The 116,635-nt window shown below is 37.6% G+C and overlaps 1 protein-coding gene across 3 annotated transcripts; it reads left to right on the forward strand.

Annotated features, from left to right (window-relative positions):
- Positions 1-28,091: 28,091 nt before the first annotated feature.
- On the forward strand, positions 28,092-105,770 carry TBC1D15 (TBC1 domain family member 15). 3 transcript variants are annotated; one of them, XM_043967113.1, is made up of 18 exons: positions 28,092-28,193; positions 46,789-46,887; positions 47,550-47,624; positions 50,185-50,323; positions 58,273-58,483; positions 65,463-65,565; positions 66,430-66,480; positions 66,801-66,998; positions 68,528-68,656; positions 69,116-69,219; positions 71,135-71,229; positions 78,369-78,485; positions 94,696-94,796; positions 98,557-98,656; positions 99,118-99,215; positions 101,057-101,173; positions 103,605-103,691; positions 104,407-105,770. In XM_043967113.1, exons 1-18 carry the CDS (start codon positions 28,092-28,094, stop codon positions 104,626-104,628), a joined length of 2,148 nt encoding a protein of 715 aa, XP_043823048.1. In that variant the 3' UTR covers positions 104,629-105,770. The 3 variants fall into 3 exon arrangements, with proteins under 3 accessions (XP_043823048.1, XP_043823045.1, XP_043823046.1); XM_043967110.1 differs by lacking the exon at positions 66,430-66,480; XM_043967111.1 differs by lacking the exons at positions 28,092-28,193; positions 66,430-66,480 and adding an exon at positions 28,713-28,738.
- The last annotated feature ends 10,865 nt before the right edge of the window (positions 105,771-116,635 follow it).

A 116,635-nucleotide genomic window follows, 5' to 3' on the forward strand; every position in this document is an offset into this window, starting at 1 on the left:
GGGCATCTACTATGTTCTAGGCACATTGTACTAAGCACTTTACAAATTTTATCTCATTTGATCCTCACAAAAATGCTGGGAGGTAGGTGCTATTATTATCTACATTTTAAAGGTGAAGAAACTGAGGCAAACAGAAGTTAAGCAACTTATTCAAGGTCACACAGCTAGTAAGTAAGGGTCTGAAGCTGGAATTGAACTCAAATCTTCCTGACCCATGCCTAGCTCTCTGTCCATTTCGCCACCCAGCTGTTTCAGAAGGGTATGAGAGTTTAAGAGACATATGTATAGCTACAAAGGTAGCAGGGCTAGGATTCAAACTTAAGTCCTTTGATTCTAGATTGAGTTTTCTTTCCCACTTTGCCATACTGACTCTATAACTCTGTACAGCTGGTTTTGTTGAATACTCTTCGTTGTTGTTGTTTATCCTTCATTCCCCAAGAAGACCATGACATTTGGGTGATGTCATGGCTTGCGAAGAATTGGGTTTAAGTGAGGGAGGGCTGTGCAAGGTCACCAACCTCACTCTTTCCTCCAGAGCCATCTGGGTCCAGTGGTGAGATAAAGATCAAGACTCTAAGGCAACAAGAAACACTCCATGGAGCATTTGGTTGTATAATCCTTTGGTACTCACATTAATCATAAGGAACTGTGCTACCATGCAGTTGCACAGCACTCTTTGGGCTGGTTTGGGTCCAGACAAAGCTGATTGTTAAATTTTCAGTGTGGGCATTTACACCTTGGAAATCAGTAAATGCGACAAATCAGAGCTTGATCCATTATTTCATTGATTGCCTAGACCTAAGAAAGTGATGGAGGAAATGTTGGTAATGCAGATTAAATTTAAAAGTATCTTTTCAGGGCAGCTAGGTGGCGCAGTGGATAAAGAAAGCACTGGCCCTGGATTCAGGAGGACCTGAGTTCAAATATGACCTAAGACACTTGACACTTACTAGCTGTGTGACCCTAGGCAAGTCACTTAACCCTCATTTCCCCGACAAACAAAACAACAACAACAAAAGTATATTTTCACATGTACTTTTTTGCGGGGGGGGGGGGCGGAGAGCTGGTTGTTAAATATTTACAAGCACACCCTTGGTTGGATTTACAAGCACTACCTTCAAGTTCAAGGTATCCCATGAGTTCAAATTCCAAATCCTATAACTAATTCATGAGTATTTCCACTGATGTATTTCCCTTAATAGTTGATCAGTAGACAAAATTAGCCCAAAGCAAAGACACATACTAAAAGGGCATTGTAAGGACAACTGTAATGATGTTATTCCTCCCATAAACCTAGGGTAAACTCACAAATACATATGGCATCAATGGGAAGAGAGGGTATACAAAAAGAGTAGAGCAATAGTTATTGAGTTGTGTCCAACTCTTCATGACGCTGGGGACCATATCGTCCATGGGGTTTTCTTGGCAAAGATACTGTCGTGGTTTGTTATTTCCTTTTCCAGTGGATTAGGGCAAACAGAGGTTAAGTGATGTGCCCAGGGTCATACAGCTAGTAAGTGTCTGAGGTCAGACTTGAACTCTGGTCTCTCTCAACACCAGGCCCAGCTCTCTATCCATGCATGGAGCCACCCACCTGCTTCTTCTTCTTCTTCTTCTTTTTTTTCTTTGGTGAGGCAATGAAGGTTAAGTGACTTGCCCAGGGTCACACAGCTTATAAGTGTTAAATGTCTTAGGCTGGATTTGAACTCAGGTCCTCCTGAATCCAGGGCTGGTGCTCTATCCACTGTACCACCTAGCTGCCCCCCACCTGCTTCTTAGTAGAGAGACTCAGAAATAGGAAATACATTGGCCAGGTAACTCTACTTCTGGCAATCCAGGGTCCCTATGTTCCTTCCATTCTCAAGGTATGCTTATGTTGCTCTCCTGGATACTGCCTCTCTGCTGGGGAGGTCACTCAGATGAATTCCCTGGAACTATTCTTCTCTACTGTTCAACTCCCAATGGCCAAAGCTGACTTTCTTCTCAACTTGGAGAGCTCACAGTCCTCTAAGCTATCTCCTGCTTCAACTGCTCTTTAGAATATCTTTCTTTTTTAAAGGTTCTATGAGTGGTTAACTGTCCTATAATTCCATGAAAATTAATTGAAGCACTTCTTCATGCCTCCAAAGTGAGCAAAACACCATAGACACACTTCCTTGCACTTTCAGACTTTTATATTTCATTGTCTCTGATATATACACCTTAACATTCTGTCATTTCTATTGGAATGGAGGGGAAAACAACTGGTCAAAAGCCTCCTTCCTGATCAACTTCATCTACCCAGATAATTGAAATTTCTGTGTTAATGGCTTCTGCAGATAATGAAGAGACATTTTCATAAAAACTTAATAAGATTCTTCATCCTAAGTCAACATATGCCTTGATACTTTTTAAGGTGAGGGGAAAAATATATTAGCAAGCAGGGATAAAAAATGAAAGCTGCCAAAGAGATTTGGAGTATTCAGAATCCTCACACCTTGAACTTTTTTTCAAGAAGAGTTTTTATTGTGTTTATTCAGTTATGTCCAACTCTCTATGATCCCATTTAAGGTTTTCTTGGCAAAGATACTGGAGTGGTTTGCCATTTCCTTCTCCAGCTCATTTTACAGATGAGGAACTGAGGCAAACAGGGTTAAAGTAACTTGCCCAGAGTCACACAGCTGGTAAGGGTCTGAGGCCAGATTTGAACTCAGGAAGATGTTTTCCTGACTCCAGGCTGGGCACTCTCGTGCTACCTACCTGCACACAAGAACACTCTAAATTTAGTGAGCAAAGGCTACTATCGAAAAAAACCTGAAAACTGGCTTTACCTCACCAAACAGGTAGTATCTGGTGATAGCTGCTGATGAAATAAACTGAAACCAGAATCAGAGCATCTTGGGGATGAGCAGAGTCCCTGATGGGTTACAATGGGTATAGAACATTGCAAATAGAGTCAAACTTGGTTATGTGTTTGGTAGTTTTGTGGAACTTCTTTCTCCACCCCACCCCCCTTTCATTGTTTCAAGGGATGGCTCCTGGGGAGAGGAGTAAAGAGAGGTATACTTGGAAACTAAGGTGATGTAAAAAAAAAAAAAAAGATAAGGTTTGGGACTAAATCCATGATTTAATTGGTATGGGGAAACTTTCTCTACCAATCCAGGTCAACACTTTCTCTGAAACTTACAGCCTGAGAGAATTGTTTAGAACAGTGGGGTCAAACTCAAATAGAAAGAAGGGTCATTAAACTGTACATAAGGATCCCTGTTAGCTGCAAACTGACTTACATTTGTTTTTGTTTGTTTTTGGTGAGGCAATTGGGGTTAAGTGACTTGCCCAGGGTTACACAGCTAGTAAGTGTGAAGGCTTTGAGGTCGGATTTGAATTCAGGTCCTCCTGAATCCAGGGCCAGTGCTCTATCCACTGTGCCACCTAGCTGCCCCTGCAAACCGACTTAGAAAACCACATATTTACATTATCCGTATTCTATTGTATTTTAAATTTATTTTGAAGAGTTCCCAATTACATTTTAACCTGGTTGAGGCTACTTGGGAGAGTTGAGGCAGAAATGACATGTGCTTGAAACCTCTGGCCTAGAGCACTAAGAGATTAAGTGGCCTGGACACATGGTCATTATGGGATAGACATTAATTTTTTATTTTTTGTTTGTTTCATGGACATGCCCCCCCACCCCAAATACTTTTGAATTGACTCACATCTTCTTGGTTCTGAGGCCAGTTCTCTATCCACAATACCACATTGCCTCTCTCTCTCTTTTTTTTTTTTTTTAAGTGAGGCAATTGGGGTAAAGTGACTTGCCCAGGGTCACACAGCTAGTAAGTGTTAAGTGTCTGAGGCCGGATTTGAACTCAGGTACTCCTGACTCCAGGGCCAGTGCTCTATCCACTGCGCCACCTAGCTGCCCCCACATTGCCTCTCAAAACCAAACCATATTAAATAACAATTGTCTCAGGGGTCATTTAGTTCAGTCTGACCCTGAACAAGAATTCTCCCTTGAGCATTCCTGACAAGTAGGCTATATATGGCCTTTGCTTAACCCTAAAGCAGCCACATTCTACTCTGGGGTAGAATAAATTGTAAAGGATGGCTCTTGGCATTGTGGGACCTCCTTCCACTTCACCCCTGGTGTTTGTAGATGCTGGGGAGATGACTGAATTTATCCTTCTATCTGTGTGGGTACTATCTCTACTAGTGTAGACTGAAAACAGTCTTTCTCATGCTAAGCATGTTCCAGTTGTGTCCTTCTATAAAAAATCCATGATAGATCCACACAATGCACCAGAGTCCTTCCTCTATGTGTATGAATATTTTGAAGATCCTAGTGCAACATTCATTTTCTTATTGGCCACCCCCTCCTCTCCCTTTCTTTTGGGCCTACACATTCTCAAAGAAGCTCTTTTCACTGCTTCCTCTATGTGAGTCATGGGTGGTAATATCTTGTAATCTCACCAGGTGTTTTTCCATTCCTCTGAAAGTCTGATTCTTCTAAGATAGCTGTGTTCTGTGATTCATAGCCATAAGGCTTTTTTAAAAAACGAAGTTTGGTGATAGGCAGCTTGGAATCATTGAAAACACTAAGCAATTTCCTTGATTCAATCTAGCCTTATCTCCTATTCCATTCTGGACTCAGAGAATTGTCCATCTAAATCACCCATCCAAGTCATATATGCTAATAGATTAATATAATGTCTTGATGACCCATTATAATCTGGACAAAGCACATTCTTTTTTTTTTTTTTAGGGCAATTGGGGTTAAGTGACTTGCCCAGGGTCACACAGCTAGTAAGTGTCAAGTGTCCGAGGCCGGATTTGAACTCAGGTCCTCCTGAATGCAGGGCCAGTGCTTTATCCACCGCACCACCTAGCTGCCCCGACAAAGCACATTCTTAATGTGTTAGGTTTTTCTTGTGTGTGTCATTTGGTCAATCTCTTTAACTTCATTGAATAGGCCCCTGTATTTTTCTGTGGTTCAGTGGAATCATCACATTACCATCCACAAACAGGAACATCTGGAGACTAGAAGCTTGGGGGTAATTTAAAAATTAAATAAGATATGTTTTCTGTCCCAGTAAAGATTACAGTAGGAAAAACTCCAACCAAGACCCTCTACAATCTTGCTTTATTACTCACTGCTGCTCTCTATGATTCCTCTGTTCAAGTCAGCCTACTTTAATTACTATCCCTTGCATATACCTTGAAATTTCCTACTTCTAAGTCTTTGCCCATGTCATCCCAACTGCTTGGAATACCTTCTCTTTTCTTCTCTGACTTTCCAAATCCTACCCATCTTTGCAGATTCATCCCAAATAATATTGTCAGTAATTCTTTTCCTAATGACCCCAATGTGAAGTAATCTCTCCCTCTGCTGGACTTGTGTAGCAATTATTGTCTATATAATTAAATTGCCAACTAATCAGGGACTGTTTCCTAACATCTCTATTTTTCTCTTGCACAATTCAAAAAACAACAACAAACTACTGATATTTAACTTGTCACAAAATTATGTCTTGTTTCAAAAACTAGGCTGCAAACTTTCACAAACGGATGAAATCTTAAGAATCTTTGTTCAGAGGCAGCTAGGTGGCGCAGTGATAAAGCACCAACCCTGGATTCAGTAGGACCTGAGTTCAAATCTAGCCTCAGATGCTTGACACTTACTAGCTGTGTGACCCTGGGCAAGTCACTTAACCCTCATTGCCCTGTGCCAAAAAAAAAAAAAAAAAACCAACCAAAAAACTTTGTACAGTGCACATTACAGTGCCTTACACATAATACGTGTTCAAGTGTGTTGATTTGTTGTTTATATCAGCATGGTCTGCCTCTCCTCTTCTTTCTAACACTTGGTGATAATGGTATAGAGGGGTGCCTATGTAAATCATACATCCTAAATCTGGGGAGAGTCCCTATTTTGAAAAAAGAAACTCTAACAAGATTTTGCAAAAGGTATTCTTCTTTACCCCATTATGTTCCAATTTTGGGTTAGGAAAACATATTTAACAAGTAGGCTCCACTTCAATCATTAAATGGCTCCTTAAAAACTTTTTTTCTTTCTTTTTTTGCTGGGCAATGAGGTTTAAGTGACTTGCCCAGGGTCACACAGCTAGTAAGTGTCAAGTGTCTGAGGTCTGATTTAAACTCAGATCCTCCTGAATCTAGGGCTGGTGTTTTATCCACTGCACCACCTAGCTGCCCCCAGTGGCTCCTTAAAAACACAGGTTCTGGGGAAACAAAATTGCCCAGATTGAAAGCAGGGGAAGGAAAGGTCTAGGGAAATTGTAGATTACAGGGTTCTAGATGCTCATGATGGTGTGTAACAATGATGTCAAAATGACATCACTATGAAACTGCATAGGTTGGGTTGGTGAGATGCAGGGTATGCCTCTTGTTTCAGTTTGGCCTTTAATGAGAGCAGGTCTGCTTAAATTTCTTGGGCCTGTCTTTTTTCATTTCCTCTATTATAGCTATCTAGAAATGTGGTCTATCCTCCTTTTCCATCTAATGTGACAACAATGAATTACATCATGTAATACATCACATAATAACAGATATCGTTTAGATCCAGGGTCATATGTGGGGATATTTGTGAAAATGATAGAACTTTATTTCTGAGTCTTTCAACCCTTACTTCATCCATAGGACAGCACTGTTTAGACAGTAATTGCTCCCATTCCTCTTAAGGCCCTCTTTAAACTGGATCAATAGTAGGAATGCCATTACAAAGAAGACTATTGAAAAACAGAAAACATAATGATCTACCCAAGGATACACAATGTATCAATGACAGAATTGGAACTAGAACTTAGAAGCTTCTATCTACCAGACAGTCATGCAGATAGAGTCTAACATTTAGGAGATCTGTGTGTATGTATGTGTATGTGTATGTATATATGTATGTGTGTATATATATATATACATATATATATACATACACACATATGTATGACTATAGACATACACATATTTTCTATTGTAAATGGTGGGTTACACTATTTACTGTGAGAGGCAGCATGATGACCTAGTCTTTTTTTTTTTTGTTTGTTTGTTTGGGTGGGGCAATGAGGATTAAATGACTTGCCCAGGGTCACACAACTAGTAAGTGTCAAGTGTCTGAGGTTGGATTTGAACTCAGGCCTCCTGAATCCAGGGCCAGTGCTTTATCCACTGTACCACCTAGCTGCCCCCAATAAATCCCTCTTGATTGATTTTAGGGCTAGTCATTTCTTTCAGGCCCTGAAACTGGGCTGATTCCTAGATTTGTTGTTTAAAATAGCTCGTTTCTGTTCTGAGAAATAATGAAACTTCATCTCAAAATGGCAAAATGTTGCTTGATTAAAAGCAAATTCTTTGATCCTACCACCACAGTACCTGTACCTCTTTTGTTTCTACTATCTACCTATTTGCATCTGCCCATTGGTTTGAATCTGGCTAGCTAGCTCATTGTGGAAATGCATATTTCAATTTATGATCAACCCAGCCCTAATCCTCAATCCATAGGCATAAAGGGGAAGTATTCGTGCCAGATAAATTTTGAAGTTCCATTTTAATATCAAAATTCTCCAGAGAAGGAAAATCCTTGGATTATCCAGGCTAGTGCTCAACCACCATAGCAGGGACTTTTTTCTTAGACTTCTAGCTCACCTAAATTCCTTTTGTGGCAGTCTGAGCCCATTTCCTTTACATTTGGGGCTCAATAGTGATAACAAGTAGGTAATTTTTCTTTATATAATAACCTTGTGTTTGCTTAAAGAATTTTATTAATCTACTTTCTAACCTCCTCTATTGTTTAAAGAATCCTGTTTTTCTTTTGCTATTCCTCATAGGCCATATTTTCCATTCTCTTAACACAAACCTGAAGATTAGGTCCTACTTGCCAGTACAAGAGTAGATTTGACCTAACACTTAAGTTGAGAAAAAAGAAAGGTAAATATCATTCAAACAAGATTTTCTATCTGGTGCTAATACTCACTTGTTTAACTTTTTTTTTTAAAGCTGTGTCTGAAAAAAGAGTAATACATATTTATGGGAATGAACTCAAATTCTTAGATCATAAGAATTTATATGCCGAATTAATACCAGTCATAAAAATTCTTTCTTTGAAGAACTGGTGAGCTTGCCTTCTCTTATTCTTTTCATGTGAAACAGCATGTAAAACTAGATAGAATCTTGGACTCAAAGTCAGGAAGCTGTGGGTTCAAATTCTGCTTCTTATACTGACTTACCTAAGAGACACTGTGCAAGTTCACTTAAGCTCTCTTTATCTGTATAATGAGTATAATAATATGTGGAGTAGCTAATTCATAGGGTTTATTGTGGCGCTTAAATGAAGATGATGACTATAAAATACTTGCAAACTTTACATTGATATACTGGCGTCAGATACTGTTAATTAATAGGTCTAAGCTCTTAGGGTATATTTGCATCTTATATTCTGCATAGAACATGCTTATATTAACAAGTGTCTCAGTTTTAGTTTTTGTATTTCCAGTACCTTATACATAGGAGTAGTTTAATAAATGCTTGTTAATTTTTTAAAAAGGGAATTTATATATTTCATCACAATCTTCCTCATTATAATCACTAAACATAAATCAACCAGAAGAGAACATAAGTATAATTTAAATTAAAAAAAATAAATATAGGTGAGTGGTTCTATATGTTGTCATGGGAAACTCCTGTTTATTAGGTCAGTACACAATATAGCTGAATTGTTACTTCTGGGAATTCTTGCTGAGCTTGTATCCAATCTGCATTTTTCTTTGAGGCTTTGCTTGGAAACATTGTAAACATTTTCACACTGCTGACTTTTGAGTTCTGTCACCATAGTAGTTTTTTATGGTCAGGGTCTTCTTCTTTTTTTGGTGTTGTTTCCTCATTTTCTAGCCTATTTCTTGATCTTGATCTTCGTGTTAGAGTCAGGCTCTGCCAACCTCTGGAGAGGGGAAAGGAGGTTCAGGCTCAAGCCTGAAGGCTTTTTCAACCATTTGTTTTCATAGCTAATTCTGGGGTCCTGTAAATTTTCAGTATTTCTAAGATGGTATGATGTGGGAAGAGGTGTGGTCATTGCTCTTCTGGTCTGTGCTCTAGTCCTTACCAAGGTGGGTCCCTTGCTCTCACAATCATAATGCCTCTCCTCCTGGGAACTGTAATCTAAAACTATGGCCCTTGCTTTCTCCCAACTGTAAGCACTCCTCTTCACCTTGAAACTGAGACCCAGAGTTCTAGGTAATATGAGTAATGGAGTTAACAAATGGTGCCTGGTCCTGTGCCCAGCACAAGCAAAGGGATCCCTTGGAATCTTTTTCTGATCAGGTGTTCAATCTCTTACCATCTCTGGGCAATGAGAGTTCCAGCTACTGCTGCTTTCACCACTTCTGCCTCCAAAACCCACAGCTGGTGTTGCTGCCATATGTGCTTCCAACTAACCCTTACCTCAATGTCATAGACCTCTCCTTCTGACCTCTTAAGTTGTCCTAGGCTGGAAAAAATGTCTCACACCAGCCAAATTTTATTGGTTATGCCATTTTAGAATTTAATTTGATGCATTATTTAAAAAGTTACTTAGAAGGGAATGTTGGGAGAGTTTGACTAAAATGTTCCCTTTATTCCACCATCTTGGCTTTGCCTTTTTTCCCCTCTTTCTCTAGGCAGTGTGATACAATGGAAAGAACATCAGATTTGAAAGCAGAGGACTTGGGCTTGAGTCTTGGTTTCAAATGTTACTCGCAGGCAAATCAATTAACCTCTCTGAGCCACAGTTGTATCATCTTTAAAATGGAAATAATAGGGGGCAGCTGGGTGGTACAGTGGATAGAGCATTGGCCCTGGATTCAGGAGTACTTGAGTTCAAGTCTGGCCTCAGACACTTGACACTTACTAGCTGTGTGACCCTGGGCAAGTCACTTAACCCCCATTGCTCCACAAAAAAAACCAAAACCAAAACCAAAACCCACAAAAACCAAAAAACCAAAATAAAACAAAAATGGAAATAATAATAGTCTTACTACCTATCTCCCAGAATTGTTGTGATAAGAAGCAGATCACAAATGATACAGCACTTTAGGAAGGTGAGTTATCATCCATATAAATAATATTATGTGTTTTGAGAAGGCTAGCAGTTACAGTGTGAAGTCAATCTACCCAATAAAGAATATTGTGTGAGGTTTCCTCCATGGCAGAGATATGAAAAGTTTTTTCCTGCTTATCTGCATTACTGAATGTCTCCTACACTAATCAGTGCTGGGCACATAGTAAACATTTAATAAATGCTTCTTGATGGATTAATCACTGGGGTTTTAATTATTAATCCAGTAGTCAGGGGCATAAATAAAAATTCATATAAGCACCAACTATTAGCTGAATGGAATAAATCCCATAATGTTTTTCTATTTTGTGTTTGTACTTCTCAGAGTACTTTCCCCACATGGCTTTGTATCACATATAATTATTATTTGTGCACATAGCTTATTTCCCTTCCTTTAAGGCAATGATCTTTCCTATTTTCCACAGCATCAAAAATAGTGTCACACAAAAAGGAGGGATGGAACAAATGTTTATTGGTTGAATAAATGTCTACCTGCTGAAAAGTGGAGAACTTAGACAATTATTGAAACATTTTGGCTCCAACCCTCAACATTTCAACTAAAACAAATAGAAAACATATATGTAAAAGTATATACATAGGCACATGAATATATGTTATATATGGAAGTGAAGTAGATGATGAGGATGAAGGATATCTATTGTTAATACCAGGGATTCTTTTTAATTTAAATTCAGAATTTTATTTTCCGAAATTACATGTAAAAACAAATTTTAACATTAAAACTTTGTGTTCTAAATTCTCTTCCTCCCTCTCTACCCCACCAAGAACTCAAGCAATTCAATATGTTACACATGAGTAGTCAGTCATGCAAAACATTTCCACGTTAGTCAGGTTGTGAAAGAAAACCGACAAAACCAAAACTTCAGATAAAGGAACTAAGAAAAAAATATGCTTCAATCTGTATTTAGATACCATCAGTTCTTTCTCTGTAGATGGACCGCATTTTTCATAAGTCCTTCATAGCTGTCTTGGATCATTGCATTGCTGAAAATAACCAATAGACTAGGGATTCTTAAGGGGTCTGTGGATAGATTTGGGGGGGCATGAACTTATGGGGGAAAATTACATATTTATTTTCACTAACTTCTTATAAAAATTTAAAATCTCCTTCAATTCTCAAAAAAAAAATCACCCAACATGGTTCTGAGAAGTGGTTTATAGGTTTCATCAGGCTGCCAAGAGGGCCCATGGTACACAAAAAGTTAAGAATCCCTGGTCTAGACTATTATGCACAGTTGCGTAGGCAACCTATGGAGATGATCAAAGGATCACATATTTAGAGCTGAAAAAGCCCTTCTAGCTGATATAGGTCAGCTCATTTATATTAGACAACCAGAACGGCTGTATAGCCAGGAGAGTACAGAACTGAACAAGAAGAGGGGAATGGCTATATTGTTTTTTGGTAACTGTAGTACATAGCTTTTAACAATCTCTGAAACAAGGGCCCCTCCTTTAACAGCAGTATGCTTCTGGTGATATTGTAGGGCTAAAAGTCATGGAATACCATGTGACAATGGAGTGATGCATTGGGCATAAGTGCTGCAATGCATTCCCAGTGAAGAATTATGAAGGTATGATGACACAATGGATTTCATCAGAAAGATGTATGACTGGAAAAAAACGAGCTGGTCCTTATTGAGAGCAATTGATAGATAGCCAACATGTTCTACCAATAGCCTTACAGTACCCAGCGATCTAATGGAATGTCTCTCCCAGGTCAGGTGAACCCTTGGTGAAGGATTTGTGGAAGGATATGGACAAGAACCATAACCAATGCGAAGGGGTGGATGGGGTGTGATATGTACTATTATTGGGATAATAACAGATCCATTAAAATATTTAAGTCTGGGAAGGAGAAAAGAGAACACAACTAATATGACCATAACAATGTGAGGTTTGGAGGCTTAAGTTATCCAGATAATGCCCTTGATTCTCAATGGCATATTATAAATATAGTTACCAAGTTGGGGGGTGGGGTGGGGTAGAATTGTTCCCTGTCCTGTGATTTCACAGAAAAGCAGCAAGGTGGAGAATGTAGTCAAAATGACTTTGGTTAAAGTGCTGCCTTTGATTTCTATTAGCTGTGTGACAATAGGCAAGTCACTTAGATTCTCAAAGCCCTAAGTAACTAAGATTACATTACAGAAAGACTTGCTGATCTGCACTGGTGGAGGGTGTTTACATACTAGGAATTCTCTACATTGATGAAATCACCAAATATTATAGCATTTTAGTTTTTTCTTAGATGAAGAAAAAAAGGTACAGAAGCTTTATAAAATTGATTCTGAACATAATCTGCAAAGCTAAGATCAGAAATACGAATTCTTGACTGGTACACTCTGGTTAATACTGACTAAAAGTGTAGTGGAAGTTTCTAATTAATTGTGCTTATATTATTCCACAGGTGAAGTTGATATACTACTTTTGTTAAATAGTTCTGTGGGGAAACATCCTGTCAAACTATGGAAGAGATGATTATATGGGACCAGCTGTAATTTTCATAAACTGTATTTAATGAAAGACTTGAAGTAGCTATTTTTGTTTTTAATGAAAAGTTTCGACATAGAGAATAAATGGAAAACTACCCAGATATACTATATGATCTCTAAAATTCGTTGCTCATACTGTTGCATCTTTTCTTATACAAAGGCAGCTTTCTCTCTCATTTTCTTCATGAAAAACAATTTAGCTTTTAAAAACTGCAAAAGAAAACTATGAATGGCCAGCACTCAAAAGGTGGGGGGATTTCTAATAACTAGAGAATGGGGGCTTTCATGCCATTAAAATGTGACTATTTTCAGACTGTTATATAGACCATGTTTATATAGATCATGTTTCACAAAAGTATGGTATGTGTATTTGAAGAAAATGGAAGTGAGTCATGAATAACCAGTAATTCTACCTGCGTATTAGTACCAGAGGATAAAATACAAAATAGGCAGTCTATGACATACTAATATTAAACATAGACATGCTCCTTATATAGGAGTGGCCACAGTGGCAACTCTACAGGGTGGGGTGTAGGAAAAAAAATCTTTTTTCCACACAGGGGCAAAAAAGGGGAGGAAGAAAAGAAATTCTTTCTCGATGTAGGAACAAAGGGAAAAGGGGCAAGGATTTTATCAAGTCTGGAGCCAGAGTGGGAGAGGTTTTCCTGGAACCCTGCTAGAGTCTGAGACACATTTCCCCATGTATAGAAAGATGGAAAAGTAGAGTATAATTAATGTTACAGTTACAACATAGTGTGTCCCAAAAGTCTTAGTGCAGACTTTTAAAAAGCTTTAACTGGGGCAGCTAGATGGCGCAGTGGATAGAGTACCGGCCCTGGAGTCAGGAGGACCTGAGTTCAAATCCGGCCTCAGACACTTAACACTGACTAGCTGTGTGACCCTGGGCAAGTCACTTAACCCCAATTGCCTCACTTAAAAAAAAAAAAAAAGCTTTAACTAAGACTTTTGGGATACCTTGTACCTGAGGGGTTCCCAGGGTTAGCTGGGAACCTAATGACTGTTTATAACATTGTTTCTTATGGGAAAATAATTATGATTTTCAAACCATTGACTTACAAATGAAAGTAAAAACACACAATTGGTTTATAAATTGTGGTCTATCTCTGATTTTTTAAAATCTGAAGTGTAATGATTGGAATGACGCCACCTGCTGGAGACTTTCTGTAGAAAAGCTCTACCATGAAAGGAAGGTCTTTGAGGGCAAGACCATGTTTCTTTTCTTTGGCATCAGGAAGTGATGTTTGCTGGTGGGAGGAGGAAGGGGGAGCCTGTCGCTCTGTCTCTCGGACTTTCCGGAGGACTCCTGGTGGAGAAGGGAGCTAGAAGTGTGCTCTCCCTTTAATAGATAGATGAATGTAGGCCTTTTCTTCTCTCTTTACCAAATTCTTATTCTCTTTAATAAATGCTTAAAAGCCTAACTCTTGCTAAAGCTTATAATTTATTGGCGACCACTCATTAGATATTTTAGACAGTTTAGCTAGAATTTTAGCCTTTAACAGAAGGAAACAGTGTAGTATATTGGAAAGTATACAGGACTGGTCTCAGGAGTGACATGGCCAGACTTGAGCTTTAGGAAGATGGCTTTTGATGGGTGAGTAGAGCAGGGATTGGAATAGGGAGAGACTTGGGACAGGGGAGGCCGACCAACAGGCTACTGGAATAGTCTAGGTGTGAGGTGCTGAGGGCCTGAACCAGGGTACAGAGGAGAGGGGAGAGAAATGGAGTATATACAATATTGAAAAGGTAGAACTGACAGGGCTTGGTAACAGACTGGATGCTGGTGAGTGAGAAGATAGTAAAAAGTGAAGAATGTCACTGAGGCTGTGAGCCTCGATACTGAGGGAATGATGGTACCCTTGACAATAATAAGGAAATTAGGAATAAGGAAGCGGTTTCATGAAGATAAAATGAGTTCTATTTTTAGATATACTGAGTTCAACATGTCTTTGGGATACAATTTGAGATGTCCAGTAAGTAGTTGGAGGTACAAGACTATGGGTCAAGAGAGGGTTAGGGCAGGATAAAGAGTTCTGAAAATCCCCTGCATAATAATAATTGAATCCATGGGAGCTAATGAGATCATGAAGTGAGATAATGTAGAGTGAAAAGATAAGAGGGTTCAGAACAGATTTTGGGGGAGATATCCATAGTTAGTATGACTGAGAGAAATAATTATTAATAACCAATAATTTGGGGAGATCCAGAGTTCTCCCCCTTTTTCTAAAGTTCTCATTTCAAGCTTGGTTCAGCCTCTGAAGGACAGGACTGATGATAAGTGATAGGATTGGCATTCTCCTCCATCTAGGGATGCTACCCCATCCAACCCTACTGGAATTATGGTGAAACTCCTGGCCCACTGTATTCTGCTGGAGCTTGGGTGGGGGATACAGAGCCTTTGTCTAGATTTCCTTGAGGCTGGGGGTGATTTAGAAGTAAATGATATGATCAAAATTATATCCCCCAGCCCCTCAATACAATAGGTCCACCTCTCATTATAATATTCATCATCTCTCATTAATTATTAACTAGTCCTAGGCAAGGTGAGAAGAGAACTAGATGAGAGCAGGGTCCTGAAAGAGAGGAAGGAGTATTGAGGAAGAGAAGGTGATCAACAGGGTGAGATACTGTAGGGAGGTCAAGAAGGATGAGGCCCGAGAAAAGACCAGTAGATTTGGCAATTAAGAAGGCATTGGTGGGGGCAGCTAAGTGGTGCAGTGGGAAAAGCACCAACCCTGGATTCAGGAGGACCTGAGTTCAAATCCAGACTCAGATGCTTGACACCTACTAGCTTTGTGACCCTGGGCAAGTCACTTAACCCTCCCTGACCTGCAAAAAAAAAGAAGAAGAAAATAAATCATTGGTAAGTTTGGGGAGGACAGTGTAGCTGAATGATGAAGTCATAAGTCAGATTATAGAGAGGTTAGAACAAAGCTTCTTACACTGTGGGTCACGTAAGTGAATGTGGGGGTTGTGAAAAATTTGGCAACAGTAAAAAGTTATGTATACCTATTTTACATACCTATATACCTGGGGTCGCGTAAAAATTTCTCAGGCAAAAAGGGGTCATGAGTAGAAAAAGTTTAAGAAGCCCTGGCCTATGGGGCAACTAGATGGCTCAGTGGATAGAGTACCGGCCCTGGAGTCAGGAGGACCTGAGTTCAAATCCAGCCTCAGACACTTAACACTTGCTAGCTGTGTGACCCTGGGCAAGTCACTTAACCCCAATTGCCTCACCAAAAAAAATAATTAAAATAAAAAAAATAAAAGAAGCCCTGGCCTAGACAACCAATGCCAAAGGAGTTCAAAGCATTAATTATAATGCAGTAGAAAGAGCACTAGATTAAGAGTCAGTAGATACAAGCCCTTCTTGCTCCTATACAGCAGATATCTTTATTTTATAAGCCCTTTCTGCTATTCCATATCTTATAGAGTACATATACTTGTTCAGTCCTTTCAGTCATGTCTGACTCTTTGTGTCCCTCTTTGGGGTTTTTTTTTGGGGGGGTGCAAAGATACTGGAGTGGTTTTCCATTTTCATCTCCAGCTCATTTTACAGAGGAAACTGAGGCAAACAGGGTTAAGTTACTCACCCAGGATCACATAGCTAATAAGTGTTTGAGGTGAAATTTAAACTCAGGTCTTCCTGACTCCAGGTTGGCTACTCTATTCACTGTTCCACTTAGCAAAACACACACACACACACACACACACACACACACACACATTTATATAACTTGTCTCCCCCTCCCTTGGGATGTAAATGTCCTCAGGCAAGAATTCTTTTTGCTTTTTCTTTGCATTCAAAGAACTAGGGTCAGTGCCTGGCACTTAGTAAGTGCTTAATTAAATACTTTGTTGATTGATTGATCAGACCAGTCTAAGGCTTCAATCTCTTCTCTATAAAATGAAGGGGTTTAGGTATTATTAGATTATTTCTAAAGTCAATTTCATCTCCAAAAAAAAAAAAAGCCCCACTATAATTTGCCTAACAATAGTTCTGAGAAAATGTATGCATACCACAACTCCTGAAAGATCTAATTACAATAATTAGTGAGTAACTATATTAAACATGTAAGGGTTGGATTAGATGGTGTCTAACATCCTTTCCACCTCTAGATTTATGGTTCTCTTATTGCATAAACCTGAGACAACAGAAAGATCTTTAAAATTTGCCACAACTGAAATAATGCTAAGTGACTTCATGTTAAATTCAATATACATGGGGCAGCTAGGTGGGCTCAGTGGATAAAGCACTGGCCCTGGATTCAGGAGTACCTGAGTTCAAATCCAACCTCAGACACTTAACACTTACTAGCTATGTGACCCTGGGCAAGTCACTTAACCCCCATTGCTGCCCCCCCCAATTCAATATACAATGCTAATTATTTGTTGTTTTAGGCTTTGAGGGAACTAAGTAACTTTATGTTAAATTTTATATTTGGACCAATTAAAAACTGGTCTAAATGTGGCAAAAGTATTTTTCACTTGAAGTATTTAAGTGAACAGAGCTATACCCCTTGTTCATGTGCATTTTATGAAGCCAAGGCAGCTTAGTGTAAAGTTCTAGACTTAAGAATTAGGAATATGTGGGTTCCAATCCGTGCTCTGAGACTTACTGGCTGTGTGTCTTCAGGCCAGTAGTTAACCTTCTCTGAGCTTCTGTGACCTTCTCAGGAAAATGGGGCTGAGAATGCCCATAGCAGTATAATCAATGTGGATAATAATGCCCATAGCAGTATAATAAATGGGGATAATGCCCATACCACTTCATGGGGTTCTTATGAGCTTCAAATATATACTGTATATAAAATGTTTTGCATACTTGAAAGCTTTTTAAGAATATCAGTTACTATTAGGATAAGTTATGCAGGGAGCAAACATGAAAAATTTCAAATAATGCTAAAATGCTCTGTAAAGTTTCGCTCAGTTGCTTTCCTATTGCACAGTGACTTTACATAGAGAGGAAGAATATCCCTTTTTTGTTTGTTTTGCTGGGCAACAAAGGTTAACTGACTTGTCCAGAGTCACACAGCTAGTAAGTTTCAAGTGTCTGAGGCTGGATTTGAACTCATGTCCTCCTGAATCCAGGGTTGGTGTTTTATCCACTGCGCCACCTAGCTGCCCCCAAGAAAATCCCTTTTTCCTGTCCAGTTGAAAGTGAGGCTGTACAATTCCAAAAGAAAATGGTTCAAAGTATTCCTAGTGAGGGAGGTGTGGAGCAATGATTCAAGCCTGCCTTTTCTTTCCTTTTAGTTGAGCAGTCAGAGAGGTGGCTGACACCTCAGTGGGTACACTGGAGACTGAACGCAAGAGAGGGGCAAGTTAACATTAAGGGAAGCTCCTGGAAGGTAAGGATTTGGTCTTTTTAAAAATCTTTTTATTCCTAGCATTTAGCATAGTCTGGCACATTGTTGTTTTGTTGTTCAGTTGCGTCTGACTCTTTATTACCTTCAGACCATAGTTTGCTGATACTATTTTTTTTTTTGCAAAGATATTGGAGTAGTTTGCCATTTCCTTTGGATTTTTTTTTCTTTTGTGGGGCAAAGCGGGTTAAGTGACTTGCCCAGGGTCACACAGCTAGTAAGTATCGTGTGTCTGAGGTCAGATTTGAACTCAGGTCCTCCTGAATCCAGGGCCAGTGCTTTATCCACTGTGCCACCTAGCTGCCCCCTCATTTCCTTTGGATTAAGACAAACAGAGGTTAAGTATCTTTCCCAGGGTCACACTGCTAGTAAGTATCTGAAGATGGATTTGAACTCAGGTCTTCCTGACTCCAGGTCTGGTGCTCTATCTACTGAGCCATCTAGCTCCTTCCTCTGGCACATGTGGCACAGATATAATAAATGCTTCTTCAATTGCCTCCTTGCATATCACTCTTCTTTGCTTACTCTATGGTCCAGCTACTCCATCTCCTCTCTCAGTGCCTTTGCTCTGGCTATCCCTCATGCTTGGAATTTACTCCTCTTTCCCTTCTATCTCTTATAGTTTCCTTCGAGATTCAGCTCAAGTACTTATAATATGAACTTTTTTTTTTTTTTTGGTGGGGCAATGAGGGGTTAAGTGACTTGCCCAGTGTCACACAGCTAGTAAGTGTCAAGTGTCTGAAGACATATTTGAACACAGGTCCTCCTGAATCCAGGGCCAGTGCTTTATCCACTGCGCCACCTAGGTGCCCCCTAGCCTATTTATTTATGTACATGGTATCTCCACAGAAGTGTGTGCTTCCTGAAGACAGGGACTGTTTCACTTTTGTCTTTGTATAGTAAGCACCTAGCACAGTGCCTGGCACACAATTGGCTTTTTATAGACAGGAGTAAAACAATTTCCATATAAGGATAAGACAGTCCTGATTGGTACAGTGTCAGTGAGGAGATGGCATTCATGCTGAGGAGATGGGATCAGTCCTGAGGTTAAACATGGGGGTCACAGATTAAAATCTGCCCCAGTGGCTGACTGCATAAATCTCATATCCAAGCCACTTCCAGCTTGGAGAACAAGATATCCAAACTGATATTGTACTTCACGGCTTTTGACATGGCTCTATCCCAAGATGATTTGAGGTACCATTTAGAGGAATCTTGAACTAGAAAAAGATCACAATAGGTTAAAATACAAGAATATTCCAGAATATTCACCATCCAGTTCTTACTTGGACCACTCCCCTTAAGGACCAGAAAGAGATCAAAATCTTCAATTGGAGTGCAAAAAAGGGCACGTACCTTAAGTGGACCAGGGGGCAGAAGGGAATGATTTCTTCTAGAGGAAAGTTAAGCTTAGTTATTGTTGTGGGCTTAGGACATGGGTCTGAGGTAATTTTCCTTGAGAAGACAGATAAGCCCATTAGGCATGGCTGCTCTCTGAGTGGCGCCAGGGGAATGGAGATGGCTTCAGAGTTGGGAGTCACCTCTTGCCCAACTTCTCCCAGCCCACCACCATTGGGAGATGTTCCACCCATGGGTGATTATCCCCAATAAGGGAACTTCTCACAGTCAGATGATCACCCCACCTGTCCCTCCACCATCCATCCTCTATAAAAGCTATGGCCTTTCTACTGTTCAGGGAGATAGGTATCTCAGAGAGCCAAGTCTCTGATACTATCTCCCCTTGAGAGAAGTTTGACTTCTCTCTTGGTTTTCTTTCTCTAGTGCCTAAATAAAAGATTATTTTATTCTAATCAGATTTGTGTGAGAGAGGATGTAATTCTTTAAAGAGGAATTCCTATGGACTTCCACCCTTATAATCATTCCCCCCATGACAGTTATCATCTTTAATCCATTTCTCTAAGAAATACCTTAGTTTTGTCCTACCTCTTTCTTCATAGGGTGGTTTTTAAAAAAAAAAAATTTTCAGGGCAATGGGGGTTAAGTGACTTGCCCAGCTAGTAAGTGTCAAGTGTCTGAGGCCAGATTTGAACTCAGGTCCTCCTGAATCCAGGGCTGACCTTTATCCACTGCACCACCTAACTGCCCCTTCTACCTTTTTCTTATTTATTTGTTTATTTATTTAGAATTTTCCTCACCTTATATGTAAAAACAAATTGTAACATCGATTTTTTTTCTTTTTTTTTTTTTGGCAATGGGGGTCAAGTGACTTGCCCAGGGTCACACAGCTAGTAAAGTGTCAAGTGTCTGAGGCCGGATTTGAACTCAGGTACTCCTGAATTCAGGGCCGGTGCTTTAACTACTGCTCCATCTAGCTGCCCCCTGTAACATCGATTTTTAAAACTTTGTGTTCCAAATTCTCAGTCTTCCTCCCCATTCCCCCTTAAGAACTCGGGCAATTCAATATAAGTTATACATGTACAGTCGTGCAAAACATAGCAGACAAAAAATCTTTAGAAAAAGGAACCAACAACAACAAAATATACTTCCATCTGTATTCAGGTACCATCAGTTCTTTCTCTGTAGATGGAGTTCTACCTCTTTCTTAAAAGGAAGTGTCTGAAAAGGGTTTTAGGCTAGAGAAATATTATTGAATACTATTTCTTTCTTTCTTTTTTTTGAGGGGCAATGAGGGTTAAGTGACTTGCCCAGGGTCACACAGTTAGTAAGTGTCAAGTGTTTGAGGTCAGATTTGAACTCAGGTCCTCCTGAATCCAGGGCCGGTGCTTTATCCACTGTGCCACCTAGCTGCCCCGAATAATATTTCTAGAAAAACTAAAAGAAGGTTTTAATATGCTTCTGCAGAAGTTAATATACAACCAGGTACTCATAGACCACAAAATACAATAAAAATAGCTTTATTGATAAGAGATTAAAAGAATACAACTTTTTTTTTTTTTGGTAAGGCGATTGGGGTTAGATGACTTGCCCAGGGTCACACAGCTTGTAAGTGTCAAGTGTCTGAGGCTGGATTTGAACTTAGGTCCTCCTGAATTCAGGGCCAGTACTCTATCTACTGCACCACCTAGCTGCCCCAAGATACAACTTTTAAAGTTAGAAAAAGATATAGGTTACCCTCCCCTGCTTCCACAGTTGTCACAGAAAACTGGTCCAGCTAGGTCAGGAAGGCATTTCGAAAAGGAAATGGAATTATGATCAAACCTCTGTCAGACCAATTGCCCCAGGGCTGAGCCTTTCATGTTTAGAGCAATAAGGAAGTCAAATGTCTGACCAGTCCCCTTAAAAGACCAGTCCAGTCCACATGAAACATGTTGTTTCCTACCACATCTTGCAATCAGGCGCCTGTTAAAATCTGCCCTGAGGCCACCAGTGACCTAATTGTCAAATCCCATGACCTTTTAGTAAGTCCTCATCATTTTTGTCATTTTTTACTGTTGACCTCTCTCTGTATAAATTATCCCGCCTCACCTTCAGAGACTCTCCAATCTCTTCATTCTCCCACTTTCTCTTTCTTTTTTTTTTTTTTTTTTGCAATGATTCTCCCACTTTCTTATCATTTCATTGGCTCTTCCTTCTCTTCTCAATTCCTTAATGTGGGTGTTCTCCATTAGGATGCTCTTGTCTTTCTCCACTCAGCTTTAGCAATCCCACTCACTTCATGGCTCCCATTATCACCTCTCTGCTTAACCCTTTCAAATGTCCAGCTTCAATCCTGACTTTTCTTGTGAGCTACAGAACTACATTTCCAACTGCCTGTAACAATACTACCTAGATTTCTCATCCGCATCTCAAACTCAATGTATCAAAAACAGAGTTCATCATCTTTCTCTAGAAATCGTTTCTTACTTCCGACTTCCCTATTTTTCTCTGATATTGCCAGTCTCCAGTCTCCTACGTGTGTGTAGAAGTTATGGCTATCTATTCTGAGATAACATCTCCCTGACAGAGTATGAACATAAATAGTGTAATCAACCTGATAAAGTTTGTTTTTACATTGCCTTGCTTTTCCCTGTATCCCTTTCTTTCTCCCTCCCAGAAGGCTATTCAATATGGCAAAGACTTTAAAAAAGGGGAGAGGGGGAATCACCAACACTGATTAAAACATTGAAAAAAAGTCTGACAATCCAATGTTCCATATTCACGGACTACTCATGTTTGCAAAGATTTCTCATGTCTCTTCTTTGGGGCCAAGCTTGCTTTCTACAGTTTTGCAACATTAGTTTTTGATTATTTTGTGGTTGTTATTCTTTTCATTGTTGTAGTCTTTGTATAAATTGTTTCCTTGGCTCTGATTTAAGTCACAAAGACAACTTTTTTCAAGAGATTTGACACCCAATTAGGAGGAAAATGAGGAAATGGCAACTCAGTGGGCTAGAAGGGTCAAGAAAAGATTTCTTTAGGATCAGGGATTACTTCACATGGGAAGAAACCAGGGGAAAAGAGATGCTGGAGCAAAAAATCTGAAGGAAGCAGAATAGGATGGGATCGTGGAGACAGGTTAAAATAATTAGTTTTAGCAAGGAATAAAAATAATTCTTCCTTAGAGAATGGAGGGAAGGAGGGGACAGCTGACGTTGTTGAGTTTTGCTGCATGGACAGGGGAGTTCAGGAGCTCCTTTTGGATTAATGCAGTTGTCCAGCAATCCTGGTCAATACAGGAAGAAAAGAAACAAGCACCTACTATGTACCAGACACTGTGTAAACACTTTAAAACTATTATCTAATTTGATCCCCACAACAAGGTGGCAAGGTAGATGCTACTATCATTCCAATTTTACAACTGGGGAAACTGAGGCAGTTAAATGGCCTTTTCAGAATCACATAGCTATTAAGTTTCTGAGGTTGGTTTTGGATTCAAGTCTTCCTGACGCCAGGCCCATTGCTTTATCCACTGTTCACCTAGCTGCTTATAGACCTTTGTAACATACTTTTGTTTGTTTGTCTTTTTGGTTGGGCAGTGAGGGTTAAGTGACTTGCCCAGGGTCACACAGCTAGTAAGTGTCAAGTGTCTGAGGCCGGATTTGAACTCAGGTCCTCCTGACTCCAGGGCCGGTGCTCTATCCACTGTACCACCTAGCTGCCCCTGTAACATACTTTTGACAGAATACTTGTTTTATGACTGCTTAGTCATGTTCCCACATATAGGCACCAACCCAGCCATTTCCTGCAATTGCGCCTTTCTTATGTTTGCCTCCTTCATCTGTTCCAGATAAGCCCTTCACTCTGAGGCAGATGATGCCTAATGTAATGCCTATCTTTCTCTGCCATGTGTGCTTCATTCCCTAATTGATTTGTGTGTAACCTGACTGCAAAAACATGATCTTATTTGGGCGACATCACTGGAGAATTGCATGATGCTTGTCCCTTTTTGGAAACTCTCTAAAATGTTTTGCTTAGGAATAAGGATGTAATATGAAATGTGTATTGGTTCAGGGATCTACGGGACATCCCAGAAGTCTTATTGCATTTTTAAGTTATTAAAGCTTAAACTGTGCTAAAATTTGAAAGTGCTAACACTGTGCCTATGGGACCCTGTATAACTTTTGATGACTGCTAGGTCTAGAAAAGATATACAAATTCAATTGAATTCAACAAGTGCTTAACAAGAACCTCCTATGTGCCAAACATTGCTTTAGGTGCTTGAGATATAAAGGCAAAGATTAAATAGTTTTGCCCCAAAGGATTTTACATTCTATTGGGGAAAACACCTTGTGGGAAGAAAAGCACCTAGAAAATATGTACAAAGTGACTATAAGGGGTAGCTAGGTGGTGCAGTGGATAGAGCACTAGCCCTGGAGTCAGGAGGACCTGAGTTCAAATGCAGCCTCAAACACTAGCTGTGTGAGACACTGGGGCAAGTCACCTAACCCTAGATTGCCTCCAACCCGCCCCCCCAACAAAAACAACAAAAACAACAAAAACAAAAACAACAAAGTGACTATGGAGTCATTGGTAGTATGGAAGAGCAGTAGCACTAATGAGGGGGTGGGGGATCAAGAGAGGCCTCTTATAGGATGGGACATTGCAAATGAGCCATTCAGGGATTCTGGGAGGAAACACACAGTCCACGCAAAGTAACAGTATTTTATATATGAAGAACACATCCAAGCTGGCTGAAATGTGGAGAGTAAGTGAACAGGAATAAGAGGAAGTAAATTTGGAAAGAGAGATTGCAGCTAGATTGTGAAGGGCTTTAAATGCCGAACAGAGGCATTTGTATTTTATCCCAGAGGCAACAGCAGAGAATCCCTGAAGCTTCTTTAGCAAGAAAAGTGATGTGGCTCAGACCTGTAATAGCTCACCATATCACCTTTTCTTGAACTGGAGCAAGTAAGTCCAAAGAATCCTGGTAAGTCTTGCTAATACCTAGAGTTGTGACAGTGATACAACTGGGGGTTATAACCCTGTTTAGTTGTTAACCCTGAGTTGAATGTTCTGCCATTTCATGGAAGCTGGCTAGTTCCCATCTGAAGTAGACAGTTACTCTAGGGTTTGTGGGAATCTAAGAGCCACAGGTGACCGGGCAGATTGCCCATGTTCATACTGAGTATCCTTGCCAAAAGACATGCCTGATGGACCAAATAGTGAGTGTGGATTCATTCCGTGGCTCAAACCTGAACACTTGAGAAAAAGTCTTGCTGGTCTTGACAGAATTAAAAGAGCACTCAGCTGGTCTTATCGGACTGGCACAGACAGCCTCAACCTTCTGACAGGAGCCAGAGGCCAAGTCATGTGCTTTAAGTGTGGTGGGTGGAGTAAGGAAAAGGTTTGTGACTGCTACTCTGAGGAATGAGAGAGGAAGTCAATTTCCTCAGTCTGGAATGTGTCCTGGCCAGTCTTTGTGTCTGGAAATCCTACCAGTCCTTTTATGCTCAATTAAAAGGCCTCCTATTCCATAGCCACCCAGTCAGAAGTGTTTCTACTCTCTGCACCCCGACATTTAGTTTCTATTACTCAAATGGTACTTATCACAAATTGTCTTGTATTATATTTATTTGTGTACTCAGATCTCCAATTAGATTGTAAGGTCCTTGAAGGCAGGCAGAGACCATCTCTTCTTGTCCATTGTTGTCCATTTCAGAGTATCTAGTGTGCTAACTCTATCTCTACCCATCACAGGCACATATTTGTATATGCACACATATGAAATATATAAACACAAGAAGTCTGTATATGTATACATATACACATCTATATAAAGTTCATATTATGTATATATTCATATAAATACACGCATTAACATCTATCTATCAGAATATGCCCCCCCCAATACAAGTTAATTTCAGGGGGAGTAACTAGCCCTTGGGGATGGGGTGGCCTCAGAGAAGGACGCCTCAATGCAGCAGAGACACTTGTGAACTAAGCTTTGAACACAGTTAGGAATTCTAAGGAGCACAGTGAGAAAGTGTCGAAGTGAGAAAGGACAACATTTCAGATATGGGGAAGAGCTCATTCAATGTGGTACAGCGTGTGAAGAACTACAGATCATGGAAGTCATATACAAGAAACCTAGAAAGATAAGTTGAATACACATGGTGGACAGTTTTAAATTTCAACCAGAAGTTTGTATTTGACAAAACAAAAGAGGCAAAAGGGAGCTACCCTAGTTTCTTTTCTTTTTTTTTTTTTAAGAGGCAATGGGGATTAAGTGACTTGCCCAGGGTCACACAGCTAGTAAGTGTCAAGTGTCTGAGGCCAGCTTTGAATGCGGATCCTCCTGAATCCAGGGCCAGTGCTTTATCCACTGCGCCACCTAGCTGCCCCTTACCCTAGTTTCTTGAGGAGGAGAGTGATATGGTCTCACCTTTGTATTAAAGAAAGTCGCTTTAGCAGTGATGTGGAGAACAGGTTGAGGGTAGGGAAAGAGGAGAGGCAGGGAAACCTAGTAGGATGCTACTGCAGTGATACTGAAGAGAGGGGATAAAAGTCTGAACTTAAATTCTGGGGGTCTCAGTTTCTTCTGTAAGATAGCAGGGTGGGACTTTTTTTTTTTTCAGCAACAAACATTTATTTTATTTTCCAGTTACATGTAAGGGTACTTTTCAACATTCATTTTCATAAGATTTAGAGTTCCAAATTTTTTTCCCTCCCTTTCCCCCCCCCTCCACAAGATTGCAACCAGGTTATATATGTACAATCCATAAGTGTTCTTTTTATCAGTTCTTTCTATAGGGGTGCATAGTAAGTTTCCTCATTAGTTCCTTGGGATTGTCTTGGATCATTGCACTGCTGAGAGTAGTTAAGTCATTCACAATTGCTCATTGGACAATACTGCTATTTACTATGCACAATGTCCTCTCGGCTCTGCTCACTTCACTATACATTGATGTTCATTAGTCTTTCTGGGTTTTTTGGGGATCATCCTGTTTGTCATTTCCTGTAGCACAAGACCATTCCACTATAATCATATAGCACAGCTTTTTCCATCATTCCTCAATTGATGGACATTCCCTTGATTCTCAATTCTTAGCCTCCACCAAGAGTTGCTATAAATATTTTTTGTACAATTTTTCCCCCTTTTCTCTTTTTCATGATTACTATTGTTAACTGTTTCCCTTCCATCCTATTCCCTTCCCCATGATATTTATTCTATTATCCATCTTCTTTCATCCTATCACTTTTCAAAAGGGATTTGCTTCTGTCTGTCCCCTCCCCCACTCTGCCCTTCCTTCTTTTGCCCCTTTCTCTTTATCCCCTTCTCCTATTTTCCTGCAGGGTTAGAGAGATTACTCCACCCAATTGAGTGTGTACATTATTCAGGGTGGGACTTTTTTTGGCCGGGCAATGAAGGTTAAGTGACTTGCCCAGCCTGGGTCATACAACTAGTCCATGTCAAGTGTCTGAGGCCAGATTTGAATTCAGGTCCTCCTGAATCCAGGGTGGGTGCTTTATCCACTGTGCCACCTAGCTGTCCCCAGGGTGAGACTTTCTAAGGCTTCTTCTAACTCAAAAATTTATTTAGACGTAGCATGGTATAATAGAGAGCTGGCCTCAAAGCCAGACAAACCTGGCTTCACATCCCTTTTCTGATGTGTGATGGTTGTATGACCCTTGGCAATCGCTTAACCTCTCAATGTCCCAGGCAACTTTCAAAGATTACAACTTTGGGTTCATAGCTTTAGATCATCAAGGGACCTCAGGGGTCATCTAGTGTAGCTGAGGTCCATCAAAGTTTAAATGAATTGCCCAGGATCACACAGCTAACAAACAACTGGGCCAGGATTTGAACCCTCCCAACTCCCCCATCCCTCCTTATTTCCCTTGTACCGGTTGCCACAAAGAGCTGATGTGCACTGGTAGAGAGCTTCTTCCCCCAAGAATTCTCCATGCCAACTAAATGGCAGGTCCACCATCTCTCTGAGAACGCTGCTGGAGACAGCCCTTGGAATAGCAAGAGCTCAACATAACAATCATCGGAAATGACATTAAAGAAGCATTACCCCTTGCACTTTAACGACCACGGGATATTTCCATCTGACTTGCTGCTGAAATCTCCCATAAATGTTATTTCCCCCTATTAGCCTATTAACCTCTCTGAGAATTGGGGCTTTTAACGAGGGTAGAATTAAAAGTGTTTATTTTTGGGGACCACTCATGGTGATAAATCTTGCTGGATCGAGCAGCTGCCTTGCAATAGAAACCTGCCATATATGTTATCTTCCCCATTAGAATGTAAGTCCCTAGGGCAGGGGCGGGTCTTTTCTACTTGTGTCCTCGGCCCTTAGCACAGAACTTTGAATAGAATAAGGGCTTCACAGATACTTCATTCTCCCACACAGGAATGGACCTCGCCAGTGGGGAATGTCAGTCAACAAGCATTTATTAAACGCCTACTATGTGCCAGGCACTGTGCTTAATAAGTAGACGCCGGATGGTTTCATCTTTTGTACTTACGTTTCCGGCGTGTAGCACAGCGTTTGGTGCCGGCTAGGCGCATAATAAATACTCGTTGAGTGTTTAGTAGTTTTTATTTTTAATTTTGTGAAGCAAGAGAAGTGTAGAACCTTCCGCCTGGATTCCAAACAACCACCTCCCAAGGGAGAACAGGTCCCATCCCCCAAAGCCTTAGTACACATGCGCAAATCCCTGCTTCTCCATGCCCTTCCCCCCCGCACCCTCCGCCCTTAGTTTCGGCGGATGTTGTGGTGTGTCGGGGCAAAGCACGTGAGGGGCTATACGTCATCACAAGCACGCGCAGACAACATGGCGGCCGCGGCGGCGGGTGTCGGGAGCGGGAAGGTAAATAACGGCCCTGGGGCTCCGAGGCGCCTCTGATTTTCTCTCGGGGAGGGAGGGCGGAAGGGATACCCCCTCCCCCCTGGCTGGACTGAGGTGGGAGGCTCTTCTTTACTCCCCTCCCCCCTTCCGAACCCTGGCCCGGCCAGCCGGTGGCGGGACTTTAGTAGGGGAAAGAGGACGTGGCGGTGACAGCTGCCCCCTCCCCCCGCCTCCGTACCTGCGTCGGCCCCATCCTCTTCCCTTCCCGTGGGCCTCCGCGGCCGAGCCGTTTCCCCCCCCCGCCCCCCCGTCGTTCTCTCCTCCCTTGAGCGTGTAGCGCTTGGAGCTCTGTAGCTTCCCGTGAACCTCCGCGGTTGGGGCGCCCCTTCTCCTTAGCTAGTAGAGCTTCAAGCCCCTTCCCTTCCCGAGAGCCTCTACGGCCCGGCTTCTCTCCCCCCGCCCGACCGCCCCACTCTCCCATCTCCGGGTGGACCGCTGGGTCCCTTCTCTTCCCGTGATCCTCCGCGGCCGAGCCACCCTCCACTCCCCTTTTCTTCTTGTCCTGGGTGTGTGTGCGTGTGTGGCGGTGGTGGGGGGCGGGGGTGGTCTGGGGCCGGGACTGTTTTGGTCCCCGTCTTTTCCTATGAGCCTCAGCGCCGCTGCTCGCCTCAGTCTGGAGAGGGGCCTGTCCTCTCCCCGCCTCCCGGGGCTGGGGCCGTAACTATCGCCCCAGCTGGAGTTCTCGCCTCTCTCTCGGGCCAAGGAGCTCCCTTGGGCCTGGCGTGTATTCCGGGGTCCCTCGGGCATCTGTAGGGGAGCACAGCACAGTTTCGTTCCCCCCACCCCCTATTGTCCCTTTCTGCCCTCAGGTGGGGTTGGCACTGGCTGGGGGTGGGGGTGGGGGGGAAGCCTGGCCCGGGGCCTCTGGTTCAGGATCAGGTTTGGGGAGGGCTGGCCAAGTTAGACCGAGTTCATGATCTCAGGGCATGCCTGGTGTGTGCGCCTCAGTCACTTCAGACCATCAGATACCTGAGGGATCGGTGTCAGCATTTACCAGCCTTACACGTTTGGTAAACATGGCTGAAGTGAACGCCAAGGGCCTTTTTACTCTTCTTTACTCTTACTTTATTCAGTAAGTCGATGTCCCCCCCATTCCCTCCAGTAATAGTACTTTGCTGTTGCAGTTGTAAACTTCAACTTTTTCTTTCAGTTAACCATCCCCCCCCCCAAGAAGACACCCCAAACCGTGTCACAAACATGCAGTTAAAAGGAATTTTCATCTTGGCCAAGTCCAAAGATCTGTCTCATTCAGCATCTTGAGTCTGTAACTTCTTTGGTAGTAAGTCTCTGATTAGCTCTGCTTAAATAAATGATTGTTGACTTGTCAAGAGTAGAGAGTAGCATGCTTATCATTGGTTCTTTGGAATTCTTCTTATTCCCCTTTTTCACTAGACTTGTGGTCCCTCTTTCCACTTCAGGTGCCATGCCCTGTTATGTGGGTGCTCTGTCCATAAGAATATAATTCTCTCACATTTTGTAAGCTATTTTGAGGTTTAGGAACTAGATTTTTAAAATCCTTATTCTTACTATTTTTTTGTTTTCAGAAGGCTAGGACAATTTACTTTTTGTCCTGTGTGTTTTTCATTTATGATTTCTTGAAGTATAGCTCTGGTAAAATAGGTTTTAAAAAGCCATTCAAATGGAACTACTTGGCTACACCATTAAACCCAAATCACTCTGGCTTTTGCTGAATGGTCAAAAATTTTGCTGTAGTTTTTGTCATTTGTTTTTTTTTTTTTAAGTGAGGCAATTGGGGTTAAGTGACTTGCCCAGGGTCACACAGCTAGTAAGTGTTAAGTGTCTGAGGCTGGATTTGAACTCAGGTCCTCCTGACTCCAGGGCCGGTGCTCTATCCACTGCGCCACCTAGTTGCCCCTCGTTCATTTTCTAAGAGGACCTTGACATTGGGTGATGGCATGACTTGCACTGAATTGGATTTAAGTGAGGGAGGGCTGTGCGAAGTCTCCAGCCTCACTCTCTCTTCCAGAGCCGTCTGAGTCCAGTGGCAAGATATATATCCGGAAAACTGGAGATTGCCCCGAATGTTGAAGGCAATTGGCGTTGTGACTTGCCCCAGCTAATAAGTGATAAACCTCAACCCAAAGCTCTTGTTACTGGTTGTGTAGTGTTTTTTTTTTTAATTGAATAGAATTTTATTTTTCAAAATATATGTAAAAACAGATTTTAACATCAATTTTTTTTTATAGTGAGGCAATTGGGGTTAAGTGACTTGCCCACGGTAACATAGCTAGTAAGTGATAAGTGTCTGCGGCCGGATTTGAACCCAGGTACTCCTGACTCCAGGGCTGGTGCTCTATCCACTTAACATCAAATTTTTTGTTTGTTTTTTAGTGAGGCAACTGGAGCTTAAGTGACTTGCCCAGGGTCACACAGCTAGTGTTAAGTGTCTGAGGCCGGATTTGAACTCAGGTACTCCTGACTCCAGGGCTGGTGCTCTATCCACTTAACATCAAATTTTTTGTTTGTTTTTTAGTGAGGCAACTGGAGCTTAAGTGACTTGCCCAGGGTCACACAGCTAGTGTTAAGTGTCTGAGGCCGGATTTGAACTCAGGTACTCCTGACTCCAGGGCCCGTGCTCTATCCACTGCACCACCTAGCTGCCCCTTAACATCAATTTTTTAAAAACTTTGTGTTCCAACTTCTCTTCCTCCTCTATTCCCACCCCCCACCCACTAGAATTCAAGCATTTCAAAATAAGTTATACATGAGTAGTCATGGGAAACATTCCCACATTAGCTAGGTTGTGAGAGAAAACAGTCAAAAAACCCCAAAACTTCAGATTGAGAAATTGTCAAAGAGGAGGAAAAAAATGTGTTTCCATCTATTTTCAGATACTATCAGTTCTAGGGGCGGCTAGGTGGCGCAGTGGATAAGGCACCGGCCCTGGAGTCAGGAGTACCTGAGTTCAGATCCGGCCCCAGACACTTGACACTTACTAGACCCTGGGCAAGTCACTTAACCCCCATTGTCCCGTAAAACTCCCCCCCAAAAAACCAGATACTATCAGTTCTTTCTCTGTAGGTGGGTTGCCATTTTCATAAGTCCTTCAGGGTTATATTGGATCATTGCCTTGCTAAAAATAACTGCATGCTTGGTTGTGTAGTTTTGATGGCTTAGAATGAATGTAAATGGCATTGGTTTTCCATTTGGTCCAGAAACTCTCAGGGTCTTCCCCTCCCAGAGTGATACTTTTGTGATGACAAACTAGACCATTTTTTGTCTCAATTTTTATCTAACCCATAGTAATTGAATGAGAGTTGACTCAGACAAACTGAGACCTGGAAAGGCCAAGGTCACTCACAGCATCCTGGGCCATGTCTTATCACTGGAGAAGAGAGTGAGGATGATGACTTTGCAAAGCTCTGCCTCACTTAAATCCAATTCATTAGCCAGTCAGACACCACCTGTGATGTCATTGGTCCTCTTAGAGCAGGGCTTCTTAAGCTTTTTCCTCTTGTTTGCTAGAGAAATTTTTACTTGACTCCAGGTCATAGAGGTGTATAAAATAGGTATATATATCAAACACTGCCAGATTTTTTCGACTCCAACATCCAATTATGCAATACCATATGGGGTAGGGAAATACAGTTTAAGAAGCTTTATCTTAGGGAAAGAAGGACAAATATATTGCCCTTATGGCAATCACTCTCAATCACTTTTGTGATTTAGTTTGAAGACTACTGTGCTGAGAATCAAGAAAATTGTGATCTCTCTGACCTTGATTCTTAGGTGCCTCCAAACTCTGTGCTATTTTTATCACCAGTAAATGGGGATAGTAAAGAGTCAGGACGCTCTGTTAGAATTTTCTCTCTCGTAATTCATATATGGCAAGTCAGGCTCCCAGAATCTGTTTCCTAATCTGTAAAATGGGCCTAATAACTTGCATTGGCTAGTGAAGAAAGTTTTTTGCAATTTGTAAAGTGCATTTAATTCCTTAAAGTGATAGTAAATTACTTTGAGAAAAGGAAAATTTCTGGAAGTACAGTGCAAAGTACACATTCCCATTTTTAAGTATTTATGCATTGAAGATTCAGTTTGTGAATTTTCCCCTCCCCTTGTTTTGCTTTTCCTACCATTTCTGACATTTTGTTTTTCAGAAGATTTTTCAGGACTGTCTCTTGATTTGCATACCTTAGGTCACTTCTATTTTGGTTTGAATCAGAATTTTCAGAGAACTACCCATTCCAGGTGTTCATTGGCCTTGGAAGGGACTAGGAAATTGAGTCTGGGCTTCCTAAGGAGTTTTCATCACTTTTGGGACTAGGGAATAGTAAGTGATATAGAAGCTTCCAAAATTCCTGGAGAAGGAGAGGAAGGTGTCCAAATTTCAGTTCAGTCTCCCTTGAGTTAGTTAGCAGAAGACTAATCTTCATCTAGTCAATATCAATCATGATCTGCTATTTCTTAGGCTCTGGGGATACAAGTACAAAGAAAGAAATAGTACCTCTTGTGAGGGCCAAAATTTGATATACGGAGCGTTATTTGGGTGACTCGCCTTAATATTGGGGTCCCGGAAATAATGAGGGACCTTTTAGGTTCACCCACCCTTCTGAACTGCTCTTTTTAGATATTTCTCCCAGGCCAATAAGAAAGGAGCCTTTAAGCTTTAATTCATAGAAGGATCAGATTTTATTACTTGGGAATTAATTAAACAACAAAGGTGAAACTAATAAAAATCAAAGTTAAGGAAATAGGAAAAAAGAAATACAGATAAATACTCTTAACTCTAAACTTAACCTATGCAATCCTCAGACCCTTTCCAATTAAGCTAGTTCAAAGGAATTTAGGGTTTTCCGTAATTAACTCACCAACACCTGGACAGTCTCCAGTTTCGTGCCACTGCAGCCGCCTGAGAGAGAGAGAACTCTCGCCACCACGGAAAGGGGAGCAGTCTCAGAGCAGCCGCCAGAGAGAGACCGTGTTCCAGAAGAACGGTTCCTTTTCCCTTCAGGGAGCATTCAATCTTTCCTCCCCCAAAAGGGGGAGGTCCTTCAAAAACTGCCTATGGAGAGTTCTCCTTCTGACCTCAGTAACACATGTAACTTCAGGGTGGGCCAAGTGTGGCCCCTCCCAAATGAGTCAGCTAAAAACTGCCATAATAATTTTACCGCAAGTAATTTTTACCACACTCTCTAATCAGTCTATTTTAGTACCTACTATATGCCAAGTTAAACCTGAGGATGCAAAGTTAGGGAAAAACAAGTCCCTGCTCTCAAGGAACTCATAGTTTAATGGGGGAAACAAGTATCAAGGAGTTTACATTCTAAAGAGAGAGATGAGAAGTACACATTAAATATATACAGTAAAAAATAATGTGAATTTATACAAGTTAGTTAAATACAAGGTAGTTTGGAAGAGAAGACATTTGCAGTTGAGATCAGGAAAGGTGTCATTCACAACCCAAAATATTCTGTTGGGTCCTGAGCAGGCAGGGAATTGGCTACATGGTTTGCATACTTGTTATTGAGGGCCTAGGAGAATAATATAGTGACAAAAACAGTAACTACAGAAGTTTAAATAAATAAGGTTGTTTTGCCCTGGTCATAATGTTGAAGGTCAGTTTTGGTTTGGAAACAATGTATCATTAGAATTAGTTTTTTTTTTTTAAAGAAACTTTTATGAATTTAAAGTGGGGTAGGAAAGGAAGTGGAGAAGAGGAAGTAGCGTTAATTGCCATTTACTTAGTGTACCTGATGGTGATGGCTTATTTGAAATTTCTTTGAGCTCTGCTTAGTATTTTTTGGAGGCAAGTGAGTACAATGGTTCAGAGCTTGCATTCTGAAGAACCGAGCATGTGAAAAAGGAAAGAAAAGCTTATATAATTTTAAATTGCTGATAGCATGTACAAAAGTACGGTACACGTACAAAAGAATGCATCTTAGTGAAGAGGAAAGGAGAGAAAAGAGAGCATTATCTTTAGAAAAGCATATTTAGGTTACAGTGTGAGGAAAAAAAATCTTTACAGTGAGAGCTGTCCAAAAATGGAATGGGTTGCTGCCCTGGAACAGAAGTGGTTTTTCCCTTTTTGGAAGTCTGATGACCACTTGTTTGGTATGTTGTACAAGAGATTTTTGGTCATATATGGGTTGGACCTTATGATTCCTTTTTTTTTTTTTTAATTAAAAATTTTTTTTTTTAGTGAGGCAATTGGGGTTAAGTGACTTGCCCAGGGTTACACAGCTAGTAAGTGTTAAGTGTCTGAGGCCGGATTTGAACTCAGGTACTCCTGACTCCAGGGCCGGTGCTCTATCCACTGCGCCACCTAGCTGGCCCGGACCTTATGATTCCTTAAGGCTTCTGCTTCGTAGAGAATATCACTTGGATATTTCATTTATCCATCATTTTATTTGTAAAATGAAGGGGGAGTTAAGATTAGATGGCTACTAGTTTCTTCCAGTTCTAGATCTTTGATCCTGTTAACAGTGAGATTGAACAGGGAATCCAACCACTCTTGTGTTTTAGTAGATTGTTTAATCAATTGAAAATACTAATCCGATGGCGTGCTGAGAGGGAACAATAACTATATTCACATTTCCATAATACTTTTTTACAAAACACTTTTCTCACAGGAGCCCTGTGATTTTGGTAGATCTGAGCTATGAAGGGGGCCAAATGAAGTTAGTTCCCATTATACTAAATTCCAAATCATTGTCCAAATTATTTTGTTATACTTCAGTTTTGATATATTAAATGTTTAGGTCATTTGCTGGCTTTTTCTCATATGGAGATTTTATTTTAATAGTGTTGGTGATAAGAATTTGACTGAATTCTGCCACTTATAGCCTTACTAACAGGTATATAACATGACTATGAGTTCATTACACAAAACAGACACTTAGAATATATCTAGGTAAACCCCCCATGCTCAGGAAGCTGTATATGTACATGAACATGTATACACACACACACACACACACACACACATTCATACATACATATTTAGTTCCCTTTCTATGCCAGTCTCTTCCTTACTTTATTAAATTGAATTTTGCTCATTGCATCAATCTGTAATTATTGTAAAGCATTAGAGCTTTTGTTATAATCCAAATGGCATTGTTAGGAGGTGAAGTAGTAGGAGGTAGTATAGTACTTCAGAATAAGAGGTATTATGGATTCTAGTCATGGCTGAACTCCACCAGCCACCCCCCTCGCAGTTGTAAGGAATGGCTTATTGGGCATAGCTGCCTGTACAATCTTCAGATAATATCCAGCCAATAGTTTAATTCCTCTGAAGAAATAATGAAAATACACAGTACAGAAATGTTTTATTTTTCTAAACTCATCAACAAATGATACTAAGCATTTTTACTGTAGTTAATAACGTGTAATCTTTACAACTATTTTCATACAAAGAGTTTGCCTTTGAATTTATGCAAATTTTGTTGTTATTGATCTTTTTAAGAAGGATCTTCCTACCCTAAGGTTTGGGATGATAGGTTATTGCAAGTGGTCCATACCTCCATATATGCTTCAGCCATCTTATTAAGTGACTCAGTATAATAAACAAACATGTTTTCAGGAGATTGAATAGGTATGTTTTGCTTATATTCATATTTTCATATACATATAGATGTTAGATGAAGGAATTAATATACAAATTCATTTAAAATGTCTGAATTCACAGTAGAAATTCACTTTAAATATTAGCCTTTTGTCATTTATTTTTTTCCGTGGTTATGAATAGTGCAAGTACTATTGTATTGGGGTTTGAGGAATGTTTTTTTTGTTTTTTTGTGTTTTTTTTTTGACGGGGCAATGGGGGTTAAGTGACTTGCCCAGGGTCACACAGCTAGTACATGTCAAGTGTCTGAGGTCAGATTTGAACTCAGGTACTCCTGACTCCAGGGCTGGTGCTTTATTCACTGTGCCACCTAGCTGCCCCCTTGAGGAATGTTTTGATTTCAAAAAAGATACTACTTGAAAAAGTTGGGGAACTACTGGATATAATTTCTAAAGTATCTTCTAGTACTATGATTCTTATGATTAACTATGTGATCTCATTAGGTATGAGAACTCCTTCTATTGGCACAGATGCCAGTACCTTCAAACTGTTTAGTCCTGTGTGAGTCTCAATATTTAGGTATGATTTAGACTAGATATCCTCAAAGGTCACTTTGGGCTCTGAGATTCTTGGATTCTAAATTCTCTATTTTGTATCCTCCCATTATACTGGGTAATTTTCTCTCTTTAATGTAGCCTTGCAATAGATTGGTGTTGTGATAATCCAACTATTGTTTTTTCTCCATTGGTGATTAGACATGGATCTTTGTTTTTGCCCATTGGGTTACCTGCAGTTTTTGTTGTTGTAAGAATAATTAACATTTACAAAGTAACTTGTTTGATCCTCCTAAAACCATGTGAAGGCACTGGTTTTTCTCAAGTCAAAGGGAGAATATTGGTATTAATGAATAGTCTTTTGAAGCAGCAAGTACCTTAGTATCATTTAAAACATCACATTTTATCAAATGTGATATATCTCAATATCTTATTTAATTATGGATTCAGTCAATTGTCAGTCTGCCTGGGTCTGTCATTTTATTGGTGTATAGAATTCCTAGTGAGGAAAATTTGTTCACCACTGAAGATTGGTAGTTGTTTTGCAACCTAGCCTTGGAGGGCCTTAAAACTGAGGTCTTTTGTTTCTTTGAGTCCAACTTTCTATCTACTATGACTGACTGTTCCTTCCCACCTTTTTCCTCTTTCCCAGTGGTGGGCAGTCTACTTTTTCCAGTTGGATTGTAATAATTGGGAGGAGGGGAGAATATATTTTTCATCCAGTCTGTTTTTTCAGTGCGGATGGTTATACTGGTCTCTTCCAAAAAATGGATCTCACTTAGATAGATTTGTAGTGTTCCAGTGACATTAGTACAAAGCCATTTATTATTATTTAGAAAATTTTAGAAAATTTGGAACATTTGGAATTTTGAAAAAAAAATTGGAAAATTCACTAACATTTAGAGTTGCCTAAAAATGTATTCTGCGTTTTGAAAGTAGAGTTCTGCTTAAGGTGAAGCCTGGGTCACCATTTTTCTGGTGATGATATAGGGGTTTGTTTTTTTTAAATTTTTTGGTGGGGCAATGAGGGTTAAGTGACTTGCCCAAGGTCACACAGTAAGTGTCAAGGGTTTCAGGTCTAATTTGAACTCAGGTCCTCCTGAATCCAGGGCTGGTCCTTTATCCACTGTGCCTCCTAGCTGCCCCTGGTGATGATACTTTTACTCTTGAGTTTTTTTGTTTTTTTGTTTTTGCGGGGCAGTGGGGTTTAAGTGACTTGTCCAGGGTCACACAGCTAGTAAGTGTCAAGGGTTTCAGCACTGATTTGAACTCAGGTCCTCCTGACTCCAGGGCCGGTGCTTTATCCACTGCACCACCTAGCTGCCCCTTGAGTAAGTATTGATGATCTCTAAGGCTCCCTTCTCATTCTGAGATTCTTTGATTCCACACCTCAACTTTACACCAGGCTAGTAATTGTACTTCTTATATTTGACATCCTGTTGTCCTTGAGAGATACAGTATTGACAATTACAGAGAGCTGAATTTTTCTATTTCATGTAAAGGTACTTTCTGCTTGGCACTGGTTTTTTGTTTTTTGAATGTTTTATTTCTCAAAAAAAATTGGCAACAGCTGATTGGAAACCTACTTATTCTTCAACTCCAAATTTTTTTTTTAATATAGAGAAGTGACTTACTGATTTACTATTTTACTTTAAACAAACTCCCCCTTTTCCCCTTTATATGTTTACCATCTACTAGTGCTGAGTCCTTCCAAGGAGTTGCTCCAGCTTACCCTTCTAGGTCCTTGCTTTGTTCCTTTTACCAAAAAATGAAAAACACAATTCCATCGTGCATCTTAAGGGCTTCAATTGTCAAAAATAGGAAAAAATCTTCGGAATGGCCAATTGAGTTGAATAAAAAAAAAATCCACACGAATGCAGTTTGGTTGGGGCAGGAATCCACTTCTATGTTCCTGGTAATCTGATCCCACTCCATGAATCCTTGTAATTTATCCTTCCTACCCTATCCACACTATGATTTGAATCCAGTGATCCATTGGCACTGTTTTCATTCATCTATACTTTGCTACTCCTCTTGAAGCAACTAAACATTCCCTTTTACTTTTAATATGCCTCTTCTTTGACCAACAATTCTTTTTGCTTTTATTTTTACAAGTTTTACTGATTTTGTTTTTGTTGTTTTTCTATCACCTTTACTTATGAATGTATTTTTCTCTACCTCCCCTATACCCCCATCCCTTTTAACAAAATAAAAAAGACAAAAAGCATTTCAGCAAACCAATCAGTACATCCACTGGGCCTGATCGCTCTCTCTCTCTCTCTCTCTCTCTCTCTCTCTCTCTCTCTCTCTCTCTCTCTCTCTCTCTCACACACACACACACACACACACACACACACACACACACACACACACACACACGCTCGCTCGCTCGCGTGTGGTGTTCTATGCCTTTAGCTACCCACCTCCGTAAAACAAAGGAAGGGAGGTGAATTTTTTCCTCACTTCTTAAGGACCAAGCTTAATAATTATAATGATAAAGCATTCAGTTTTCTTTGTTGTTGTTCTTTTCATTTACATTATTATAGACACTGTATATTTTCCCCAGTTCTGCTTTAAATCACTTTATATCAGCTGGTATAAGTTTCATTTTTCTTTGTATTCATGTAACACAATTTGATATTCTTAATTGTCTCTTCTGTCACTTCTCTAATACTTTCTTTTGGGGAAAACGTTGACTTTTTTCATCACTGACCTAATCATAGCACAGCACATCCTTAGTTTTCTACATTTCTCTTTTATGTTCATTGTAGCTGCACTTCTAGAGACTTTGTCAGTATTACTCTTGGGTTTGCAACTGTTCAGAAGTCTGGATACCAGTTAACTGAGATCTTATTTTAGCTAATAGTCATTTCTTTGAAAAGGATTTTTTGGTACTCTTTTCTTATCTTGTTATTCTTTTTTGATACTGAAAACAAAGGGTTTTTTTGGTATCAAATTATGTATTACTACTTGGTTATAATTGACTCGTAAAGTTCAGGAATGCAGGTTCTTGTGTGTCCATGTTTGCAGAGAGATTTGAGCCAGTGATTTACTTAAACTTGCTAAGTTTTTACTACATTCCTGGTTTTTGAAAATCTAATGCATACTTATAATGAAAAAACTTTAGGTACATTAATTATAGGAACATTTTGGAGTAGTCTTTACTACAGTGTACAGTGTAGCTTTATGTTTTCAAGAGAACAAACATTTACAAAAATTTACCATTTAGGGAGGCAGCATGATTTTTTTTGCTGTGTATTTTGGTATTTCAAAGTATAGACATATTATTTACCTGACTCACATTAATTGCTTCTGTGGCACCATAGTGTTATTGATTGTGGTGGGAAGGGCAGTTAGTTTCCGAGCAAAAATGTTATAAAGTTAACCTGAGATCGTAATATTGAGACTTAGAATGCAGGGGGGAATTCAGTGACATGTAAAAGAATCAGACTGAGGAGTATTGGGTTGGAGTGGAGGGAAAAATGACACATTGAGGAAGGAGCCATCTTCCTCTCTCCCCTTACATCCTCTTGCTTTTTCTAAGTGAGAGGAAAAAGCACCTTATATGTATGGTAGGGGCATTTTGATTGTGGGTTTCTCCTTCCTCTTCCTTTGGAGAGTAAGTCCCTACCCATCCAAGGACAGACGACAGGAAAAATAAAACAAAAAAACTTCAAGTGCCATTGTAACTCTTGGAGTTGGAGGGGGAAGGGATGGAGAAATACTGTTAGTGAAGTATTATTTAGAAGGTGCAGGAGATGAAACTGTCATGGTAGAAACCTGGGAAAACCACCTGTGGCATTCAGCTCATTCAAACCTCTTAGCAGGATTTGTTTTGGGCCCTGCAGATGTGCTAATGACATCCATTTAACACTGAGAATATGCTTTCAGGTTCAGAGCATAGAGAAAGTTAAGAGACTTTGTACTTTTTACAATTGATTTCTTTTTAGACTTTCTTTTTGGAAAATACCTTCCTTTTATATTAAACTGGATGCTTGCCTTAATAACCTGGCTAAATTAGAAGATCTTGAAATGGTTCTCAAGTTTTTATTGTGGTGCTTCAGGGCTCTTAAAACTCTTCATACTAACTTTTTTCTTCTATCTGCTTTCTTCCCTCTCCTTAATGACGCAGTTGAACACTGATTTCTTCAGTGTAGGTGCTTACTCTATTGATTCATGAGTGCAGTACCCCTGGACTCAGTAGATATTTAACATTTTTATTGATATCTTTGCTTTTACATCCTCTTACTTCTTGATATATCCTTTCCTTTCCCTTATGACAGGGAACCATCCTCTAAAATAAGGGATAAAAAAAGAAAGAGGGAAAAAATAGTCTAGAAGAATTAACCAGTACATTAGGTCTAACAATATATGCAGTGTTCCACATCCATAGTGCCTCTATGACTACAAAGAAGGGAGGGGAGGTATGATCTCATTCCTATCTCTTATTGAATGCAAAGCTTGGTTATTATTATATAATATTCACATAACCACGATATAAGTTCTTTGAACCATAGCAACCCACAAAAATATCTGCTGACAGAGAAAGATCCAATGTACACCAAAATACTTATACCAGCACTTTTTGTAGTACAAAGACATGGAAGCAAAGTGATGTCCACTGGTGGGAGAATGTCACATTATATAATTATATATAAGGGATAGGAAGAAGGGAATTGTTCTGCACTGGGCCTGATTTAGGCTAATCCCCTAGCAGTTGGTCAGTTACTTGAATAAAATGTGATAATCATGGGTTATTCAACAGTTAACAAAAGATTTTCTTAGTCTTAGTAAGCTTCCCTGCCTTGGTTGCCTCCCAAGCAAGCATCCGACAACTCTGGAGCTATTTAGTACTTAGGGACCCAGGTAATGATATCTAAGCCTTTGGACACCTGAGGCAAGCAAGTCTTTGTTTTGTTTTGTTTTTGTTTTTGGCAGGGCAATGAGGGTTAAGGGACTTGTCCAGGGTAACACTGATAGTAAATGTTAAGTGTCTGAGGCTGGATTTGAACTCAGATCCTCCTGAATCCAGGGCCAGTGCTTTATCTACTGCCCCATATAGCTGCTCCCGGCAATCAAGTCTTGAGAATAGTTTCACTACCTTTTATTTACAAGTTAGGACAATTTGTAGTCAGTGTGTGTGTGTGTGGGGGGACTATGTGGTTTTGTTCTTACTACAGGGACTGATGTGAGAGAGTTTGTGAAGGTAGAAATGACAAGATTTAGCAATGATTAGATATTTGGTGTGAAAGTGAAAATTGTGAAGTGTGAAAATTCAGGATGACAGTAACTTCAGGTTATGAGACTGGGTGACTGGGAGGATATTAGGCTCTTGATACCCTTGACGATAATAAGGAAGTTCAGAAGAGAGTAGGATTTTTGGGAAAAGATGAGTTCTTTTGTGGATATATTGAGTTTAAGACGTCTGAGACATCCAGTCTGATGTGCCACACCATGGCCTATGTGGCACTTAAGCACTGGGAGACCTAGAAGGGCAAAAATGCTCCCTGCTCTCTAGTACCTCGAAATCCAGTGAGGGAGACTACACGAAAACAAGATATATACAAACTATATCTATATATCTATAGCTAGCTACTTATCTATCGTCTATCTATATAACAACTTGGAGGTAAACTCAGAGGGGAAGAAATGGTTACTGGAGCAGGTCAAATAAAGACTTCTTGAGGAATATGGGACTTAGCTGAGACTTGAAGGAAGCCAGGGAAATCAGGAACTAAGACAAGGAGGGAATGAGAATTCCAGGCACGTGAGACAGCCAGTGAAATTGGTCTGAGTCTAGCGATAGGGTGTCTTACAGGAACAGGAAGGAGGCCAGAGTCACTGGTTTGTAGACTCTCTGGAAGGGAGTAAGGTGTGAAAAAGAGTGGAAAACTAGTGAGGATCCAGGTAGTGAAGAACTTTAAAAGTCAAACAGTTTTTTCTATTTGATGCTAGAGGTAATAGGTAACCACTGGTATTTATTGAATAGGGGAGTGAACTTTTTTGTTACAAACATCACTTTGATAACTAGATTGAGGATATACTGGGGTGGTAGAGACTTGAGGCAACTTGGAGGCAGGGAGGCCAATCTGTAGGGCTATTGCAGTAATTTAGTAGTCTAGTTGTAAGGTGACAGGGCACCAGAATGGTGTCGGTGTCAGATGAGAGAAGGGAGTGTAGCAGAGATATAGAAATGGAAAAATAGACAGGACTTGACAACAGATTGGATAGGTGTGGTGGTGAGAAGAAAATTAGGAATTGATGATGACATTGAGGTTGTAAGACTAGGAGGATGTTGGTCCTCTTGGCAGTAATAGGGAAGTTAAGAAAAGGGGAGGATTTTTTTTTGGGAAAGCAGATGAGTTCTATTTGTATACAATGAGTTTAAGATATTTATGGGACATCTAATTTGAGATGTCCAGTAAGGCGTTTGGAGAGGCAAGTTTAGATCAATGGAGAAGTTAGGGTTAGATAAATAGATCTAACAATCCACTGTAGAATGTATTTGAAGAAACGGGAGCTATTAATATAACCAAGTGAGATACTATAGAGTGAAAAGAAAAGAGGAATCAGGACAGCTCTTTGAGGTGTGACCCTGGGTAAAGAGTTAGCAAAGGAGATTAAGGGGTAGGAGGACAACCAGGAGAGATCATGGTCCTGAAACCAAGAGAAGAGAGATTACTCAGGAGGAGAAGGTAATCAGTAGGATCAAATGTGAGGGGTCCAGTGGACTTGAGAAAGGGCCATTAGATTTGGAAATGAAGAGATCTTTGGTAAGTTTGGGGAGGCAACTTCAGTTCTTCAGTTGAGGAATGAGGTTGGAAGTCAAATAGTAGAGGGTTTAGAAGATAATGAGAGGAGAGGAAGTTGAAGCTAACTTGACCAAATGTAAACTGTTTTCTCAAGGAGTTTGTCAGGAAGAGGTGGAGAACTGCAGAATGATAGCTAGCTGGGGATGTAGGCAGCTTGACTGAACTTCAGCTCACCCTGCCCATTACAATTTTGTTTTTTGTTTTTTGCAAGGCAATGGGGGTTAAGTGACTTGCCCAGGGTCACACAGCTAGTAAGTGTCAAGTGTCTGAGGCTGGATTTGAACTCAGGTCTTCCTGAATCCAGGACCGGTGCTTTATCCACTATGCCACCTAGCTGCCCCATTATTTTATCTTTTTAAAAATTAAATTTTATTATATTTCTATGAGGATCTGCCTTTTCTCCCCACCTCCCCTTACTCTCCCCACCTCATTGACAAAGCAAGAAAAACAAAACCCCTGTTACAAACATGTATAGTCAAGCAAAACAGGTTCTGACATTGTCCATAGTAGATGTGTTTATACATATATATGTACAATCAAGTGTATGTATGTCACAGTCTTCACTCTGTTTTTAGGGAGATGGGTAACATGTTTCATTATGAATCCTCTGGAATTGTAGTTGGTCATTATGTTGAAAAGAATTCTTAAGACTTTCAAAGTTGTTTGTCTTTACAATACTGTTATTATTTTATAATAGGATTTGTTCTCTTGGTTCTACTCACTTCACTCTGAATCAGTTCAGACAAGTCTTACAGATTTCTCTTACACCATCCCCTTCATCATTTCTTCCAGCATAATAGTATTCCATCACATTCACATACCATAACTTGTTCAGCCATTCCTCAATTTTCTGCCACTAGAAAAAGAGTTGCTATAGATATTTTTGTACATATGGATCCTTTTCTTCTTTCTTTTATCTCTATGGTAGAGACCTAGTAGTGCTATTGCTGGCTCAAAGGGTTTTAATACACAGTTTAATAGCTTTTTGGTCAAAGTTCCAAATTGCTTTCCAGAATATCTGGACTGATTCACAGTTCTATCAGCAGTTTCTTAATGTACCTGTTTTCCCACAGATCTTCCAGTATCTGCCATTTTTTTTTGTTAACTTTGCCAATTCAGTGATTATGAGATGGAATCTTAAAGTTGTTTTCATTTACATTTTTCCAATTATTAGAATCTAGAGAATTTTTTTTTTTACCTTTGAAAACTGCCTTTTCATGTCCTTTGATCAAATGATCAATTGGAGAATGGCTCTTATTTTTACAAATTTTCAATTAGTTCCCTATATCTTTTTTTATCTTTTGTAATTGCCACTATCCCCTGTTTGGTTAAGGATCCATTCTCTACCCTTAACTATGAAACATATATGATCTGCTTCTCTTTTTGTGTGATCTTTTAATAGTGACTGACATTCTAATGGGAGAAGACAGTATACACAAAAAGAAACTAGGAGGGGAATTGGAGAGAATATGTGGCTTAGAAATCTAGGCAAGATGAAGTTGAAATTCCATTTACAGAACCCAAGTTCTCAAGGGCAGAGTATAAATTCCAGTGGGAAGGGGGTGAAGAGGAACACAGGAGTAGTTTGTTTTGAAAATATCCAGGTCTAGTGGAAAAAACACTGGTTCTGGAGGAAGAGGGCCTGAATTCAGTTGCTATCTCTTCCACTTAATACCTGTATGACGATGGATAAATCATTTCGCTTTCCTGGCCCTCAGTTTCCTTAACTGTAAGATGAGAGCGTCATTGGGCTAGTTGGCCTCTCAGGTACCCTTCCAGTTCTAGATCCTTGTTCTAGAGGTTTCTGTGATGTATGAACTTCCCATCCTCTTTGGTTATCTGCATGGCTTTATTACATTTCATTCAGTGTCCCAGGCACTAGGCTAGACACAGGGCATACAAGTCCAAAGAATGAAATAATCCCTACTTGCAGTGAGTTTATGTTCTAATGGGTGATGAGTACATGGATAAGTATATAGGGCAGCTAGTTGGTACAGTGGAGAGAGTGCTGGGCCTGGGTCAGGAAGACCTAGTTTAAATCCAGCCTCAAATAGTAGTTGTTTTTCATTCAGCTAGTCTGATGATTCTTGAATTACTTTTATTGACCTTTTTTTCCAGGTTAGTTAGTTCTGTCTTTGATAGTAGATGTTTTACATTTTCTTCAAATTTTAACCTTGTGATTTTATTATGTATTTCCTGCTCTTTCTTGGAAGCATTATTTTTTTTCCCTAATTTTTTGAGGGAGTCTATTACTTGGCTTACCATTTAAGCCATTTAATCTTGTATTTTTTTTTCAGCTCTTTAATTTAATTTTTAATTTTTTGCTTCATTCTTCTAGATATTCATGTAGTCCTTGTGAACAATCCTTTTTTTTTCTCCCTTTGAGTCTCTGCTTGTAGTTTTAAAAGTTGTTCAGTGTTTTCTGTTTACTAATATCTTCAATCTTAGTTTCTCAAGTTGTGATAGGGGCAGGCTTTGCTCCTTCTTTCTTGTACTTTTGGTTTGGGTGGTTGGCCGGCCTTGTTTGGACTTTACCAGGGTCTTTATGATTCCTGCACTGACTTCTGCCTCCCAAAGCTGTGCCTAGGTTATGAACATTGATGAGTTTTAGGCCCAACTGGATCTTTGGAGTTCAAAGCACAGAATCTTCTCTGGATGTTTGAAAGACCTCTGGACCTTGGCATTAATGTCAGACACTCCCCCGTCTTCCCCTGTGGCTTCCAAGGTTCATACTGTCCGTTTCCAAGCACCATTGGGCTTTCTTAAGGGGACTCACAGCTTTTTTTTGGGGGGGGGGCAGGACAAGGAGGGTTAAGTGACTTGCCCAGGGCCACACAGCTAGTAAGTATCAAGTATCTGAGGCCAGATTTGAACTCAGGTCCTCCTGAATCCAGGGCCAGTGCTTTATCTACTGCACTACCTAGCTGCTCTGGACTTTCAGCTTTTGCTACTACCTCTGATTATGAGTCCTGCTGGCTGCATCTGTTGCTGGTCCTTCTCAGGTTATCTTGGGTGGTTTCTCTTTTGTTCACCTTTGTTGGCCTTGGTTTTTCAGGGCAAATCCTCCTTTTTTATTGCTTCTGAGCTTTTAGTATTCTTTTTGTGCAGTTCAGTCATGGATGAAGTAATTTATGGTCGTTTCTCATTAGATTTTTTTTTTTAAAAGATCGTTCAGTCTGGTGTTAGTTTAAGGTTTTTGCTAGAGTACATATATGAAAGCTAGGTTGTTTGCCTCCATTCAGCCAGCTATCTTGACCGGAAATACATAGTTTTTATTTTGATATTATGATAGATCTATGATCCTTTAGGTATAGGTACTTAGTTTACCAGTGCAAATCACAATCTAGCCATATTCTCAAATGCCTTGATGTATGCAGATTTTATCATGTGTCCTCAGACTATTTTATACTTTGAGATTTGTTGCTCATGCAGTTTTAGTAAAAACCTGGTAATATAGCAGCATTGGTGGGGGCTTGATTCAGCATTTATCAGAATTTTGCTATTGTTAACATCCAAGTTTTAAGATGGTCTCTAAACATTAAACTTTGTAATGAGTATAACCTTATATCTACCCACATAATACAAGAACACTTTTTAGAAGTTGTTATTTGAAATGTTGTGGTTGATATAAATAAAAATAAATGTTTTTCTTTTTTTTTGAATTACAGATTATATATGAACAAGAGGGTGTATTTATTCATTCATCTTGTGGAAAGATCAATGATCAAGACAGTTTGATCTCAGGAATATTGCGTGTCCTAGAAAAGGTAATAATTTAGTAAAAAATGTATTTCACCAAAATTTGTTATGGTCAGCATCTTTAGAAATAGTGGAAAAATTTTGCGATATGTCACATATGAGACTGGCAAGGAAAGTTAATTGATATATATAATCCAAGTCCCAAAGCCCAATCTCTTCTTACTGGTGGAGATCAATGCTCAATGACTATTTAAGTATAAATTATCCTTAGTATTCTTAGGCACCATAGTATCCTTGCAGATATTGTGTTTGGATAGTCTTGAATTTAAAATAAATATGGTCTTTGAAGTTAGATAGTTTGGTAAGCTAGTAGAATATCAGACAATGAAAAGATAAACTTTTCTAAAGGTTGGATTAGTGTCTTGTGTTTATGTACCTTTTAAATTTAGGATAGTGTATCCTGTTAAATTTGGGCAAATTTCATTTTACTTTTTCAATGAAAAAGGCAAAGATTCTTCCAATAACTCTTATTTTACGTGAATCTGTATAATTTTTCATAATTAAAGGTAAGCAGTTTCAAAGATTTTGTTTAAAACATTTCTTAAACATAAGAATTTTTCTTTAGTCTTACTTAATGTCAGATATTTGGCTAGAGCTGTTAAGTTACAGTTCTTCTATAGAGAATGAACCATGTAACAGATATTAATAGTATGTAAATTATATTTTATAGGATGCCGATGTAATAGTGGACTGGAGACCATTGGATGACACATTAGATTCTTCTAGTATTCTTTATGCTGGAAAGGTATTTAAGAAAAATTACATAAACATTTACCATTTTATAACAGAAAATGGATTCTTATTTTCTTATTATCTAGTTTGTTATATATTTGCTTCTTATTTTTAGTTTCTTTTTAGATCTTTTATATTCAGCCTACTGTATATTTGCCATCGTTTTCCATTATTCATTAATTGTATAGCTTTTTATAAGTTTTGTTAGTACTCTGCTTACTTCCTCCCATTTTTAGTTCCACTGTTCTTTATATTTAACATTTTCCACGTCTTGTTTTTCCTTGACTGTATTTTTCTAACCCCTTTCCCTTTTCCTCATGTCCTTATTTTTAATTTATTCTTAACCTCCCCTTTTCATTTTTTTTTAAATTTCTGCTTTCATTATCATCACAAATCATTAAATATCCATGGGAGGACTCTAATGGGTTTGAATCAGAACCTAGCACAGTGTCTTGCACGTAGAAGGGACTCACATATTTCTGTAAGTTAAAATTTTGCTTGTTTTTTGTATGTTATATTTCTGTAGTCTCTCTGACTGCTCTTTGTTATTGGGCTAGGTAGAGGATTTCATAGGCCCTATTGGGAGTTTACATTTGAAGTCAAATGAATGAAAGAATGAATAACAAAGCATTTATTAAGCACCTGCCTGTGTGCCAAATATCATAATAAGCTCTGGCAATACAAATAAGAAAAGCAAGACAGTCTCTGCTTTCAAAGAATTCACAGTCACTCTAATTGAGGGAAACAACACATAAAAGAAAGTTCAGCTGCAGGGCCGATGGGCAGACCCAGAAGTTGTGAGTGCAGCAGTGGGGTAAAAGATAAGTCCTAGTGATTCTTAGGTTTGTAAACATATTGATGCATTTTACACATGATACAGGACAAACAACAGAATAAAAGTTTGAGTAGATCTGCTTGAGAGAAGTTGAATGGCAAGCTAGGAGGCAAGGAACGGAGAATGTAAGGTAATTCAGGATACTTTTTGCAGCACAGTATGAATGGCAGACTCTAGGATGTTATTAATCTTTAAAAGGAGACTGAAATAGCAATGTTGAGAGTAATGTGAAAGTAGGTTGGAAGAGATTGAGGGAAGAGAGAGAAATTTCCTTGAAAACTTAAAATCAGCTAGGAGTTGAATATGAATATGGTAATACTGCATAGAAGAGGATATGGCAACTTATTTGATGTACCTGTTTAGGGACAAAGAAAAACATTGAAGAGCAATATAAGACCTGGGTTTGGCTTAGGACAAAAGATGGTTACATTTTGTTGCCATAAAAACATTGGGAAAATAGGCATTTCTTCACTATGTTTTTAATTTGTGTTGAATCTGAGATGTATTATAGGAGTAGATCTGTAAGTTCCAGGATGGTATTAATAACTCATGTATATAATGATTGAACAGTTTTCAAGGTATTTTACATCCGTGTTAAATAGGTAGTATATGTATTATCATTCTTTTACACATGAGGAGACTGAGGCATAGGTTAAGTGATTTAACCTGAGTCTTATGGCTAATAAGTGTCAGAATTGAAGACTTCAGAGGCAGTTCTTCTGATTCCAAATCCAGTGCTTCATGGCCTCCACTGAATTTGGGCTGTTTTATATAGTAAGAAAATCAAGAAACAAAGAATGAAGACTTAGACAGCTCTTGCTGTCAGAGGAATAAGTTTGTTGCAGCAACCCTGATGATCTAGGAATAGCCAGATTTATGAGAAAAATTGGGTAAAGATTCTGTTCTGAAATGCAGGTTATGATGAAGGATTATGGTATCTAGAGTTGGAAATAATTGTAGAGATCAGTTTGAAGTTGAGGAAACTGAGACTTTTAAGGATTAAATGACTTGCCTACAATCACCCAGGTAGTATGTATCAGTGTTATGATTTGAACTTAAGTCCTCTGGTTTGGCTCTTGGTTTGATAAGATACTATATTCCTGACTATGAAAGGAAAGCCTGTCATTTGTAAGGGATTGTATTGTAGATGTTTGTTACTTGATTTTGTTGGTTGCAAAGTGCATATACATCTGTCATTTGATTTTGTGTCTGATATCTTTAGATAGGATAGAGGACAGAGTGGCCTGGGAGCCACTGTGATTGTTGGATTAGTCGCTGGATCTTTTAGTTCTCTTTTTCATTGTAGTTTCCAGACTTAAAAACAAACAAAACAAAATTAAGTTTTCATTGTTGATCTTTAAATTTCTAAGCTTCACAGAACTCTCACGCATGTATGGAAAGAGTCATCATGATGTCGTGGAAAAAGCTCTAGACTTGAGTTACAGGACCTGAATTTGATCCTACTTTGCCACTAACTAGTTGCAACTTTGATTGTCACCTTCCCTTCCTCAACCTCAGTTTCTTCATCTGTAAAACTGAGAAAAATATTTTGGACTTCCTACTTTACTGGTTTGATTTGAAGATCAAATTACAATAAAACATAAAGGAGGCTCCTTATAACCATAAAGCTCCATATGAATTTTAATAACAATATTAATAATTTTTAGTATTTCTTCTGTGTTAATAAGTTTTATCTATTGAAATTAAACTCTAGTAAAATATTTCTAAATTATTTTAGGATTCCAGTTCAGTTGTGGAGTGGACTCAAACCCCTAAAGAGAGAGTTCTTCGGGGATCGGAACATCTGAGCAGTTATGAAGCAGAGTGGGATATGGTCAACACAGTTTCATTTAAAAAAAAGCCACACACTAATGGAGGTATAAATGAATTTTTTTCAAAATCTTAAAACTATTTCCAGAAACATATTCTTAATACTCTTTATTTAGACATTAAAAGAATGAGTGTTTCTTAGGCAGATGGGTTAGGGGCGTTTAATAGTCCCCCAAACAGGACCACAGTCATAGACATTTATCTGTGTCAGGTTTTAGGAGTAGATCATAATTACAAGACATTTTCAATTTTTGGGGTCTCATTTGTTTTACTTTTAAAAATCCATTAGAGTAAAAGTCTTCTTATCATTATCTGATAGCTTTGTTGGATTAATTAATATGCTGGGGGAGCTGGAAGGTACCATTGCAGGGGAAGAGAGGATTCTATAAGTTTAGAGGTACAAAACTTCTACATATATATTGTCGTCTCATTGTATATTTTGCTGTACCTTTCTGCTATTATGTGTGTGAAATTAGTTTTCTTATAGACTAAAGGAAAAGTAAAATAAAACTAGTAATCTAACATTTTTGTTTTAGAATTAAATTGCTTCTTGAAAACTCCAGACCACAGAAATGTATGAGCCACAGAATCTCAGTGTTAAAAGGAACCTTAGTGGTTGTCTAGGTCATTATACCTGAACCCCCCCCCCCCAATTAATTTATAAACGTTTTTATTGATATTTTGAGGTAGGACTGCATAGAATACTGGGCTAAGAGTCAGCAAGAATTGGATTCAATTTGACTTACTAGCTCTGTGACTCTGGGAAAGTAATTTAACCTTTCTTTGGCCTCAGTTTTCTTATCTGTCAGATTGAGGGCATTGACCTAGATGGCCTCTGATATCTCTTCTAGCTCTCAATTTATGATATTACACCTTTTTGAGGGTTTTTTTTAGCCTTTTACTTTCATTTTTTAATATAATCTTCCCTTCCACCTAATGAGTCATTTCTTGTAACAATAAAAAATTGGAGGCAAGGGAGTTGTGGAGAAAAACTCAGTAAAACTAGCCAACACATTCGTCAGTAGTTTATGTTATGAAGACTCTCAGTTTGAAAAGAGTGAGTTAAGTGTTGTGGCTTTTAAAAAAATTTAAGTTGTTGTTTGGTCATTTCAGTCATGTTTGATTTGTGCCCCCACTTGGGGTTTTCTTAGTAAAGATAATGGAATGGTTTGTCATTTCCTTTTCCAGCTTGTTTTACAGATGAGGAAACCAAGGCAAACAGTGACTTGCCTAGGGTCACACAACTAGTACGTATCTGAGGCTGGATTTGAACTTAGGTCTTCCTGATTCCAAGCTCCATGTTCTGTCCACTAGGCCTTTAAAACTTAAAAGTGCTTTTGTTCTTGTTAATAGTATTTTTGAGGCAGCCATTAAGATTTTTATGTGTTGTTGTTGGATTTTATTTTTTTTTGCCTGTTTCATTATTCATATCTTGAATAAGCTGACTAGATAACTAGCTAAGGCAGTCTTATTTGTGCACATACATTTAGTAATTGTTAAGAAATTAGTAGCTGTATAAAAATCCTACTCAAATGGGTTGTAGAATCGATTTTATTACTTAGTCATACTGCAAATAGTTATTTCTGATGAAAATGTTTTTTGTAATTAAGCAAGAATTTGAAACTTCTGCGTGATAGTCAAGCTCTTGTTTAGAGAAATCAGGAATAGTATCTGTGATTTTGCAGCTCTTATATCTAGTCTTTTAAAATTCTCATTCATTCATTCATTCATTCATTCATTCATTCATTTATTTATTTTCCGGGTAATGAGGTTTAAATGACTTGCCCAGTCACACAGCTAGTAAGTGTCAAGTGTCTGAGGCCAGATTTGAACTCAGGTCCTCCTGAATCCAGGGCAAGTGCTTTATCCACTGCATCACCTAGCTGCCCCCTTATACATAATCTTTTACAACATTCTACCTCTAATGCTAGAACTTTGGAATCCCGAGAAAAGATAGCAGGGTAGGATTTTGGCATGTGATCCATGAGGTAATAAAGGCCCCTCTGGACCAGACTGTGGGAATTGGTTATATGCAAAAAATTAAGTAGTGTTTGAAAGGGCTGACTGTTTTTGATAGACCTCATAAGAGACTTAAAACAAAGGCTGAGAGACTGTTTAAAATAAGACAGTTACTATTATTATCATTATTCTAAATTTCTCAACTCAGGAAGAGAAGGAAACAGTTTGAAATAGATTTGAGATTAATACTACTAGGCTACAATTTTTTTATTAGATGTATAATTTAGGAAAATACCATTTAAGGATTGCAATGGAGCATACAATAGGAGGGACCTTTATTCTGTAATAAAGATTGAGATCTATAAAAATAGATAAACAATAGGCTGGGTCCAGACTTTGGTTGATAACACTAGAAGTAGCCTTTTTCACATTCAAAAATTTGTATATTATTGCTAAAAATAAAGGTCTTGTTTTTTCTTCACCTTAACTTTTTTCAGTGATATACAAAAAACTATTTCGTTTCCTGTCAGTCTTCAGAGTGTCACATAGATCTGGTGACATATTAAGTATATTGCATATAATTACCAATGTTTCTCTACCTATTTCTGTAATAGCAGCAAAGGGAAAAGAAAAAATAATTACTTTTTTTCAGGTTCTCTTCATAGGAAAAGCAACAAAAATTGTGATCTTGAGAGTACTCTCAATTTTCCTTTTTTGTCCTTTCAGCTGTTAGTATGCTAGGTTGCAGATTTATTTTTCTGTTGACCCTGTGCTATGCTAATACTTAACTCTTTCTCCTGTTCTCCTTTCTCTCCTAATTTAATGTAATGAAATGTAACAAGAAGCATTTTTTCTCTATTTATTACATCATATGCCTTTCTTCCATTAACCAGGGGAATAAACCTGCTTCTAATTATATAGCTCAAATATGAAGTAAACTATTCACATTTTCTGGTTATGAAACAATATATTTCCAATTTAGCCTTGTTTCCTTAGTTTGAATGAATATCCTTTTGCAGATTTATGAGTTTAAAAAGCATTATCCATTATTTTAGCTTCTTTTCTTTTTGTCTTATTTTTTTGACATCACTGATGTCTTTGTAAAGTGAATCTTGATAATATAGATTTAAAATTTTTGCTAACTGTTTCATTCAGGTAGTTTCACAGTTTGATTTACCAAAAGGTAGGGTGATATTAGCTTATTAGGGAAGAGTAGGTGACTTTCCTTTATTATGCCCTGTGTTCCACTATGAATACTTTTCAAACAAAATTATGTGAAATTGTTGCCTATATATCTACAACTTAGACTATGCACTTGGAATTTAGGCTAGTTAAATCAGTGTGATGAAGTCATAAATTGGTGACATGTTGGCCTTTCTGGAGTTTGGCATTGGCTAAATTCTCCAAGTTGATGGAAATTATAGGAATTTTACAGTGTGTGTACTTCTGTGTGTGAGAATATTTATGGATTTCATCTTGACATTCCAGGAGTTTTCTTATGTTAACTATAGAATCCATAGCACCTAATGTTCATGATTTTCCTAGGATTGGTACCCATTGGTTCATTCAATTTAGCTGGTAAATTCACGAAATGTTTATCTAAGTTCCCACGAGCACTGTTAGGCATTGGGGGAGTTATAGAGTTTAGGTAAATTGTAGTTTCTAATCTCATGTTATATACAATTTAGTAGGGGGTTGTCACATATGCATATAACTAAAACAGAAGCAGTGTGATGCATTGAAAAGACTGATAGCTCTTGAAACAAAGGACCTGTGTTGAAATTCTACCTCTGAAATGTAACCTGTGTGACTCTGGGCAAATCATTTAAACTTCCTGCACCTGAGTTTTCTACTATGTAAAATAAGAGGGTTAGATTATATGTCCCCTAAATTTCTTATCTATGACATACCATAAGTGCAAAGTAACATACTATATGAAGTTTAAGAGGGGAGAGCATTACCAATAGGAGAAAATCAAGGAAGACTTCATGGAAGATACATAATTTAATTTGAGATTTAGAGAATAGCCAGTAATTTAACAGGTGATGAAGAGAGGAATTTGTTTTAGATATAGGGGATCACATGAACAAAAGCACAGAAATAGGGTAAGTGAAATGCATATTTGGGAAACAGAATAGTCCCAGTTTGGCTGGTGCTTAATGATTCCTTTTTTTTTTTTTTTTTTTAGTGAGGCAATTGGGGTTAAGTGACTTGCCCAAGGTCACACAGCTAGTAAGTGTTAAGTGTCTGAGGCCGGATTTGAACTCAGGTACTCCTAATTCCAGGGCCGGTGCTCTATCCACTGCGCCACCTAGCTGCCCCTAATGATTCCTTTTTGATTGACTGGAGGATAATAGTATGGAATGAGACTGCAGAAGTAGGTTGGTACCACATTTTGAAGAGCTATGAAAGCCGGGCAAAAGAATGAAACCTTGGTAGGTAGGTACTGAGGAGTTTAAGAGGATTTCTGAGCATAAAAATGACATGAACAGATATATTCATCAAGAAAGAATGGGCTTGATATAAAGGCTCTGTTGGAGGAGAGAGTAAGTAAAAGCCATAGCACTAGTTTGGTGGTAATGGGGGCCTGTATTAGGGGGATTCTGTGACTAGAGAGGTATGGACAAATGGAAAAGTGCTACAGAGATGAAGTTGTTAGGATTTGGCATCTAGTTGGATTTGAGAGGTTAAAATATATAATAGCTGAGTTTGGAACATGAGTGACTGTCACTGACAGAAATAGAACAGTGAATTTAAACAGAAAATACTTGTTTTTGGACAGTTCAAATTTGAGGTGCTATTGGCACAACTAGGTAGAAAATACCTGTAGGAAGTTGGGATATAGGTGTCTGGATATCAGAAGAAGAATCAAGAGTACACATATGAATTTGAGAGTAATTTAAATGGAACTTAGCAGTTGAAGCAATGAGAATGAATCAGATTGTCCAAGGAGAGTGTGTAGAGACAAAAGATGAGGGCATCAAGGACAGAAATTTGAATCACACTCCCATTAAGGAATTGGTAATAAAATGAGAATCTCAAAGGAGATAGAGAGGTAAAAGATGTAGGAGAGTGTGATCTTTGAAGCCAAGTAAAGGAGAAGGTGTCTAGAAACAGAATGGTCAACAGTGTCAAGATATTGGGGAACAAAAAGACTGTAAAAAGGGGCATTGGATTTTCTGATTAAGAAAAGGTTATTGGTTTTCTTTTTCAGGAGAGCAGTTGAGAGTAGAAGTCAGATAATAATGGATTGAAAAGAGAGTAGTGGGGAGCAGCTAGGTGGTACAGTGGATAGAGCACTGGACCTGGATTCAGAAGGACCTGAGTTCAAATCTGGCCTCAGACACTTGACATTTACTAGTTGTGGGACCCTGGGCAAGTCACTTAACCTAACCTCCACTACCCCGCAAAAAAACAAAAACCAAACGAAAAGAAAGTAGTGGGTCATGAGAAACTGTATGTCAGGTTTAGGGAGGTTATTCTGGAAGTTTAGCAAAATGGATCGATGGAAAAATGCCTGGATGGGCTCCAGGAGCCAAAGGAAGGATTCTGTAGTATTGGGGAGACTTGAATATGTTGGTAGGCAGATGGGAAGGCAGCAGTGGAGAGGGAGTTTGAAGACCTGTGAGATGGAAGGAATGATTGTTGGAGCAAAGTTCTGGTGAAAATGAAAAAGAATATATAGTGTGCAGAGGGATTTGCTTTAGGGTTAGGGATAACAGATATAAGTTAAAATAGAAGCACATAAACCTCTGCCAAAGGCTTCCTTTGCTTTGTTGGAAATGGAGGTGACCCAGGGCCCTGCAAAGCATTGTCAGGGGTAAGCCAATACTGGCAGGTCTTTCTTACATTAAGGATGAATAATTAATGAAATTAAGACTTTTATTCAAGTAAGATGGATATCAATTTTAGAATCCAGACCAAGAAACAGCCTTAAAACAGGTACTTTTTGGTTTTTCAACTTGAATACCATGATTTTTCTTTTTTAATCAATGTGTTATTTATTGAAGCAATATTGAGGTCATTTTAAAAATTGTGTCATTTGTTAAGAATAAGGATAGGATTTTCCTTAGTGCCTGGCACAGTGTGTGGTGCTTCCTAAGGGCTCAATTGAGTGCTTCTTTTGGTGTGGAGGTGATACTTCTAAAGAAACAACTATTAGGAAATTCTTCTGTCATGTTCACATTTATGCATCTGCCTCACATGTTAGATATTTTTGAATATCAGATGCTTTTTATGTCAGTTGCACATTTCTCATTCCTAAGTAGGATTCATTATTACTTTACTGTTAGGAAACTATCAGAAAATTCTTTAATTTACTTCCTCTCGATAATTTTATTGTGAAAGTTAATAATTTGGTAACTTTTTCATATCACTGTAATGTTATGAAGATTTTGAGAGGAAATGAATAAATTAAAGAAAAAGCATTTATTAAACCCTTACCTATGTGTGAAGCCATAGGACCAACTACTGGCAGAAAAGTCTTTCTCCCCTCTACCTGACTCCACTGCTCACCTAGGTGTCTGAAAGTCTGAAACAGCATTTGCTACAGGTACACTTTTCCCCCAGCTTCCCCTCCAATATCTTCTTCTTCCCCCTCTACACTGATACCTTTCTACCTTTCAGTCATGGCTACTCATACCACTTTGATAAGCAGGAAGCCACCAGCCCATCTAGAAATTCTGTTATAATAGAAGACTTCTGAGCCTTCCCATCTTCCCTGCCATTTGCATCTTAAGAACTCCAGTACTCCTTTATGTGCCCCTGTACACATTACATGTGCCTGGCATTGACGTCTGACCTTTGATTCACCCTAAGGATGCCTGAACCATGCCAGTCTCTTTGCTACTGAAATGTTAGGACTCCAGGGCCTTTCTATAGGCCCTGCAGCTGAACTCTCATATATGTTATTTACCACCAACATATGTGAATGGCAGTATGTGAGCAGGGGTTATTTTGCCTTTCTTTTTGTATCCCCAGAATTCAGAGCAGTGTTTGACACATAGTAAGTACTTAATAAATTTTTTTTTCATTCATACTTCCAAAAATTTTTCATAAAATCACAGTGATCTAAAAAAATGTTTAATATAGCAAGTTACTATCTTTCACAGTAGAATCAAAATTCGAATGTAAATAAATACATTTCCCAGTACTTCTGTATTGATAAATATTAAGGCTATGTATATAATCATGTATATACATATATGTGTTGCAATTTCTGTCTTAAGTATCAGACCTTTGTCATATTTTATCATAGAATAATAATTTTAGAGTTGTAAAGGCTTTTGTGATTATCTTGTCAGACTTCCCCCCTTTCCAGATAAGGATACTGAGGCCAGAAAGGTTGTGACTTTCCTAAAGTCATATAGTTAATTAATGGTGGAGCATGTACTAGAACTCAGACCCAGGTTCAGTCATTTCCCTGCCTATATCCTTTTTTTTTTGTTTTGTTTTGTGAGGCAATTGGGTTAAGTGACTTGCCCAGGGTCACACAGCTAGTAAGTGTTAAGTGTCTGAGGCCGGATTTGAACTCAGGTCCTCCTGCCTCCAGGGCCAGTGCTCTATCCACTGTACCACCTAGCTGCCCCGTGCCTATATCCTTTATCACTCTTCTGTGTATCTGTATTTTCACATTGTGTGTGCATATAATTCTCATTAACTATTATTATTCAGTGTGGTTACTCTCAAGGAACTAAGGAATCTTAATTCCAAGTGAGGACTTTTATCAGTGTGCCAGCAACAGATGTGCAAATATTGCCCAGCTGAGAGATGATTTTGTAGAATGTGAAGAGGAAGGGAAATTATTTGAAACAAGGAAGAATAAATTTTTGAATGTTTAAGTCCTGGAGCAGTCATTATGAAAATTGACGTAAGAGCGAGTATCCTGCACTATTCATTATAGGTGGGAAAGCATAGATGTTCTTGTTACAATGCATACAGAGACAGAAAATTTTTATTAGGCAGTCATGAGGTGGTTGATTAATACCTTTTTTAAAAAGGTGAACAAAATATTATGGCATGATTTTTTGTTTTTAAGATGCTCCAAGTCATACGAATGGGAAAAGCAAATGGTCATTCCTGTTCAGTTTGACAGACCTGAAGTCAATCAAGCAAAACAAAGAGGGTATGGGCTGGTCTTATTTGGTATTCTGTCTAAAGGATGACGTCGTCCTTCCTGCTCTTCATTTTCATCATGGAGATAGCAAACTACTGATTGAATCTCTTGAAAAATATGTGGTATTGTGTGAGTAAGTATGACATTCTTTTATATCTTTCAAATTGGGCTATTGTAATAATTATAGGCTGAAGTATTCTCAGTTTTGATTATCTGAAGTCTCTTTTGCCTAAGCACTGCCGTATTCTTTTCCCCTGTGACCTTGATGTTAGTCATTAATCATATCTTCAGTATGTTAAGTTTGTATTTTTATGCTTATTAACTTAATGATGTTAAATTAAAACATCTTAGAATAGCACTGTTTACTTTGACTAAACTGCAGTGTCATAGCTTATTGAATTTGCTATTATTTATTATACCTTTTTTGTTAAACATGAAATCTTCAGCTCATTTTTACAACTGGAATGGAATATCAAAGTTTCCAATGTGAGAAATAAACCTATTAATCCTTATAGTAGAATCTTGTCTAATAGGACTATATGAGTATAGAAATAATTTAGATAATGTATTAGTACCCTGGACTGTGTATGGCACCTTTCTCTAACATGGTTTACCCTCAGAACCTGAGATAACTATTATCTTAGCCTCTGACTATCCATTATTGTTAGTGGCAAGGAAGTCAGATGTGGTCAGTACCTTTCAGTTAGAATTCATGAGTGAGGTGAGAGGCTTGAGCTTGGAACCAAACAGGGCAGGAGACTAGAGAGGCAAGAAGTACTGGTGGTATAATAAAGATCTAGTCTAGAACCTGGGAATTAATAGTTGATATGTAGTATTGTGATTTTCACACATTATTTTATTTGGTTCTTAAAATAATGCTATCGTGTGGCTGCTACAGTTATTATATTCGTTTTACAGACATTTAGGAACATTTGATGACTCTCACAAAGCTAGCAAATTGTAGAAGTGGGATTCAAACCTAGCTCTCTCCTGTGCCAGCAAGAACTCTTTATCATTAATTATGACATACAATGATTAGGGTGAACAGGAGAGCCAATATTAGGTATGCACTGAATTGGATAAATATGGGAGACCTAATGAGGGAAAATTGTTACTTCTTAGTTCTTTATATATTGGTAGTAAAGCAAGGTTATTGATCCATTTATATCTTTAGGTTCTTCAATTTAGCCAAAGTAGAAAAGGGGTAGTAGAGGAGTAAGAGAGACCTGAGTTAATTTCAGCTTGCTACCTCCTAGCTATCTGACCCTGGATAAGTCACTTAACCTCCTAGTGTCCTTGGCAATTCCAACTTTAAGTTCAGCAGGTGCCAGCCTGCCCTGGGAGGATTTTCATCATAGGTGTTTTTTGTACTAGGAAAACCCTGTGCCTTGTTTCAAAAACACTCAAGGCAAGGTGTGCAAGGTGGCTAGAGATCTGTTTTTGGGGACAAGCTCTGCCTTTGATACAAGTACTGTTGGGGTGACCATGCTATTTAAGACAGAAAGCTATAAGGGATTTATAGATTTGATTTGGAGGATGGAGTCTCTACATTGGGAATTTCTTCATGTATAAAATCACAGATCCAGGTCCTTACCACACCCCTGCCTGCCTTCTCCCTGCCCCCTTTGCCCCTAAAAAAAGCACCGAATGCTTTCAGAGAGAGGCAGCATCTTATAATGGGTATCCTGTTAGAATCAAAATTAGGGAGATTTGCATGAAATCCTTTCTCTAACACTTGTTAGCTGTGTGGCCCTAGGCTGGTCATGTAATTTCTCTGAGTCTCAGTTTCTTAATTTATAATAACCTGGAATACAGTTCTTAGGGTTGTTATTGGTCTGAAATCATAATATGTAAGACACTTTCTAAACTTTAAGTGCTGTATAAATATTGTTGTTGTCTGACTCTTCATAACCCCTTTTGGGGTTTTCTTGGCAAAGATAATGGAATGGTTTGCCATTTCCTTCTCCAGTTCATTTGACAGATATGGAAACCAAGGCAAGTGACTTGCCCAGAATCATAGAGCTAGTAAGTGTCTGCGGTTGGATTTGAATTAAGGCTTCCTGACTCCAGGCCTGGCACTCTTATCCATTGTACCATCCAGCTGCCTGCATAAATATTAGCATAGATAATTAGCCATTATTATTAATAGGTAATATTTATTTGTGCCCCCTTCATGTCATTGGTGAGAAAGGGTGCCAAAATAACTAAAATTGCTTCCTGGTGCTTAGAATCATACCTTATGAGATGTAAGGATATTTAAGAGAAGTAGCTCTTTTAGTAATTCAAATTTAAAAAAATACTTCAGCGTCTTTGGCATAGCATAAGAGATACTATTTTAGTTTTTAAATAACTCACATTTACATAGTACTTTAAGGGTTTACAAAGCACTTTTTTCACAATTCCTATGCTTTAGGTAATGAAATTATTATAATTCCCATTTTATAGATTAAGAATGAAGAGGTTGATTTTTCTATAGTCACATAACACTGTGATCTACTAGAAAAAGCACAAATTTGAGAATCAGAAAATATAGGGTAAGATCTGAGCTCTGCTGCTTGCTCTGTAAATTGGACAAATCTCCCCTCCTGGGGCCTTAGTTTCCTCCTCAACAAAATGAGCCAGGTGGACTGATGGCTAAGGTTTCTTCTTGTGTAAGATAGTTTTAAATCAAGGGCAAGATAATACATTATATTTTAGAGTATAAACTCCTTGTGAGTAGAAATAGTTTCATTTTTCTACTTATAGCACCAGCAACTAACTCAGTAGTAGCTGCCAAATGCTGATTAATTGATTGTATGCTACAGACAAGTTAATGTACTAACTTGCAGAATTTGTTGTTTGTTAGATTTTTTCCTTAAAACAGTTTAGAAATATAGAATTTAAATTTTAAGACTTCTATATGATAGTGAAACTATAGTTTCCCTTGGAGAGTGAGTAAGCTTTATTGTCCAGGTTTTCTGAATAGCAGGGGATTAACTTTGAGTGTCAGAATTTTTAATATTTTAATGATTTGTTTCTATAAAGTTTTACAAAATACAATAGGACATTTTCTGCCTTCTTAGAGAGAGGAAGTATGAGAACGTGTGTGTGTGTGTGTGTGTGTGTGTGTGTGTGTATAAGTATATAGCATATATTTATATACACACATACATGATTTGATCTTTTCTTGATGACTGGTGGTCAGTAGTATATATTTTTTTTGATGTGTTATATAGTTGGAGAGGGAATTGTTCCTTGAACTTGCTTTTTTGAAAAGGCCCTTGGAGTTATTCTTCTTTTTGGTCATTTTCTTCCATCTTATGAAGGTGGAGTGAAATGTGTATCTAAATAACCTTGGGCAGTGTAACATGGCCTCCTTTTGGCAAACTTTAATTTGTAGATCAGAGAAAGTCTGAAATAGCCATCTCCCAGGTATCTTTTTTACCCTCCAGAAAATTATATTCTTATTATCAGTTATGTACTTTGTTTTGTCAGCACCATTCAGAGTGTTATCTATAATTTATATCTCAATGAAAAAAAATTTAACATTGGCACTTCCTCAGCAATCTGTGCCAACCCTTGTGTGCTATTTATCTTGAATTTGTCCATGGGGTGTGAAGGAGCAGTTTGATAATTTGTGCTAGGATATTATAGGGATAACTTAATCCAAAACTTGTAACTTCTTCATGAAAAGATGAACCTTCTGGTGTTGTTGTTTTTTTTTTTTTGGTGAGGCAATTAGGGTTAAGTGACTTGCCCAGGGTCACACAGCTAGTAAGTGTCAAGTGTTCTGAGGCCAGATTTGAACTCAGGTCCTCCTGAATCCAGGGCCAGTGCTTTATCCACTGCGCCACCTAGCCGCCCCCAAAGATGAACCTTCTGTAAACATATCACTAGGCCATATTTTTTCTCCAAATTCTCCTTTGTACTTTACTTTGAACAGAATTCTAAGTACAAACAACATACTGTCATGATGGGCTTAAAAATTATGTCTAGTGTTTGTACTACATACTAACTTTTTCATGAAACCTGTAAAAATATTTCCTACTTAGAATTACTGATGAATTAATACATAGCATTGATAGATATGAAAATAAAATGATAAATGTTACAAGAAATCAGCTTCTCTTCCAAATGAGCTCTGTAACAATCCATCCATTATTTAATGTCTGTTGTATTTTAACGTGATAACATTGATGCCTTCTTTGGTGCTACTGACATCTAAATAGCTTTATCTTCTCCACACGGGTGAACTGTACAAGGGTTTAATGTGCTTTTGGCCTGACAGTAGCACAGCCTTAGGACTTACTAAGATATATCCTATATGATTATCTAACTTCCCAACTGGTGTGCTGCTTTTTTATTGTCAGTTGTGTCTATTGCTTACTGCTGCATCTGATTGTTATCATTTTATTTCTTTTTTAAATCACAAAATTTCAGAGTTGAAAGAGACCTCAGTGGCCATTTAGTTAAAAAGCAACTGCAAATTCAAAAAGAGATCCAGCTGTTGTTGCTTGAAGACTTTTTGGATAGCTCTCACTTTAAAAAGTTTTTATTATCTTATATCAGGCCTGAATTAACTTCTTTATAGTATTTACCTTGTTGTACTCTCCTTGTTGTACTCTCCTTCTTGTACTCTCTAGGGCCAGACATGCTTCCCAAAGTTAAATATCCCCAGGTTCTTGAAATGATCATCCTCTCTCATGAACTTGAATCTCTTCACCATTTTCTTGCTCTTCTCTGTTCAGCTTATTGGTATCCTTTCTAAAATGTGGTGTTTAGATTTGAACACCGATGTTGAGTGACTATGACCTATTACCTCCTTGTTTCTGGTTGCTATATTTCTGTTAATGCAGCTTCAGATAATCCTGTTGACTCATTGTGCTTCTAAGAGGACACTAAAACCCTTCAGTTTTCTTTTTTTTCCCCTCCAGAAAACGGCTGTCTGGCCATATTTCTCCCATCTTGTTGTACATGTGAAATTGACTTCTTTTTGAACCCAAGTACAGGTGGACCTTTCATGTTGGTTGATAGACTGACTAAATCACAGTCACTCAATTGTAATTTTTGTGTTTTAGGCTTTTGTTGACTCTTTGTTGCTGGATGCTTAGGGGATGCTGCTTCAATGTCAAAGAGGGTTTTTTTTCTTCTCTTTCCTCTGGCTACTTCTGGGTATGGTCAGTCATGCAACAAGTATTCATTAAGTGCTGTCTGGCACTGTGTTAAGTGGCTGGGGATAAAAAGAAAAGTCAAGTCTCTGGGTAGAGAAATACTGCTGTATTTGTTACTCCTCCATGCTAACATTTAAAACTTCCTGTCTTTTTTTTTTAGTTTGAACTTTTAAAACATAATTGAATTAAAAATATCCTTGTTGAAGATGAAATAAACATTGAATGTTTTTGTTGCTGAGATGTTATGCTTAAATTCTACTGTTTCCTTTTTTCTTTTGTTGCCTCTTAAAAGTTTACATTTTGAATAACTGATCTGTAAAGTTCCATCAGTAAGTCCCCACATTAAACATCAACCAAATAGGTGTCCAGAGAAAATGTAGCAATATCTTTAGTGTATTCTGCTTATATGACTAAATAAATGACTTAGCCTTTGTTCCTTCTGCCGCTTTTAGCAAAACCAAAGGCTTTGAAACTGCATTTACCTAGGAAGTATGAGAACTGTACATTCTCTGTCTCTGAGCAAGATCCTATTTTGGATTTCATATCCCCTAGCATTACTGTTGCATCCTGCATGTTAGAATTGAAAAGAGATAACTGTTATTAAAGTTCTTATCTCAGACATTTATAACAAAGTAGGTACTGTAGGTAGCAGTGAAACAAATTAAATTTTTTGTTTTAAAGACCTAAAAGTTGTGGCTTTATTTCAATCACCTTTCTGAGTTAAAAACTTTAGAGGCTGGAAAAAATAAAATTTTTATTAATTTAAGATTAAAATGCTTAGTTATTCAAAATTAGCCAAGCATTGATATTCTTAATGGACTTATATTATATGGTCTAATCATAAGAGAAAATTGTACAAACAATTGCCATCAGAACTTGAGCAAGTATTAAAAACTGTATATTTAACATTTTATACATATGTAAATTAATTTATTCTTTGTAATTGGGAATATGGGAATAGAATCTCAGAATTTGAGAGTTAGAAAGTCCAGCTAGACTAGCCCATAATTGAAATTAGTGTCCTAACAAGCAATGCTTTTTAGTATGCTGAATGAGATCACCCTTTCTATTTAACTGATTTTTTTCCATGTACTTATATGACAAGAATAGCCAGGAAGTCTTACTAATGTTATTTATATGTTATTTATAATAGCACAGGGTATAAACTTATGAAAGATTAATTGAAAAAAACTCCAGGGATAGGGATAGCGATTAGATCTGTGATTTCATTGTTGTAGTTAACTTCCAGGTTTTGTTTCTTTTAAGCTTCTTAAGTACATAATAATTCTGTCTCTTGAAGTTCTAAAACTAGTTATAGTTGACTATTGAATATTTGTATTCAAGAATTTTATGAATTTTATTCTTTAGTCAACACATTTATTTTCTCTCCTTCCCGCTTCCTTCTCTTTATTGAGGAAAAAAAGAAAAAAGGAAAACCAAATCACCACATATTTTGTAGCATTAGACTAGAGAGGAAGCATGGTGACATGGGAACGATGATGTCACTTTGAATCGGGAGACACTGGTAGTCTTTTTTTTTTTTTTTTTGGTGAGGCAATTGGGGTTAAGTGACTTGTCTAGGGTCACACAGCTAGTGAGTGTTAAGTGTCTGAGGCTGTATTTGAACTCAGGTCCTCCTGACTTCGGGGCCGGTGCTCTATCCACTGCGCCACCTAGCTGCCCCAGCACTGATATTCTTTGTGTAGACCTGGTCAGTGTAACATCTTTGAAACCAGCATCTTCATCTGTAAAATGGGGATGCCTAATTATAGTACTGATCTCACAGGGTTTGGTGAAGAAATTGCTTTGTAACCTTAAGGTTGTTATTAGATGAATGCTATTTAGGAGATTGGAGAGTTTTCTTATACAAATGCTAATGCATAAATTATTAACAAATTCAGTAGTTATTTCAGTTTGTCACTTTTTCTATAAATTAAAAATACAGTCTTCATTTTATTGCAGATCTCCACAGGATAAAAGGACTCTTCTTGTGAACTGTCAGAATAAGGGTCTTTCACAGTCCTTTGAAAATCTCCTTGATGAACCAGCCTATGGCTTAATTCAAGTATGTTTTTTAGGTACCTGTAGGGCTAATCATTCTGCTTTCAAAAATCCTCCAACTCTTTCCACCCCCTTTTCCCAAATACTATTTAACTTGTGTCTATAATTTAAGGAAGCTGACTTTGTATGTGAGTCATGGAACCAGTCCTTATTTTATAGTCACAAGTTATATGCTTTGAATTTTTAGAGTAAGAAACTCTCAAGATTGTTGGCGACTTGTTCTTTCTTGATCTTTATCTTTAGCAAATGTTAGGGAAGTGATATTTTTTCCTTATGACCATAATTCTGACAATGCAAAAGTTTTCTATTAGTATTAATACATTTAGCATTGTCTAACTGTGTAGAATGTATTGGGTTAATTCATTTAAACGAATTGAACATTTAGTTCAGATAAGTACCTGGTTGGATTGATTTCTTTGTCATTGAGTGATCAGTTATTTTGGAACCATGTAACCTTAGAAGGTATTGGGATACCAAAGGATTTAGCCCTATTTATGTACTTAATTGTATTCTGCTAAAATATCCAACTACTTTCTGATGTGAAATTATTTTATACTCTTTTTGTTTTACTTGTTGATTTCTACATAAGAATCTTTGGTTCTCTGAATTTTTTTATGAATTAGATCCTTAATTTCACTAATGATTGATTTTCATCTTGAAAGTAGTTAATGTGTTGGTTTACAATCCATAGTGTTGCTCCATAAATTAGTTTTGTCCTTTGTGGCTCTGGAGTATCGAATAATTTAATTAATTTACAAGCAGAGTTAATATTGCTTAAGCAATTATAGTTTTCAGGTATACATTAAATAGATTTTTGTAAGATTGTAATAGGGTATACCATGCTTCAAGAAATATTTTCTCTATGAAGGCAGGACTACTAGACAGAAGGAAGTTGTCGTGGGCCATTCACCATTGGAAAGTAAGGACTATATACATTTTTGTTGTATGTGGATTGAATGAGACCCACACATCATTTGTTCTTTTGCACTTTGAATCAGTAGCAGCAAGTTGATACGTATGAGAGAATCACGTTTCTTTGATTTTTACTCAATTAAAAGGTTAGCATAGAAAAATTCAAATTTTTCTTCCCAGAAAACAATAGAATCTTCTAGAGAAAATCTTAGAAAATCTTTTAGTTTGATTCTCCTCTCTATTTCTCTCTGACCCTTCTATTAATGTTCATTTGTTCACTATTTGGTATATACTACTAAAGTTAATGTTTGTCTTCCTGTTCTGTAGAAAATCAAAAAGGACCCATATACAGCAACTCTTGTAGGATTTTCCAAAGTCACAAACTACATTTTTGATAGTTTGAGAGGCAATGATCCTTCAGCTCATCAGCGACCCCCTTCAGAAATGGCAGATTTTCTTAGTGATGCTATTCCAGGTTTAAAAATTAACCAACAAGAAGAACCAGGATTTGAAGTCATCACTAGAGTGAGTGGAAAGATGTATTTATATAACTTTTATCTTGTATTGAATGTGTAAAAGCTAGAGGGTTGATTTTTACTATAGTGGCATATCATCACTATCATCTACTGCTTTTTCTCGAGCCTTCCATCCATCACTGTTTAGCATTTCCTACCTGTATGATTTTAACTTGACTAGCTTTTTTTTTTTTAAGTTCCTCCTCATTGTTGATGGGCTTTATATTACCTTGGTTTTCTGTAACTTTGGAGGAAATAACCTCTGCTCAGTAAGCCCCTAGTTTCATTTCTACTCATGGAACCTGGGCCTAAAAATAACAAATGTTTTCTTGTTGGCTGGCTGACTGTGGACTTAATTTATTCTCATTTTGCTTTTTCTCTCCTTAAGTAGAGCTATTGTTTTTACTTGTTTTCACTTAAAACTGACCTTCAGAGAGGTGTCAGGTTCTTGACAAGTTTTGGGTTTGAATATATATACAAAAATGGCTTATTTTACAAATCTAGCTAGTTATAAATTATCCACACCTGCTTAACCAGTTATACTATAAAATTATTAATATTCCTTAAGAAGGCATGGATCAATTACCTAAAAACTACATCTTTTAATTGTGAGTAAAAATGTGTTCTAGATCATAATTCATAGAATCACTTTATAATCAAAAATCTAAAAAATGCAATGTAGTGTGCTGGTTTAAACAGTTTTTTATAGACTCTATAAGTTGCTTCCATGTGAGATTTTAGCATAATGTAATAGAGAATTTAATCTTAGAGGTAGAGCATCTAGCTCTTCTGCCTAGCTACCCTGTGTGTGATTCTCCCGAAAAATCACTTAGGTCTTAGTTTCTTCATCTACAAAAGGAGGAAGTTGGTGTAGATCAGGGCTTCTTAAACTTTTTTCATTCGTGATCTCTTTACACTCAAGAAATTTTTACACAACCCCAGGTATAAGGTATACATAACCTTTTACTGTTGCCAAATTTTTTGTGACTGCTACATTCAGCTAGTGACCCCATATGGGGTTGTGACCCACAGTTTAAGAAGCTTTGGTCTGGATCAGGGGTTCTTAACCTTTGGTCTGTGAACTTAAAAAAAAAATTGATAATGATTTCAGTATAATTGGTTTCCCTAGTTGTCTTACATAGCTTATTTAAGAAATTTGAAAATGTTAATCTGATGATTCCATAAGTTTCACCAGACTACTATGACCAAAAAAAAAAAGGTTAAGAATTCTTGGTGTTTAGATGTTTCTCAGATCCTTTATAGCTCTAAAATGTATGATTCTATGATTTTTTTGCCTTAGTAGCCAACATTCATGTGTTTGTTAGCAGGGGAAGAAATATTTTTGATACCAACTGTACTAGGTAGTTTAGATGTTGCTTACTAAGTAAGTTTATGGAATGAGAAAATAAATAGAAGAACATTTTCAAAAGTGATGGTACTTGGGGTGTCCAACAGATACTAGTATTTCATTTTTTCTAATTAGAGACTGTTTCCTGTTATTGTGTAATGTACAGTTTGTAACTCATCTTTCCATTTCAGATTGATTTAGGAGAACGACCTATTGTTCAGAGGAGAGATCCTGTATCCCTGGATGAATGGTCTAAGAACATGGATTCAGAAGGAAGAATATTAAATGTAGATAGCATGAAGCAAATGATATTCAGAGGGGTAATTTAATTAACTATTATATCATGAGTTACTCAAGGGAAGAGCTACTTTATTTCCCCGAAGCCCTGAGGTTTCTTGGTGGAATGGGGTGCTGATGCTGAAGTGTCTTGCTGTTTGGGAGTCAGAGAGCAGTTACTCGAAAGTTAGGGGAAAAGGAATTCTTGGCCCTGTAAATAAATGCCCATGGCCTGTGGGTGTGGCAGAGCGACAGGAATTGGAATCATTATATCAACTAGATTGGTCTTTATATTCCACTTACTAGTCATGGACAACATGCCATTTAGGTCCTAGATCTTCAAGTGTTTTAGTGAGATATAAGGAAAAAAATAATATTCATTGAATTGAAAACTTTTAATGAAAATTCCACAAACATATAACCTTACTATGTCCTAGGTTATGTGCAAGTTCTACAGTCAGTCTTTCATTATTACTAATTTGTTTAATGTGCACTTACCTTAGGGACTCAGTCACGTGTTGAGAAAACAAGCATGGAAATTCCTTCTGGGATATTTTCCTTGGGATAGTACTAAGGAAGAAAGAACTCATTTGCAAAAATTAAAAACGTAAGTATTAGTACAGTGTATATTTTTTGAATTTAATTAAATATTTTATTTAAAAAAATAAGTAACCCATCCGTATAAATTAGTTTAGAGATGATAGCTTGGGAAGTGGAATATTTCAGATGTTGACACATGAGAATTTTTGTTAAAAAGTGAAAATATAATTGAGAGTTCTATTACTGTGTGATACATCAGGCTCGTGTTCACTGTCATCAGATGCACTATTTTTATGACATTGTGAACTGTAAGAGAGCCTTTGTTTGCTTTGGGGATTGGGAAAAACTCATGTCTGATATCATTTGGAAAGATCATTGGACTTAGATCTTGGTGACTTAGTTTCAGGTCTTGTCCCTTGCACTGCCAAGTTGTATGACAATAGATGATGCACTTAAGTTCTGTGTTCTTCATTTTTTTATCTTCAAAATGGAGGTGATAATTCTTATACTACCTCTTTCATAGCTTTGTGTGTGAAAACTGTTAAGAAGATATACATGTAGATTATTGATTCAAAATCCTTCAAAAATTTGAAGAATTTTACAAATAGGTTCTTGCCTTTTGAGAATTGCCCAATACTGTTTAAACTAGCCTATTCATCACCGTATTTGTTGTTTTAGGAGGCTCTTACAGCTATCTTGAATTGGATTAGTATTCATTAAATACTAAAAGAAATTGGAAAAATAGAATTAATTTGCTGTTTTTTCCTTTTTAGAATGAAAGAATTAAGAGTTTATCATTTTGCATTATATTTATTGATAGAGAATAAAATGTAGGTAGGCATAAATCAGTTTGCTTCAGGTCAGATATTCTATTTTTGGATTTCAGAATTATTCTTTGACATTGGTTCATATGTATTTTATGCCAATGATATCACTAGTTAAATAGTAAAAGATTCCATTAATATTTTATACATTTTGCCAGTGTCTAAAAGATCATTGGATCTAGCTAGTTTAACCTCATTATACAGCTGAGGAAACTGAGGATTCAGATGTTAAATACGTTGTCTAAGATCACAAAGTAGTAAATTAGATCCAAACACCAAAGTCCTCACTTCAAATTCAGTGTTATCTCTACTATATCCTGCTGCCAAAATATCTGGTATGCTGAAGTGATTAGAAAATGCTGCTCCTAAATAACTTTTTATATGTGTTTTTCTTTATAATTGCTTTAGCAACCTATGTGATTAATGTGTTTTATGATCACAGTATTATTTGGTAGGAAGGATTTTAAGAACTGATCTAAATATTCTTCATCCTGACTAGATTCCTATGGCCTATATGAGGTTATTTTTGTAGATGTTTAAGCTAGCACATAGCTTGGAAGCAATTAAAATTGTTTATTTAGTAATTAATTGATGTAATGGAAGAATTATGAGATTTGGAGTTCATAGACCTGGGTTCAAGACCTGCTTTAGATACTTTATTAATTGTGTGACTATAAGCAAGTAACTTTACCTGTGAGCCTTAATTTCCTCATCTCTATAATGGGGGCACCAATACTTATACCATCTACTTTACAGAGTTGTGAGGAAAACACTTTGTAAACCTTAAAATGCTATATGTATTTGAGTTCTTTTCAGTCTGATGATAAGTTTAAGAATTTTACTATATGGCATTATTATGACATTGTACCCCATTGGCATCTTAAATACTTGGGATAATTCCTTTATACGTTCATGATTTTTTTTTTTTTGGTGGGGCAGTGAGGGTTAAGTGACTTGCCCAGGGTCACACAGCTAGTAAGTGTCAAGTGTCTGAGGTTGGATTTGAACTCAGGGCCTCCTGAATCCAGGGCCGGTGCTTTATCCACTGTGCCACCTAGCTGCCCCCTCATGATTTGTTTTTATAGGAAATTAAATTTCTCAATTAAAAATAGACTACATAAAAAGCTTTCTTTGATATAAAATTTTTTTCTTCTTTAGTGATGAATATTTCCGGATGAAACTGCAGTGGAAATCTGTCAGTGAGGAGCAAGAGAAAAGAAACTCAAGGCTGAGGGATTATAGGAACCTTATAGGTAATTTTCCTGTATGAATTTGGAAATGCCATTGATGGAGAAAGAAGTAGTTAACTTGAAATATTTTTTTTTGTTGTTTTTGGGTTTTGTTTTTTTTTTTGGTGAGGTAATTGGGGTTAAATGACTTGCTCCTCAGGGTTGCACAGCCAGTAAGTAAGTATCAAGCATTTGAGGCCAGATTTGAACTCAGGTACTCTTGACTCCAGGGCCAGAAATATTTAAAGATTACAGAACTGACATATGTTTTTACATTTTAGGACTTTGAGATGTAGGTCAGAAAAAAGAAATGAAAAATTGAAAAGATGGAGGATGGATTGTATACAGATTTCTTTGTATGATTGTATGATTATTGTTCCTCATCCTGTGATTAAGTGAACTTTCCAAATAATTGAAACTTACCCCTTTATGTGGTTAAACTGTTTTTGATAGAAAGGTTTCTAAAACATATTGCACATCCCTACTTTAAAAAATACGTTTTATTGCTATTTTTTTCTTTACAAAGGTCATTCCCAAATTCTACTTCTCCATACTGAACCCTCTCTTGTGTCAGCAAAAACAAAAAAGTTAAGCAAAAACATCAGATACATGTCTGATAGTATATCTAATATTCTGCCTTAGCAGTCTCCTGCCTCTCTGCCAGGAGAAAGTAATGTTTAATTTACTGCTCACTGGAACCTTCATTTATTTGTTCCATTACTCTGAGTTAGACTTCCTTTTAATATCCTTCAGAACTATCCTACTTATCTGAATCTCACCCTGAACTTTGTTCCATTTTGTTCTGTGTTTTTTAAAAGTGACTTTTTTCTTTCTTATCTTTTTTTTGGGGGTGGGGTGGGGGGGGAGGCATCCCTGTCACTGGCCCTCTCTCTTTCCATTCCCAAACCTCACTAAATTAAGCAAAACAACAATAACAACAAAAATAAAAAGAAATTAACCCACCCACCTTTGTAACATGTAAAATAGTCAAGCAAAACAAATTAGTACCAGTGGAATTGTATTTGGTCATGACATTGAGCAGAGTTCTTAAGTCTTTCTAAGTTCTTTTTTCCTACATTGTTACAGCCCTTGTATAAATTGTTTGTGTTTGTTATTTCTTACTCTATAGTAATATTTTTTTTACATTTATATGCCATAGATTTTTCTTGGGCAATGATTTTGTTCCCATTTCTTTGTTCTTGTAAAGAATATCATCGTTATGATAGACTTAGATTTTTTTTCCTTTGATTTCCTTGGGGTATAGATGCAGCTGAGGCCACATACTTCACCAAAAAATTTGAGGACATTAGCTGAATATTCCCCCTTTCTCCCCTTTTCTTATTTCATATCATTTGTTTTCTTCCACTATCTACTCCACCCCTGTCTCATAGAAAGCCATTGCCCTTCTTCCTGCCAAGGCAAACTCCTCGATATTCACATGTGATCACTTTTCATTCCATCTTTTCTAGCAGATTGCCTCTTCTGCTGTCTTTAATCTCTCCCTTTTTAGTGTTTTTGTGGGCAGCCAGGGAAAAATCTACCTCGTTAGCTTGCTATCATCCTATAGTTTCCTCCCTTTGTAGCTAAACTTTAGAAAGATGTCTATACTTCTTCTAACTCCAGAGTCTGGCTTCTAACCATCATTCAGCTGAAACTGCTTTCTTCAGCAGTTATCAGTGATCTCTCAATTGCAAATCTACTGGCCTTATCTCAGGCCTCATTGACTTTGTGTAGCCTTTGACACTGTTGATTACTTTGTTCTCCTAGATACTCTTCCCTCCCCCCCCCTTTTTTTTTTTGGATGGGATTGCCTTCTCCTACTTGGCTATTGCTTTTTAGTCTTCTTTGCTGTATCTTCATCCAGGCCATGCTCATTAAAAATGGTTATCTCCGGGGGCAGCTAGGTGGCGAAGTGGATAATGCACTGGTCTTGGATTCAGGAGGACCTGAGTTCAAATCCAGCCTCAGACACTTGACACTTACTAGCTGTGTGACCCTGGGCAAATCACTTAACCCCCATTGCCCCGCAAAAAAAAAATTAAAAAAATTTAAAAAATGGTTATCTCCCATAGTTAGGACCATTTTGGGCCAACTTCTCTTCTCCCTCTATACTATTTCACTTGGTGACCTCAACAATTCCCAAAGGTTCAATGATCTCTAAGCAGATGACTCTCAGATCTACTTAGCCAGCTCTAACTTCTCCTGACCTCCAATCTCACCTCATTAGACTGCTTATTAGACATCTAGAATGTTTTCCTTTTTCATTTCTTCTTCCTAGATCATCTGACTTCCTTTAAGACTCTACTAAAGTATCACCTTCTGCTTTTTATGGTTCTCCTCCTAGTGCTAATGCTTTCCCTTTGAGATAATCTTTCATTTACAGTGTATATCTTGTATGTTATGTAGTTGTTTTTCATATTGTCTATTTCATTAGAATGTGAACTACCTGACTGTGTTTTTGCCTTTCTTTTTTCCGTATCATTAATGCTTAATATAGTGTCTGGCACATAGTAACTGACTCATCACATTATAACTTCACCAACAATGTTTCAGTGATTGCCTTTCCATAGCCCTTACAACACAGACTATTTCTTTTTCACTTTAGACTATTCCTTTTAAAAATTTTTAAATAGAATATATAGAAAATAATTTTTTTTATGATTTGGCATTATCATTATAAACTTTCGAAGGATAATTCCCTTAAGGAATATTGAGATAAGCCCTCAGTATTTACTGAACACCTAGTATGACATGTTTCAAGAGTTTACAGCAACTCAAGGAGGCAGTAGATGGAAAAAAGGTAACGAAATTAACTGTTATGAAAAACAAATTGAGAAACATACTGTCGTACAGATTCCAATAGGATATTGTATTTTATTTGTCCTTTCATCTCCCTTCATATGTAGTTTATTTCTTGCTGTGTGTATGTGTGTGTGTGTTAATCAATAAACAGTGAATATAATTAACAAGTAAACCTCCTGATCTGGGGCACCAGAAATATTGTGGGGGGTGGGTTTAATTAATCAAATTGATTGTGAACCATTCCAAAGAGTTAAAAGACTCAGTGACTCAGTTTCCCAGGTTTTATTGAAAGACTGCTGACCACAGGGAGATCACCATGGAGGTGTCTCAAATAGGGGGAGGAAAATGATTATAGTATGGAAAATTGATTATCTCCTCATTATCTTAATCTCCTCCTTGTGGGAGGTTTATGGGAGGTCTTAGCCTAATTTGGACTTCCTAAGACAACCTCCAAGGTGGGTGCTTTTTTCCATGGAGGTGAGTTTTTGGGATTTACAGGCCATAAGGTGAATTTAAGGACAAATTTGGCCTTTTTTGCATATTCCCAAGGACATGCTTAAACTTGTCAATCTCAGAGGGTCTCTGTGTTAATGGTATCTCTTTACTTAAGATCTGGTTTCTAGGTGTCCTGTCATCTAGGAATATTAATGGCTATTAATGGTCAGTGGTCCCTAGTTACTCTGTTGATAGTAAGGGTTGATATCCCCTTGGTTACTCTAAGAACACAAACCTAAGTTTTCTCTATTAACCCTTTTAGGCGCTATTGATAGCTACTATTGATAAGTTATCTGTTAACCCTTTTAGCCTCCTCCATCATTACTACCATCTTTAAGGCAATGTAGGGGGACATATGGAGACACAGAAGTTTATATGGGAAGTATGTGCTGATTGGGTTTAGTGTCACTTCTACTCCCCTAACCTTAGCTGGTTTTTAGAAAATTATGAGGTTGGTCTTCTCATATTGTACTTCTCATATTGTACTGAGAGAGTGACTTTATGTAAAACACTATTTGAGCACCAAATGAAATGGGCTGTCTTGTAAGTCTTTAAGCAGAAGCTGAGTGACCGTTTGTCAGACATTCCTTTTGGTTATGGGTTGAACTAGGTGGCTGCTGAGGTCTCTTCCTTTTTTTTTTTTTTTTTTTTTGGGTGAGGGGCAATGGGGGTTAAGTGACTTGCCCAGGGTCACACAGCTAGTAAGTGTCAAGTGTCTGAGGCCGGATTTGAACTCAGGTACTCCTTAATCCAGGGCCAGTGCTTTATCCACTGCGCCACCTAGCTGCCCGAGGTCTCTTCCAACTGTCCATTTCCATGTTTTTGTATACAGAAGAACTATACAAATGTGAGTCATGAGTATATTAATCACTTTACTTTTAAAAATCTGTAAAATAATATGCCTAGCATACCTGATACATGGAATAATTTTGCTTCTTTTAACCCTTTCACAGCTATTTGTAAACATATATTGGCAAACATTACTAAATTCTTTTTAGCAGTAGGAAGAATGAGAATGAATATATTTGTGGAAGATTATGTGTTGTTGTGACCCCTTTTGGAGTTTTCTTAGTAAATTTCCTCTTCCAGCTCATTTTATAGATGAGGTAACTGAGGCAAACAAGGTTAAATAATTTACTCATGGTCACACAACCAGTAGGTGTGTGAGGCTGGATTTGAATTCAGGTTTTCCTGACTCCAGGCCTGGCACTCTATCCACTGTGCCAAGTAGCTGTATCTGTTGCATTATTTAGACTTTTTATTTGGTCCAGGCCCATAAATTCCCCCTCCTAATGCACACAGATGCTCTGTAACTTATAAGTTACCAAGAGTACTGAGAACTTGTGACTTTTTTAGGGTCACTTGGTTTATATCAGGCAGGTACAAGACTTGAACCTAGGTTTTCCTTACTTTGAGGCCAGTTCTCTTATTCACTGAACCATCATGCTTCTAGAGGATTATAGAAAAGTAAATGATTAAGTTCGTTTTATTAATAGGAAAAATAAAAGACAGTAAATCTATTTAATGTTTATTAGGGTAATGCTAGGCCGAATTATTTAAAAGTTTAATTAAGATACCTATTTTTAAAAAATATAGTTGTTTTTCAGGACTAATAGTAATTCAGACTAAAGTGGAAACCCTGCTGGTTTTATTTTATGATTTCTCACTTATAATTACCCACATTCTGCCTTAGATGGATAGATAAAATATTTATTAAGCACTTACTAAATGCCAGGCACTGTGCTGTTCTGGGGATAAAAATACAAGTGAAAAGAAAGACAATTACTGTTCTTCAGGAACTTATTCTAGCGGAGGAAGACAACACATAAAGGGGAATTTTAAAAGGAAGAAGAATGTGTACTGTTGCAGAAGATACAACAATTAGGGAGAAGGGAGGTGGAGAGGTAGTGTAATGCCTGGACTGGTCTGCGTTTGAGGAAGTGCCATTTGAATTGAACTTTACACTTAAATGTATAAAAATTCACATGGTAAAGAGAGGGAGATAGGCAATTCCAGGGGCAGGGAAAAAACAACTTGAGCAAAGTCATGGGATTTTTGGCTTTTAAAATGCTTGTTGGGGGGGAAGTTGGTTCATTTTGCCTGTAGCATAGAAAACTTGGTAGGATATAGTGCTTGGCAAGCAGGAAAGTTGATAGAAGTACTCTTAGATTACACAAGGGTTTAAATGCCAAGCAAAATTAAATACTTTACTTGGTGGTTGTCAGTGGTGGTGGTGTTCAGTTGGTCGTGTTGAATTTTTTGTGACCCCTTTTGGGGTTTTCTTGTCAAAGATACTGGAGTAGCTTGCCATTTCCTTCTCCAGCTCATTTTACAGATGAGGAAACTGAGGCAAACAGGATTAAGTGGCTTGCCCAGAGTCACACAGCTAGTAAGAGTCTGATGCTGGATTTGAACTCAAGAAGAGGAGTCTTCCTGACTCTATCCATTTTGCCACCTAGCTGCTGGGTAATAAGTAGACACTGAAAAATTTTAAGCACGAGACCAGATTTTTATATCCCCACTGACATTGTTCTGGCAATTGTATAAATTTTGGAATATGGGGAGTAGAGGCAAGAAGTCCTGCTATGTTGTTATTATAATGTCTGGAAGTGGTGTACTATTGTGGTAGCTATGGGACCAGGGAGAAGATGAATTGGGTCCAGGGGATATTACAAAGATGAAACTGCCAGGACATATTAATTATTAAATTGAAAATCAGTATGTATTAGAATTTATTATAAAATTGTTATTATAATTTGATATAAAATTAATATTAATTATTAAATTGAAAAGGGAAGAGTCAGGATATATAACAAGGTTAGCACAGTTGGTGAATAGGAATAATCACCTAGGAATCACAAGAAAGAAGAATTGAGGCAAGTTTGTAACTCGATTTTGAACGTGTTGAATCAGAGGTTCTGATGTAATATTTAAGTAGAGATGTCTTATAGGCAGTTGGAAATGAATCTGTAGAATTCAGAAGATAGGTCAAGACAGGAATAGAGACCTGGGTGTTATTTACATATAGGTGATATTTAAAGCCTTTGGAAGAATATTGCTAAAGGAGAGAATATGTAGAAGGAAGAAAGCTAAAGCCAGCCTCTTGAAAACACTCACTTTAGAATTGGGAAGAAATTGAGGACCAAGTGAAAGTAGATACTATAAGGAAGGAACAATAAGAGAAGTAGGAAAATGTAGAGAAAAGGAGCATTAGGAGAAGTAGGAGAATGAGACAGTGTTTGTTATCTTTAAAAACCAAGGGAGGGGGCAGTGGATAAAGCACCGGCCCTGGAGTCAGGAGTACCTGAGTTCAAATCCGGCCTCAGACACTTAACACTTATTAGCTGTGTGACCCTGGGCAAGTCACTTAACCCCAATTGCCTCATTAAAAAAAACAAAAAAAAAAACCCAAACCAAAACCAAGGGAGGAGAGACAGTATCCAGAAATAGAGAGTGGTGGTGGTCATTGTCAAGAGACCAAGTGGATGATGGAAAAAAATGCTACTCTATTGGTGTCTTTTTTATTACTAACTAAATGCAATATTCTTCAGTGTTGCTTTTAATTTATTGAAAATGTTTTCTAAAATTTAATCAAAAGGTTTCTGTAGATATGTATAGAAAATGAAATACAATGGAAAAATCTATTCTCAAGTAAAACATTTCATTTTAAAGAAGCTTATTATATTTTTCTATAAAAGTGCTTCAAAGCATTTAAAATGACATTTGATACTCCATTTGTCTTTAAAACCTGGTAACAATGTAAAATCAATAATAAGGAAAAATGCTACGGTTTGTAAGATTTGAGATTAATAAAATTGGTTTTGGGAAGCATTTAAATTACTATGTGACAATTTTTTTCCTTTCAGAAAAAGATGTTAAAAGAACAGACCGAACAAACAAGTTTTATGAAGGCAAAGATAATCCAGGATTGATTTTACTTCATGACATTTTGATGACCTATTGTATGTATGATTTTGATTTGGGTAAGTTCTCTTAAGTCACCTTTTAAAAAGATTTTTTTTTGCATTTAAAAATTTAAAGTCCTTCCTGGTTATTAGTATCTGTTGTTACTGGTTTTTTGTTTTTTGTTTTTTTAATATTTGGTATTTTTAGAGCCTGTATGATTTTGAATTTTAACTTTTTTTAAAAAAAATTTTAACATTTTGTCCTATCCTCCTGTTTTCTGTTATATGTTATTTCCCAGAAAATGGCAAGGTTATTTATCAGGTTAGGTAACAACTATATTTGCATTTCTCTAGAATCTTTAGAATGTTTTTATCCCCATTCCAGGCATCTCCAATCCTAATTTGCCAAATAGTATGTGTTCCTGTGCTTAGCTAATTTAGAATTACTTATGTCAGGACTTTCAAGGTTTTAAATAGGGCAAGCTGAAGTCTTCTTGGCTTGCTGTATAATCAGTCAGTTAATATGTATTTATTAAATGTCTTGTCTGTGCTAGGTCCTATGTGTATGCAAGTACAAAAAATGGAACAATTCCTACTGTCAGTGTTACATTCTCATGGGGAAGATAACCAATACAGATAAAAATATATGCAGCATAAATATAAAGTTAGCAAATAAATACAAATATATACAGAATAGTTAAATGGAAGAGGAAAGTACTAGCATTTTGGAGCAGTCAGAAAGTCTTTATGCAGAAGATGGTACCTAAGAGACATCTTAAAGGAAAAGAGGGCCTCTGTGAGGTAGAGGTAAAAAGGGAGTACATTCCAAGCACGGGAGACAGTCAGTTAAAAAGCATAGACATGGGAAGTGGAGTGTGGTGAATGAGGAACAGAGAGAAGGCCAGTTTAACTGGATCATAGAGTACTGGATACAGTATAATAGTTAACCAGTTTGCAAAGATAGATTGGTGCCAGATTAAGTGCTTTAAAAGCTAAATAGAGGAGTTTATCTTTTTATCCTAAAAGCAATAGGAAACCATTGGAATTGGTTGGGGAAGGAAGTTGTTTAGTCAGATTAATGCCCCCCCCCCCCCCCCGACAGTGGGGGTTAAGTGACTTGCCCAGGGTCACACAGCTAGTAAGTGTCAAGTGTCTGAGGCCAGATTTGAACTCAGGTCCTCCTGAATCCAGGGCTGGTGCTTTATTCACTGCCCCACCTAGCTGCCTCCCCAGATTAATGTTTAAGGAAAGTTACTTTGGCTGCAGTGTGTATAGGTTGACTGGAGTGCTGAGTGACTTGAGGCAAGGAAACTGACTTGGAAGCTCTTTCAATAATTTAAGCAAGAGGTGGCGAGGATCTAAGGTGGGTAGCTGTGGAGAGAAGGGGTTAGATACAAGAGAAGTTGTGAAATTTGTTAGCTAAATCTGTAAGTTGAGGGGAACTGCAGAGATAATACTAGGATTACAAATCAGTCACTGGAAGGATAATACTGCTTTCAGTAGAAATAGGGAAGTTTGGGAGAGAGGAAGGTTTTAGAGGAAAGATAATGAGTTCAGTTTTAGACACATTGAGTTTAAGATATCTCTGGGCCATTCAGTTTGAAAAATACAATAAAAATTGTTGATCCAGGGCTGAATCTTGGGGGAGAGATTAGGGCTTGATTTATAGAACTGGGAGTCATATGCATAGAGATAGTTCTTGAATCCATGGAAACTGATGAAGTTACCAAGAGAAAAATGGAGGGAGAAGAAAACCTTGGGGAATACTCACAGTTGGGGAGAGGTAGATTTTTTTTTTTAATAATGGTGGAGGGACAGCTAGATGGAGCAATGGATAGAGCACCAGCCCTGGATTCAGGAGTACCTGAGTTCAAATCTGGCCTCAGACAACTTACTAGCTGTGTGACCCTGGGCAAGTCACTTAACCCCAATTGCCCCACCAAAAAAAAAATAATAATGGTGGAAATTTGAACATGTTTGAAGGCAGTAGGAAAAAAAAAACAGTTGAAAGGAAGAGATTGGTGATTTGAGAGAGAAGAGGGAAGATAGTTCTGTATGCAATTCTGCTAGAGAAAACGGGAGGGGTTGGGATCAAGTGCACATGTAGATGGGTTGGCCTTGGCAAAGAGAAAGACCATCTTTTTATCAGAGACTTGGGGAAAGGAGGAGAGAGTAGGTGATGATGTCAGGGTCTTTTTAGATGAAGAGAAATGGAAATTTTTATGTTGAATGGCCTTAATTTTTTAAGTAAGCTTAGTGGCAAGGTTCTTAGCTGAGAGAGGTCCCTGGGGAGGTTCATCTATGAAATGGGAAAAATGATGAATTGGATTTAAGCCTAGAGATATTAAACCCTCTATGTCAGACATCCCAAATTTTCCCATATACTTTCCCTGGACCATTTGACCTCAAGACCTAAATCATTTAGTTGTTTCCCTTTGCCATTAAAAATTCCCACTTTTCCTAGGTAGGCAAAACCTTTCTGCTACTTCTCCCCATATTCTCACTTCTTGAAGGGAACAATCAATTAAAATGCTTCATCCGACTCGACAGTTCTAGACAGGTAGGTTATTCAGAGGCTAGTGAAATCCCTTTTCTCCACAATATTTCCTTCAAGAGATTGGTAGATTTTCAGTTCAAGCAAGCTGTAATTCTCCATTCAGCAGATTGTTTCCTCCTTTTATGAAGTCAGTTACAGTTACTCAGAGCTCTCCTTCCTTAAAGTTAGGATTCATTCAGTTGAAGCAAAGCATCCATAACACTATCTCCTGACTACTATAGAGTCACTGTTTCCTTCATTATACTTTAATAAAATGGCATGGTTGGCCCTAGCCTCCCAGCCAAAATTTAAATTTGACCTCGTAATTCTAACTTCAATATTCTTAGCTTCATTTTTATCTTATGTCTAAATAGTCTGAGTCCCTTAACAATCGATGAAAGGCACTGCGGTGTAGTGGATAGAGAACTGGCCTTGAAGTCAGGAACAAGTGAGTTCAGGTCCTGTCTGTGACACATATTGACTGCTGACATATTGACCTTGAGCCACTTAATGACTCAGTATTCTAGGGAACTTTATTTTTTTATTTTTTATTTTTGCGGGGCAATGGGGTTAAGTGACTTGCCCAGGGTCACACAGCTAGTAAGTGTCAAGTGTCTGAGGCCATATTTGAACTCAGGTACTCCTGGATCCAGGGCCAGTGCTTTATCCACTGTGCCACCTAGCTGCCCCCAAAGGGAACTTTCCAGTTTTCTTTTTTCTTTTTTTTTCTGGTGAGGCAATTGGGGTTAAGTGACTTGCCCAGGGTCACACAGCTAGTAAGTGTCAAAGTGTCTGAGGCTAGATTTGAACGCAGGTCCTCCTGACTTCAGGGCCGGTGCTCTATCCACTGCCCCACCTAGCTGCCCCTCTAGGGAACTTTCTAAGTCTAGAAGTTGAAGACAAGGTATGCTGAACTGCCTTGGTAGCAGGAACTTCCCTACTGGGGAATTTGCTATGTCAGTGAAATAACAGGTCCTGTTCTTTTTGTAACATTTACTATGGAAAGCATTTTCTTCTTTAGTAAGATAGATCTTTTGAAGAAATATTATCTCTGAGAGCTATTATATTTTCTGATCCCTGCTTAATGAGACCTAAACTAAGGCCCCTTTGACATTTTCCTGTGCAGTTCTCAAGTGGGATTGGAAAAACTGGAGAGGCCTTGTGGCAGTTATCCCTAGAAGAGGCATATGCCCTACCATGCAGTCCAAGTACTGGCATCTCTTGGGACAGAGCTTAAAGCTTTCTAAAGACTCTCATACCAGAATGGGGCTATCTAATGTTACAGCTGCTAGGGCTAATATGTTATTGGTGAATAGCTTTAGTTTGTGATTAAATTATAGCTTTGACAGTGTAGGAGTAATGTGACTTGTATTTAAGTTACTTAGAATTTTAAAGAATATAGTTCCATAGGAATAATATTATATATGAAGACTAATATTACATTAGTGTTTCATAGCATCATGGTTATTGTACAGGATACTGAACTTCAGATTAAGATACTTAGGCTCAGGGCAGCTAGGTGGCGCAGTGCGAAAAGCACTGGCCCTGGATTCAGGAGAACCTGAGTTCAAATCCAGCCTTAGACACTTGACACTAGTTGTGTGACTCTGGGCAAGTCACTTTAACCCTCATTGTCGCAGCCAAAAAACCAAACAAACAAAAACATCTTAGGCTCAAATTTTGGCTGTGATGCTTAACTGTTTGATCACAGTCAAATCATGTAACTTCTCTGATCCTCAGTTTCTTTCTCTCTAAAATGGGGATATAGTATTTGTACAGAGTTGCTGTTAGGAAAGCATTTTATAAACGAAAGCACCATGAGCTATACTTGGATGTGTTTGCATTAAAGATGGTGGTGGTGGATAGAGCACCGGCCCTGGAGTCAGGAGTACCTGAGTTCAAATCTGGCCTCAGACACTTAACACTTACTAGCTGTGTGACCCTGGGCAAGTCACTTAACCCCAATTGCCTCACTTAAAAAAAAAAAAAAGATGGTGGTGAATAGGACTGCTGGGCCTGGAGTCAGGAGAACTCCTTTGTACGTTCAGATCTGGTCTCAGATACTTACTAGCTATGTGACTCTGTTGGCAAGTCAATTAACCCGGCTTGCTTTAGTTTCCTCATATGTAAAATGTGTTGGAGAACAAAATGGTAAACCACTTCAGCCTCTTTGTCAAAAAAACCCCAAATGGAGTCATGAAGGGTTGGACACAGCTGAAAAACGACTCAAGCATTAAAGATGTTAGTGTTGAAACGTTGTGCATTGAGACAGGTTTTTCACAGATATGTTTATACACTAATTTGCTTATTTAAAAAATCATAAACTGTTGAGATGTTGTAACTTTTGAGGTATTGAGGAATCATTACTTGTACTTAAGATTAACTGTTGTTTAGTTCATAAAGAATTGATTGAGCTGCTACTGTTGATGTATCCAAACTTTTTGTGAGAAAAGAGTTCTTTTTCGTTTTCCAAAACTATGAGATTAAGGTGTGCTTTGAGTTGGGGCTGTGGAGAGGGAAGAGGGTTCTGCAACTTGATGCTTTACAGTGGAAGGAGTAGTGGTGTTGATGAAAGATTGGAGTTTAAGGGATGTTGATAGTCTTGTGGGCCCTTCTGTGTAGTCCATAGCAAGGAGAGTTCGTGACATTTGCCTCACAACTCACTTAGTTTAGCTTTTCAGTTGACCTGATGAAGATCCTTGTCCCCTGCTGTGTGCATAGCACTATAGCACCTGCTATGGGGATTGGGATAGGGAGGCATTAAAGAAATAGAAACCAAAGTCTCTATTGCTGAAGAGTATATTTATTTAGGGAGGCAAACATAGGCAAGTGAAATACCTTTACAAAGTCACTTTATGACATTAAGTGCTACAAGATTAATAAAAACATTGTAAAAGTCAAGGAATGAAGAAAAAGGGGTAGAGTTAGTGAAGGAAGGCTTCTTGGAGGAAGTGAGTTTAGATCTTTGAACTAACAAATGAGAAATACAGCTGTAGTTTAAAATAATTCTAGTCACATTTTTTTTCTGCTTTGTCCAGTCTTGCAAACACATTTGCTCATGTACTTAGAATATTGAAGCCTCAGTGACAAGCAAATAAGGTTTACTTTGCCTCCTTCTACTTTCTGAGCAGCCCCGTGGCTATAATTTGGGAGGAAAGAAGTTCTGTCCTTATACTTCTCTGGGGTCCTCATAAGCACTTTTGTGGCAACTGAATTTTGCTTGAACGAGAAAAGGAGTACTATTGTCAACCAAATCTTATGCTCATTTTTGTTTTTCAGTAGGAACCTAAACTATGTGTGTTGCATATTTTTTGAAACCTCTGGGTGTTTTTATGATGTTAGTTTTCTTCTGTTTAAGGAGGCAGGGAAATGTATAGCAGGAAAATTTCCACCCAAAATATTTAAATAGAAAACAAAGTTTTGATATTTTATCTATCTCAGAAATTCCCTTGTAACAACACATTCCATGATGGTGCCCAAATTAAGATGTTTCTTAATTTCACTCCACTAATAGAAATTATAATTTACTGGATAAAATTCTGGGCTTTTGACTTATGAAACACAAGGTTCATGTCCAACTCCAACACTAACTGGGTGATGATGGGCAAGTTCTTTAACCTTCTTGAGCTTTAGTGTCTTTACACCTTTTGTGCTGACCGCTCCCAGGCTTGTTCTGAGTGACAAAGTGCCCGAAAGGGGCTTTGTAAACCCCGAAGCTCTGTCTTCTGTTGCTGTTGTTATTGTTATGAGATGTGTCCTTCAGAATTTTCTATTCGTTTTAAGAGAGAGTAAACTAGGCTTGTTGAGAGTCTTCTTACATTTTCTCTCCCTCCCCCCTTTATTCCACATGCTAATTTTCTATGAAAACAATTTTGATGAAGTACTTCAGGGCTTACAGTTGTGCTTGTTAATATGTGTATCAGTCAGCACTACTCTAGAATCTGAAGTGTTATTGAATGCTAATTTAATCAACCTTAATCTTTCTTTAATTAAAAGAAATTTATACATTAATTCTTACCCCTGCAGCCCATGACATACTTCCAAAGGACATCAGGTATAAAATAAAATACATTAAAATTCATCAGAAAAGCAAGATTAATTGTATTACTTTCTTCATAGTGTGCATGGTCCTATATGAAGGCTTAAAGTTTACAACTAACTTAAGAAAATTTTTATTCTATAATAACTTTTAAAGATATCTTTCCCAACTGAGAGGGAATTTGTAAATCTTTTACTTAGCAAACCTTAATACTTCATTTGCAGTTGAAACATTTTTATAGTAATGTTTTGCAGTAGGGAAAATATGGTCTAGCTTGGTCAATAAAATGATTCTCTTTGGTGGGGTTTATTTAGATCTAATTTACTTTACTATTTCTTTCTTTCTTTTTTTCTTTTTGGTGAGGCAATTGGGGTTAAGTGACTTGCTCAGGGTCACACAGCTAGAAAGTGTTAAGTGTCTGAGGCCGGATTTGAACTCAGGTCCTCCTGAATCCAGGGTCAGTGCTCTATCCACTGTGCCACCTAGCTGCCCCCTAATTTACTTTAAAATAATTTTATATATAAATTTTATCTTCAATTTTTTTCCTGTTTAGAGTTTTATTTTCCAAATTACATGTAAAAGCAAATTTTGACATTAATTTTTTAAAACTTTGTGTTCCAACTTCTCTTCCTCCCTCCCTTCCCACCCCCCAGCCCAAGAACTCAAGCAATTCAATGTAAGTTATATATGAGTAGTCATAGAAAACATTTCTACATTAGCTAGGTTGTGAGAGAAAACATAAAAACAAGACTTCAGATTAAGGAGTTATAAAAAAAAGTGTTTCAGTCTGTTTTAAGATACCATCAGTTCTTTCTCTGTAGGTGTATAGCTATTTTCATAAGTCTTTCAGAGTTATATTGGATCATTGCCTTGCTGAAGATAACCATGTGCTTCCCAGCAGATCATCTTACACTATTGCTGCTATTCTGTATACAGTACATTTCTCTCTGCCTCAGTTCATGTGGGTCTTTCCAGATTTTTCTGATAGCATCCAGTTCATAACAACTTTTATATAGTACTTTAAACTTGACAAAGAATTTTCTTCACAATAGCCCAGCAGAGTAGGTACCATACGTTTTTCCATTGTAGTCAATCATCATAACTATTTCCCTCCTTCCTATTACCTTCCAATGATATTTACTCTATTTTCTATCTTAATTTGTCCTATTCCTCCTCAGAAGTGTTTTGCTTCTGACTGCCCCCTCCCCTGCTCTGCCCTCCCTTCTTTCACCCTTCCCTCCTTATCCTCTTCCCCTTCTACTTTCCAGTAGGGTTAAATAGATTACTCCTCCCAATTGGGTGTGTATGTTATTCCCTCCTTGAGCCTACTCTGATGAGGTTAAAGTCTTTGAGCTAATTCTGTTTTCTTAAATTTTTCTTCCTCCCTCCCTCCTCAACTCTCCCTACGAAATCAAGCAATTGAATATATGTATGACGTGTTGTTATGCAGAACATCTTCACCTTCCTCAAAAGTGTTTTGCTTTTTACAGCTCCCTCACCCAAAACTTCCCTTCCCTCCTTCCCCTCTTCTCCCACCCCCTCTTATCTCCTTCCCCACCTACTTTTCCACAGCGATTACTATACTGGCTTGATTATATATGTTATTCCCCCTTTAAGACAATTCTGATGATAGTAAGGTTCACTCACTGTCCTATTCCTTCCCCCTCTTCTCCTCCCCATCATAAGCTTTTTTCTTGTGTCCTTCATGTGAGCTACCTCTCCCCAGTTTATCTCTCCCATTTCCCCTCTCCCAGTCTATTCTTCCTATACCTCAACCTTATTTTAAAGATGTCGTCATGGGTTAGCTAGGTGGCACAATAGACAAAACACCAGCCCTGGACCCAGGAGGCCCCGAGGCCAAATCTGGTCCCAGACCTAAGACACCCCACCCTGTTTGCCCCACAAAGTCAAGGATAAACAAAAAATAAATGCTTTACAGATATCATCCCTTCAGACCTGTGTCCTCTGTGTATTCCTTACTGAGAAAGGTCTTATGAGTTGGAAGTATTATCTTCTCATGTAAGAATGTAAACAGTTTAACCTTTTAATGTCCCTCTTGATGATTTCTTTTTCCTGTTTACCTTTTTATGCTTCTCCAGGGTCTTGTATTTGAAAGTCAAGTTTTCTATTCAGTTCAGCTCTTTTCATCACAAATGCCTGAAAGTCCTCTTATTCATTGAAATCCCATTTTTTCCTATGAAAGATTTTACACAGTTTTGCTGGGTATGTGATTCTTGGCTGTAGTCCCAGTTCCTTTGCCCTCTGGAATATCATATTCCATGCCCTCTGGTCCTTTAATGTAGATGCTGCTAGATCTTGCTTTATCCTTATTGGAGCTCTACAGTATTTGAATTCCTTTTTTTCTAGCTGCTTGCAATATTTTCTCTTTGACCTGGAAACTCTGGAATTTGGCTATAATATTCCTGGAAATTTTCCTTTTGGGATCTCTTTTCTGGAGGTGATTGGTAGATTCTTTCAGTTTCTATTTTGCCTTCTGCTTCAGGGCAATTTTCCCTTACAGTTTCTTGGAACATGATGTCTAGGCTCTTATTTTGGTCCTGGTTTTCAGGTAGTCCAGTAAGGTTTTTTGTTTTTTGTTTTGGTGGGGCAATGAGGGTTAAATGACTTGCCCAGGGTCACACAGCTAGTAAGTGTCAAGTTTCTGAGGTCATATTTAAACTCAGGTCCTCCTGAATCCAGGGCTGGTGCTTTATCCACTGTGCCATCTAGCTGCCCAGTCCAGTGATTTTCAAATGATCTCTCCTGAATTTATTTTCCAGGTCAGCTGTTTTTCCAAGGAGATATTACATATTGCCCTATATTTTTTTATTCCTTTGGATTTGCTTTACTGTGTCTTGGTTTCTCATAAAGTCACTAGCTTCCATTTGTTCAATCCTAATTCTTAGGCAATTATTTTCTTCAGAAAGCTTTTATATCTTCTTTTCCATTTGACTTTTTAAGCTATTGACTTTTTTCTTATGACTTTCCTGCATTCCTCTCATTTCTCTTTCCATTCTTTCCTCCCTCTCTCTAAATCTTCCTTCTATCTTTCCTACTTTCTCTTCAAAGTCCCTTTTGAGAGCTTCCATGGCCTGAGACCAATTCATATTTTTCTTGGAAGCTTTGGATGTAGGGGCCTTGAGGTTGCTATCCTCTTCTGAGGGTGCCCCTCGATCTTCCTTGTTAAAGAAACTTTCTATAGTTCTCAACTTTCTTTGCTCATCTTGCAATCTTTTACTTGACTTTTAACTTCCCACTGGGGTCCCAAGCTTCAGAGGGTCCTAGGTGTGTCAGTTTAAGGGAGGGCAGGTTTTCCCCAGGCCTGTTCTGTGATCCAAAGATAACCTCAAGCCAACTTACTAATTAACCAACCAGCAAAGCTTTCTGTGCTGTAGTTTTTAGCTTCAACTAGCCTGCGCCCCTCCCCCACCTGGGCCTCCCATCGCTCAGGATTTCTTCCTAGTTCCCTGCTGGGGTGGGACAACCGAATTCCTCCCTAGGTCTCGCTGACACCCTCCCCCCCTCCCCCGCCTTGCTAGCTGTTCAGCTCTCTCACCCAACAGCAAGCTCAGTTCCAGAAGACGCTGGCACTGCAGCTTATTCAGAGGCTCGGGGTAAATTCCTCTGGTGTGGCGTGCCTGGGGTCTCTATCGGCAATATCATGGGGTTGGACTTTACCGGCAGCCCAGCATGGCCCCCTTTAATCTGTCTATGGCTGGAAAATAATCTCAGCCCATATTTTTGTGTGTTTTTCTGCTCCCGGGGTTCTTTCACTGCTGTTTTTGGGGTAATTGTATCAGGAGCTCTTTGCATTTAATGTCTTTTCCTCTGCCATCTTGGCTCCGCCCCCTATCTTAGCTTCTATTGACAGGTACAGGTATTCACAAAATTGTGAGAAGGAAAAATTTTTTAAAAGTACACAAGAGGGGCAGCTAGGTGGCACAGTGGATAGAGCACCAGCCCTGGGAGTCAGGAGTACCTGAGTTCAAATCTGGCCTCAGACACTTAACACTCACTAGCTGTGTGACCCTGGGCAAGTCACTTAACCCCAATTACCTCACTAAAAAACAAAAAACAAAACAAAAAGTACACAAGACAGAAAAGAGATTGTAAAAGTGATAGTACATGTATCTCTAAACTTAGTAAGCACAACAACAAAGTTTTCATCATGGGAAAATATGCAGATATTTTCCCCACCAACAGAAATAGATTAAGTTAGAGAAAAAGGGTTTAGGGCTGAAAGCTGAGGTAGCTCCGGCCTGGGGTAGGAGATAGAAAAACATTCTCTGGAGCAGAGATCACATGGAGGAGAGTAGTTTAAAATGAGGCTAAAAAGACATAGTGATACTAGAGGGTCAGTCCAACTGCTTGCTTATATAGTTTGTTTTTGTTTTTAGGGCAATGAGGGTTAAGTGACTTGCCCAGGGTCACACAGCTAGTAAGTATTAAGTGTCTGAGGCCAGATTTGAACTCAGGTACTCCTGAATCCAGGGCCAATGCTTTATCCACTGCGCCACCTAGCTGCCCCTGCTTATATAGTTTGAACTTTACTTGGTAGACAGCAGGGAAGAGGTTGGGCATATTAGATAACAGCAAGAAGTGACAACTGACTTGAAGTGAAGAGACAGAAATGGTCACAAAAAGGCAGCACAGCCATCTTAACCATTTTTTTGCAGGGGCAAACAGCCCTTTCCTAAACAGAATATAGACAGTTCTCACTTTATGTAAATTTGCAATACACAAATTCAACTTTAAATAAAGAATTCTGAAGGAAATCTGCATTCCAAAAAATCACCTGTGTTAACTTTACTGTACAGTACTATGCTCTCTCTATTTGTTCCTGCCCCTTGTCTTGGTGCTCTGCAGCACCCCAGCCTCCCTCACCACCAAAAAAGAACATTCTAAAAGAAAAATCCTTCTAGTGAAAGCAGAATAGAAGTGCAGAGATACCATTACTTCTGCTGCTGGATCTGGGACTTGGCTTGAGACCTCCAGTGCTGAGAGGACACTTTTCCCTGCTCTGTCTACCTGCCCCAAGTCTGGCCCCCTGTGTCTGTCTTCTGTCTGTCCAAGCCTGGGTACCACGTGCCTACAAGACCCCCAAGAGTGAGCCAAGAGGGAGCTTGTGGTGTCTACCAAGGCTTTATCCAGGTGTGGTTTGAGATCTTTCACAGAGCTAGACAAAAGAGTCTATCTCCATTTCTTTTGTTCCTTTGGGTTTGTCCCAGACTAGAACTGGACTTTCTAGAGTTAGAGGGAGTGGAAGGGGGCTGAGAAACTGATCTCTGGATCCCCTAAGAAATCCATTATTAATAATTATCTTCTCACAATTACCTTACTGCAATGAACTGTTAATTAATTTTCACTTAGCTTCTAACTTAGGTCCTGGAAATATGGAGAAAACCAAGTTATTAAAATGAGATGGAGGGGTGAATGTCACAGCATAAATAATGATTTTAGAATTTTTTCTCTACTTATCCCCAATACAAAGGAATTAGAGTCCATGATACATGTCAAATCTTTGGAACCCTCAAAATGAGAAATAATTTCTTGAATATTAGAGAATAGAACTTAAAATTTTTTAATGGTTACAAGGGACTTCAGACCTTCTACTGTTCAGGAAGCTAAAGCTTATTGAAGATATGATTTGGCCAAGTTCAATAATCTAGTTAATAACCCAGTTCAGACTATAACTGACCTGTCTAAAATTTTGTTTAATATTAATAAAAATGCAAAAATTGAACAGTAATATTAAAAAGCTGCTGATATTATCTTAAATGAAATGACCCAGTATGGAATTATTTTCCATGTTAGTAATAGTCTCTGATCACCCAGTCTGTTTAAGAATATTTAAGTCTGATTGTAGAAACTCAAGTGCTTTAAAAAGAAAAAAAAAGAAATTAAAAGGGATCATGGAGGTATTGCTGAAGGAAACAAAAATTCCAAGACCAGGGTTTTGTTTGTTTTTGAGAACCTAGTGACTTCATTTTGGGTTGACAAATCTGTCTAAAGTGCCTCCCAGTTTTGCTGTTCTAGTGTGGAATTTATAGCAAATATGGGAATTGTGACAGTCTCATGAGTAGCAACAATAGCAGAAGAAGGTGTGGTAGGATGAGAAGTGGAGGAAGGACGTGTAAGTTGAATCAGTAGTAGAGAAATTGGAATAGAAACATTGTTGCTTATTCTACCTGGATTACATAGAAAAGGAAGATAAAGGATGAACATGAATTTCTTGAGAGAAGAAAAATAGATTTTTTAAAAAGGACTACACATAATTTTGTATGCATTAATTTTTACATCTGCTATTTTGATGTTCCTCTTTATATGCACTGAAAATTAGCTTTTTGGAAGGGCAATTTGTTTAATAAAAAGCAGTTGCTTTTTAAAAAAGGATTAGTGAGTACAATTATATGATTACTTTAGAAGTTCCAAAAGTAATTGGGTAGATTATTAGTGGAATGGAGCACCCGTTATTTGTTTACCCAACAAATAAGGCTGCTTTTCATCCTTTTCCTAAGAATTGAAATCTGTTTGTGAATGTGTATGTATAGCTTTTTGTGCATGTGTGTAAATATTTTAAAAAATGTTTTAGTGTGACTATGGACAAGTGACTCAGACTCTTTGTACTTCAGACAAATCTCTAGGACTATAAATTGCATTGGTGGAGGGAGTTTCCTCATCCAGGGGTTCCTGATACCAATGAAATAAAAGGTGCAGTTCTTATCCTTCTAGTAAGTATCTCAGCAAAATATTTACCAATAAATTTTTTTAGTTTTTTTAGATTTTATAGTTTTTAGGTAAATTTAACCCATTGTATGGACTGGTGTAATAGCCTAACTCTGCTTGATATTCTAATCAGTCAGCAAGCATTTATTAAGCACCTTCTAAATACAGAGCACCATGTTAGGCAGTGAATGATATAAAACAAAGACAAAAGTGAAAGTCCCTGCTCTCATTATATTTGATCAAGGGATAAAACATGCACAAATATAAGTATATACAAAATAGAAGGTAACTTCATGGAGCATGACTGGAAGTCATTGTAGGGGATAAGGAAAGATTTGTGGTTGGAAGTGGTGTTTGAACAAAGCCTTGAAGTAAACTAGGAGAGAGTGTCTTCCAGGCATGAGGGACAGGGAGATGAGGGTATTGAGTGTTATTAGAGGAACAACAAGAAGACCCAGGTGGCTGGACCACATAGTTCACAAAAAGGGGGTTATTTATTTTAGTTTTGGTGGGGAGTAGTTTATAATAAGCTTGATAGGTATAGGTTAGAGCCAAGATGTAAAGGGTTTTAAATGTCAAATAGGATTTTGTATATGACCCTGCTGGTAATAGGGAGCTACTGGAGTTTATTGATTGTCAGATCAGTGCTTTATGAATATTATTTTGGAGGCTCTATGAAGGATGTATTGGAAAGGGGAGAGCCTGGAAGCAGGGAAAATAAATTAGGCTATTGAGGTAGGCCGAGTGAGAGGTGATGAAGTCTAGAACTAGAGTGATAGTCATTTGAATAGAGAGAAGAGGTTGGATGAGAGAGTTCTTGTGGACATAGAATCTATAGAATTTGGCAGATTGGGTATGTAGGAGTTGAAGATGATTCTAAGGTTTTGAAGAAGATATTTAGAAAAGTGTTGGTTTGCAATGGAAACATGGATCATTTGCATCCACAGTTGTCCACATTCCACTTCAATGTCCCAGTGGCATTAAAAATAGAGTAAATCCCCCCACCCTCGATTCTACTTTCTTTCTTGTTTCTGGTGCCATTGTTTACTCAGTTTCCTGTGTTTGGAATATTGGGGTTATCTTTGATTTGTCTCTTCCCCAACCAATCAATTTCCAGGTCTTGTTGATTCCATGTAACATTTCTTGAATATTTACTCTTTTTAAAATTTTTTCACAACCCCTGGGACTCATTTTATTATCCTCCTTACCTTTCCATGGATCTCCCTATCTTCACTACGTCTCCCATCCTTTCTTCTGTTATTCATACTGTTGGGAAGGATAGTCTTTCATATGAGAAGTAGCATGATATAGTTGATAGAGTGCCAGCCCTGGAGTCATGAGGACCTTGATTCATTCATGTCCTGCTTTTGTCACAGACTGGCTGCATGATCCTCTTTTGAGACTATAGGTTATAAAATAAGAGGTCTGAAATGATAGAAGGAACATAATTATTAGGGTTTCCCTACATCCTCAGGTCTTTCCATTCCTTTTCTTTCTCTCAAATGCATATATTTAAAAATTAGCATGGGGTAGGGGGAGCAGCTAGGTGGCACAGTGGATAAAATGCTAGGCCTAGAGTCAGAAAGACTCCTGTCTCTGAGTTCAAATCTGTCTTCAGAAGACACTCACTAGCTGTGTGACCCTGGGCAAGTCACTTAACCCTGTTTGCTTCAGTTTCCTCATCAAAAATGAGCTGGAGTAGGAAATGGCAAACCACTCCAGTATCTTTGCCAGGAAAACCCCAAATGGGGTCATGAAGAGTTGGATGCTGAAACAACTGAACAACAACAATAAACAGCAAAGCTTTTGGGGGAATTCTTTTTTTTTCTTTTCTTTTTTTTTCGTGAGGCAATTGGGGTTAAGTGACTTGCCCAGGGTCACACAGCTAGTAAGTGTCAAGTGTCTGAGGCCGGATTTGAACTCAGGTCCTCTTGAATCCAGGGCTGGTGCTTTATTCACCGTACCACCTAGCTGCCTCTGGGGGAATTCTTTATAAAATCACAGTACAACAAACATTAATCATTTCCTATGGGCTGAACACTATGCTAGAATCTAGAGAAGATACAATATTTAGATAACATAGTCCCTGTCCTCAAGGATCATATTAGAGGAATAAGATACTAATATAGAGTTATTATTATTGTATTTTTCAGTACATTACTTGTCTTTAAAAATCTCACACCGTAGAGAAATAATTTTTAGTTATAATTCTTGACAGTGTGAATGTGTTTAGGGAGCTGCAGCAGTAATGTTTTGCCAAGTCACGAGGGAGGGATAACTTGGTTCTTTTCTTCAAGTTCCTCATAGGTCCTCTCTTGATAATTTGGAGAATTTTCTTGTAATGCTATTGACTACATAGACTTGAGAAGTATAAACTTTTGGAAATCTACTAAGATACTACATTTTTTTGTTACCTAAGAAAACTGTAGGTGATAAAATGTGTATCCATATGGTTTTCTGATATGTTGACTGAAGCTACTTTTAAATCCAGCTGTTTGAGGTAGTATTAAGCTAATTGTCATATTCTGGATAATATTTTAAGTGACTATACTTGACTTAATGGAATTTTCAAGCAATTTCCTTGGTACCTCAGCTTTTTTTTTGGGTTTGTGTCTATAATTTAATCATCGTAGAGATTTTGTGTTGTGGAAATGTCTAAGTCATCTGTAGCAGTCTTATAGAGTTGTCTGAGACAGAGAGGGGTTTTTAAGTACTTGTTCGTGGTCATAGAGTTAGTGTGTGTTAGAGGCAGTCTTTGAACCCAACATTTCCTGATTCCAAGTTCAGCCTTCTATTCACCATACTATGCTGCTTCTCTGTCCCTTTTACATGGTAGGTTCTTAATCAGTTTTCATTGAATCAGTGCATGACATTCATATGTGTCTTATTTCATTGTTAAAGTTTATTCATACTTACCAATATTAAAATTTGGGAACATGTTAACTTAAGGTTATAATATATTGTCTTCTTCCCCTTTTTTCTTGTAGGATATGTCCAAGGAATGAGTGACTTGCTTTCCCCACTTTTGTATGTAATGGAGAATGAGGTCGATGCTTTTTGGTGCTTTGTATCTTACATGGATCAAATGGTAAGAAGATTTCCTTTACTTTTGGACCTGCCAAATGTAGCTCTAATGATAAAATGTTCCTTATGTGTAAGTCTCTTTGATTTGTAGCTGTAGATAACTTGAGGAAATATTTATATACATTTTTTCCAGTAGGGTTTTTTTTTTATTCCTTTAGTAGTCCCTCAAAACTTAGGAATGTTGACATTCTTTTCTTTTTTTTTTCTTAAAATTTTTTTTGACATTATTTTCTTTAATAGAGAAAAAGATATTTTTAGAATGTTAATAGCAGAAAGAATCAGAATTTAATATAAGAAAGCATTCATATCTGTAGAAGTCATGAGCCTTTCTAGAATATTGATCAAATAAATGAATTTTGCCCATGTAGAATAGCTGGACTTGATCTTGTTATCTGTTTGAGATAAGGCCTAGTCATATATAGAATAATAACTCTACTACTCTTGAACATGGTGTATTTTAACTGACTTTGTGCTTGGTCATTATAATAGTTCTTCAACCTTTCTGATTTTTTCCTTTTGAATTTTACTTGTTTAATCCCACCACTTTGTAATTCATTGTTGTTTTCTCAGAAATGTATCATTATTAGCACATAAGAGATGTTGTGCCTGTCTGCAACTAAAAATCCCTTTAAAAAGTCTAAGTACCCAGAATAATGTAGTCAGAGCATTAGCAAGGAAATGAATTGAGAGAAGCCATCTAGAAATAGTGGATTCTGAGGGAAAAGATGGGAGCTTAACTCAGATAAGTAGCAAGAGAACCAGAAATAGATATTTTTGGAAATGGAAATCTAGTGACCTGAATAAAGAGGAAGAAGAGGATGCTTGGGGAAGATGTCTGAAAAGGAAGGCATGGTATGGAGAAAAGAAATGAGAAGCAGGGATATAGGTAGGTTTAGATCCTGTAGACATCAAAATAAAAGGTACGGGAAAAATTACACATGTATTCTTGCATTCATGCTTTTCTTCTTGTGCCTGTATTTGATGAACTGGAAGCACTCTTAGGCAGATTTAAACTATTTTCTCAAAATAACCTCCAATTTTTCTTGTCTTTTTTTTGTTTTGTTTTGTTTTGTTTTGGTGAGGCAACTGGGGTTAAGTGACTTGCCCAGGGTCACACAGCTAGTAAGTGTTAAGTGTCTGAGGCAAGATTTGAACTCAGGTCCTCCTGAATCCAGGGCCGGTGCTCTATTGACTGTGCCACCTAGCTGCCCCTTCTTTTTCATTTTTTAACATTATTTTCCCCTACTTAAATGTAAAGACAATTTTTAACATTCATTTAAAAAAATTTTGAGTTCCAAATTTTTTCTCTCCCTCAGTCACTCCCCCCCCTCCCTAGGACAGTAAGCAATTTGCTATAGGTTGTACATGTCCAATCTTGCAAAACATATTACCATATTAGGCATGTTGTAAAAGAAGACACAGACCCAAAGGGAAAACTAAAAAACCATGGAAAAAATACAGAAAGTGAAAAATAGTATGCCTTGATCTGTATTCAAGACTCCATCAGTTCTTTCTCTGGAGGTCGATAGCATTTTTCATCATGAATCCTTTGGAATTGTCTTGGATCATTCTATTGCTAAGTTATTCAACAGTTGATCATCATACACTCCTGGTTCTGGTCACTTCACTTTGCATCAGTTCATGTCTTCCCAGCTTTTTTCTGAAATCACCCTGCTTGTCATTTCTTATAACACATTAATACTGCATCACAATCACATACCACAACTTGTTCAGTCATTCCCCAATTGATGGGCATCTGTTCAATTTCTAAATTTTTGCCACCAGAAAAACAGCTGCTATAAATATTTTTATACAAATAGGTCCTTGCCCCCTTTTTTAATCTCTTTGACAAACCTCAAATTTTCATTACATTCCATGTTATGGGATAGCCTGCTTAACTATTTAAAAAGAAAAAAATTCACTTTGAGGAGAGACATATTTACCTGCAGCCTAAAGCAAGTAACAACCTTTCTAGAGTAAATGCCTAGAATGTCTTGCCTATCTTTTTCACTCTACTGCTATGTGCCATGGTTTTTCTTAGTTTGTTTCCTTTCCATTTTTCCTATTTCTTTGCTTCCTTTCCTTCTCTCATTTAGCTCTTCCTGTCTGCTGATATATCTGGTTTCCACTTCTCAAGTAAACATAATCCTCAATTTATAAAACTTTTAAAATGTTATTTTACTATTAAACTCAGGTACATTTAACTTTTATTTTTCCTTGGTAAGAAATAATATGCTTTTGAATTATTTGCAGTCTGGTATTGTTTGCTTTTAAATATTTTTAATTCATTAATTAATCAATACTGAATAAAATGATTACTTTTATATACATAATAGAAGAGAAAAAAGAGGATTGTACACCTGTAAATCACTGCGTACAGCTTGCCTTTCTTTTAAAATCCAAAAAATTCCCCATGTAACTTTCAGCGCTCTTCTGCTTCTGAGATTCTTTTTGGCCTTCTTTCTGTGCATTTAAAAAATATTTCAATGACCTTCTTTTTGTTGGGGAGTCCAACCCTATCACTACCCTGCCCTTTGATTCCTTCCTCCTCCCTCTAATTTTTCCCATTGGGGGAAAAAAAAAGGAAAGTCCTTGTAGCAGATGTGCATAGTTAAGCCCTACCACCCCCAGTACCCATATTATCTGTGTCCAAAAATGTATGTCTGAAAAAACAAAAATCTGTGTCTCTTTTTGAACCTTGAGTCCTTCACATGTTGTTTCGACATTGTATTGACATTTATGATATAAACTGCTCTCCAGGGCCCTCTTTCACTTCACTCAGTATCAGTTCATACAGATTTCTCCAGGTTTCTCTGAAACCTTTCCTTTTGTCCAAATTCTTTTCTAGAATGTCTGAATGACTTCATAACTCTACCAGCAGTGCATTAGTGTGCTTATCCTCCCCGAGTCCTTCCAACAATTGCCAGTTTTCCTCTTCTGTCATTTTTGCCAGTATGATGTCTATGTGAGGTATAATCTCAGAGATGGTTTAATTTCTCTTTCTTGTATTAGTGATTTGGAGCATATTTTTCATATGATGTTGATGGCTTGCATTTCTTTATTTAAAAACTAACTGTTCATTGTCTTTTGGAATATAGTCGTGTCTTGTTCTTAATGGTCCCACGGTCGCTTGTAGTGATCACCTGTTCCTTTTCTAAATGCCAGCCTACGGTGAAACCCCATACTCCCATCATACACATCAGTTTTATATGATGAAATCTTATTATAACACCTTCCAAAGGACCCAAGGAATGTTAAAATATAAGAAATGCACCTAATCAACAGGCATTTGTGTCAGTTTAATGAGGAAAACTGCTTTGTTAGAAGTTGATTTCATTTTATAAATTGAGATGTGGCACGAAGGGAAACAATTTGGCCGTTATTTTGTTTTCCTTCATGTTCCTATGTAAAATTTCATTGCCCTTTTAAAGGCATTTCTGGTAATACTTATTTTGCCCAATTTTTTCATATCTTATCATGAAATTTCTTGTTTTAGATGGAAAGGGAATTACTTCAGAGATAATGTCTCTGCATTTTGTTTTAGAAGAGAATAAAAGAAAAAAGTGGCTTGCTTAGACAACCAAACCAAACCTTTTCCATCTTGGTAGGCTTTACTTTAGAATTAAGTGTTTGTCCCAGATATCAACAGAACAATGATAAGTCCATGTTTATTTGTAAATGACACTTTTATAATATGATGTTATCTGGACGGTATAAAGTATTTCTATCCTCTGTGGAGCCATAATAATTCTTTCCTTTTAAAGCATCAGAATTTTGAAGAACAGATGCAAGGCATGAAGACACAGCTAATTCAGCTAAGTACCTTACTTCGCTTGCTGGATAGCGGATTTTGCAGTTACTTAGGTATGTTATATGAATCAAAACTAATTCCTAATTTTAGTGAGTAGTTTACAGAAAGATGATTTAAGGAGCTCTAATAAAAAAAGAAGGCTGTAACAATTTTACAGAGATCTTTGGGAAATGATTGAAACTGAATGGTCTATTCATAATAATTATAGTCTAGGAAAATGGTTCAGTTATAAAAATGTGTTTGTGTGTGTGTGTACATATACTTATTACTCACACACATGTACATAAATATGTATGTACATGAATATGTGGCTGATTTTTTTTCCCCTTTGTAGTTTAACCTGTGAGTTTTCATATTTGATAATTACTAATACATGTTTAAGCACACTACTCTTTTAATGTCCTGGACTAAATATAAGTTTCACATAGCTTTCTGTAATGTGTTTACAGTATCACACATGTCACAACAGCATATTTTTGGTTTTAAAAAATCTGTTTTTTTCCTTTCTTTTTAGAATCTCAAGACTCAGGATACCTTTATTTTTGCTTCCGCTGGCTTCTAATTAGATTCAAAAGGGAATTTAGCTTTCTAGATATCCTTCGATTATGGGAGGTAACAAGTGATATTTTATACTTACTAAACCTTCACTTTAATTATTTAGAGAAATAAACTTTGTCCTGTAGAATACAACTAGACTTTACTGATGGTTTTGAATATATTAAGGCTTTACATTTGCACTCTTTCTTCTACATCAATAAACCACCCATGGAAGTGTAAGGCTCATAGTCATTCAAGATGTTTTGGAGTTTCCTAGAGTATATAAAAATCCATCAGAGATTGGAGGAGGGGAAGGTAATGTCAGGCATACCCCGGAACCATCTCTTCTGACCAGGAGCTGCTTAAGCTGTGAACAAGTGCCTTGAAAGGGTTTCGTTCCACAAAGAATTTTAGCAAATCTGGCATAGACCAGAGTACTCTATACTCCATAGTCCTTGGAGGCTCTGAAACAGATGAGTTCATGGGATAGCAGTAATACTAAGTCAAGGTGGCTGCTTGTTCAGCTGTGAACAGGAGACACCAAATGATTAATATACTGGATGAATGTATACTTTAAAGGAAGATTTTTAAATCCCGAGGATTAAAATTGTTTACATTCCTCTTTTTACACTGAACAAATGGCATATTGTCAAGTTATCTTTAAGTACACAAGCAAACCAAAAAAAGTTACAGAGGATGTGTTCAACAAAAAGTAGAAACATTGAGTCCATTGAGTCCATTGTGAGACTAGAAAAACAAGCCTATCCACCTAATAACTCTCTCTTTGATGCTAACTATTTGTATAGGTATTCTTCCTAAGTACTCTTTCCTAGTGGTCCTTGTGCCTTACTAGAAGAGAAGGGTTCAGATTGAGAAGATTTTTTTTATTGCTTTATACAGTTTTCAGATTGTTCTAGAATGAAATTTCAGAAATGGAATTGATATATTTTGTAGTTGGTATTATTTTTCATGATTTATCATCTTAAAAAGATTAAGGCTTATTGATACAAAGGAAGATCCATATATTAGAAATAGCTATTAAATCTTCCTTATAGTATTATTTATCTATATTCCAATAGAGTTGCCAGTCAAACATACCCATTAAGGTATGTTTCACCTTTTATCACCACTCCCTCTGAGGATTCTAGATGCAGATTATTAACTCTTTTTGTAATTTATGCTCTTAGAGAACTGCTTGTGGCACTAAGGATTAGTGATTTGCTCGTGTCATTGTTTGTCTGAGGCAGGAGTTAGCTCAGTTTTCCTCTCTTCAGGGTCAGCACTGCCCACTCATCATGCTGTCTCTAGTTTTGTTGCATGGGGTGGATTTTAAAATTTCTTTTCAGCATTAGAAGCGAGGTACTTAACTGGACAGACCACTCTGCAAGGATTGGGTGTCTCTGGTGATGCAACTATACCTATATATTCTTGCTCCTCTATAAAACTGTAGTAATGAAACATTCATTCCTAAGACATAGCCTGTCCCTTCTAGGGGAAATAATTACAATTAAGAATTTGAGGAGTCAGAAGAAATCTTGTAAAAGTAGCCTTAAAGCTTTTACTTGGCCACGCCTATAGATCTCTTGAACTTTTAAAAGAATGTCAGTTTTACAGATTAGGCAAAATAAGTAGCCAAACTTGGCTATGTGGCATGACTTGAGGATGCTCTCTCATTCAGAATACTACAGCTTGATATTTTCTGAATTATTATTTTCTTTAGTTCATTTTCTTGATAACAAAGAGGCCCTTTCTATATTTCCCTACTAGCATACAGAGCTACTCTAGGTCAGAGAGAATCTTCTTGTCTTTAGCATTGTGATTAATGTAAGCATAGAACTGTTTCTCCAAGAATTACATTTTTAGAAATGTATCTTAGAAACTTTAGGAATAATTTAAACATTTCTTTATTTTTATAGGTAATGTGGACTGAATTGCCCTGTCAGAATTTCCATCTTCTTCTTTGTTGTGCTATTCTGGAATCTGAAAAGCAGCAAATCATAGAAAAGCATTATGGTTTTAATGAAATACTTAAGGTATGTGATATTTTTTTTAAGATCAACTCATTCTTGACTTTTAATATTTAATAGAATTTTCTTTGTTTCATTTTAGTTGCATTGACACACAGAACATTTTTTCAATCAAGTATAAATAAATTTCTTCAATGGCTTCAAGTTATAGTAACAGCATATGCCCATTGGTCCAAATTTAGGGCACATTCATTTCCCCAAATTTGTCTTATGCAGAAGTGAATGGAGCTGATAATTATGATCTCCTTATCAGAGAGAGCGTCACTAGTTTTCCCAGCAGAAACAGTAGACAAAGTTTCTCCATCTTCTCCAGCACCTGTTGGAAGAGCCTGGGTTGGATGCCTTTGCTTCTCTGGAGCTTTAAAGAAAGGAAGACATATCACTTCCACATACATATAACTGTCTACATGCACTGTTACCCAGAGTTTATTGGCAGTAGGGATCTAACTGCAAAACTCACAAAATCTTCCTTACTTCCTCAAAGCTATAGATGACTACCAAGTGTGGTAAGGGGTCCTCAAGAATCCTTCACCCCGAGGAGTTTACATCTCTCTCCTATGGCTGACTTTTCACTTAGGATGATTGGATTTTAGAGTTGGAAGGGAACTTGGAGACCCCTTACAGACAGATCATCTTGGAGCTGCTTTTCGGACTCTCTGAACCTCTGTAACAGAGCAGGAAAGCAGCTGTGGTGGAGGCCTGAAAGTAGGGGGGACTTTCAAGCTTTGCAAGAAGCTGCTGTGTCACCCTCTTTAACATTGTTGTTGGTTTCTACCAGGCTTCTCTTCCTCCTTTTTTCAAGGACTTTCTCAATACCTGCCTTCATTTTTGTGGGAAATATTTAATGTTCACATTGATGGCTTCTCCAGCACTGTGGGCCCTAGAGTCGGGAGGATCTGAGTTCAAATTTGGCCTCAGACACTTCACACTTACTAGCTGTGTGACCCTGGTCAAGTCACTTAATCCCAGTTGCCTCAAATATTCCAGGCCATCTCCAGACATCCTGATGTATATCTTGCCACTGGACTCAGATGGCTCTGGGGGAGACCTTGCACAGCCCTCCCTTACTTAAACCCAATTCACTACAAGTCATGTCGTCACCTCCTGAAGTCATGGTCCTCTTCCAGAATGAAGGACAAACAACAACAAAACAACAACAAGGCTTCCTAGCTGAGCAACCCCAACTCCTATGAGCTACATTTTCATTCTGTCTCAGTCATTCACAGGAGTGGTAACAGCTGAAAATTTGCTTTTAACTAATAGTTCTAATCATGGCCCACACCTCAGAAACCTTTCCTGGTTCTTTATTGGCTTGAGAATGATACAGGGCATTCTGGATTAAGCTTTAATAGCTTAAAATTGCACTAAAGCTTTTGGAATTCTCTGTATAGAATTTCCTCAGCTTGACAGAGAGGTTCTTAAGAATCTATCTTAAACCAGTCTCATTTCATACTATTCTCTTTGTTTCCAATTAATAAGCATTTATTTTCTTTCCCACCTTTACTCCCATTAAAAAGAAAAAGGAAAAAACTCTTGTAATAAATATGCGTGGTCAGGTAAAGTCAAAGTAAGATACTTTGTGTCTGAAATGTTTCATGCTGTTCCCCTTCACCTGTGCTGTACATCCCACCAAACTGGACTGTTGAATTAACATTCTTTGGCATTCTTCCCCCTTTGTGCTTTTCACATAAACTTGACCTTTATTTTCCCTGGACTCCACCTCTCAGAATCCTTTGAGGCTTAGTTTTACTGTTAGGTCCTCCATGAAGTCTTTTCTTATTTGTTATTGCCTTCTAGCTCTTCTTTTTTTTTTTTTTTTTTTGGTATGTTTGCATCCCTCCAGTGGAATGTAGAGCAGCTAAACTTCTTGGCCATTGTGGTTTTTGAAGTGGAATCCTAAAACCTAAGCGATTGCCTTGGAGGCAGGAGGTGCTTTCACAGTGGTGAAAGTGACCCATTGTCAGCCATTTAGAAGTTTGGGGCTACAAGTATTCTTTTTTTGCAAAAGCAGGATGGTGATGAGAAGTAATTACTTTTAGTGTTTACCCATATTCTTTTTTCATTTCAAAAATACATTATTTTAGAAATTTAACCTGTATTTGAATCAGTGCAGTAGTTCTAGACTTTCAGGTGAGAGAATGCAACAAATATATACTAATCACTTTTTTTCTTAGATATTTGGAGAGAAAATCAAGATTAATAAAGAATGAATTATAAAATTAATTTAAATGAAAGCAGTTTTCTTTTAGTTACTGAACCTGTTCCATAAACTTAAATTCTGTTCTTTAGGATAAAAAGTTCCGACATTTTGGTCGAAAGAATATTGAATTTTTTGTTTGTATAACCATTGAAATAGAACCGATAAAACATTTTTATGGTAGGATAGTATGATATGTCTAATTTCTGATTGTAATTTTATTTTATTAATGTATTTTAGCATATCAATGAGTTGTCCATGAAAATTGATGTGGAAGACGTACTATGTAAGGCAGAAGCAATATCTATACAGATGGCCAAATGCAAGGTACGCCACAGTAATTTTAAGAATTGGAAGAATTTGATATTTGCAGCTAGAGTAATTATTCCTCACTTCAGGCAAAATAAATAAATGATAATTTTAGAAATGCCGAGGACTGCACAGGCTAGCTTTTTGGCTACTATTATGGATTATCTCTCTTAATTGAAAATATTTGCCAATTAGGAAATGTTGCATACCAAGACAATGTAGCAAACATTACTAAAAATATTTAAGAGGACTTGAGAGGACACACAATTTAACTAAGCCTTGATAAATTACCCAGTTGAATTAGTAAATGCAGACTAGGACATTCTATTACGTTTTCAGTAGCGAGAAATAGAGATGATGATCAGAAATAATTAAATGAATAGTATTTTTGGTTCTTCTGTTAAGTTTTACTAATTGGACTTTTAATCCATTTTACAAAGTAAAATTCCTTTTTTTCTCCCTTATAAAGCAAATTAATGCACAAGAGGTTGAGTTCAAACCAAGTCATTATTCTGCGGGGTATTTTTGTCTAGTGTATTTCTAATGATAATTCTTGTTTTGTCATACTTATATTTCCTTAAGGATCTAAAAACCAATATTAATAGGTAAATAAAACAGTCTGCCAAAGTAGTTTTGAATGAAATATGCTTTTTAAAATACTACAAAAAATGCTATTATGATTTTCTTCTTCTCCATACGACTCTTAACTTTAATTATTTTTTTTTCTACCTAGGAATTGCCTCAAGCAGTCTGTGAAATTTTGGGACTCCAGAACAGTGAAGTCACAACACCAGATTCAGACACTGGGGAAGATGAAAATGTTGGTGTGACTAATTGTTCTACACCTGCATTTCAGAATAGGTCCTTGCCTTTAATTACTACCAATGGAACCAGAGATGACAACACGAGGCAGTTAGGGATATCACAAAGTGTCAGCAGATTAACACCTGCATGATCAGTCTTCTTTACTTAATTTTTTAAGAGACACTTTGCTGCGGATTCTTTTTCAAGTACTTGAAAGGTGGATATTTATAATTTGGAGTTGATTATGCTTTAAGGTTTTTGGAAAGAATGTGTACTGTGATGTTCTTGCATTAAAGCTTTACAAAGATTTAAACTAATTATTTTTGTAGTTACTTCTACCAAATAGCCTTTTCTTTTCAATAACATTCCTTAATATTTTTATAGCCAAGTGCATTTTCTTTTCTTGCTGATGAACTGGAATTGCATAGTATTTTAAGTGGATGAGTTGGAAATTATGCACTTTTAAAATCATTCACTTTGTTTACCAGAAGTCTTGGTGGTTTTTGGATTTGATGGAATTAAAATTGAAGCTTGCAGCCAAGTTGAAAAAGTAGCTTGTTTCACAGTAGAGATGATCTGACAAAAAAAAGGATTTGTTTCTTAACTGTTTACAAAAAATATTCTCCTTAAGTATTTGTGCTGATTGAATGTAGATTTGAATTGGACATTTTAAAATTCAGTTTGATGTCCACATAATGATCTGTTTTTCCCGTAAGTGGAAGAACAGTATATTTTTACATGTTAACATCTCTTCACTTGTGCATATAAATACTACATATATGAGCACTTATTTATGAGTATTAAAAGGATAGGCATATTTTCATTATTTAGCACAATAAATTTGACTTGATTTGTACAAACTAATTTGACAAAATTAATGCATACCTTCAGTATGAGCTCTTTTTTCAAAACTATTTTCTTAACTAAAGATTTATTTCATGAAAGTACATTTAATCCTGTTCCTGGTGTAATTTTAAAATTCATTGCTGGTAATCTAACTTTACTAATAATGTTTATTCTTTCCTAATAATGCATTAACTGATTAGTAAACTCTTTAAATTTTTATGAAGGACTCCTGGGGGGAAACCTCAAAATATGTATAAAATCTCAAAGATAGTAATCACATTTCTCATAATAATGCATTTTTTTTGTATATGACAAAGGCTGTTTGTTTATCCCACACTATGTACTGCATGACTTTTTAAAGTTATGTGGAATTAACATAACTGATTCACTGTATTGTAATTTGTTAACTCCTGTACATATTATGAAATAAACCTGAAGTTGATTTAGCGTTTTCAATTAAATCACACTTAAGGGGAAAGTCTCTTGTTAGCATGGGAAATAAAGGGGGGGCCAGGCTGGACCTCAGTACATCTGAGCTTTTGTGTGCTTGAAATTATCTTTCGAATGAATTGTGGAAGTGAGAAAAACAATTGGCCCTCTCATAACATAAATTTCTTGATCACCAGGTCCAGAACAGGCAGTGGTGTTGACTATGAAGGAGATCATTATCTGGTCCTTCACGTCATCTTATTGAACCTGATGTTCACAGTGTGAAGAGAAAAAGTTTTTTACATAGTGCTAAAATGAGCCAGAAGATAGATTATTTCAGGAAGTTGGAGAAGCTGAGTAAACTTTCTTCTCTAGTTGAATAGATGTTGAAAATCATCACAGTGGAACCATTATATTTTAGGTTTTAATATTACATGTGTGTTATCTTCCATCAGTTAATAATGAATAAGCCTATTCAGAGAAAAAGCAAACTGATCTAAAGCTCAACATCTCCAGTCTTTCATTTCCTGTTATCCAGGAAATTACTAGAACATCATGATGCCCTTCTTGTTCTTCCTGCCTGAATGTTAGCTTTTTCTGGAGAAAAGGGCAGAAGAGGGTGAGTGGGTAGAGAGTTTCCTATGCAATTTGTCACCTACTTTGATTTTTTACTCCTTTATACACTTTGCAAGCTGAACTTGTGTAAAATTAATGACACTTTTAAAATATAAACTTTTTTTGGTTAAAACACATTTTAGCTAAATATGCTGTCATTTTTTTCATATAAAATGTTATTAAAGTTGTTTAGTAAGGCGCTGACCAAGACTATATCACTATATCAACACAACAAAAATCATAGTGGAGAGTAAATATTTTGACATCCTAAACTGTATAGACAGACAAAACAAAATTCAGCTGTGGATCCTGAGTCTGAGTTATTTTTTTGGAATAGTCAGTAATTGCAGTTTTCAACAATGTGATATATAGGCACATACTTAAAAGGGTCTGAATGGCAAAATGAAAAGAACCCTGGATTAGAAGTTAGAAAATCTAGCTTCTAGTTCAGTACTAGCTAAATATGTAGCTGTAGGCTTTTTGTTAGTCGCACTCCCAGCCTCCTTATCAGGAAATAAGAATACAACTTTCTTGTCTACCTCACCAGGTTATAGTGACATTGAAATGATATGATGCTTGTGAACGCACTTTGAAAACCTCATAATACCATATAGATATGAAGGATTAGAAGATATTCTCAATAGAAGACAGGACTTTTAGTATTATGAAATAGTCTGCCGAAAGGCTACCACAATAAAGATCAAATATGAAAAACAATCCTAGAGAGCTAAAGTAGGTGATTGGTTTTACTCATGGAACTATCTAATTAATTTGAATTTTCGTAAAGTTTTAAGTCTGTTCTCTTGAGTAGCATGGGTGCTTTTGTTCTTTTAGGACCCCCATTTTAATGGTTTAATAATTGTTATGTTATCTTAAATTATCGGTTGTTAATATGTTGTTATGTTATCTTACATTTTTTTCACTTTAAGAGCTTAGGGACTAGTCCCATTGAGTCATGACAGATTTTTCCTGTTTTAAATAACCTATTCAATGCAGATTGAAAACAATGTAAAAATGTGTAGGGGTGATCACAAATAATAAAATTCAAAGCTAACAAAAGATTTCAGGAAAACAAAAAGTTACTAGCTACTAAAACCTTGAACAGGATTTTAGAAAAATGGTGATCCCTGTTAAATTTGGCATTTTGCAGATCTAATCCTCAGGACACAACTGTAAAGTATACATTAGAATTAGAATTATTCCAGACTTCCTGTAAACTTGCAAAGGATAAGTACTATCATTTTCAACCTGTTGCACCTAAAATTAAGAAGAAACCTACAGTAAACCTGCTGTTTTCTTTGTGCTATTTAACCCCAATACAGTCAACAAACACTTATTTAGTAGTTGTCAGGCACTGTGCTAAAGTACTTTGGATAAAAGGAGGCAAAAGACAGTCCTTAAGTAAGAATGTTGAAGTAAACAATTTGATCAGCTGGCTTAACCATATAACTTGGGATATCTCACCTCTCTTTTTTTCATTTGTTATCCAACCAAGGAAAATAGAAAGTATGACAAGAAGAGGGTTCTACTGTTTTCCAATTAGGATCAATGAGCAGTATTTTTTTTTTAAGTAAAAGATTCGTGTAGTATAATTAGAAAGCTATTTAAATTGCCTAGATCTTGTTTTGATAATAAAATCCTGATTGAGAACTGGAAGGAGCCATGTAGTCCAACTCCCTTAATTTAAATATAAACTAAAACCTAGGTTAAGTGATTTGCACAAGGTGTTCATTACTTACCTGTAGGGTTTGAACCCACTTCCTCTGATTTCAAGTTCATCCCTTTTTCATTGGACCACACTGCTTTCCTTTTGGCTGTGACAATTCAATAAAAGATTTTATTTTGAGGGACGGAAACAGGTAGTTAGCAAATTAGGGTATATTGTAGCACGATCCTGCAGAAACCAGGTCACCAGTAGCTATGTTGTTAGGTTGTACTGGGAAAGATGTCTTTCCTGGGCATTACTTGCTCACGCTAGTGAACAATAAATGGTTCCCCAGTAGCAAGAAAAAAATTATGGCACCTTTTAGATTGCTTAATTTATAATACTGAGCATGGCAACTTGGGATTTAGAATCAAACCCTATTGTGTCATGCACTTGGAAGGAAAGAGGATAGAGATATGTTAATAAAGCATATAAGTATGAATATTAAGACCCCTTACAGATAGCCGTCTGTAAACAAGTCAAACAACTTATGTGCAGTTAAAATCTGCATGTTTTATAGCAAAATGCTAATAATACAAACATTAAGTACATAAGAGAAAATTATGGAAGTGCATTTCTTGTTAAGCTAGTGGCTCATTGTGTAAAAAAATTGCTGATGGTTTTTAGTGAATAAATGCCACTTTTAAGAATACATTGATATATATTTCTAGAACTGGCTTTGAAGAAAAAGTATGCTTAAGTAATCATAACTACCACTGAATCAGTTCCTGTATGGGTCAGTTAACAAGAGAAAGGGTTCCCTGGGACAAATAGAACATTTCAGGAGACCTAGTGAGAAGGCCTTCTGCAAAATCCTGTTTATGGGGCCAAGGTTTCAAACAGTTTTGGAGATGATGTTTAGAGGTGTGAAATGGATGGAGAGTAAAGGTGCGATGAATGCATCTCTGAAATATTTGGTGTGAGCTACCTAAGCTATTGAGCTTATGAGCTATGATTTCGAATGGCACACCCATAATGTGCCTAGAATTTGGGATTACTTTTCTGAGTGTCTGTGTGAGAGTTGTGCCAAGATACTATGGATTAGAGCTTCTTCCTACTCCCCTCTCTTCTTTTCGAAGGGAAACAGTTTTTTTAATTGAGCACATTTGTCTTTTAGTTTTTAGCACTAGTTTCTACTGTTGTCCTTAAGAAATTGAAGTTAACGGATTGTTTTCCCCTCCCTTGTGCTCATATAAATAAGCAAAACTTTTGAGCAAAGCTTGAAATAGGTCATTAAAAGAATCCACCATGTGGATCAAACTGGTAACAGCAATAAGAGATGCCCATTGGTATTTAAGTGGTGAACACAAAGCCCATCAAAGGCAACTGCTTGGGGGAGGGTAAGGAAAGGGGAGAAGAGAAACAGAAAAGAGAAAGGTGGAGTTTTCCCCCTAGTTCTTCAGAAGATTAACAGGTTAAAAATGGAATTAATGAAGCGCTGTGAAATAAAGAATTGACTTAATTTTTACTTTTACTGGGAATCATCATCTCTGCTGTTTATTGGATATTTGTTCATTATATCCCTGGTGGTCATCTCTTCTGGCCATGTGGTTGCTAAGCTGCTCTCTCTCACAATCTTCTTACTCTCTGGTTTTCAGGGCTATATGCTGTTCTTCTACCGTCTACTAGATTACAGTAGCTAAAAAACCTTTTTTTTTTTTTTTTTGTGGGGCAATGGAGGTTAAGTGACTTGCCCAGGGTCACACAGCTAGTATGTGTCAAGTGTCTGAGGCCGGATTTGAACTCAGGTACTCCTAAATCCAGGGCTGGTGCTTTATCCACTGCAACACCTAGCTGCCCCTAGAAAACCTTTTCTTGACAAGGACAGGCTAGAACCTTGTTAGTTCATTGTCATAACTACAAGTCACCACATCCAGCCAGGCAACCAACAAAAGCCAACAGTATCCCAGGTTTTTAAGATTAAGGCTATTCTTTTGACTGTCTTGATTTGGCGCTGACTCTATATCCTTGTTCTCAGGAAAATATTTGACTTGGAGTTAGAAAGTTCCTTGTCATTCACAATCTCTGTGAGCTGGTGTCCCTGAATCCATTTTGGGGGACTATCCCATTATCCTTCCCAAACTCCTTACCCCAACTCCATGACTGACATGCAGATGAAGCCAGGTAGAAGAACAAAACTTGGTGAAGCTAGTCGAAATTCCTGTCTTTATTTTATGTATACTTGCCAGCAACAAATATTCACACCAGAAAGATAGGAATCTACCCTATTTATAGCACCCCCAGGAGAGGAGATTCTCCAGGTTAAATATAATAAGCCAAATTTCTTTAGTTTACTTCATAAATTCTTTTTTTTGACACGCACTCTTTGCATATGCATTTTTTCTGTATAATCTTATTTGAATGCTAAGATGTTCACATCTCTTACATTGTTGGATATCAAATTGGACACTAGGGAGTGTCACTGAAGTAATAAAAGTTTTGCTCTATTGAGTTTTTGTGCTAAAATTGATTTCTATATCTTAGCATTAATTTTCCAGATATCTCAGTGCTCCTTTGAGGCACAGAATATAATAGTTCATGGATTTCAACCTCTCCCAATTGTCATTGCACTTGGCATATACCAGGTCTTTGGGTAATACCAGAGCCCGTTTTAGTACCAGCAGAGTGTAAGCTCCTTGAGATCAGACAATTTAATTTTTGTTGTGTTCCAGTGCTGTACCTTGAACACAATAGGCATTTTAAAGACACTCGTTGAAGTTTCCTTGAGGTTTCTTTGTGATGATAGATCTTGGCCTTATTTTCCTTGGGTACCCACTACCATGGAACTCTCTGGACCATAGTGGTTTACGGTAGACTTCTATTCCCATCCTTGAAGTCTAGACTGCCCTCCAGCCTCCTGTAAATTGGACCAAAGCAATAGTGTTGCCTGAAATTAAGATTATTAAGCCATTCTTAAAATTCCTCAATGAACATCCTCATGTTGGAACTTTTTAATTTGAAGCAATACCATGTGGCAAGAACAGTGGATTCAGGAGCAGGAAGACGGTTCTAATGTTGGCTTTGTCTCTATTTAACTTGGAGAAGTCACTTAATTCTCTGGTCCTCAGTCTTCTCACTCAAGAAATGAAGACAGTAGACTAGGTCAGGAGTCAGCAAAATCCCTGGACCAAATCTGGCCAATGGCCTGGGTTTGTTTGTTTTACAGTGATGAGCTAAGAATGGATTTTGCATCTTAAAATAAAATTAGAATTAAAAAAAGAAAAAAACCCACTATTCTTAGCCATTCAAAATCAGGTGGTGGGTCAGATTCAGCCGCAGTTTGCCAACCCTGGGACTAGGTGATATTTACCACCCTTCTGAGTTCAAAGATTCTATGAATCTATAATTGTTGACTTGTGTCTAGCTGTTAGTCCAATTTAAAGGTCATTGCACTGGTGGTGTCATGGATAGAGTGCTGAGCTTGGAGTCAGGAAGACCTGAGTTCAAATTTGACCTCAGACATTTACCAGTTGTGTGACCTTGGGCAAAGGATGAAAGCACCTACCTTTCAAGGTTGTTGTGAGGATCAAATGAAATAATACTTGTAAAAAACGCTTAGCATAGTGCCTGGGACACAGCAGACACTGTGTAAATGTTTATTTCCTGCCTTCCCCTTCAACACCCTCCCCGCCCCCCCTTAAGGACAAAAAGAGAGAATTAGATTCTTTACCTGGACCATCTTTTCATACCAATTTTTCTGATCCTTTTCCTTTAAAGAGAGATGCTTTGAACTTTTGTCCCATTTAGGTAAATTGTGATGAAATCTCATACAATGCCAACTCAACAATGAAATGTCCACACAATGCCAACACAGCCCTCAATTAAATCATATGAAACAGGAAAAATGGTTAGACTAGTTGACTGAATTGTTTGCTTAGATCACAATAGTGGATTGGATTGGATGTGAATCTCCATTAAGGTTCTATTCTAATATTTCACTGTGGTGTGGAGGTTACCTTGGGTTTGCAAATGGTTGTTCCAACAGAAGCTGTTATAGGCTCTACCACACCAGCAAAGCTTTGGATAAGGGCTTGGTAATTGATCGTATGTCTCTTGTCTAAGGACCCATCTAGCTAAGTTGGGGAGGTTCATAACCAGGCTGGCCACAGGGTCATGAATCTTTCAGGCACAGCCAATGTGGAAGGCCATCTACTGAGTTATAAAGGAGTTGATTTATGAGAATAGACATTGATAAAATCATGATTCTTTGAAGTATTGGAGTAACTGCATCGATTACCTTCACACAGACACAATGATACACAATCTTGCCTTATTGCATAGCTGTGTGCTTTGTCTGACCTTTTTCTTGAAACACTTCTGGCCCTGTACACATAGCCCTGGAATGGCTTGTTGTCACTCCTTTCCAATCAGATCTCCAGCCTGATCTATATAATTTAAAAAATTTTTAATTTTATTTTTCAAATGACAAAAATATATTTTCTCTCCCCCCAAATCCCTTGTTATAGCTATGCATTAGCCAAGCAAAACAAATTTCACAGTGTCCAAAAAAGTTTACATTTCAATCAGCACCTTGAGTTCATGACTTCTCTGTCAGGAAGTACATAGCATGCTTCACCATGGATTCTCTGGAAGCATGGTTGATTATGGCATGGCTAAACAATATAAATTTGATTTTTTAAATGTTTTTTTTTTTTTTCCTTTTGCGGGGCAATGAGGGTTAAGTGACTTGCCTAGGATCACACAGCTAGTAAGTGTCCAGTGTCTGAGGCCGAATTTGAACTCAGGTCTTCCTGAATCCAGGGCCAGTGCTTTATCCACTGCGCCACCTAGCTGCCCCCTATAAATTTGATTTTGATATGTAACCTGGGGTTCTAGTCTCAGCCTCATTTACTTTGAGATTCCAAATGAGTCACTCATCCTATCCATTAGCCCAATTTCATTATCTTCAATTAAGCCATAAATTGCTTGGCTGTTTGATCCTATTTTTTTAATTGGGGTGAAGAACTATAAATATTAATGCAATGCCATGTGTAAGATACATTGATGATTTCTGAAGCAGTTTCCATTTAAATATTATTAATGGATAATTATAATAGATAACATTTATATAATACTTGTTCTCAAAAAATAATAATAGTAGCTCATATTTACCTAATGTTATAAACTTTTCATAGCCCTTCACATACATTATCTCATTTCAATCCTCACAATAACCCTGTTAGGCAGGTGCTATTGTCACCCTCATTTTATAGATGAATTAAAGTGTAAAGTGAAAATAATATAATTGCTCAAAAGTTAAATGCCTTTATTGCACCCGAGCTGTACTTCTTTCTTCAGTATTTCCCAGCAGCCTTCTCACTGTGGAAGATCTCTCTGCCTCTGCAATCCCTTCCTCTGATTGGTTAGTTCCTCCAAGATTTTCCATTTTAAAGGAAGTTCCCAGGCTAGCCATGTATACTCCCTTTTTACTTTCCAGGTGCCACTCTTGACCCTCTGGATCCTTTTCTCCATCTTTCCTCCATGGCGTTAAGTGACTTGCCCAGGGTCACACAGCTGGTAAGTGTAAAGTGTCTTGAGGCTGGATTTGAACTCAGGTCCTCCTGACTCCAGGGCTGGTGTTTTATATCCACTGCACCACCTAGCTGCCCCTTGACCTTTGCTTTTAAAAAATGTCCTCCAGTCCTATAGCAGTAAACAATAGAAATGAAAGAAAAAGATATTTTTGGTTAAACTATATAATGTGGTTTAAAATTTTTCCCTTGTTCATATAACTTCATTCTTGATCATTATTATGAATAATGACCATCTATATATGAAAACTATTTTCAGAGTGAACTTGTAAGATATAATGCTAGTGCATAGTAGGTACTATAAGATGATTGCAAATTCATTGGCTGATTGATTGAAAGGTAGGAGAGATACTTGCAACCAGACCAGGGGTTCTTAACCTTTTTCTGTGTCATGGACTCTTTTGGTAGTGTGGTAAAGCCTATGGATCTTTTCTCAGAATAATGATTTTTAAAAGCATAAAATCAAATATTTAGGATTACAAAATTAATGAGTTATTATGTTAAAACTCAACAATTGAAATATCTGAAAATAAATATGACCTCTGAACTAGAAGTATTGACTTATTCAAATGAACCTGTCTGTTACCCCTTGCTCCTAGACACTTTTTGCCTTCATGTAATAATAATAATAATAAAAATAAAAAATAAGCCTTTATTAGTACTTACTATGTGCCAGGCACTGTGATAAGCCCTTTTCAGATATTATCTCATATACCTCACAAACCCCTGCAAAGTAAGTGCTATTGCTATCTCCATTTGACAGTTGAGAAAACTGAGGAAGATAGGTTACATGACTTGCCCAAGATCACAGTTAGTAAATGTCTGACACTAGATTTGAACATCTTCCTGACTCCATGTCTAGTTCTCTATCTATACTATCCAGTTGTTTTCATGTTTGTTATCCATTTAGTGGTTTCTATTTTTAAGGGTCAGGATAGATGACTTTTTACATTAATTATGTTACACAAAGTTGGTTTGAGTACTTAGAAAATAAAATGGGGAGTAGGAACTAGCACTGTGTTTGCCAAGAACTACCTTTAATTCTTTTATTAAATTTAATTTAATGCCAAACTACTTTTAATTTCTTTTCTGATAGGGTTTCTTTAATCATATCAATTCATAGAGGAATAGGTAGTATATCTTAATTTCAACAAGGCATTTAACAAAGTTTCGTGTTATCTTTATAGAAAAAAATGGAAAGATGTGGGTTGAATGCTAGTGCTGTTAGGTGAATCTGTAGAATGCTGAACAACCATATCCAAAGTTTTGATTAAGAAGTATGTCAACTTGGAGGTAGATCTAGTGCCATGCCAGAGAATCCTATACTTGGCCTTATCATGTTCAACATTTTAAATAGCTTGAATGAAGACAGAGAAAATATTTCAGATTTTTAGATAACAACACTCGAAGGGATAGATATGTTGGATGACAGAATCAAGACTCAAAAAGGTCTTGGCATATGGGATCAGTCAAAATGACATTGAATAATAGGTATACATGTAAATTTCTGCATTTAAGTTTAAACAGTTTCAGAAGTAAAGGATAGGGGAGACTTGACTTAAAAGCAATGCATATGAAAAATAATTGCAGGGTTTTAGTTAATTGCAAACTCAATGAGAACCAACAATGTGATGCATCTATCAAAGAGTTTATGTAGTCTTAAGCCACCTTGGTAGATGTAGAATATCCACTATAATGAATGTATTAGCCCTACTCTACTCTTTTTTTTTTTTGGTGAGGCAATTGGGGTTAAGTGACTTGCTCAGGGTCACACAGCTGGTAAGTGACAAGTGTCTGAGGCTGGATTTGAACTCAGATTCTCCTGAATCTAGGGCCAGTGCTCTATCCACTATGTCGCCTAGCTTCCCCCCACTCTACTCTTTGTGGGTTAGAGCTGAACAGGATTATTACTTTCCAAGATATTAATTAGGCTTTTAGAGTGAAAATGGCATGGAATGCAGTGAGGAAGAGGATCATGCCTAGCTAGTGTAATTTTAAGCATTAAAGACGGTACCACAACCAAGAGTGTGAGCAAAAGAACTTGTCTTCTCAACAGACGGTCCATTTACATCTTTGATTACCTCCTTCTGCAAAATACTAATAATAACTGTAGCACTTACAGTGTTTTCAAAAGGATTGTATGAGTTAGTTATGTAAAGTATGACATTCTATCTACTACACCCAGGAAGGCAGGTGGTACAGTAGATAGATAATGGGCCTGGAGTCAGGAAAACCTGAATTCCAATCTAGCTTTAGATATTTTTTAGCCATGTGACCCTATACATGTCATTTAACCTGTCTTCCTCAGTTTCTTCAATTGTAAAAGGTGAATAATATAGTACCAAACTCCCATGGTTGTCATGAAGATTAAATAAAATAATATTTGTAAAGTACTTAGCACAGTGCCTGGCACATAGTAGGTGCTTTAAAAAAATCCTAATTTCAGGGGCAGCTAGGTGGCACAGTGGATAGACACCGGCCCTGGATTCAGGAGGACCTGAGTTCAAATCCGGCCTCAGATACTTGACACTTACTAACTGTGTGACCCTGGGCAAGTCATTTAACCCCAATTGCCTCACCCCCCCCCAAAAAAAATCCTAATTTCTTTCCCTCCCCTTGCAAACCTTGAAGCACTATATACATGTCAGATAATAGTAGTAATGATAATAATATTTATAATAGAAAGAGTTGTTGACTTTGAGTCCAAAGACCTGGATTAGAGTACTGACATTTCTATTTACTAGTTGAAAGACCATGGGCAGTCAGTTAATCCTTGGAACTTCATTTCTTTTAGTTCTAAAATGGAGATAATAACACTTACACTATGTAATTTACAAGGTTGTGGGGAAAAGTGTGTAAAGGTGATATGCTATGTGAGTGTGAGAGCATTATTTTTGTTGGTGATTGATATGTGAGTACTTTCACATCTTACGTTCCCTCCTCTTCCATAGTATCTAGAAGAAGCCTTAAGTTTAATATATTTATAGTATCCAACTTATAGCTAAATCAAGTATTCTAATTTTTCTGCAATA

This window comes from Dromiciops gliroides, chromosome 5 (genome assembly GCF_019393635.1).
Source record: "Dromiciops gliroides isolate mDroGli1 chromosome 5, mDroGli1.pri, whole genome shotgun sequence".
Lineage (NCBI taxonomy): Eukaryota > Metazoa > Chordata > Mammalia > Microbiotheria > Microbiotheriidae > Dromiciops > Dromiciops gliroides.

Bases quoted from the DNA above. Each gene is read 5' to 3' on its own strand.
- TBC1D15 (XM_043967113.1), top strand. From the start codon at position 28,092: ATGTTGTGGTGTGTCGGGGCAAAGCACGTGAGGGGCTATACGTCATCA. The intron at 28,194-46,788 runs GTAAATAACGGC...TTTGAATTACAG, and splicing joins CGGGTGTCGGGAGCGGGAAG to ATTATATATGAACAAGAGGG. The intron at 99,216-101,056 runs GTAACAAGTGAT...TTATTTTTATAG, and splicing joins ATATCCTTCGATTATGGGAG to GTAATGTGGACTGAATTGCC.